A 144,179-nucleotide genomic window follows, 5' to 3' on the forward strand; every position below is an offset into this window, starting at 1 on the left:
TTGTCTAAATGTTTTTGAGCAAATGGAGCCTTGCATGGCGTACATACAGGCGGTGGAGCTTGAGTGCATTACTTAGTGTTTTCTTTGAAACAATTGTACCTGCTGATTCACAGGTGGTCCTCCTTGGCTCTTAAGAAGGATTTTTTCGGTCTGTTATAGCGCTTGATGGTTCCTTAAGTGCTATAACAGACCGAAAAAATCCTTCTTATATGCCTACTCCCTACATAGGATTTCGGAATTAGCTGCATAGGACCTGGCAACTAATCAGAGAATCCAGCTGGAGAACGGAGGATCGCAAAGGAAACCTGAGTTCCAAGGTGCCGGTGGATACCAGGAGCCTAAAAGCGATACCAAAATCTGGATTCAACAAGCACGGACACAGCAATCAGAACGGAGGAATAAACCTTGTACTCTCATGCTTTCACTGAGGTTGTGCCGGGGCGCACAACCTAAAAAGGTGAGCAGATCTTAATTTCACTTATTCAGAAATAAATCCACGGATGCTTCTCATATTGCGCTTGTATCTATTTTCTATTTATACTCCTTGGCTCTTAGACAACTCTTCTAATAATTCTTTTCACTCCTTTGTCTGAAATCTTGCAGGGAGCACATGGTTGTGGCTGGTCTTTAGTGAAACTTATTTACTTAGACAATTGATGACATGTTCAATACTTATTTCATTTATGTTACATATACAAATTAAACTGTCACACGGTTAGGCCAGAATCACACTTGCTAGTGCCTTGCGTGTTTCTCGCGCGAGTCTCTCATGGTAGAACCCGGCTTGGCCGCACACTCCCCTGACAGGAGTGGGTCGGTTGCATGTATCTCTATGCAGCTCAGACGCTCCTGTATGCATAGTGTGAGGCCATGCCGGGTTCTACCATGAGAGACTCGCGCGAGAAACACGCAAGGCACTAGCAAGTGTGATTCTGGCCTTATACATATTATACATAGCATACCTCCCAACCGTCCCGGATACAGCGGGACAGTCCCTCTTCTGAGCCTTTGATCCCGGGTCCCGCCCGTGAGGCTGTTTGTCCCGGCTCCACCCACCCACTGTAGCCCCGCCTCGCTGTTTCTCCCTTCTACTATTCATTACAGAGCCGAGCGCGCACCTACTCCTGTGACTGCTGCTGAGGTATGAATCACCCCCTGCAGCAGAGCGACCCCCCTGCAGCAGAGCGACCCCCCCCCTGCAGCAGAGCCCCCCCCCCTGCACCAGAGCCGACCCCCCCAGTCCCGGAGCCTGCGTTTGTCTGCAGCTGTTCTCTCTGATTCCCCGTGTGCGGCTTCTCACTGCTGCAGACACGCGGGGAGTCAGGAAGCTGAGGAGACCGTGCAATCAGCACTTCTCTCTCCTGCAGATAGCAGTGGCAATAACCTATGCAGAGTGGCATCTGCAGGCTTCTATTAGCTTACCGATCAGTGGTCTCCTGCCTGTAGAGCTGCTGGGTCCTAGCTTCCCAACAGCTTCAGCTCTGCTTTATCCTGGCTCCCCTACCAGTTAAAGGGAACATGTCAGCAGAAATTTCACAATAAAAATAAAAGATTCCCCTCTGCAGCTCCTGGGCTGCTTCTAGAAAGGTTCCTGTTGTTATTGTGCCCCCTTTGAGACCTACAAAAATACTTTATGAAGTCTTACCTTTTTGTATGCAAATGTGTTTTTATGGTCACGGGGGCGGGCTGTCTGGCGTCCGTTATTCCCCCTCCTGCCGCTTTACGCAGTCCCCCATTGCTCATTTACATACACAAGGACGCCTTCCTCATGTAACTGTCCTCCCGAAGTTTTGCGCATGTGAACGCTTTTTCAGGTGATTGCGCAGGCACGAGATTATGGGCGGCGCTGTGATTGTCATCAGCAGCGTTAACCAAGTACCCGCCCATAATCTCGTGCCCGCACTTTTCCCTCTGACTCCACCGTTATGCGCAAGTGCTGGCCATATGAACCATGTTACCTATTACTGCTTGCACGAGATTATGGGCGGGTACTTGGATGACTTTGCTGATGACAATCACAGCGCCGCCCATAATCTCGCGCCCATGGTAATAGGTAACGTGGTTCATATGGCCAGTGCTTGCGCATAACGGTGGAGGCAGAGTGAGAAGCGCGGGCACGAGATTATGGGCGGGTACTTGGATGACTTTGCTGATGACAATCACAGCGCCGCCCATAATCTCGCGCCCACGGTAATAGGTAACATGGTTCATATGGACAGTGCTTGCGCATAACGGTGGAGGCAGAGTGAGAAGCGTGGGCACGAGATTATGGGTGGGTACTTGGATGACGCTGCTGATGACAATCACAGCGCCGCCCATAATCTCGCGCCTGCGCAATCACCTCAAAAGCGTTCACACTTTGCACAGTGCTTACTCCCGCGAGAGTGGCACTGGGCATGCACAAAACTTCAGGAGGACAGTTACATGAGGAAGGCGTCCTCATGTATGGAAATGAGCAATGGGGGACGGCGTACAACGGCAGGAGGGGGAATAACGGACGCCAGGCAGCCCGCCCCCGTGACCATAAAAACAGATTTGCATACAAAAAGGTAAGACTTCATAAAGTATTATTTTAGGTCTCAAAGGGGGCACAATAGCAACAGGAACCTTTCCAGAATGCAGCCCAGGAGCTGCAGAGGGGAATCTTTTATTTTTTTTGCTAAATTTCTGGTGACAGTTTCCCTTTAAAGGGAACCTATCAGGTGCAATCTGCACTCAGAGCCAGGAGCAGTTCTGGGTGTATATTGCTATTCCCTGCCTAACCGTCCCTGTATACACTAGCATAGATAAAGGCATCTATAGAAAAAGTATTTTTAAAGAGCTTATATCTTATGCTAATTAGCGCGGGGACTAGTCCCAAGGGCGTTACTTCACTTGGCTAGTCGGCTCATATAGCGTGTTAGTACTCACACAGGGGCGTAATAACATGCTAACATGCTATGCGAGCCGACTAGCCAAGTGAAGTAACGCCCTTGTGACTAGTCCCCGCGCTCATTAGCATAAGATATAAGATCTTTAAAAATATTTGTTCTTGATCTCTTTATCTATGCTAGTGTATACAGGGACGGTTAGGCAGGGATTAGCAATATGTACCCAGAACTGCTCCTGGCTCTGAGTGCATATTGCACCTGGCAGGTTCACTTTAAAGGGAACCTGTCACCAGATTTGGGGCCTATAAGCTGCGGCCACCACCAGCGGGATCTTATGTACACATTCTAACATGCTGCATACCTCCCAACCGTCCCGGATACAGCGGGACTTTCACGCTTTACGTTGTTTGTCCCGTTGCCACGGGCGGGACGGCCGGCTCCCGGGCTCCGCCCACCCACTCTCTCTCCGCCTCCCTGCTTTTCCCTCCTACCATCCTAGTAGACGTGGCATAGAGAGGAGCGCTGCCTGTGCTGCTGCTGGTACAGTAAACTAATCTCCCCAGCGCTGATTTCCCTCCCTCCCCCCTCACCCCCGGCCGGAGCCTGTCTGTGCGGTCGGCCGGCCGCCTGTCTGTGCGGTTGGCCCGCCACCTGTCTGTGCGGGCGCCCCCCGCCGCCTGTCTGTGCGGGCGCCCCCCGCCGCCTGTCTGTGCGGGCGCCCCCCTGCCGCCTGTCTGTGCGGGCGCCCCCCTGCCGCCTGTCTGTGCGGGCGCCCCCCTGCCGCCTGTCTGTGCGGGCGCCCCCCTGCCGCCTGTCTGTGCGGGCGCCCCCCTGCCGCCTGTCTGTGCGAGCGCCCCCCGCCGCCTGTCTGTGCGGGCGCCCCCCTGCCGCCTGTCTGTGCGGGCGCCCCCCTGCCGCCTGTCTGTGCGGGCGCCCCCCTGCCGCCTGTCTGTGCGGGCGCCCCCCTGCCGCCTGTCTGTGCGGGCGCCCCCCTGCGCCTGTCTGTGCGGGCGGCCCGCCGCCTCATTGTGCGGGCGGCCGGCCGCCTCTCTCTGCGGGCGGCTGGCCGCCTCTCTGTGCGGGCGGCCCGCCGCCTGTCTGTGAAGGCGGCCGGCCGCCTGTCTGTGAAGGCGACCGGCCGCCTCACTGTGGCTGCCTGCGTGTCCAAGCTGTAGGCCCGCCGGCTGCCTGCGTGTCCGTGCTGGAGGCCCGCCGGCTGCCTGCGTGTCCGTGCTGGAGGCCCGCCGGCTGCCTGCGTGTCCGTGCTGGAGGCCCGCCGGCTGCCTGCGTGTCCGTGCTGGAGGCCCGCCGGCTGCCTGCGTGTTTGTGCTGAATAGGTGTGGATGGGGAGTGGATATGGGCGTGACTGTGAAATGGGTGTGGTTAGGGGGCGTGGCCTAAAAATTTGCCGTGGCGCTCTACGCGCGCCGCAAACTTTGTCCCTCTTTTCCTTCTTTAAAAGTTGGGAGGTATGTACATAGCCACCTCTGCAGCAAAGGGAGCTGTGCTAAACAAATCACCACCCTCTCCCCCTTGCTCTTCTGTCACCTGAACAGAGCTCCAGTCTCAATAAAGTTACACCAGCTGGTAAATTATAGCTGTTAGAACTTAAGAAAACACAGGAAGGAGAGCAAGAGTGAATACAAGATCCATAGACATCTGTATCCTGCAGCTCTCTCTGCATATTTGCCAGACTTTACCCAGAAAAAATTCAAGTAACATTAAATGGATATTTTGCGCTGCTGATAAAAATCCAAAGGAAGATGAAAAAAAAACAAAACGGATTTATAGGTTTATTATCAACATGTTTCAAAGTTATTCCGACTTCACCATCCGGAACAAAACCATAAAGAGTTTGTTGTTTAATCCTAATGAAGAAGTTCGATGACTTCAAATCACGTTCACCTAGAATCATCCTTTGGATCTTTATCAGCTACGCTGAGTAGCCATTTCATTTTACTTGGCACCTGAACAGTTTTCCAACCCATGGGGCTGCAGCAAACAACATTTTCTGGGTTCTTTTATACCTTCTACAATACTGTCATTGGTCTTCAGATAAGACCCTAGTGTGCTATTTTGTTCCCTACTTATTATCTCTGACTTTACCTAGAGGTGTATGGCCCCTTTGCTGCTGTAACTTTGACCCTGCTTTGTGCAGTTTGGGATGGATCTAAAGTACCATAATTTTCGTTTTATAAAACACATCGTATTATAAGACACACCCCAAATTCAGAGAGAAAAAAGGTAAAAAAAAATATTGGGTCAGTCTTATAATCATGGGTGGGGGAAGGTGGCAGCAATGGTGGAGCGAGGTCACAGGAGGAAGAGGGGGTGGTGGAGTAGGATGATGCTGCAGGCGGTGTGGCAGGTGCCCTGGATGCTCGCTGTGGGCACTGTGAGGCAGGAGCATCAAGAAACTGTCGGTAGTGTGGGCTTCAAAGAAATGGCACTCAGAGTCGGCATGTGCACAGGTTGACGAGCCAAGATCTCATCTGCTCACGCGCCACTTACGGGTGCCATATTTCTTAGGTCCTCAGCTGGGAGAGCAATAGACCAAAGGCAGAAAGTGCGCAGATAGGTTTTTGAGCAGACAGGTCAATCTGCGTACGCGCCGACTCTGGGTGCCATTATTTGAAACCCGCACCGCACATTTTCATGATGGCCTCTTCCTCACCCACCGTAGCGAGCACAGCCTGACATCAGCATCAGCACCTCCCGCAGCATCAGCACCGCTCTCAGAACAGTGCACAGCCCGCAGCATCATCCCTACCTCCTCTACACCATCCCCCGGTTAACTACATTCAGATTATAAGAAGCACCCCCTATTTTCCTCCCAAATTTATTTTCATCAGATCACCCCGTTGCTCGATCGACTAACGAGCAGTGTGACCACACTCGCCCATCACTAGTTATGATCTTTTTACCATGACAAAGAGTACCAAAGGAAAATCTGTAATCCTCTGAATTGCATTTTTCATTCAGTAATCTAGGTTAGGTGACGATTAGAGATGAGTGGACCCATGAAAATTTGGTTCAGTGGGTTAAACCGGACTTTAGAAAAGTTCGGTTTGGGACCCGGACTTGACCTGATCCCCAATGGAAGTCACTAATTGGGCAGTTTGGGTCTCCACCCACAGGCAGCCAGCCATAAACCTTTCCGGGGGCGGGTAACTGGGGTTTTTCCATTTTTTTTTTGTTTGGTACACATCTACATTTGATCACTCTGTTGTTACCCCCACTGCGAGCAGTTCAAACACTGCAAGCGGCTTGCACAGGGCTGAGCTCCGAGTGTACCCAAGCACAGCGATGCTCGTGCAAGCAGTTTGCATATGTAAAGCACCTGAACTTTTTTTTTTAACCTCTTCACGACACATAACATACTGGGTTTATTATTATTATTATTATTATTATTATTATTTATTTATAGAGCACCATTAATTCCATGGGCTCTTGTCGGGGGAATCACCAACGGCTTCTGCGGTGAGCCGACAATGAGTCGCGCACATGTCAGTTGATTTGAACAGCTGACATGTGTGCCTCGCAGGTGCGGGTGGATCCGTGATCCACCCGCTCCTGTTAACCCCCCAAAAAACCCTCAAAATGTGACAGTACAATGTAAATGCCTGCCATGGTAAACGTGCACTCATCTGACTCCATCAGAAATCATGTGACATGATCACGTGGAGCCGATAGTTGCCATGGTAACACAGGGTCATGTGATGATAGGACGCCCTGGCCTATCAGGTCATCACAAGGGTGCCATGCAATCTGCCCTTCTGCATGGTACCCGCTCCTTCTTGGTTACGGGTCCTGTCCCTTTGGTGTTGCTAAGAACAGGTATACACAAATCCTGAGGAACACTCTGCACCACACCCACCAAACACCCATTGGGCGGCCTGAGGGGAATAGGGCCGCCCAGATGGAGGGATGGTAGAAGGAGGGCCAGAAGTGTCAGTAGTAGTCAGAGAGTGTCAGTGAGCAGTGACAGGAAGAGGTCACGCTGCAAAACTGGGCTCCTGTACCCGTCCCAGGTGCCAGACGTTGGCCTGGAAGGAGCTGGAACCCTGGTCGCAGTGGGTAGTGGCAAGGGGCACGGTACTGCCACGGAGGGCAGTTTGGCGGCCTTGTGCTACAACCAGGCAGGGGCCAGGGCTTGACGGGGTACGCGAACCCTAGGCTGAGAAGTAGCTTTATGCAGCCCAGTAATTCACCTGACGAGGACGGAATCTTCCTGAACCACTCTCCACCCGCTCCAAAATTGGGGAACTAGCGCAACGAGGGGGATAGGACTTCCCAAAACCGTCCAGAAAATCCCAAGCTTGAACCCTGAGAGCAAGCTCACCCTGCTAGCCACGCAGGTGAGCAGGACCAGAGTAGTTTTAGGCAAAAGGGATCCACCAAGACTAAACATAGTGCCAAGGGACAAGGCTTCAGACCAACTAGCAACGCCAACAGGGCACGGACCCAGCGTGTTCGAACTAAAACTGCAGGGCATTCAAGACTTTGGTTTACCCTGTGTCAGTGTCAGCATCTCTGGACTATGTGAGTACGTTGTGCCCCTTTGCTTCCAACGGATCCCCAGCCTACCATCACCGAGCCCCAGGACACCTTCCCCTGCCCACGGAGGGGTTAACATCACCAGCTGCCATCTCATTGCTCCCGGGTGCTCTTCCTCTCTCCTAAATGCAGGAGTGGTGGCATCCCATTTTACCACGACCCGTGGTTGGCGTCACGAACACTATCCAATCCACCCTGTCTTCCCCTTTTTCATTTTCGAGCGGCTGCGCAACCCCGCCTCGGGTCCGGAGACCCCTCGAGCCACTGCAGATCCGGATCCGAGCAGCCCGTCGGCTGTGGTGGGGGTGGCACAATGACTCTTGCAGCTATCATGACTCACTTCCTCTTACTGCCAGCAGGGTACTGCCCGTAATAGGAGAGCAGCATTTCTGCAGATCAGAGCTGTGGAGCTGTGATCTACAGAAATGAACAAGCAATGAGACTGCTGATCCTTATAGCTCCCTAGGGGGAACTAGTAAAATAAAAAAAAGTTAAAAAAATAAAATAAAAATTTAAAAGTTCAAATCAACCCCCACTGAAAATTAAAGGGTTAAAAAAATAAAAAATATACACATATTTTGTATCACCATGTTCAGAAATGCCCGATCTATCAAAATATAAAATCAATTAATCTGATTGGTAAAAAGCGTAGTGGCACAAAAATTCCAAGCGCCAAATTATGTTTTTTGGTCTCCACAAATTTTGCGCAAAATGCAATAACAGGCGATCAAAACGTAGCATCTGCGCAAAAATGGTACCATTAAAAACGTCAGCTCAAGATGCAAAAAGTAATCCATCACTGAGCCATAGATCCCGAAAAATGAGAACGCTACGGATTTTGGAAAATGGCGCAAAAGTATGCCACTTACAAACTTGTGAATTTTTTTAACCCCTTCGATAAAAGCAAACCTAGATATGTTTGGTGTGTACGAACGCATACCGACCTCAGGCATCACACTGACACATCAGTTTTACCATATAGTGAACACAGTAAATAAAACTTCCCAAAAAAACAATCTCACTTTTTTGGAATTTTTCCGCACTTGGATATTTTTTTGCCATTTTCCAATACACTATATGGTAAAAGTCATGGTTTCATTTAAAAGTACAACTTGTCTTGCAAAGAATAAAAAAATATGCCCTTAAATTGATTGATGGGAAATAAAAAAAAGTTACGGCTCTCAGAGGAAGAGGAGCAAAAAAAAAAAATACGGAAAAAAAGGAAAATCGCCTGGGGGTGAATAGGTTAAAGTCCGTGTTTGGTATGAACACTGAACACCAAACCTCGGATTCGCTCATCTCTAATCACGATCAGTGCTTGCCCCAAATCATGCCATGGCATCCAGCCGCCATACCAAATTTTTATCTATCAATGGCCGTCTGAAGGGTCTTGGGGCCGGATGATGCGTGACGTTGGTCGGGGTCTGTCTTTGTGTGGCCTACGATTGCACTTATTGATCTCATTTTGTACAGAATTGCATTCTTTCAATTACAATTTTTTTTTTATTTTCCCAATAATTTTATGTTTTTGCAAATTGCTGATGAATGAAAAAAAAGAGGATATGACATGTTCTTGAATTTTTTTTTTTTTTGCATCATACGATTTTTTTTCTCTACTCTTTTGCATTTAGCTTTGAGGAAACAGCAGGAGAGGACGTATATAACGTGTGCATGTAAATCTAGACGTGTTATTGATTACAGGGCTGATAATGGAGCACAATGACAGGCGAGGTGAAGCCGTAGGCGGCTGTGCAGCTGCTGGATCTTTGTCGCTAGCCCTTTTCATGACAAGGTACCATCCAGGGATCTTTGTGCCAACAGCTATGTGAGCCAGCGCCTGGGTCGTCTGTACATTTTGCAGCACCTACCCCCCCCCCTCCCTTCCTATTTCATTATCTTCCACACTCTGCAGTTATGGGAACTGGTTGAGACTGGACTGATGTCAGGCAGGGAAAGGAGGTGAAGCGGGGTGGAGAAGAAGAAAGGAGGAGGAGGAGGGCACCATATAATGGAGACAAACAAAAATATTCCTTCTCACTTTCTGCACGGTGACTCCTCTGTCTTAAGGTGCTGCATGCACTTGCAAGCTCAAGCCTGGTCCTGAGGCTGCAATGAGGTCCTTGGAGGCAGCAGCCGGTCTACAGGTAAAGCCGCACAATAAGGACATGCTTTATTATCTGTTTTTACTTACTGTCATTTTGGTAATTACTCGCCTCTAGACATTTTATGCCTTTACGACTGATTATATTAATATTTTCCTTTCCTTCTCTAATTTCTGGCTCCTGCTTATAAAGATCATCCTGCTTATTACACTTGTCTCATCCATACGGAATAGCCACACTTATTGGTTTACTTGCCCACAATGTTTATTTTATCAGAAAAATATTAAATTATTACAATTCACCCTGCAGGACTTTTTTTCCGAAATTAACCACATATTCGGTGGAATGTTCATGACTTATTTTGTGATGATAACCTGCTGGGGGGCTCAGTGGTCAGTGCGCCCCTATGGGGGACTCAGTAGTCAGTCTGCCCCTATGGGGGGGCTCAGTGGTCAGTGCGCCCCTATGGGGGACTCAGTGGTCAGTGCGCCCCTATGGGGGGGCTCAGTGGTCAGTCCGCCGCTATGGGTAGCTCAGTGGTCAGTGCGCCCCTATGGGGGGGCTTAGTGATCAGTGCGTCCCGATGGGGAACTCAGTGGTCAGTCCGCCCCTATGGGGGGGCTCAGTGGTCAGTGCGTCCCTATGGGGGACTCAGTGGTCAGTCCGCCCCTATGGGGGGGCTCAGTGGTCAGTGCGTCCCTATGGTGGGGCTCAGTGGTCAGTCCGCCCCTATGGGGGGGTCTCAGTGGTCAGCACGGATGACTTCTTGGGGTCCTGAAATCTTTATGGAGTTGGCATCTTTTCCCTGTGCTTGTTTGGGCTTCCTCTGATTTCCTTCCACACTCCCCTGAAAGATGTTGCACACTATTTAACATGTGATTTGCATAGAAAATTAGCCAAACACTTTTTTTTCTAGATTTCATTTTAGAAAACACATTTATTTCAGAAAAATCACAATTGAAAAAAATAGTAGCATCACAGTTATCTGTACGATGCACCTGTGGGCAAGTTACATATTCCTAGAGGAATACGCTGTTGGAGGGTTCTCCCAAAATTGTAAATTATCCCCTAACCATAGAGTAGATAAGGAATAACTTTCTCATCACTGTAGGCTGGCAGGGACCCTCAGTGATCCTGAGAATAGTTTTTTGGAATCCAAAGAACATGACTCTGAGGAGCAGAAGACTGAGTAGAACATAGGTGCAAATGCTCGACCGCTGCTTCAATTGTTATCACTGGGATGGCCAGGAATAGCAGAGCATTACTCTCCAGCAATCCCATACAATGAATGGACCCGAGGTCGAGCATGTGCATCACTGGGACCACCAGGGATAGCAGAGCATTACTCTCCAGCAGTCCCATATAATTAATGAAGCATGAAGCTGAGGTCGAGCATGTGCACCTCTACTTCATTTATTATCACTGGAATGGCCAGGAATAGCAGAGAATTATTCTCCAGCAGTCCCATACAATAAATGGAGCCGAGGTCGAGCATGTGCACCTCTACTTCATTCATTATCACTGGGATAACCAGGAATAGCAGAGCATTACTGTCCAGCAGTCCCATACAATAAATGGAGCCGAGGTCGAGCATGTGTGCATCTCTACTTAATTTATTATCACTGGAGCGGCCAGGAATAGCGGAGCATTACTATCCAGCAGTCCCATACAATAATCGGAGCTGAGGTCAAGCATGTGCATATTTACTTCATTCATTATCACTGGGACAGCCAGGAATAGCTGAGCATTACTCTCTAGCAGTCCCATACAATGAATGGAGCCGAGGTCGAGCATGTGCATCTCTATTTAATTCATTATCACAGGGACGGCCAGAAGTAGCAGCGGATTACTCTTCAGCAGTCCCATACAATGAAAGGAGCTGAGGTCGAGCATGTGCATCTCTACTTCATGCAAGACGAGGCTCTGCAGAGCATCATTCTTGGGATCACCAGAGTTCACAGCTAGCGCACCCCCCGGTGATATGCAATTATCTCCTATCCTGTGAATAGGTAATAATTTATGATTTTGTAAAGCTCCTTAAAAAAGATGTCATATGTCCAATGGTTCATGACAAGAAACTTATAATGTACTGTATAGTGAATGTGAAAATAATAATTTTTGGTCTAGACTATCAAACATACCTTGTGCAACTTCTGTCAGTGAAGCGAGATGTTCGGACAGTGTTACACGGCTGCTGCACTACTTTAGGCCCCAGCTCCAGTGCAGAAGTCACAGAATTCATAAGATTTTACAGTTTCAGTAAATGTAGGTTATCCATTGTGTGATCAAAAATTATACAATTCTGTAATATATTTTCTGAATCCGTTCTTTTCAGTTCTCTCCTAGAAGCATTGGTAATGTCCTGACAAAATAACGGTTCCCAAACTGTACACCATCAATAAATATGAGCATCTATAGCTGGATAAATGGCTGCACATGATGCAACTCCCCTATATTTTCAGAAAAGTACTCTAGTATTAAAGGAACACTTCATTTGACATTTTCTATTAATGACTCTTCAGTTCTTATTCCTTTGATTCCCATCTGGTCCATCCCATAATTCTTTCAGCTATAAATACAGAAAAGTATTACTACAGGGAGGATTGCTGGCCACATACACAGCTTGAATCTGCCTATCTCTCAGGTGTCACCAAAAGCTCTTGAGTCCTAATACCTCAATTACAAAGTATCATTTATCAGATTGGCTTTTTGGGTTCTCTTACACAGCGAGATCTAGATGAGTCCATCTAGCTCTACACCCTTGTGCTGGGAAGATCCTAATAAACTTTCAAATACATCTTTGTTGCCCTTTGATATGAATTATGTTATATAAATAATGAAAAAATAAATCAGCTTATTATTGATGAGTGGGCACTACCATGCTTGGGGTCTCGGTACTCGTAACTAGTGATGAGCGGGCACTACCATGCTCAGGTGTTCGGTACTCGTAACTAGTGATGAGTGAGCACTACCATGCTCAGGTGTTCGGTACTCATAACTAGTGATGAGCGGGCACTACCATGCTCAGGTGCTCAGTACTCGTAACTAGTGATGAGTGAGCACTACCATGCTCAGGTACCCAGTACTCGTAACTAGTGATGAGTGAGCACTACCATGCTCAGGTACCCAGTACTCGTAACTAGTGATGAGTGAGCACTACCATGCTCAGGTACTCAGTACTCGTAACTAGTGATGAGTGAGCACTACCATGCTCAGGTACTCAGTACTCGTAACTAGTGATGAGCGGGCACTACCATGGTCAGGTGCTCAGTACTCGTAACTAGTGATGAGCGAGCACTACCATGCTCAGGTGCTCGGTACTTGTAACCAGCAGTCGGATATTCGGATGGGCACAACTCGAGTACCTGAGCATAATGGAAGTTAATGGAGGAAACTAGCGTTTTTCCGAAAAATCTTCCAGAAAAATGGTCAAGTCCCCCATTGACTTCCATTATACTCGGGTACTCGAGTCGTGCTCATTTGAACATCCAACTGCTCTTAACGAGCACTGAGCACCTGAGCATGGTAGTGCCTGCTCATCACTAGTTACGAGTACCAAGCACCAGAGCATGGTAGTGCTCGCTCATCACTAGTTAAGAGCACCAACACCCAGAGCATGGAAGTGCTCACTCATCATGAGTTACAAGTACCGAGACCCCGAGCATAGTAGTGCTCGCTCATCACTAGTTATTATGAAGCACCTTCTTTTATTTAAAGTGCATCTAGGCTTTATATATATATATATATATATATATATATATTTATATATCTGCATTGGACCAACATTCTATGTTAATATATTTTATTAGAAATCTTTAGCGAGGTTAGGTCTCTGCTTTTCTATTACAGAACTCCAAATCTCAAGCTTTTCAATAGGCAGCTACCAAGTTTATTCCGTAATACATCTTTATAGTGATGGTAGCATTGTTTAATTGTTACAAAACATTAAAGGTGACCTGTCAAAAGGTCAAAAGTGGGCAGATTTTGCTCTTATTTAGTCTCGCTGCTCCCCTGACTATTCCAGTTTTTGTTGTTTTAAAATCCATCATACGGTTCCTGAGACATGGACATTTGTATTAAAGGGAACCTGTCAGGTGCAATACGCACCCAGAACCATGAGCAGTTGTGGGTGCATATTGCTAATCCCTGCCTAACTGTCCCAGCATTTATTAGCACACATAAAGAGATCTTTTATGACATGCTAATGAATGCAGAGACTAGTTGTAAGGGCCTTAGTTCCTGCGCTCAATCCACCCTCTTAGCACGTTAAAACGTCCACAGGGGTGTGCTGACATGCTATTCAATGCAGCATCATCAGCGGTGACGCGAGTACCTGTGTCCACTGTCACCACTGATCAGAAGTCCTGGCATTTCCGGTCATGCGCATTAGACCTCTTTAAAGAGGGGACGCGTACACCCAGCTTCATACTGCCCATGACCGGAAGTGCCGGGACTTCTGATCAGCGGTGACAGTGGACACAGGTACGCATGTCACCGTTGATGATGCTGCATTGAATAGCATGTCAGCACGCCCCTGTGTGCATTTTAACTTGCTAAAAGGGGGGAATTAGCACAGGAACAAACACCCTTGCGACTAGTCCTCTCGCTCATTAGCATATTATAGTTTTTCTAAAGATCCCTTTATCTATGCTACTAGATGCAGAGACAGTTAGGCAGGGATTAGCTCATGGTTCTGTGTGCATACTGCATCTGACAGGTTCCCTTTAAGTGCTATTTTTATAGTCTTTACAAAGAGGGTATTGCCCATAGGGTAATAAGACTCAATAGCCTGAAGACCCCCTCCTGCACACAGAGCATCATGTGGGCCATGCCCCCTTGGTAAAGACCATAAAAACTATTACTAAGTAGAAAGGCACATGTCTCTGCAACTGTATAGTGGATAAAAAAAGAATATTCAGGGAAGCCTAAGTAGTAATATAATAACAAAAAAAATAATTTGGTGACAGGTCCTTTTTAAAGTTAATGGAAAACAAATTCAACCACCTCTAGGGGAACCTTGAGATCTCACTGAATTCAGCTTTATGATTGAGTTGAATATAAAAACTGTATACAGTAAGTGCCAGAGCTCCCCCTATTGGTGGCTGAAGAATTGTATTATTTAGCGCTGTGTCTACTGACGACTTTCAGAGTTTTGTGGCACAGAAAAAATATTTCAACAGCTAATATGTTATATTAACAAAGCAGCCAAAGAAAATATCCCGTTTCCCCAAAAATAAGATAGAGCATGATTTTACAGAATTTTTTGAATATGCTTGAAATATAAGGCCTACTCCAAAAACAAGCCCTAGTTACTGTCAAGGCTGGCGTTAGGTGGAGTCAATCTTCACAATTTCTCAGGAACCCCACTCTCTTTTTTTTTCTTGTGTTTGTTTTTTAAAGTTCTGCTTACAAGAGAATATTTCCTTTTGCCGTGTTATACGGTTGTACTTATACATAGAATCATAGAATCACAGAATGGTAGAGCTGGAAGGGACCTCGAGGGCCATTGGGTCCAACCTCCCGCGAGTGCAGGCTTTCCTAAATCATCCCAGCTATATGTTTATCCAGCTCCCCTTGAAGATTTCCATTGATGGAGAGCTCACCACCTCCCGTGGTAGCCTGTTCCACTCTCTGACTGCCCTCATTGTCAGAAAGTTTTTCCTACTGTCTAATCTGAATCTCCTTCCTTTAAGTATCATCCCATTGCTTGATGTACTTCCCTGTGCTAATGAGAATGGGGTGGTTCCCTCCGCACTGTGACCACCTTTCAGATACTTGTAGACCACTATTAAGTCTCCTGTCAGCCTTCTCTTTTTCAAACTAAACATCCCTAGTTCTTTTAGCCGTTCTTCATATGACATGGTTTGCAGACCTTCTACCATCTTGGTTGCTCTTCTCTGGACTTACTCCAATATATTGATGTCTTTCTTGAATTGGGGCTTCCAGAACTGTACACAGTATTCCAGGTGGCGTCTGACCAGGGCAGAGTATAGGGGAATAATTACCTCTCTTGATCTAGATTCAATGCTTGTCTTCTTGATACATCCCAGAATTTTGTTGGCCTTTTTAGCTGCAGCTCCGCATTGTTTTCTATACATTGAAGCAGATGTTATAGAAATCCAGGACAGGCTATGAGGAGTGTGAGAGAAACCCCAGAATGATAGAAAGTCTGGGACTGCGGCACACTGACTGGAAATAACTCCTGTCCTCATCCTGTGATGACGGCCTATGTGTCACTGATAATAGTTTACATGGCAGCTGTTACGCAGAGTGCTAAGAGGCAGTGACTGAGAGGAAGTGATTAGAAAGCTTCTCCTGGTTCCCGGAACTGGGATTTATCACTTATCGGAAAACCAGTATGTTACTGAGAACAGCTTCTTTATGGAACATTCACTTCAAAATAACCCTTCTAACATATGATTAGAGTGACCTTTGTCCGAGGTCATCTATACCATAACTAGGGAATTTCCAAGGCCACTTCCCATTTTAGTACATTTCGGCACCACAGCTGGGCTACTACGTCACCAGAAGACCCCACAGACAGACTTTACGACTTATAATTTAGTTTAGTCTGGAGCTGCCAAGTAGAGAAAGAGCAGAAGTTCATCACTGGAAACCTGAACGCATCAACAGCTGATTTCCGGAGGCTTTAGTCAACATCTTTATTACTGCAGAAATAATCTATTGTGACCTTAAACGCCCCACAGCCATGAAATAAATCATAATAATGACAATCTGGTAAATACAAATGTATAATGGTTGATGATTTAAACTTTACTTTATCAGTTATGTTGGGGACATTATTTTATGACGCTAATATATAAGTATGAGAGGTTCTCATTTGTGCCGCCGTCCACACAGACTGCACAGCTCTGCTGTGGCTGGATCTTTCCTGCAGCCTCCAATAGGAAAACAGCTTTCCCATCGGAAGTATTTTTTATTGGAGGATGATGATGGACAGGTCCGGTCACAGGCTTCATTCTGACAATAGGATATTGTCACATTTCCACCAGAGTCTGCAGCTGTGATTTCTGCTCTGGTCACCAGGTGCCGCCACATTCCCATGGTGGGCAGTGGCAGTGATATAGGCGGAGTCACTACCAATAGCTTTCGTGAGCGCAGTCTCTGCCCATCCACCAAGCTTTGTATGCCTGGGACTTGCAGTACCACTGTCTGACTGTGGTGGTGTATGCCTTCCAGGGGAAGTTATCAGCTTCCCTCTCCAGCCTATTAGAAGGCACCACACTCTTCTTATATCATCAGTGGTCTGCAGCTCCCTGCCAGTGTGAAGCCCCACAGGTGGTGTGTCGGTGTCGGTGCGTTACCTTCAGGGACTCCACGTTGCTGGATCTCCGTCACTGGTAGGAAATCTTCTTGTTTGATCGTGACGCCACTCTCAGTATTGCGGTCAGTGGGGACCGCCACTGCAGGTTAGGGGACGCCTGGGGCTGATGGTGGGTGCAGTCGGATGTAGTAGCCTCCTGAGAGTGAGGCAAGCCCCAGGGCCCTGTGTAGGTTTGTAGTACCACAAGTCGCAGAATAACCACACAGGCAGGAATGTCTTTCAAGGGCTTTACTCACATTTGATGGCAGGGTGAGTAGCCCGGGCGTAGCTGGGATGAACCAGGTGGGAACCAGGTATCCTTCAGGCTGACTTTATGAGGGTGACTACTGACTCGCCTTCCTTAGCCCTTGGTGGTTTGGGGTGTCCCCGACTTTGAGTCCCTACGGGGGCCACCCAGGGAAGATGCTGCAGCCTCTCTCCCCTTGTTGTTTGCCGTGTGCTTGTTCCCCGGACCAGGCCACTCCAGCTGCTTGCCTCCTGTGACCTATGGGCCCTCACTGCGGTTACGTGGCTGCGGCTTTTGTGGTGTTGTGGTGTGGGCTTTAAGAGCCCCACACCGGCAGGTTTAGCAGGGAAAGGTGAATCTATCCTCGCTTCGGGATCTGCCGCCCGGTTGGGCCTGGTGCTCTCTAGCAGTCTCCTTACTTCCCACTCCGTTGCACTCCCTAGCTGAAGCTGGCTTTCAGGTAGCACTCCTAGTTGACCGTTCTCCCCCGTCTGTAGCCACTGCGCGGACGCTGTCAGATTGCACAGCTCCAGGGATCTGCTCCTCACTTGAGCTCCCTGGACTCTACACTGAACTGGCTCACTGCTCCTCCTCTCCTGTTCTTGCCTACGCCACCTAGCAACCAGACTCTCCACCACACCCCTTGAGAGGAGATGGAGGCTCTACCCCCTCCACTATTCCAGTGAAGGTGAAGGCTTGCCCCCTCCTGGGATCCCCAGGGGTCCTCTGATGGGTACATGTGTGAGACCTGGTCACTATGCGCCTGTGTTCCACACCCCGGTCAGCCTTCTGGATTACCTGTATTGTACTGTCCCCAGCATGGGTGCAGTACTCAGTGGTGCCTGACCAGGTCAGGGGCGCCACATTCCCCCTTAGTTATCACCAGCACGTCCTCGGGCTGCAAGACAACATTTTAAAATGCATAAAACATTAAAACATGTAAAACATTTTTAAAACCACCAGGTATCAGACATCACCACCCTCCACCCACAAGTCCGTTAACCCACCCAAAACCCTCTCAGGAGGCAGGTCACCGGTCCTTTTGGTAACCAGATCTGGGCCATCTACTTCCCCAGACCTTTCCTCCAATCTTCCTCTCCCGTTGGCCGCGACTTCAGCCACTTCTGGCAGGATGTAGAGGCGGCTTTCATGGGCTGGTGGTTTCAGGGTATACCTGGCCTGGTGGATCCGCGCCGTCAGCCTCTTCTGGCAGGATGCAGAGGCGGCCTCCACAGTTGGTGCTGACCAGGTACCCTCTTTGTGGTGGTGAGCCAAGGCCCCATAAACAGGCGTGCTCTCTGGTCGCAGGTGAGCCAAGGCCCTATATACGGACGGGCCCCTCCTGGTTGCAGACGAGCCAAGCCCCTAAACAGGCTGGCCCTGGTGGTGGTGCCACTGGTGTAACTATTTACACTGCGAGAGTTTGTGGCTATAGCAAGTTCATAGCCTTAAAGTTTATTTCTCACAATAGTTTTTGTGGGCACATACTTAAACAATAACGTTGCAAACTTTTCAACTTGTCAAACTGGTCAAACTTTCGGTACTTCTTTCTTTACTTTACTCCTCTTTACCAGGGCTTTGGCCTATTGGGCTGCGGCACCTGCTGCTTTCTTGCTCCTTGTCATCCTCTGAGGTAGTTTCATCTGTAGGCTCTTTGTCTTTCCTTTCTAGATCTTCATCTGTTTCCTTTTCTGCATCTGTTTCTGTATCTCTGTCTTTTCTTTCCTCTTTGGGACATGGTGCTACGTCTAAGGCATAGTAGCCCCTTTCTCCTTGATGCAAGGTGAACTGTACTACGTCTCCAACTTTCAGATTCCTGCCTGAATGTCCTCTGGGCAGGTGGGCTTGAACATCTCTCCGATTCACAAATATGCCCTCTTTTATTCCTCTTACTACAATAAAGCCGTATCCGCTTTTCAAATTGAAGTCCTCTACAACTCCTCTGTAAAGGGGTCCTCTGACCTGGACTCTAGACCTTCTCAGTAATCTTTTCTCCTGCAGGTCTCTGGCTGTGACCTCTCTCTGCTCTGGAGACTGTGGTGTTGGAGGATACTTTGTTCTGCTGCGCCGTGTCTTGCGAGCTGGGTTCATGCCTGCGGGCTCCCAGGTGAGGTCTTTGGGCTGATCTTCGTCTGCAGACGGTGTCAAATCTTCCTCATCCCAGCGTGAATAGGGCAGCATCTCCGGCTCTGAGTATAGATCCACTGCTGGTGGCTCCGGAGTCAGCTCCTCAGCTTCCTGGCCTCCTCTCCCCCTTAGTTCTTCGCTGCACTCTGGTTGTGGCAGTGCTGGGGATGGGCTTTCTTCAGCTGGTCTGGGCGGTGGACTCTCTGGCGCGGCTGCAGGGGTTGCCTGAATCTCCTTGGGGGTATGCGGAGGGAGCAGATACCGATCCACCATCTCTTGTGGGAACTGGGCCTCTAGGTCAGCCTTCAGCTTCCAGTATTCAGGGTCCTCTCCTATCAGGGTCTTCCTGGCAGGGACCTCTCTGGACTGGGGAGCGGTGTCTGCTCTGGCCTTGCAGGCCGGGAAAAATAGTGATGCAATCTCTTGGCGGGCCGCGCCCTGTATGGCGGCGGCCTGGTCTTGGTGGGCCGCGCCTGGCATGGCGGCGGCCTGGTCTTGACGGGCCGGGCAGGGCATCGCTGCGGCGGCCTGGTCTTGGCGGGCCGGGCAGGGCATCGCTGCGGCGGCCTGGTCTTGGCGGGCCGGGCAGGGCATCGCTGCGGCGGCCTGGTCTTGGCGGGCCGGGCAGGGCATCGCTGCGGCGGCCTGGTCTTGGCGGGCCGCGCCTGGCATGGCGGCGGCCTGGATCAGTGTCGCTGTTGCAGGGGGCTCTGTGCAGGCTGGGCTGGACGTCGCTGCAGCGATCGGAGCTTGGCGGGCCGCACCCGGCGGGGCTGCGGCCTGGTTCAGCATCTCACTTGCGGCGCGGACGAGCGTCGCTGCTGCGGTGGGGTCTTGGCGGACTGGGCTCAGCAGGGTGGCAGCCTGGGTCAGTGTCACACCTGCGGCACGGATCAGTATCGCAGTGGTAGTCGGACCTTTGCGGGCCAGGCGGGGCATGGCTGCGGCGGCCTGGATTTGGCGGGCCGCATCTAGCGTGGCTGCGGCCTGGCTCGGTGGCGCCGCGCCGGGCGCCTCTTCCGGGACCGCGGGCGTGGCAGCAGGGGTCGGGGCACTTGTGCTGGCCGGGGCATCACTCGACTCACCCATCTGTGGCTGCATCGGGGTCTGCGTCGTCGCCGCTCGGTCTGACATGCGTCGCGCGGCTCCCTCCTCGTAGGTCCGCACCGCCGCAGCCATCTCCAGGAGCTCCGTGCGTTCTTCCCTAAGCTGTCGCACAATCCCGGCCTCCAGCCGGTCGCAGAAGATGGCAAGCTCCCGGCACCACCAGGCAGCAGAGCCTGGCTCTGGGTATCCACGTCTGGACTCCATTTTCTCTAACAAGCTGCTGGCTTCTCTTCTGCTCCGCCGTCTCTGGACGCTTCCGCTTTCTTCATCAGCGAGGTCAGGACTCTGCAGGGGATCTCTGGGTAGCCACACCTCTTCGTGGGCGGTAACTTCTTCCAGCGCGGGCTGCTGTTGTTTTTCAGCGCGCTTTTCATGGTGGCAATATGGCGGCGCTTCCAATTTTTCAAGCGGACCGCCCAGGCACATGGTCACCTGTCTGAACAGGTCTAGTCCTTATCCTGTTCGTGACGCCAGATGTGAAGCCCCACAGGTGGTGTGTCGGTGTCGGTGCGTTACCTTCAGGGACTCCACGTTGCTGGATCTCCGTCACTGGTAGGAAATCTTCTTGTTTGATCGTGACGCCACTCTCAGTATTGCGGTCAGTGGGGACCGCCACTGCAGGTTAGGGGACGCCTGGGGCTGATGGTGGGTGCAGTCGGATGTAGTAGCCTCCTGAGAGTGAGGCAAGCCCCAGGGCCCTGTGTAGGTTTGTAGTACCACAAGTCGCAGAATAACCACACAGGCAGGAATGTCTTTCAAGGGCTTTACTCACATTTGATGGCAGGGTGAGTAGCCCGGGCGTAGCTGGGATGAACCAGGTGGGAACCAGGTATCCTTCAGGCTGACTTTATGAGGGTGACTACTGACTCGCCTTCCTTAGCCCTTGGTGGTTTGGGGTGTCCCCGACTTTGAGTCCCTACGGGGGCCACCCAGGGAAGATGCTGCAGCCTCTCTCCCCTTGTTGTTTGCCGTGTGCTTGTTCCCCGGACCAGGCCACTCCAGCTGCTTGCCTCCTGTGACCTATGGGCCCTCACTGCGGTTACGTGGCTGCGGCTTTTGTGGTGTTGTGGTGTGGGCTTTAAGAGCCCCACACCGGCAGGTTTAGCAGGGAAAGGTGAATCTATCCTCGCTTCGGGATCTGCCGCCCGGTTGGGCCTGGTGCTCTCTAGCAGTCTCCTTACTTCCCACTCCGTTGCACTCCCTAGCTGAAGCTGGCTTTCAGGTAGCACTCCTAGTTGACCGTTCTCCCCCGTCTGTAGCCACTGCGCGGACGCTGTCAGATTGCACAGCTCCAGGGATCTGCTCCTCACTTGAGCTCCCTGGACTCTACACTGAACTGGCTCACTGCTCCTCCTCTCCTGTTCTTGCCTACGCCACCTAGCAACCAGACTCTCCACCACACCCCTTGAGAGGAGATGGAGGCTCTACCCCCTCCACTATTCCAGTGAAGGTGAAGGCTTGCCCCCTCCTGGGATCCCCAGGGGTCCTCTCATGGGTACATGTGTGAGACCTGGTCACTATGCGCCTGTGTTCCACACCCCGGTCAGCCTTCTGGATTACCTGTATTGTACTGTCCCCAGCATGGGTGCAGTACTCAGTGGTGCCTGACCAGGTCAGGGGCGCCACACCAGATATAGTTTAGTTATCACTGCTTGTCTCTGGTTTACACCTTGCTCTATATATTTGATCCCCATGTTTTGACCTCAGCCTGCTCTCTGACCACTCTCCTGTCTCCCGTTTTTGTATTTTGCTGCCATCTCCAGTTTTGACCTTAGCCTGATATCCTGACTACTATCTTGCCTGCTGATTTTGTCCCTTTTTGTACCTCCTGGTTTGACCCTGCCTGACAACTACTCTTCTCAGGATTGCAACCTTCCATAGGCAGTGACCTGCTGGACCCTGTAGTAATTCCAGATCCCTGTAAAGGGTTTTGGGGTTCTCGGGATCCTGCTGAGTGGGCGACTAGCTTTTAGTCTGTCTGTGACAGCCATCCTGAGGCTGTGGTCCCAGGCAGACGTTACAGATATCAGTGCAGTCTATGAAGAAGGCTGAAAAAACAGGTGGGATAGCGAGCGCATTAGGGACAGAGATTGATGTGAATGACGACAATCTTCAAAAACACTGTAGAATATGCGGGCGATCGCTGCACTTATCTGATGATCAATGGATATTTAAGGGTTAGTATTTGATATAAAATAATGAGTTTGTTTTCTTCTTGACAGATATAGATGATCTCTGATACAATGTGCCCTATTGCAGAATTCCAGATCCCTATCTGTAAGTACCAGTCCTGCATTACTTTAATTTAAGGTTAAATTTTATAAGTCCAAGGCTGAAAGGAACAATGTAATACAAAATACATTGTAACGGGTAAAGTTACGATTCCTATGTGCGAAATTCAGTTTTGAGCTGAATACTTATTTCAGATAGATTTCTAAAGTTTCAGATTAGTGGCTTCATTTTGCTGAAAGGTTACATTTAATTAGTTATTGGGTGCAAAATAAAGATGTGCCACACAGAACCTTAGTTTCTAATTAAAGTTCTCTAAGAAGCATGCTATAATTATCTTAAAGTGGAAATGTCACCACATTTAATAAAATAAACTGAATATATTAAATAGATCTATTTGATTTGATGAGGCTGGTGTACTTACTTTGAATATCTATGTCAGAATGGCTATATAATGAGGACTTTAAAATGAACATTTTATGAGTCCAGCTAAAGAGTGAATTCAAATTGTATTTAGTTTCCTCCCATCCAGACTGGCAGACAGCTGCAGATTGTACTGATCAGTGTAAGATTCCTAATCAGCAGGGAGGAGGAACACTGAGGAACTATCAATTAGGCCAGAAGGGCAGAGTTTAAAGGGGTTGTCCACTACTAGGGCAATGCCTTCTCAATCTGTATGTTTCCTACTTTTAAAGTAATAACACATTTAGTCACCTCCGCTGCCTGCGCTGTTCCATTGATCTTGGCACTCGCTCTTCTGGTGATCAGAGAACATTCTGATGTCACATGAGTCCTATGGACAATCAGCTGCTGCTTGACACTCCATGCCTTCAAACGAGTTACAGCAGCAGCGCTCATTTCCTCCGGATGTAAGTGATTTAGTGGCCGCTTCATTCTATCTGCATTCGTATAAATCACTTACAGTGCCTTGCAAAAGTATTCGGCACCCTCGAATTTTTCAACCTTTTCCTACATTTCAGGCTTTAAACATAAAGATAAAAATTTTAATTTTATGGTGAAGAATCAACAAGTGGGAGACAATTGTGAAGTTGAATGAAATGTATTGCTTATTTTAAACTTTTTAAAAAAATAAAAAACTGAAAATTGGGGCGTGCAATACTATTCGTCCCCCTTACTTTCAGTGCAGCAAATTCACTCCAGAAATGTATTGAGGATCTCTGAATGATCCAATGTTGTCCTAAATGACTGATGATGATAAATATAATCCACCTGTGTGTAATCAAGTCTCCGTATAAATGCACCTGCTCTGTGATAGTCTCAGTGTTCTGTTTAAAGCACAGAGAGCATCATGAAGACCAAGGAACACAACAGGCAGGTCCGTGATACTGTTGTGGAGAAGTTTAAAACCAGATTTGGTTACAAAAAGATTTCCAAAACTTCCCAAGAAGCACTGTACAAGCAATTATATTGAAATGGAAGGAGTATCATACCACTGCAAATCTACCAAGACCCCAAAACTTTCATCTCAAACAAGGAGAAGACTGATCAGAGATGCAGCCCAGAGGCCCATCATCACACTGGATGAACTGCAGAGATCTACAGCTGAGGTGAGAGAGTCTGTCCATAGGTCAACAATCAGTTGTACACTGCATAAATCTGGGCTTTATGGAAGAGTGGCAAGAAGAAAGCCATTTCTCAAAGATATCCATAAAAAGTGTCGTTTAAAGTTTGCCACAAGCCACCTGGGAGACACACCAAACATGTGGAAGAAGGTGCTTTGGTCAAATGAAACCAAAATCGAACTTTTTGGGCACAATGCCAAACGTTATGTTTGCCGTAAAAGCAACACAGCTCATCATTCAGAATACACCATCCCCACTGTCAAACATGGTGGTGTCAGCATCATAGTTTGGGCTTGATTTTCTTCAGCAGGGATAGGGAAGATGGTTAAAATTGATGGGAAGATGGATGGAGCCAAATACAGGACCATTCTTGAAGAAAACCTGTTTGAGTCTGCAAAAGACCTGAGACTCGGACAGTGATTTGTCTTCCAACAAGACAATAATCCAAAACATAAAAGCAAAATCTACAATGGAATGGTTCACAAATAAACATATCCAGGTGTTAGAATGGCCAAGTCAAAGTGCAGACCGGAATCCAATCGAGAATCTGTGGAAAGAGCTGAAAATTGCTGTTCACAAACGCCTCCATCCAACCTCACTCAGCTCTAGCTATTTGCAAAGGAAGAATGGGCAAGAATTTCAGTCTCTCGATGTGCAAAACTGATAGAGACATACCCCACGCGACTTGCAGCTGTAATCTCAGCAAAAGGTGACACTACAAAGTATTAACTTAAAGGGGACGAATAATATTGCAAGCCCCAATTTTCAGTTATTTATTTTTTAAAAAAGTTTAAAATAAGCAATAAATTTCATTCAACTTCACAATTGTGTCCCACTTGTTGTTGATTCTTCACCATAAAATTAAAATTTTTATCTTTATGTTTGAAGCCTGAAATATGGGAAAAGGTTGAAAAATTCAAGGGGGCGAATACTTTCGCAAGTCAGAAAGTATTCCAAAGGAAGTGAGTGCAGCTGCGATGATACGTCTGAAGGCAGGGGCAGGTAGAATGAAGCGGTTGCTGATTGGCCACACACCTCTTGTGATGTCAGACTATTATGTGATTGTTGGGACAGCGAGTGCCCATACCACTGGAACGGTGTAGGTGACGCACCCACATGGTCTTGGGAGGAGGGCTACTCGTCACCGGGCCGGTTTGGGATGTCACAGCAGCCAGGCCCGGCTCCGTGATCCCGCAGTGTCAACCAAATGAAGGGGGAAGATGATGATGGCTGTGTAGTTATTCGTGACGCCACCTGTGGTATGCAGCCAGGTATTAGCCACCACTGCAAGAGACCTTCTCTGGGGCAGATGATAACACAGCTCAAAAGGTATTGCTCTCCACAGGCAGAGTTCAGGCCCTGTTGAGGATGAGGGGAGTAGTAGTCCACTCTAATGAAGGAGCGCAGGGCACGGGAAGGATCAGATGACACTGCGGGTGTAGTTTAAGTTCTTTAGCCACTAAGATGCCACCACCTTTGGACTGCCAGACTCCACTGTCATGGGCCCCAGCCAATCCCGGATAGTTTGGAGGTCAGAACTGGTGTTTCATTCAGTGAGTCCTTCCTCCCTGCACCGTGTTGTGTGAGACCATGCGGTTTGAAGCCTCACTGGGACCCGAGTCCTTGGGGTTGTTCAGTTCCCCATCCCGTATAGCAGGCAGCGTGTCCCTAGATGTAGCTTTCTATGGTCATGACTCCTGGCTCTATATGCTGCTTTATCATGGGCGCTGTGTGTGTGGGCCAGAAGGCCTGAAATCCTCTACCCGGTGGATTCTGCTGGCAGGACTTGCAGTGCCCACCAGCCTAGGGCTCTGCACCCTAAGGTGGGCGCCAGCCCTGAGAGAGCTATCAGCGACCGTGTCCTCCTGTGTTTCACTTGTTTCCTGTCCTGGACTAGACTCTCTGTAAGGCTGGGGCCACACGGGGCACTACTGCGATGCTCGCATGAGACTCGGCTCGCGCTGGCAGCACAGCAGGAGCCGGGTGTCATAAGAGTGTGCCTGCATCTGAGGTCCGATCATGTGAGCAGACCTCAGCTGTGGGGGGCGGGCTGGCACGGAGGAGGGGTGGGAGGGATTTCTCTCCCTCTCTCCTCCGTAGTTGGCTATTGCCATTCTCGCACTGCACTGGCAGTACACCAGTGTACCGCGAGTGCAGTGCGATTATTCTCTCGCCCCATTCACTTGAATGGGTGCGAGAGAAAGAGTCTCAGCTTACAATCGCAGCATGATGCGATTGTTTTCTCGGTCCGATTAAGGCTGAGAAAATAATCGCTCATGTGTACTGTCACACAGGCTAGAATTGGTCTGAGGGGAATGCAATGTTTTATCGCACTCCACTCGCACCGATTTTCTCGCCGTATGGCTTAGGCCTAAGTGTGTGTGTCGCCTTGCTCCCCGCTGTCTAACTCCTCCCCCCTGGATTCCTGAACTAGTGAGCAGAAGGTCCACTACATTAGTGATGGCCACCCTCCAATGTCTCTACCTTGCCCAGTCCCTGTGAGAGGGCATCTAACTGTGTGTTTTGGTGGATTGTGATGGTTTTACCGGCGATAACCTCCTCTGTATCCAAGATGAATACCGCACCTCTGGAGAGGTGCAGTACTCTGTGGCGACTTAAGCCTCAGGGGTGCCACACAGGCACCAGAGGGGAATATAAGTGTTGCGCTTGTAAAAGGGCAAAACATATGGATTGAGAAGGTGTTGTCTGAGTAGTGGGCAAGCTGTTTAAGCTTAAACTTTTCAATAGGACAGCCATTTGGAAATTGATTTTCAAAGTGAGTACACCAGCCTGATCAGATCTGAGATCTATTTTTATTATTAATGCAGTTAATATTGGGAAATCTATTTAAAAAAAAGGAAAATTAAAGACTTGTAGATCTGTATACAAGCTAATACTTAAAGGGAATCTGTCACCAGGTTTTGAACACCAAATCTGAGAGCAGTATAATGTAGAGACAAAGATCCTGATTCCAGTGGTGTGTCACTTACTTGGCTGCTGAGTGTAATTACTGTTTAATCAGCAGTAGTTTATCATTAGAGGACTAGTTGGTGTGCTGCCAGGTAGTCCAGCATACTCAGGATCTCTGTATAACTGCTAGATCTGCAGCAGAGAAAACATTGATTTTTATCAAAATGACAACAAACAGCTCAGTAAGTGAGACATCGCTGGAATCAGGGTCTCTGTCTCTACATCATGCTGCTCTCAGATGGGGGAACAAAAACCTGGTGACAGATTCCCTTTAATAATTTAGAGCTCTGCTGCCAGTAGGTTCTGATCTACGGCCTGTATAGTGTGGATTAATGCCGATAGTTAGTCATGGCAACTTTTAGTTTAAGGCCTAAAACACACGGCATGAAAATCGGTGCGAGTGGAATGCGATAAAACATCTCATTCCACTGGACCAATATTAGTCTAAGTGCCAGCACCCATGAGCGATTATTTTCTCGACCCTAATCGGACCGAGAAAACAATCGCAGCATGCTGCGACTGTAATGCGTTCCTTTTTTCTCTCGCACCCATTCAAGTCTATGGGGCGAGAGAAAAATCGCACTGCACTCATGGTACACCGGTGTACCGCGAGTGCGCGAGAATGACAATAGTCGGCTACGGAGGAGAGAGGGAGATAAATCCCTCCCTCCCCTCCGCTACGCCGCCTCGCCCCTCCTGAGTGCCGGCCCGCCCCCCGCACCTGAGGTCCGATCATATGATTGGACCTCAGTTGCAGTGACACTCGCATGACACTCGGCTTCCGCTGTGCTGCCAGTGTGAGCCGAGTGTCATGCGGGGATTGCACTAGTGCCCCGTGTGGCCCCGGCCTAACGATTGCAGTACTTTGTTGGAATTGATGTCCATACAAAAGTCTTCCAAAATTAAGTAGAGAGAAAGGATTTCCTTCCATTTGGATTAATGCAATCTCTGAGCATTTTTAAACTTCCGTCTAGTAATACTTCTTCTCTCCTAGTATCCAGTGTTGTATTCATTCTCTGGCTAAAGACAAAGGAGGTCTGAATAAGACCTTCACAATTTTACAAGACTATAGCACCAGAGTGCCACTCAAACAATGAACATAGAGACTGAAAATCATCAGAATCATAGGACGCCTTGAGAACATTCACTCGATGATCTTGATCTTCGGTATTTCCTCTTCGTAGATACTGATTTCTTTTATATGGTTATTTATATTTTCACAGAACCTTCCACAGCTGCTAAGAAATGACGTACCAGAAGCCACCAGATGGGGGATGGGGCTGGGTTATTGTCTTGGCCTCATTCTTCATTCAGTTCTTGTGCTATGGTTCTCCTCTTGCCGTTGGAGTCCTATATGTCGAATGGTTAGAAGTCTTTGATGAAGGAAAAGGAAAAACTGCATGGGTCGGGTCTCTGGCAGCTGGAGTCGGATTACTCGCCAGTAAGTAGACATTTTTATTCATCATCGCGCCATATTTTCTTCATGACATGCTCCTATCCCCAATTTTATATCACTAGAAAATACCGTTTAGCCTTGACTTCTAGTCATAAATATTTATAATTACACATATTGATATTTCTAAGTCATCAGAACATTTCAAACAGATGTAAAGCATTAGTGAAAGAAAAAAATGCAAGATTCGGACCATTTGGTTTTCATCTTCTACTTTCTCAAAAACGTCATTAGTGAATCGGATGACTTACCTTATTGTTACTTTATCAGAGTGAGCACAAAATATGGGGAGGATGTCTTCTCCGTGAGATACCAACCTTGAGGTCCGGAGATGGACGGCAAAGTAGAGCTTCGTGAGCAGATCTGGCAGAATGTGGCTTCTTTTGCCATTTTGTCCTCTCTCTACACCATAAATGTTAATTGGAGAATTGATTCACATGTTTTTCTAAAAAAGTCTGAAAAAAAGAATCACTACTATAAATAATTAATGCACTATTGGGCAGCGAATCTGTATAACCTTTTTACGTCCAGCATAATGATGTGTATCAGCTTTGTAATGAGAAGTTTCTGTCTTTTACGCAGTCCAGCTGGCAAAGGACCATACAGCTGCTTCTAAAGGGTTAATTGGTAATAGGAGCTGCTTGTTAAGGGTTAATCTTCTAGAGTAGAAAATAACTACTTGAAAAAAGTTCATCTGAGTTTCTAGCTATGTACAGTACACATAGACAGCCACAGACACAACACACTAAGACCATGTTCACACATTGCAAAAATGCTGCATTTTTTTCCTCTGCATTTGTCAATGCAGAATCCTTATATTTATGCTTTAGAAATAAATAAACACACACACACGCACACACACGCACACACACACACACACACACACGTGTGTATCTCTCTCTCTATGTATATATATATATATATATATATATACAGTACAGACCAAAAGTTTGGACACACCTTCTCATCTCTAGAACAACTGTTAAGAGGAGACTTTGTGCAGCAGGCCTTTGAAGCGACCGGTGGTAGGGCCGCGGGTGTGTGTGTATGCTCTATTCCAACAAAATCCCCATACTCAGATTTTACCGGTAGTAACATTTCTTTACTATGAAACATATTTATAACACAGTCAACCGAACTATCTGCGCACATGTGTATGGTGGAGTCCCCGGATTTTCACTCCTTCCGGGTACGCATCAAAGAAAAAAAGAAAAGAGAAAAAAACAAAGAAATGGCGGCAACTTTCCCTAACTTTCCCTGCAATCACGTACCAGTCTATCCCAGAAGAAGATGCCGCTCCCACGTCGCAGGCCTGGAGTCTCACGATGATGGGTCCCGGTGCAGCGCTGAAGGGATGCAGCTCCTCGGTCTTCTCCTTTGATCTTCTCCCGCTGGTAACGGATTCTAGTCAGTCTCTTAGTCCCGGGGCACACCGAGCAGAAGAAGGGAGGTCACGGTTGCACGGATGGCTCCCTTGTGTCGGTAACGGCCCCTGCACTTGCACTCAGGGTGCGATGCTCTGCAGTCAAGTTGTCACAGCCCCTGGATATGCACTCCGGGCGCGATGCTCTGCAGTCCGGTTAGATCCTCAGTTAAAACAAAGTCCTGCAGACCGGGGATGGCAGAACCCACTTCCACAGGGTGATTCTTCCAAGAATCCGGTTGCAAAAGAACCCTCTGTTCAGGGAGACCACACGTAGCTCTGTCCTGGCCGAGCTCTGGGTCTGTACTGTCCTCCCGCTCTTTTTTTTCCTGGTTAGAACACACAAGCTGTAGGGGATTTCCCACCTCTGTGTCTGTGATTGCACAGTCTGACACTGCCCCCTTGTGGGCAAGTGCTGAAGCAATGTTCAAATCCATTTCTACATTGATGATGCAGTCTGAATGGTTGATCCCATTACACCTTCATAGTAAAATAGCTGCTAGGAAACCACTGCCAAGGACAGGCAACAAGCAGAAGAGACTTGTTTGGGCTAAAGAACACGAGGAATGGACATTAGACCAGTGCAAATCTGTGCTTTGGTCTGATGAGTCCAAATTTGAGATCTTTGGATCCAACCACCATGTGATTGTAGAAATGGTGAACGGATGGACTCTACATGGCTGGTTCCCACCGTGAAGCATGGAGGAGGAGGTGTGATGGTGTGGGGGTGCTTTGCTAGTGACACTGTTGGGGATTTATTCAAAATTGAAGGCATACTGAACCAGCATGGCTACCACAGCATCTTGCAGCGGCATTCTATTCCATCCGGTTTGCGTTTAGTTGGACCATCATTTATTTTTCAACAGGACAATGACCCCAAACACACCTCCAGGCTGTGTAAGGGCTATTTGACTAAGAAGGAAAGTGATAGGGTGCTACGCCAGATGACCTGGCCTCCACAGTCACCATACCTGAACCCAATCCAGATGGTTTGGGGTGAGCTGGACCGCAGAGTGAAGGCAAAAGGGCCAAAAAGTGCTAAGCATCTCTGGGAACTCCTTCAAGACTGTTGGAAGACCATTTCCGATGACTACCTCTTGAAGCTCATCAAGAGAATGCCAAGAGTGTGCAAAGTAGTAATGAAAGCAAAAGGTGGCTACTTTGAAGAACCTAGAATATAAGACATATTTTCAGTTGGTTCACACTTTTCTAAGTATTTCATTCCACATGTTTTAATTCATAGTTTCGATGCCCTCAATCTATTTGAGTGAAAAGGTGTGTCCAAACCTTTGGTCTGTACTGTATAATATATACATATATTTCTAAATGTGCTATTGACAGGAATTTCTCACTAGATGTCAGCAACAGCCCATTCAATCCACACAGGCACAGGACTCAAATCATAGATGTACATAAATTACATGTAGTGAGAAATAACGCATGGAAAAAGTATCGAACACAAGAAGAAAAAGAGGTGCAAAAATCTTTGGAAAGTCATGACACCAGCTGAAATCTAAAAATAATTAGAAAGCAATTCTGCCAGGTAGTGAAAAATAATATCAGCTGGTTCAACTGATGTCTCATTATAAAATGCCACACAAGATACATCTCATGATGAGTAAAACCAGTGAGCTTTCTCAAGACCTTCGCAACCTTATTCTTATAAAACATTTTTATGCCATTGGTTACAGAAGAATTTCTAAACTATTGAAGGCTCCAATGTGCACTGTTGGGGCCATAATCCAAAATTGGAAAGAACATTATTTCACCATAAACCGCCATGATCAGCTGCTCCTTGCAAGATTTCTGACAGAAGAGTGAAAAGAATTATCAGAAGAGCTATCCAATACCCAAGAACCACCCATATTGAGCTACAGAAAGACCTGGAATCATAAGTAATGCACTCAACCTCTATGGCCTGTATGCACGCTCACCAAGCAAGACTCCATCGCTGAACAAAAAGCTTGTTTGATCGAGTTTAAAGTTTTCTCAAAAACATTTAGACAAACCTGTGAAATACTGGCAGAATATAGAGTGGTCAGATGAGATCATAATAGAATTCTTTGGATGCCATACTACAACATGTTTAGAGTCCAAAAGGCAGTGCATATGTGGGGCCCCGAGGTTCGGTGTCAGTGCAGCGGCGCATTACCTTCAGGGACTCCACGCGGCTGGATCTTGTCACAGGTAGGAAATCCTCTATTTTGATTGTCGTGACGCCACTCTCAGAATTGCGGTCAGTGGGGACCGCCACTGCAGGTTAGGGGTGCCTGGGGCTGATAGTAGGTGCAGTCAGTTGTAATAGCCTCCTGAGAGTGAGGCATGCCCCAGGGTCCCGTGTAGGTGTGTGGAACTACAAGTCGCAGAATGACTCACACGCACAAGCAGGATGTCTTTCAGGGATTTTACTCACTGATGGTGGCAGGGTGAGTAACCCGGGCGTAGCTGGGATGAACCAGGCTGGAACCAGGTGTCCTTCAGGCTGACTTATGAGGGTGGCTACCAACTCGCCTTCCTTAGCCCGTTGTGTTTTGGGGTAACCCCTGCTTGAAGCCCTGCTGGGGTCGCCCAGGGAAGTTGCTGGTGCCTCTCTCCCCTTCTTTTTCGCCCGTTTGCTTGTAGCCTGGACCAGGTCACTCCGGCTGCTTGCCTCCTGTGAGCTATGGGCCCTCACTTTGCTACGTGGCTGCGGACTCTGTGGTGTTGTCTTGGGGGTGTAAAGTGCCCCCTCATGCAGGTTTGGCAAAGGACAGGTGGATCTATCCCTGCACTGGGACCTGTTACCCGTTTGGGCCTGGTATCTCCCTGACAGTCTCCTTACTTTCCACTCCGTTGCTCTCTCTTTAGCCGTGTGTGGATTTCGGGCAGCACTACCAGGTGACCGTTCTCCCCCGTCGGTAGTCACTGCGCGTACGTTGTCAGAATTGTGTAGAGCTACAGGGTCTGCTTCTGCCCTCCCTGAACTTCACCACTCAACTGTCTTCGGCTCACTCTTCCCTCCTCTCCTGTTCTTGCCTACGTCACCTAGCAACCAGGCTCTCCACCACACCCCTCGAGTGGAGATGGAGGCTTCGCCCCCTCCTGGGATCCCCAGGGGTCCTCTCAAAGGTAAATGTGTGAGACCTGATCACTATGCGCCTGTGTAGTCACACCTCGGTCAGCCTTCTGGATTACCTGTTTTGTACTGTCCCCAGCATGGGTGCAGTACTCAGTGGTGCCTGACCAGGTCAGGGGCGCCACACATACATCCCCAAAAATATCATATGACCGTGAAGTTTGTAGGTAAGAACATCATGGTGTGGGGCTTTTTCAGCTTATAGCACTGGCAACCGTCATATAATTGAAGGAAGGATGAATGCACAAGTATACTGAGACATTCTTGAAAAAAATCTGCTGCCACCTGCCAACATGATGAAGATAAAATGAAGGTAGACATTTCACAAGACAATGATCCCAAACACACAGCCAAGGAAACTCTCAATTAGTTTCAGAGAAAGAAAATAAAGCTGCTAGAATGGTCCAGACAATCACCGGACCTGAATCCAATAGAACATTTTTAGAAGGAACTAAAGCTCAGAATTCATAAATAGAGTCCTTGGAACCTTCAGGATTTGCAGAGTGTTTGTGTGGAAGAATGACCCAAATTCACACCTAAGCAATGCATGCGACTAATTTTTCCCATATATGAGGTATCTTGAAGTTGGCATCACCAACAAAGGCTTTTGTATGACGTACTAGCCACTTACTGACATTGGACATATCGATACATCATATTTTGCGGTGCGTTCCCACAAATGGTACTTTCGATACTTCCTGTGAATCTTGCAGGCACAGTAGATGTGCCTGCCTTATCACTGCCAGGAGCTCAGTTTCAGTGATAGCCAATGCCTGCACCATGCTTAGCTGTTTAACCTCCTAAATGCTGCAATCAATAAGTCATTGCAGCATTTAGGAGGCTGGGAGAGGGAATGCGCTCTCTCTTCCGCCCGATCGGGACCCTTGCAATGTAATCACGGGGTCCCTGCCTACAATGGCCTCTTAGGCCATGCCAGGAGCATCAGGAACAACCAGATCTATAAAACTGTGGTGCAAGTTAAAGGGAACCTGTCATCAGAAATTTAGCTTTAAACCTAAAAGTTTCCCCCTCTGCAGCTCCTGGGCTGCATTCTAGCAATGTTCCTGTACTTTTTGTGGCCCCTTTTAAACCAAATTAAATACATTATAAACTTGTACCTTTTGCTATGTAAATTTTGTAAATCGTCCATGGGGGCGGGCTCTCTGCTGACCATTGCTGTTCCTCCAGCAGATTTACGCCGCCCCCCAACACTGAATTTCATATCTCAGGGCGCCGCCCCTGGGCGCCCGTGGTCCCGCGCATGCGCTGTGCGACTGTAGCGGGACTGTGCACTGTGTGCACGTGTGACCGCTGGTGATGTTTTGCGCAGGCACGAGGTTATGGGCGGCGCTGTGAGTGTCATCAGCAAGTGCCGCCCATAACCTCGTGACCGCACTTTCCCCTCTTCCTCCAGCGTTCTGCTCAAGCGCTTGCTGGCCAGATGACCCGACATCACTTCTTTCCCATCTTGCCCTGCTGCAGGGTAAGATGGGAAGGAGGTGACGTCGGGTCACTTGGCCGGCGAGCGCTTGCGCAGAACGCTGGAGGCAGTGGGGGAAAGCGCGTCCACGAGATTATGGGCGGGTACTTGCGATGCAATCACAGCGCCGCCCATAATCTCGTGCTTGTGACACACGTCACCAGCGATCCTGGTGTGGGCGGCACCTCGGGCGCAGTGGGCGGCGTCCTGATGGATGAAATGGAGCGTGGGGGGACAGCGTCAATGTGCTGGAGGAACAGCAACGGTCAGCAGAGAGCTCGCCCCCATGGACGATTTACAAAATTTACATAGCAAAAGGTACAAGTTTATAAAGTATTTAATTTGGTTTAAAAGGGGGCACAAAAAGTACAGGAACATTGCTAGAAGGCAGCCCAGGAGCTGCAGAGGGGGAAACTTTTAGGTTTAAAGCTAAATTTCTGATGACAGGTTCCCTTTAACCCCTTCAGTGAATACCATTGAAAAAAGTAGTAAAAACTGTTTTTTCAGCATAGAGCTGACAAAAAAGTGTAATAAATACGCATTCAAAAAGTTATACATAATTAAAAATGATATCAATGAAAATGTAATCTTGTTCTGCAAGAAACAAGCCCCCAAACAGATCCATTAGAGAGAAAACAAAAAAGCTATAGCTCTCAGATTATAGCATCGCAAAAACATTTTTTTTTTCTATAAAATTGTTTTTATTGTGTAAAGGGGAAAAAAAAACCAATTCCTGAATTGCTGTTTCTTCTTGATTCTGCAGAATAAAAAGCGATCAAAAAATATTATGTGTCCCAAAATGGTACCAATAAATACTCCAATTTATCCCATAAAAAAACAAGCCCTTGAATGACTGTCAGTAGAAAAGTAAGATACCATAGCCTTCAAAATACGGTAATGCAAAAAACAGTTTTTAGTGTGATAGTAGCTTAAGCTTGAAAAAAATAAATACATCTAGTATTTTCTGTAATTGTACTGATCTGTTGAATAAAGCTGCCTAATCACTTATACCGCAAGGTAAATGGGGTAAAAAAAGTAAAATAAAGCCAATTGTTCAACTGTTGTTGATTTGTTGTTTGCCTCCCAAGGATCGTAGTACAGTGCAACTCACATTTATCCTGCAATCCATGGTGAGCACTTACACCAGGGATTACGTGTAAATCTCTGAAAAACATGATTTAGACAATATTCCCTACGGAAAATTGCTTGTAATGATGGAATCCCTTTGAACTGCCATCTGGCCTACAGTCCATTGGTGTCCATCGTTTTACTTGTATTTTTTGGTATACACTAAAGTGCGGTCAACAACATTTGAAAAGAAGGACACCGCTAAACATAAGCCAAACAGAGTACAGATTAACTCTGCTGCCTCATTAATGAATGGGTCCATCAGGGATTTTACCTGAATCACGTATTTCGGAGATGAAGATGGAAACTCTAACGTAAGTGCTCAGCATAGAGCACGATAAATGTCAACTGAGCCAAAATGCTCTGTACCCCAAATTCCCACCAATAGCATTCAACTTAATGCATAAAAAACAAGCCCCCACTCAGGTTTCTCATCTATTAACTCAAATATTGGGGGCTACCACATTGCTGGTAGCACAAAGGATCTAAAAAAGCAATACAGCTCACCCCCTTAAAAAAGAAATCCAGCAAACTCTGCACTTCCAAATCCAAATGCCCCTCTCCCTTCTGAGCACCACAATGTGCCTAAACTACATTTAGCATCCACATGATTGGCACTGTTGTAGTGAGGAGAGCCCAAGAAAAATACTGAGTGTGTGTCTTCAGAAACATGAGCTGGGCACAATGTATGGGCACTACAATGTACTGGGCACTACAAGAAATTGCACAAAAAATTATATGGTGCATTTTCTCCTGTTATCCTTGTGAAAATAAAAAAATAAGGCTAAAACATCATTTTTTTGTGGGGAAAATTTGATTTTTTTTATTTTCACGACTCAACATCATAAAATTCTGTGATACACCTGGAAGTTCAAGGTTCTCACCACAAAACTAGAAATATTCCTTAAGGGGTGTAGTTTGCAAAATTTGGCCACTTTTGGGGGGTTTCCACTGTTTTGGCACATCAAGAGCTCTCCAAACTCAACAATGGCACCCGCTATTTATTTCAGATGATTTTGCTTTCCAAAAGGCAAATGGTGTGCCTTCCCTTCCGAGCCCTGTCGTGCACCCAAACAGTTGTTTTCCATCACATATGGGGTATAGGCGTTCTTAGGAGAAATTGCACAACAACTTGTACAGTGCAATTTCTCCTGTTACCCTTGTGAAAATAAAAAAAATTGAGGCTAAAACAATATTTTTGTGGGGAGAATACGATTTTTTATTTTCACGCCTCAGCTAGGCACAACAGAGGCTCACCAAATGCAACATGGTGTCCGGTATCGATTCCAGCTGATTTTGCATTCCAAAAGTCAAATTGTAATCCTACCCTTCCGAGCCCTGCCATGCTCTCAAACATTAGTCTTTCACCACCTATGGGGTATCGTGGTACTCAGGAGAAATTGCACAACAAATTGCTGAGTTCATTTTCTCCTAATAACTTTGTGAAATTGAAACATTTTGGTCTAAAGCTCCATTTTTGTGGGAAAAAGTAAAATTTTAATTTTCTTCATTCCACGTTGCTTTAATTTCTGTGAAGAACCTAAATGGTTAATAAACTTCTTGAATTTGGTTTTGGGTAGCTTGAGTAATGCAGGTTTAAAAATGTTGTCAATTTTGTGTATTTTCTGTCATATAGGCCCCTGAAAGTCAATTCAAATGTGATGTGGTCTCTAAATGATTGGATTTGCTAATTTTGTTGGAAAAATTAGAAATTGCTGATGAACCTTTAACCTTTCTAAGTTCCTAACAAAAAAAAAATTATGTTTCATAATTGGTGCTAATGTAAAGTACACATGTGGGAATTGTTATTTATTAAGTATTTTGTGTGACATAAATCTCTGGTTTAAGGGAATAATAATTAACAGTTTGAAAAAAATTTAAAATTTTTTGCCAAAATTCCGATATTTCCACTGTCATGAAGTACAATGTGTCATGAAAGAACAATCTCAAAATCACCGAGATCCGTTGAAGCGTCCCACAATTATTACCACATAAAGTGACACTGGTCAGAATTGTAAAATTTTGCTGTGTCATGAAGGTTGAAAAAAGGCTTTGGTGGTTAGGGGTTAAATACATTTCATTAAGCATGTTCAATACTTTTTTCTTGAGTCATTTCTCATTATTATACATCACTATGGGTACACATCATCTATCGTTTGATTTCTTTGCTTTGTGGATTGGATGGGTTGTTACCGACATCTGGTGAGAAATTCATGTCACTAGCACCTTTAGAAATATATTCACTTAGAAAATTGGTGACACATTCAATACATATTTTACCCGCTGTATATATGAAGGTGGGGATAGGTAATCTTTTAAGGTCATCATTAAAATGGAAGGAATTATATACAGTAACCATTAAAAGCCTTTCTGTATATAAAAGAAAAACTGCCTCTAGAGAAATCTATAAAGGCCAAACTCCAAAGCTATATAGATATCAGACTTCAAAGTATAGAAGCCAGTCACAACTGTGAAAAGTAGTTTAGGCCTAAAATAAAGCTTTTTTTAAAGAAAAAAATAGAACAACACAATTCCCAGTTAAGAGTAAAAGTTTATAGTATGAATTCGTCAGCAAAAAAAAAAATAATCATGTACCGATTTATCAACTTCCCATTTAAAGGGGTTGTCCACTACTAAGACACCCCCTTCACATGTTACCTCAGGTAAAATAATAAAGGCTATAATCACCTCCTGTATCGCCGATGTCCCAGCTGTGCAATAGCTTATGTCCCTGGGGCCCACGTGGGGTTGTGTCACGCTCCCCGGGTCCTCTGCTCCGCTCCCCGGCTCACCTGCCACGCTCCCCGCTCTCCAGCCTCCATTGCCCGCGCTTCCCAGGCCTCCTGGTCCCCGCTCCCGGCGCCCGTCGGCTTCCCAGCCTCTGCCCGGCTCTGCTGCTTCCTCCTTTCAGCTTCCTGCCCTGGCTTCTGGCACCCGGGCCGCGCGCATGCGCATTAGGGCGCGCGCGCGGTCACTGACCCTTTCTTAAAGGGCCAGTGTCCACTAACAGGAAATGATGCACTAAGGTACAGGGTATAAAGGGGTTTAATGTCCAAGGGGGCGGGGCCTGTTCTTCGTGTTTCCCAAGCTAGGAGTCAGGTCCCCTTGTGTTTCTGTGAGATACTTACCTCTGTCTCTTCTAGAGCCGATCCTGCATTGCCATCCGGTCCTGCTGTATCTCGAACCCCGAACGCTGCCTATCTGCCATCCTGACAGTCCGTACCATCTCTGTTCCCTGCGGTGACCCGTCATCTCGCTCCAACGGTTCCGGACCCCGCCTGACATCATCCCGGCTTCCGAACCTGAGCTCCGTCACCCGGACCACCATCAGTGACCCCGTGGTCCCAGGGACTTCTCCATTGTGCTCTACTGCACGGACTGTCCTGCTACCTAAAGTGCTCCGGCTACCGGACTCCTTTCCCTCATCGGGGAGTTCGGCCCAGTGGATCCACCTCCCGGGTCTGCCCATCCATCTGGCCCTAACAGTAAGAACAGGCCATGGATCCCGCCGAAGCACTAGCGGCCTTGCATGAGGAACTCCAACGCCAGCGTGAAGTCCAGACCCGCATGCTGAACTTTATGACTTCCGTGGACGCCCGCTTGAACACGCTACAAGCCTCGGTCACATCTTCAGCGCCCCAGGCCTCCACTAGTCAATCCACGGCTCCCGCTCCCGTGGCAGCCTCCCCGGATGCTTCCAGACTTCGTTTGGCCTCACCACCCCGGTACGCCGGTGATCCTAAGACCTGCAGGGGGTTTATAAACCAATGCTCCCTCCATTTCACGCAGCTGCCGCATTTGTTTGCCTCCGACCAAGCCAAGGTCGCCTTCATAATGTCACATCTAGAGGGCGAGGCACTGGCGTGGATGAACCCCTTGTGGGAGAAGGAGGACCCTATGACCAAGAACCTCCAGGAGTTCCTGCAGGCCTTTCGCGGCACCTTTGACGAGCCTGGACGCGCCTCCGCGTCTGCTTCATCTCTTCTCCGGTTACGTCAGGGAACTCTGACGGTGGGTCAATACGCCATCCGTTTCCGCACCTTGGCTTCAGAACTCGGCTGGAATAACGAGGCTCTAACCGCCGCCTTCTGGGAAGGACTCTCGGGTCGAATCAAAGATGAGCTGGCTGGTCGTGACGTACCGTCCACCTTGGACGCTCTGATTACCCTAGCGACTAGAGTGGACATTCGCTTTCAGGAGCGCTCCAAAGAGGTGTCCCATGAGAGACGTCCAGTAAGGCATTCCTCTCCTCCACAGAAGCCCGCCGTACTCCAGTCAACGGCCTCTGGTGTCCCCGTCCATGAGCCCATGCAGATTGACCGTGTGCGACAGTCTGAACAACGTCGAGCAGAGCGGCTCGCCAAGGGCCTCTGCTTCTACTGCGGAGAAGGCACACACCTGCTACGCTCCTGTCCAGAGAGGCCGGGAAACTCCAAAGCCTAGGGTTGGTAGGAGAGGCCACCCTAGGTGCTGGGACTCTCTCAGACCCGGTTACATGGACTGTGCAAGTGACAACGGGAGAGACGCGGTTCACGGCTGAGGCATACCTCGATTCTGGGGCAGCAGGCAATTTCATCCAGCAGGCCACGGTGGACAAGTACCAGGTGCCTGTAACTCCACTCGCCAAACCTCTTGTGATTGCCTCTGTGGATGGGAGACCCCTCTCTGACACCATCTCCTGGATCACCAAGCCGCTTGAACTGCGTATCGGTGCTCTGCACACCGAGAACATCGCTCTCTACGTCCTCCCACACATGTCACATCAAATCCTGCTGGGCCTTCCTTGCTTGCGGACACACGAACCCTCAGTCAGCTGGGGCACTGGTGATATCACTCGATGGGGGCCTTCTTGTCATGAGAACTGTCTGAAGACCATACAACCCATCCGGCGACCTCCGGTTCCAGAGTCCCTACCGGGACTGCCCTCAGCCTATTGGTCCTTCGCGGACGTCTTTGATAAGAAGGAGTCAGAGGTACTTCCGCCACATCGTCCTTACGATTGTGCCATTGACCTGCTCCCGGGAACTACACCACCTCGAGGACGGATATATCCACTGTCTCCAGCCGAAACAAGGGCCATGTCTACGTACATCACAGAGAGCCTGGCTAGGGGATTCATTCGGAGATCCTCCTCTCCTGCTGGAGCAGGCTTCTTCTTCGTAAAGAAGAAAGAGGGCGACCTACGCCCATGCATAGACTACCGGGGATTGAACCAAATCACCGTAAAAAACAAGTACCCCCTGCCGCTCATCCCCGAATTGTTTGATCGGCTCAGAGGAGCTCGTGTGTTCACCAAGTTGGATCTTCGGGGTGCCTACAACCTGGTCCGTATCCGCTCGGGGGACGAATGGAAGACCGCGTTCAACACTCGCGATGGGCACTATGAATATTGCGTGATGCCCTTCGGCCTGTGTAACGCACCAGCAGTCTTCCAAGAATTAGTGAACGACGTGTTCCGGGACCTTCTCTACGTCTGTGTGGTGGTATATCTGGATGACATCCTTGTCTTCTCTCCGGACCTCCAGACCCACCGAGAGAACGTGCAACTGGTTCTACAAAGACTGCGAGAGAATCGTCTGTACGCCAAATACGAGAAGTGTGTCTTCGAACAGTCTTCTCTCCCCTTCCTGGGTTACCTCATCACCGATACCGGACTGCAGATGGATCCAAAGAAGGTCTCTTCTATTCTCAACTGGCCTCCTCCTTCTGGACTGAAGGCAATCCAACGCTTTCTGGGATTCGCCAACTATTACCGCCAGTTCATTCCTCACTTCTCTGCTCTGACTGCTCCTCTCTCCGCCTTGACCAAGAAGGGGGCTAATCCAAAGGACTGGTCACCTGCGGCCGACGCCGCGTTTGGCTCTCTAAAGCGAGCCTTTGCCTCCTCTCCTGTACTCCACCGTCCAGAGTTAAACCGCCAGTTCACCTTGGAGGTGGATGCCTCCTCCTCGGGAGCCGGAGCAGTGCTCATGCAGAAGTCCTCCTCCGGGAAGATGGTGACTTGCGGTTTCTTCTCCAAGAGCTTCTCCGCGCCTGAACGCAATTACACCATCGGTGATCGAGAGCTATTGGCAGTCAAACTGGCTCTGGAGGAATGGCGCTATCTTCTGGAAGGAGCAGTGTACCCCGTCATTATTTACATGGACCACAAAAACCTGGAATACCTGCGGTCTGCTCAGCGACTAAACCCACGGCAAGCCAGGTGGTCCTTGTTCTTTGCCAGGTTCGACTTCCAGCTCCATTTCCGACCTGCGGACAAGAATGTACGCGCTGATGCCTTGTCTAGGTCTTTCATGCCCATGGAGCAAGAGGAGGAGACATCCCAACCCATCATCTGTCCTAGTAAGATTATTCCGGTGGCTCCTGTCACCCTGGCCCAGATACCGCCTGGGAAGACCTATGTCTCTGAGACTGACAGGCAAAAAGTGTTACACTGGGGCCATGCCTCGAAAACAGCCGGTCATGCTGGTCAGAAGAGAACATGGACTGCGATTGTACGTCATTACTGGTGGCCATCCCTTCGCACGGACGTCGCCTCTTTTGTCTCTGCCTGCTCCTCTTGTGCCAGGAACAAGACGCCCAAACACCTGCCATATGGCCGTCTTCTGCCTCTGCCTATACCCTCAGTTCCCTGGCAACACATTGCTATGGACTTTATTACGGACTTGCCATTGTCCTCCGGACACACAGTCATATGGGTCGTGGTGGATCGGTTCTCTAAAATGGCCCATTTCGTCCCTATGGCAGGACTGCCCTCTGCCCAGGAACTCGCGGACGCCTATATACATCACATCTTCCGCTTGCATGGCTTTCCATCACATATTGTGTCCGACAGAGGAACTCAGTTCACCTCCCGCTTCTGGAGGGCTCTCTGTAAACATCTGGGAGTAACTCTGGACTTTTCTTCGGCCTACCATCCTCAGTCGAACGGCCAAGTGGAACGGGTCAATCAGATATTGACCTCCTTCTTACGTCACTACGTCAACGCCCATCATGACGATTGGTCCACGCTTCTTCCTTGGGCTGAATTCTCCCATAATCACCACGTCAGTGAGTCCTCCTCCAGTTCTCCCTTCCATGTCGTCTATGGACTACAGCCGTCTGTTCCATTGCCTGTATCCTCTTCCTCGGATATCCCTGCTGCTGATGCAGTACTCCGTGACTTTACAACCATTTGGGACTCAGTAAAGGCATCCCTTGCACGTGCATCTCTGCGGATGAAGAGACACGCGGACAAGAGACGTCTGGATCCTCCATGTTTCTCTCCAGGAGATCTCGTCTGGCTTGCTTCTAAGTACGTCTGATTGAAGTTACCATCCTACAAGCTGGGACCCCGCTACATCGGACCGTTTAAAGTCCTCGGCAAGATCAATGAGGTCTCCTACAAACTGCAGCTCCCGGCCACGATGAGGATTCCCAACTCCTTCCACGTCTCTCTGCTCAAGCCGGTTGTCCTTGGTCCCTTCTCCGCTGCTGCCAGCCCGGCTCCTCCTCCTATTGCTGAGGACGACATCTATGCGGTAAGGGATATCGTGGCCATGAAGACCGTACGAGGTCGGCAGTTCTTCCTGGTGGACTGGGCAGGGTATGGTCCGGAGGATAGGTCCTGGGAGCCCCGGGAGAATGTGGGTACTCCTCTGATCCGTGCCTTCCTGTCCCGGTTGCGGGGAGGGGGGCGTGGGGGGGGTACTGTCACGCTCCCCGGGTCCTCTGCTCCGCTCCCCGGCTCACCTGCCACGCTCCCCGCTCTCCAGCCTCCATTGCCCGCGCTTCCCAGGCCTCCTGGTCCCCGCTCCCGGCGCCCGTCGGCTTCCCAGCCTCTGCCCGGCTCTGCTGCTTCCTCCTTTCAGCTTCCTGCCCTGGCTTCTGGCACCCGGGCCGCGCGCATGCGCATTAGGGCGCGCGCGCGGTTACTGACCCTTTCTTAAAGGGCCAGTGTCCACTAACAGGAAATGATGCACTAAGGTACAGGGTATAAAGGGGTTTAATGTCCAAGGGGGCGGGGCCTGTTCTTCGTGTTTCCCAAGCTAGGAGTCAGGTCCCCTTGTGTTTCTGTGAGATACTTACCTCTGTCTCTTCTAGAGCCGATCCTGCATTGCCATCCGGTCCTGCTGTATCTCGAACCCCGAACGCTGCCTATCTGCCATCCTGACAGTCCGTACCATCTCTGTTCCCTGCGGTGACCCGTCATCTCGCTCCAACGGTTCCGGACCCCGCCTGACATCATCCCGGCTTCCGAACCTGAGCTCCGTCACCCGGACCACCATCAGTGACCCCGTGGTCCCAGGGACTTCTCCATTGTGCTCTACTGCACGGACTGTCCTGCTACCTAAAGTGCTCCGGCTACCGGACTCCTTTCCCTCATCGGGGAGTTCGGCCCAGTGGATCCACCTCCCAGGTCTGCCCATCCATCTGGCCCTAACAGGTTGTGATGTAACACGTCCAATTAGCTCCAGCTTCTGTCTCTCCACCTTCGGACGAAACAAGCAATGTACAGGAAGTGAGTGCAGCCACAGCAATCACTTCCTGTTAATTAACTCGTTTGGTCCAAAGGCGGGGAGACAGAAGCCGGCACTGATTGGATGAAAGGCTCGCGTGACGTCAGAGCGTTGCGTAAGCCCCGGGAATGTGAACTGTGGCACCGCTGGAATAGCACCGGTACAGGTGGTGAGTATAGGCTATATTATTTTACCTGGAGAAACACGTGGAGTCAGAAGGGGTTGTCCTAGTAGTGGATAACATCTTTAAATGAATGGAATCTTCTAGTTTCGGTAAAACAGTGTTCCTCATCTGCAGTTTGCTTTAAAAAAAACAACTGTGCTCCGCTCAAACCTCCATGTATCCAGTTCTTAGTCTCCATTACCGCTCCTGATGACTGCCATTGTCTGCAGTGCCAATGTCACATTGATAGCACTGTAGCCAATCAGTGAACTCGGCAGCTCACAATCGGTGGTTCATGTAGTTCGTCTGAGCTCACTTTTTGGCTGCAGTTCTGTCGACGTAACGTAACATCAACACTGCAGATGTACTGCCCCAGCAATGGTCGAACCGCTCGAATCCGGTCATCGCTACTCGTGGCTCGAGGGTCTCCTGACCCGGGGGCTCAGTGCCACTGAAATGTAATGGGGGAATATTTACAGGGGATTAGATAGTTCATGATGCCACCCGTTGTTTGCGGTAACGGGGAGTACCGCCGCTGCCGTTGGGAGTACCTGGGGTGATGGAATGGGAGCAGCCAGATGACGTTACCCTCCACGGGTAGAGAAGGCCCCGGGACTCTGGATGGTAGAATTGCAGGGGAACGCAGGCTCGCTGGGAGCAGGGGGTGATCAGATACTCACTCAGAAGGAAAGCAGACGCTGACAACATAGTAAACCAAGTCTCTGGGTGCCGCTGCCCTCTTGGGGGAGCTCGTTCAGGTCTCCATCCCCTGCAGTACTGCCTGATGTTTTAGAGCCTGCCTCCATGCACAAATTTTAGTAGTGTCCAAGTGGCCCGTAAGCTTGAAGCTGTCTGGGCCCTGCTCCCCACTTTTTGTGTGAAGGAGCTGTGCTCTCAGGAGCTCACGCTTTGGATTTCAGTGGGCTGCTTGGTTGCAAAGCCCTATCCCCCTCGTTGCGCTAGTGCCCCCGATCTCTGAGCTTCGTGGGGACAGTCCATAAAGGCCCTATCCTCCGCAGGTTAATTGCCGGGTTGCTTGAAGCCTCTCCCCGACCTAGGGTCAAGTACCCCACCGTGCTTTCGGTCGCAGACCGGCTGTTGTACTTGCTGATGACCGTCCTCCGAGACTCAGCCGGGCACCCAGTCCCAATATCCCACGACCGGGTCTCCAACTCCTCCAGGTCCAGACCACCGTCTGCAACCCAATCTTCTCCTCCCCGGGAGCCGCACACTCCCTCCTAGCTCCTCACTGCTCGAGGGCTGCCACTCAACTCTCCTCTCACTTCACTCCCCTGGAGCCAACTTACTTGTCACCTCCCACCTCCCTGCCTGACCGCTAGGTGAGCGGCCCTATTCCAGCTTAGCAGCCCACTGGTGTGCCTGACAAAGTGTGGTGCGAGGTGTGATTGGGATTTTTGGATGCTGATGGAGGCAGTGCTGCAGGTTGGGAACTCGGAACCAAGATGGGTTGAGTCCTGCACTGGGAGATAAAGAGAGTACAGTACCCTGTGATGACCTGACTAGTCCAGGGTCGTCACACAGACAATATTAGACTCAGCGACAGATCTGTGGAGGGTGAGCAAAGCTTGGATTGTTTTTTAAAGCAAGCCACAGCTGGAGGACAGGACAATTTGCATTACAATCAAAGATGAAGCAAATGTTATACTGACACTTTCAGTAGCGTATGCAGTGTCAATTTAATGTTTGTTCAATAACGGCTTGTAAAAGTGAAGTTGACGATTGTTATTTTTCCTCCCAGGATTCAATATACCGCAATGGCTTCTTAACGTGAGGTCAGCAATGAAATTCAGGCAGCACAATGCTAACAGGAACAGCCCAGAGCGCCCGCTAAGCTTCTCTACTGATGTTTACTCCATAGAAATTCCTGCCAAGATTAATCAGTTATCTGAGGAATTAAAATGGGTTTAAAGTTTGTTTTAGTTAAACAAATGGATAAAGAAAGACCTACTTTGTAACCAATTGAGGTGCGTTATGGTGGTCAAACATGGCTCATACCTTCCCTGCTCTGATGCCACACGACTAAGGAGTAGTTTAAACATAGAGGGGTTTTTTTTATATCCCCTCCAAGATGATATTAAAACTTATTGCAGTCTTGATTATCTGCCATTGAATGATTGATTTTTGATTTTATAGTCTATAAAGTCTATAGCAGTTAATAAAATGACTAAACCTCAAATGCAGGTGTCAAACCAACGATTCTTATCACTTTATAACATGGTACTTGTAAATAGTTAAATATTAGATCCATTTTCTTTTTTGGATAACTCTTGAAGGTATCTAAATCCTATAGCTGTCTAAAGTTACAAAAAGTCCCAAAAAGTGAAATACCCAAAAAGTCAAATATTGTACAATTTTCATAAAAAAAGGGAAAGATGAGGTATATCTGAAGTTCATCTGTTAGGCTCTGGTCACTTTTAATATCACAGAAACACTAGGTCACAATACTGCTCTACATACACAATATAGGACTACAGGATGCAGCAAGCTACTATGATAATTAGACATCAGCGAACCTATTTGGTTCACGTTCACCAAGTTCAGATTTGGTACAAGCCTTGGCCAATTCAGCTAGGGCTCGGCTACCTGAGCACTTTGCTCAAAAGTCGGTATTGTTCGGTAACTGTTTGCCGAAAACCCACTCCCAGCCCCATCACAGCCATGTGAAATATTAGCATTGCTTTGATTGCCAGGGAAATCACTGTAAAAAAAAATGAAGCAAAAGGGTTAAAGCACGACATACTTACCGGGTCTCCCCGTGGCTGTAACTGCTCCTGCGGCTGTACGTCTGGGGACACTGATTATCCCTCATACATTCACTGCTTTCAATGCCCACCGGCCTGTCTGATTGGCTGCAGTCAGACCCTTCCCTCAGACAGCTTCTGTGATTGCTTGCAATCACAGACGATATCCACTGGTCTATTATATCGAGGTGTAATATAAATAAATAAAATGGAGTAGGGTCCCCCCATCTAGTGATACCAGCACAAATAATGTCCACCACTACAGGCTGTAGCCCCCAGCCATGCACTTATCTTGGCTGTGTACCCGGCTCTTCCCGATTTGCCCTGGTGCGGTGGCAATAGGGGTAATAAAGGGTCAATCACAGCTCACAACTACACTTAAGCTGGGTTTACACACTGCAACATCGCAAAGGACATCGCTGTAACGTCACCGGTTTGGTGACGCAATAGCGACCTCCCTAAGTCTCTGCTAAGTCTCTGGTGAGCGTTCAAACAGGCAAACCTGGCCAACAACTCAACAGCGATCCGGACCTGCAGAGCGACCTAGCTGGTTGTTTGGGGACGTTGATAAGCAGCCTTTTGAAAGGGAAGTTGCTAACAAAGTCGCTGCAAAGTCTTCACACACTGAAACTTCATGCTGCACAGCGGGAAACAAAGGACCTAGGAATGGTCCTGAACGATTTGTAACGATTACAACTTCACAGCAGGGGCCGGGTCGCTGATAGGTTTCACACACTGCAACATCGCAAACAACATCGCTATTGCGTCACAAAACCGGTGACGTTACAGCGATGTCGTTTGAGATGTTGCAGTGTGTAAACCCAGCTTTACAGTCACATTGGAGACTTGTTAAGAATGGCTTGCTTTATTGCTTCCGTATTTTCTTTCTTTTACAGCCCCTTACATCATTTTACAATACTGGCGTCCCATTGAATTCAGTGGGTTTGGTATATTTGCTGATCTGTTTGTCGAACAGCTTGGTGAACACCGGGAAGCTCGGTAAAGATTGGTGAACCGAACTTTGAAAGGTTCGCTCATTTCTAATGATAATGGCTAAGGCAGCACTGGTGCAAAATACTGATGAAACAAACACTCATATACCTACCTTTCATACTGTAGATTGTCCAGTATTACAAATTTACACAGATCAGATTTGTACGGGGTGGTGCACACTGTCTGGCTTTCACCCTCTTAGTGACGCCCATGCTGTTAGCTCAGTTGGGCTGCCCAGCACTTTATAATTACACTCCACAAGGTCAGACACCCCAATTCTGGTCACTTTTATATCATGCAGTGCCATTTTTCATGTCAAAACTAAGGACAACCCAGCATGACCTGATTGTTCCCATTATGATTCAACATAGTAGAGTACTGTTGTCATCAATACGTAGGGCAGATTTGGCTCCACCATGCAAATGTGAACAGAGCCCAACAGATACACAAATACTTGATAGGGTCTGGTATTCACCAAGAGGCTTCTCGGCTAATACCAATCGACTGGTGGATATTAACACTGTCCAATCTGTAAAGAGGAGTATGCACTTAGGATACCTATTGGTCCAAAGACTAGGGGGAATATTCTACAGGAACACGCTAATCCATCATGCCCCATCCATCTTTATACCCAGAAATGTGTCATTGGGAAGAGTCAGAAGACTTCCATATACATTAGTTGTTGATGCAAACAATCACACTAGTGATGTCTATTGTTTTTCTTAGTACTGATAAATAATACTGCACAATGACATACTGTAATTTGTCTGCAGAAAGTATTCACATCCTTATACAAGCACACCATTGTATTCACAGTGGGAAATAAGAGCTATACCAAGCCCTGTGTACCTTAATAAAGCGGAATTACGGAAAGTATTGTGTTAATCTTATGGAAATCTTTATATTAAATCCCCACATGCTATCTGAATACTTAAATTATTAGCAAGCATGTAAATAATATATTTTGCAAGTTTACAAGAGGACAGATTTTCTAGGGTGCATGAGAAAAATTACCCCTCATTAGAAGGCTGATGGTAGGTTTGTTTCTAATGGAAGGAAGACCAGAAATTGAAAATATAGAAAAGAGAAGTATAAAGCATTAGTAACACTTAAGAAGAATCTAACTATACTGTATATATGCTTATGCTGCATTTTCAAAGACAATTCCAGTAATGAGTTTACATGGTCAGTCCACTCCTCTAATACTGAGAAATCAACATTTAAATTGATATGCTAATGAGTTTGAAGAGCTATTGTACGTAGATCTGAAGCCACTGCCGCTCCAGCTCTATTCCCCTCCCATGCCGCCTCCTCTGGTAGTGATATAGGGTAATAATATAGGATGTTGAGAAGATAGGATGGCCGCAACCGACTGCAGGGTGAGTAACAGTTGGAAGTTGGGTTTGGCTCATGGGGGAGGAGCTTGTGCTGAGGGAAAGAGACAGATGCCATCTTAGAGTTCAGTTGAGGAATGACCAGAGTGAGTGCGGACATAGAGGTCCTTCAGGTCATTTTTGTCACATTCTAAGGGTGATTTGTGGTAGGAAGGAGTGAAAAACCAAGCAAGGTTAGCGAAAAATTACCACAGAATTTCAGAAGGTGGTTACACCCAGAGACAAGCCCGGCAGTGAAATCTGGGACTGATCAAGGAGCCAAAAGCTATCCTTCTGGGTAGGCTCTGTAGACAGACGCTTAGTAGCAGGCCTTGGGTAGCTTACAGCTGAGAGGAAGTGGGCCGACAGAGTAAGTAATGAACTTGAGACGAGAATGCAGTCCTAGGGTGTAGAACCGCATAGGGACTAGGGGGATTCTCATGAATGGTATTTTTGTGCTAAGCTGAGTGGTGGCAGAAGGTCTAAAAATAATTGGACCATGATTAAGACAACTTGTTGAAATGCGTCGTTCTGAACTGGGGCTAGAATTTACTTTTGCATGTCCCTGGATTTTTTATTCATTCTATTATTCCAATAAAGAAAGAAAATTTTTTTTATTCAATATAAGTCTGCGCTGGATTCATACATCTTTATTGCTATTGCTTGGTATTCCTAACCATCCGTGCGCTGGATCTCCACTACGGGACTGCAATATTGGTGAGCTGAACAATTTATTCTGTTTCTATTCTAAAAATAATTGGTACAATAACATCACCTCAAGGGAACATTGAGGGACTGTGTCTTGTGGTACATTGTATTATGGAAATATTAAATAAGTTACGTGTCAACTACATATTCTGCTTGTTCGTCCACCAATAACTTCAGTAAAATCTTGTTTATGAAGAACCAGTGGTCTCCTTCCTTGAACTTTCTAAAAACTGGTCCTTGCCAGCCCACGCCTATAGTAGCATGTGGCCTGCAGGTGCATACCAACCGAAGTTCTAAAGGCCACACACACAACCAGGACCACGCTTGTCCTGTTAAGTGGGGCGATGGCGTCTACTGGAGGGAATCCCTTGCGCACAACTACCGCTTTGTGCTCACACTTTACATGAGTTCAGTCAAAGGAGACATCAAACAAGCAAGAGGAGGTGTCCTGGTCAGGGAATAGAGCTGGACTGACAGAGGCTTCAGATCTACCATAGACATTTGGATATCACTTCAAATACTGATTTCTCAGGAATGGACTGACCATGCAAAGAAATTACTGGACTTGTTTTTGAAAGAGTCACATTCACATAAGTATATTTTGGGGTGTGAAATCATGCTGACAGATTCCTTTTCAGGTCCCCAAACAAATTAGGTTAAATTCAGTTGAATCCATTGATTTAGAATGCAATGAATGACTATCGGATGTGTATGGAGGCCTCCGGACTCTCCCCTGACAGATGATGAAAGGTCAGGCTGTTGGCTCTTCAATGGACTATTGTTTTGTTTTCAGGGGAGATAAGTCCTCTGCTTTCTCCTCTCTCTCTGTGAATAACACATGAATCTCGGACAATCATGTGTATGGGAGACCAGAAGAGATAGATGTCTGTCGAAAGAAGGTTCAGCCATCAGCTATCTCATAAATATGGCCAGCCTATTCTTTCTTGAGGTTCAGTGCTAATTTTTGAGCGTGAAATATTCCATTCATTAGAGCTAAAAGGAAAATCTACCGATTAGTGACCTTCTGACATGTCAAAGACCTCTGTAGAGAGCAGCGAACGCTCTGTCATCTTCTTACACATATCGGTAGTTAGTCAGCAGATCATTTATGGTTTGTTTTTGAAGTTTGTTGGTGAAAAGTAATTGACCGAGCAACAACATAAATGTACCTAACTGGTAATGTTATGACACTTAGTTTATCTGATATTTTTTCCTCAAACACCCATTTCTACCTTTCTCAGTCTCCTTGAGTGAAAAATCAACAAGCAGAATAACAATTAACCTGAAGCCATCTGGTCACCTTATGCTAAAGGTTGCACAAATTGCTTTTACTATCATTACATATGGTTAGACTAACACATTTATTTCACATAAGTGCCAGGTGATACGTTATCTCACTATTTTTGACTTCTTGGAACTATGAATTCTGCTGACAAAACGATAATAACAGGAAACAACCCTTGGGAAATCCATCAAGCATTTAACGTCCTCATGTCACTTAGAGACCAGTTACTATCTTAAAGATTCACTACGGAAAGACAAAAACATTGATTTCAAATATAAAGAAATAAAATATAACATATCCCATTATTTTTTTTAATTGATAGAAAATTGAACAAACTTTAAATAGGAACATGATGGATTTACATTTAAGATAATCAATAGTTTCATTGAGCAACAATAAAAGCTAATATACTCATTGGGAGGGAAAAGTCAAAAATCGTAAGAAGAGACAAGGGGCTTTTTTGTAACACTTTAAAGAGTGTACTTAGCAGACAAAAATATTTGTTAAAGGAGAGAAGGAGGGAATATATCAAGGGCTGTTAAAAATAGAATAGCTCCCCAAAGATTTTCATACACTGGATTTGGAATAAGGAAAAAAGAAGTCCATACACTGTAGAGCAGAAATGGAGCAAATACGAGAACATCCACCATGGGTTAAGCATATCAATTTGTTGATCACAATCTTGAAAGCACAGTGAGAATATTCTAGAAAACTACCAAATGTACAGAGCTACAAACTATTAGCACCTTGGAGGCCGATCTCATGGTTGGGGTCAATATGACCAATTTGAATAGGTTTTTTCATTGGAACTTTAACACCTAGGCATCATATTCTTCCACTACACTGGATATCAATCACTCTAGGGTAGTGTTCCTCAACTCCAGTCCTTAAGGCCCACAAAAAGATCAGGTTTTAAGAATTTTCTTAATATTGCACAGCTGATGGAATTTTTCCCCTGTGCAATAGTGAGGAAATCCTGAAAACCCATCACCTGTGCAATATTGTGGAAAACCTGAAAACATGATCTGTTGGTGGACCTTGAGGACTGGAGTTGAGAAACACTGCTCTATGATAATATTCTAGTGAATCATGAATGGTCTAGGTCTGGTCTTCTCATGCTAATTCGACAATATGCAGACAGAGTAAAATTCTGTCTAGTAGAGATGAGCAAACACAAGGTTCAGTGTTCGGACTTCTATTAAAAAAAACCCCTGAGTTTGGATGCTTTATGTATGAACCTCTCTCACTCAAACATCGTTGTGCTCGGATACGCTCGGTGCTCAGCCCAGTGCTAGCCACTTGCAGTGTTTGAATGGCTCGTACTGGGGGTAACAACAAAACGATCGGAGGTAGTGTGCACGAAAAAACAAAAACAGGAAAAACCTCGCCCACCTGCTTCCGGAAGGGATCTCTTTATGCCTGGCTGCATGTGGGCGGAGACCCAAACTGCCCAATTAGTCACTTCCATTGGTGTTCAGGTGAAGTTTGGGTTAAGAACTTTATATAAAGTCCAGCTGAAAGAGCCAAAGCGAACTTCCACGGGTTCGCTAATCTCTAATGTCTAGGACTTACCAAGTGTAGTGAAAGTCCAAGCCTAAGTTAAAAATCTCTCTCAGTTTTCCTGTTTTTGTCTCCTGCAATCTAAAATCACAAAAAGTATAAAATGAGTCAATTATGGTGCTTAACATGAGATAGCTGCAGCCATGGAAAGGTACAGGTTATGATCACGTCTACAGAAAATTCCTCATCCACTGAGCTTCACAAATAACTCGGGGCATCACAAACTTGAGTTAGCCGCAAAGTTTGAGGAGCACCCGTCCTGGTGATCGAGGCATAAGGACTCTACTATAACACCATGTGCAGGGTCATTTAACTTATTTAACCAGGATTAATTTTACAGTCTCCTGTAATAAGAAGTCATAGATCAGGATAAATTTTAAAAGTAAGCCTCTTGAGTTGAGATGGAAAGGGAAGTAAGGGGTTTGAAGCTTGGAACTAGAAAAGAGAAGGGTAAAATGTAAGCTGAAATAGGGAGGGGGTAGGAATAAATGAATTGGACGGTGTGTTCTAGGTAAAAAAAAAGGTAAAAAAAGTAGACAGTAGAACTGCAGAGAAGTTTATATTGGTATCCAAGTAGTCAAAGAGTGAGTAATGGACCTTCTATAAAGTCATGTTTTCTTTAAATATTAAGATACATGTGAATTTCTATTCTATTTTTCAAACACAAAACCATTGTTATCTTTGTTCCCCTCTCCAGGTCCTTTGTGTAGTGCAAGTGTCTCTTCTTTTGGTGCTCGTCCCGTCACCATTTTCAGCAGCTTCTTGGTAGCTGGAGGACTCATTCTGAGCAGTTTTGCGCCCAATGTCTACTTCTTGTATTTCTCATATGGAATTATGGTTGGTAAGTGATTTACTTTCAACAGTTTATTTTTATGTCCCATCATGCTCTAAAGATTATTCATCCAATCAGTTGACTATGTTCATCGGTAGGCCATACTGTAGAATGTGCAGCAGTATCTGCAAAAACGTGCGCTCCACTCTTAGGAAGAGGAATTCCATTTCTGCTCTCAGGAGAATCTTCTTTTTATTAAAATGCCATTCATAATAGAACTGTTTATTGAAAATAGTGAAACAACTTGTATTTGTATGTAGGATTTACTAAAATAATTATGATAAGCTCAGTCAGACATCAGTTTTTTACAAGCATAAGGAAAACAGACCTATTTTTTTTTTGGTCAGAGTTTCATCTGAGTGTCATCAGTTCCTCTAGTATGTGAAAAAAAATGATCTGATCTCTTCCTGTTGAGCAGTCCATGAAAATTGCACCACACTTGGAAGTGCCATTTGATTTCTTCACTGACCCGTAAGGCTGCTTTAAACGCTACGATTTATCTGACGATATGTCGTCGGGGTCACGGTTGTTGCGTGTGACACCTACGAGCGACTCCGAACGATCGCAAAAATAGCGAAAATCGTTGACACGTTCTTCATTTTTAAAATATTGTTCGTCGTTTTGAATGCAGCAGACATATTACTACATTTGACACCCTGCCAACGATGAACAACATCGTTAGTTCCGTCCGTCATCAGCGACGCGGGCATGTCGTTACGAGCAATGCTCCACGCCTCCTCCGCTCTCATTTGTGGTCCCAACTGCGTTCTGATCAGGCAGCCATGGTTGATAAGGCATACACAAATCGTAGGAGATTCTGACAGTATGGAAGTTTGGGGCGTGGAGAGGGTGAGGCAATCACACGCCAGGGTGTATGCTATGGACAATTATACGCGTCTGTCGTTGCCGGAATCGTTGGGAGGATTGCTGTGTGACAGTGTCCATATGACCACCTTGGTCAAACAATATATCTCTGAACGATGTAGCATCATTTATTAGATGGGTACGTGTGACCGCTACAAAACGACCTATGAGCGATCTCGGCAAATCGTACCAACGATCTGGGCGTGACACATCACTAACGAGATCGCTAGCAATATCGTTGTGTGGCCTTTAGACTTGCACTTTTGATTTTGATCCGACACCCGGATAAAAATCAGAAATGACTCCGCTATTTTGCATGGATCACTCGGTCCTCAGAAAATCACAGGTGTGAATGACCTCAGGTATGAGTGCTATCTATGGAAAACACGTATAGCATTCATACACAAAAAAAACAGTCTGAATGAGGCCTAAGTTTAAGGTCACACTTGCGTATCGCTTCTGATGAGAGAGCAATAGATGCGATATGCTAATGACCCTCGGCTTAGGCTCTGCTCCGAGTGTGATCGCAGTGTCATGTGATAGTGATCCTATCGTCAGATCGCATCACAGCTGCAGAGGAGGGGGAGGGTTTAATCCCCCAATCTCCTCCATTGTCAGCCTGTTTGTATATCGCACTGCACTTGGATAACATTCGAGTGCAGTCTGATGTTTTTCTCGCACTCATAGACTTGAATGGGTGCAAGTAACATGCCTCTCACAGACAATCGCATGCTGCTATTTGTTCCTCTGTCCGATTAGGGCTAAGGAAAGACACGCAGATCTGAGCTGCAACATTGTCTTAGGCCTCAAACACACATCCGTGAAACACGTGCGTGTTTGGTCCGTTTCCATATATACCGGAGACACGGACAAACGTGCACCAATGTTATGCTATGTTTGAGGTCACACGTGCATTATTCCATACGGTCCGTGTGTCCGTGTTCGTAATACGTATGTGTATCTGTTTTGCACAGAAGCATGTCCGTTTTCTGCACGGAACACGCACACACGGACCCAATGGAAGTCCATTGGTCCATGAGCACACATACGTGACACGGATGCATCTCCGTATGCTCCGTGTACGTTTTGTGCTTTTTTCCAGCGATGTTGGTCATTCTTTATTTTTCTGTGTATGTCGGTCAATTTCCCTCAGTCCTTCGGTCGGTCAATTTCCCTCAGTTCGTCGTTCGGTCTCTCTGTCTTGTCTGTCCCTCTCTCAGTCTGTCGGTCAGTCTCCCCCCTCTCTCATACTCACCGTTCCTCGATCACCAGCACGGCGCTGCACAGCTGTTAAAAAAAACTCCGGTGGCATTTACTATTTTGAAAAAGCCAGCTGCTCATTAATCAATCTCGTATTCCCTGCTTTCCCCGCCCACCGGCGCCTATGCTTGGTTGCAGTGAGACATGCCCCCACGCTGAGTGACAGCTGGCTCACTGCAACCAATCACAGCCGCCGGTGGGTGTGTCAATATCGAGCAGAAAAATAAATAATTAATTTAAAAAAAAATGACGTGCGGCTCCCCTGATTTTGATACCAGCCAGGGTAAAGTCAAACGGCGGAAGGCTGGTATTCTCAGGATGGGGAGCCCCACATTATGGGGAGCCCCCCAGCCTAACAATATCAGCAAGCAGCCGCCCAGAATAGCCGCATTCATTAGATGCGACAGTTCTGGAACTCTACCCGGCTCTTCCCGATTTGCCCTGGTGCGTTGGCAATCAGGGTAATAAGGAGTTAATGGCAGCAGCCCATAGCTGCCACTAAGTCCAAGATTAATCATGCCAGGCGTCTCCCCGAGATACCTTCCATGATTAATCTGTAAGTTACAGTAAATAAACACATACACCTTTATTTGGAATAATAAACACTAACAAATACCCTCGTTCACCACTTTATTAAGCCCGAAAAAGCCATCTATGTCCGGTGTAATCCACGGAGGTCCCGCGTCGCTTCCAGCTCTGCAACATGAAGGTGACAAGAGCTGCAGAAGAACACCGCCGCTCCTGTCAGCTCCACACAGCAACTGAGGTGAGAAGCGCGATCAGCGATGATGTGACTCAGGTTACTCGCGGCCACCGCTGGATCCTCCAACTGTGACTGCAAGTCGCCCAAGTGACAGCGATGAAGTCACAGGTGAGTTGCGGTCACGGGTGGAGGATCCAGCTAGCCGCGGGTAGCCTGAGTGACAGCAGCGCTAATCGCGCTGCTCACTTTAGTCACTCAGGGGATTAGCGGTCACCGGTGAGTCCTTCAGGGGTGACCGCTAATCAATACGCGACACAGACAGATTTGCGGTATGACAATGAAGTCGGGTGAAGTTCACCCGAGTTCATTCTCATCGCGTGACTCTGTCTGCTGTCAGCCGACATGTATCAACGCCATTGTGCATCACACATGGAACATTTCACATGGGCAACACACGGACATGTCACTTACGTATCTCACGCACACACGGACATTCAACATGCACACACGGCTAGTATACGCAATTCACACGCATGCCACACGTACCATAAAAACGGACTTAAAACGGAAAACGGACCCGAAAAACGTAACGTAACACATGTGCGTGTTTTTCACGGATGTGTGCTGGAGGCCTTATATGGGGCCGAGCGCAATGTGAGATGTTCTCACTGCACTCATGCAAGTCATACGCAAGTGTGACTCTACCCGAACAGTTTTTACAATGAGGATGGTATACACTAGTATAGGTTAAAGGGAAATGACGTACTGTTTAAATCAAGATTTCCAATTTTTTGTTGTTGTTTTTTTCAAATCTAGCATATGATGCCAGATATATGGGCTTATTTTTAGTGCTAAGCGAACCGCGGCACCGCTGGAAGGTGAGTATAGTGTTTTTTATTTTACCTGGGGTAACGGGGAATCAGAAGGCGGTGTTCTAGTAGTGGATAACCCCTTTTAACTAAATAAATTATAAAGCTTCTCCTATACTTTGCAATCTGTGTGGTGTACGTGTTTTTCACCGATCCATAGACTTGTATTGCTCTTATCATTCGTGCTGCTTGAAAAAAACGGACATGTCTCCATGTGTGTTCATGTAAAATACAGACATTTGCATAGCGTTATAGATTATAATGGGTGTGTGTTATATCCATGGAAAAACGTTTATCACACATATGTGCCACGTGTGAATGAGGCCTTATGTACAGTACGTGGACTGCTGCAACCCCTATGATAAATATTGAAATTTTGCACGATCAATTAAAGTTATGCCTCTAAATAACTAATTACTTTACAATTCTTAACTTTAGGTTTCGGATGTGGCTTACTATACACAGCCACCGTGACTGTCACCTGTCAGTACTTTGAAAAACGCCGAGGACTTGCACTTGGGATTGTCTCCACAGGTAATTCATTAGCATCTAATCTGTTTCTACTGTATGCATATTTCGTTTTAGTTATTTTCGGTATTGCTTGTATTGAAAAAATTTGGTATATATTTTAAAATTGGTATATTATTTTTTTCCCTAGACTTTGGTAATAAATAAAACAGAGAGACTACAAGGAAGTCTGGTCCTAGTTTGTATTGTCCTAGAGACAGGTTAAAAAGTTGGCAAACTGGGGAATTGCCCAAGGCCCCCTTTTACTAGTGGTCCTGGAGATGAGACAACGCCACAATGGCTCAATCTGGGCCGCAAGGTGACTCAGTGGATAGTACTGTTGATTTGGGTTCTCTAGTTTCCTTCCACACTCCAAAGATATACTTATATAGAATTCAGATTGTGAGTAGTGATGAGCGAGCATGCTTGTTACTACTCGGTACTCGCACGAGTATCACTGTACTCGGGCTACTCGGCGGGGACCGAGTAATCTCGCGATACTCGTGCTGTACTCGTGGTCTTCATCCCTGCATGTTGGCGCTCTTTTGAGAGCCAGCCCTCATGCAGGGATGGCTGGCAGACCACTGCAATGCCACAGCCCTGTTAGTTGTGGAATTGCAGTGATTGGCCGGCCCGCACAGCGTGACCGAGCCTTTATACCGGCGGGCGCGCTGTGCTCTGCTCACAGCCATCCAGACAGTCAGTGCAGGGAGAGTGTCGCTGCTTCAGGGAAAGGTTTGCGGCCCTTTATAGCTATTTCCGTAGCAGGGCTGCAAACAGTGTGACCAAAAGTCCTTCTCAGGACTATTCTAGTTGTATACAGGCAGGCAGGGTATAGCCAGGTCGGAGTACAGTAGCAGAGTCCTTCTCAGGACTATTGTTGCTGTATACAGGCAGGGTATAGCCAGGTCGGAATACAGGCTAGTGACCAGAAGAGTCCTTGTCAGGACTATTGTAGCAGTATACAGGCAGGCAGGCAGGCAGGGTATATAGCCATTCCTAGTGGTGACCGTATACCAGCCTTCATCATATCTGGGGCTGGTGTACACAGTCTAAAACAGTCCAGATAGTGTCAGACTTCTCAGTAATTGTCGCTCCTAAAAACCTGTTAGGTTCTTATTGCGTCCGTGCTTGCATTTAAAAACCGCACGTGTGTGCCTGTCGGTGGCAGCGTACAGGTGCACTTGTGTGCATTTTTCACAAACTATTATATAACGCACAAGTGTAGTGTATAATACACGTCAGTCAGCAGTGTCTGCTAGTGTCAGACTTCTCAGTAATTGTCGCTCCTAAAAACCTGTTAGGTTCTTATTGCGTCCGTGCTTGCATTTAAAAACCGCACGTGTGTGCCTGTCGGTGGCAGCGTACGGCTCCATATTGTCCCTGGATAGAGATGTGCATGAGGTCCTCAAAACATTGTTCCCATTGCAAAGGAGCGGGTCTCCTGTCGTTGTAATGCCCATTCTGAAAGAATGGGCGAAAAAATTTACCACTGGGGGTATACCTGAAACAACGGCCTAACTATTGTAACGGTCATCATGATGGCGCATGAGGAGAAGGAGGAGCAGTCCAGCGATTAGCCAAAGTCCAGAAGTGTGTTAACATGGGTGAGTGGAGGTACATGGCAAAATCCCGTTACAAACTTTAAATTCCGCTGTCATTTGCTGGTGGTGTGGTGAAGTCTGGCCCAATCCAACCCTTGTTCATCTTGATCAGAGTCAGCCTGTCAGCATTTACAGTTGACAGGCAGGTGCGTTTATCTGTAATGATTCCACCTGCGGCACTAAAAACACGCTCTGACAAAACGCTAGCGGCAGGGCAGGCCAGGACTTCCAAGGCATAGAGAGCCAATTCATGCCACGTGTCCAGCTTGGATACCCAATAATTGTAAGGCACAGAGGAATGTCGGAGTACAGTTGTTTGATCTGCAAGGTACTCCTTGAGCATCTGGGCAAACTTAGGATTTCTTGTGGCACTACCCCGCACCTCAGGGGCTGTGGTATGTGAGGGGCTGAGAAAACTGTCCCACATCTTAAAGACTGTTCCCCTACCTCTGGCGGATTGGACTTGTGCCCCTCTCGGCTGTACGCCTTGGTTGTCCACTGATTCCTGACCTATGCCGCTAGCGTTTTGTGAGGGGAATGCTTTGCCTACTTCCGTGACTATGGCCTTCTGGAACTGCTGCATTTTTCCTGACCTCTCCGCCTCGGGAATAAGAGACATAAAGTTCTCCTTTTAGCGTGGGTCTAACAGTGTTACCAACCAGTAATGATTGTCGGCCAAGATGTTCTTAACGCGAGGGTCACGAGACAGGCAGCTTACCATAAAGTCAGCCATGTGTGCCAGACTCTTAACAGCCATCACTTCAGTATCCTGACCAACACGATGACTGAACATGCTGTCCTCCTCCTCCTCCTCCTCCTCCTCATCATCTACCCTGTCCTCTGGCCAGCCACGCTGAACCGAGGATATGACTGCATGTCATATCCTCAATTTGGCCAGAGAGTTGCTCCATGTCTTCATCCTCCTCGTCATAGTCCTCCACTGCACGTTGTGATGAGACGAGCCTGGGCTGTGTGTTATCACCCACACCCACTACTGTTTCTTGCTCAAACTCATCGCGCTCCGCCTGCAATGCATCATGGTTGTTTTTTGAGCAGAGACCATTTTAGAAGGCAGAGAAGCGGTATGGTGACGCTAATAATGTCGTCATCGCCGCTCACCATCTTGGTGGAGTCCTCAAAGTTTTGGCGGATGGTACATAGGTCGGACATCCATCTCCACTCCTCAGGTGTTATGTGTGGAGTTTGACCCATTTCCCGACGGCTTAGGTGATGCAGGTACTCAACAACTGCCCTCTTCTGCTCACATATCCTGACCAACATGTGCAGAGTTGAATTCCAACGCGTGGGGACATCACACACCAGTCTGTGAGCCGGAAGATGCAAATGGCGCTGAAAGCCGGCAAGGCCGGCTGAAGCAGTAGGTGACTTTCGAAAATGTGCAGACAGGCGGCGAACGTTTACCAGCAGATCAGACAGCTCTGGGTATGACTTTAGAAACCGCTGAACCACGAGGTTGAGCACATGGGCCACGCATGGAACATGTGTCAGCTGGCCTCGCCTCAAAGCCGCCACCAGGTTCCGGCCATTGTCACACACAACCTTTCCTGGCTTTAGGTTCAGAGGTGTGAGCCAGTGATCTGCCTGCTGTTTCAGAGCTGTCCACACCTCTTCTGCATTGTGGGGTTTGTCACCTATGCAGATTAGCTTCAGCACAGCCTGTTGCCGCTTCGCCGAGGCAGTGCTGCAGTGCTTCTGTGTCGCCCTGGACAAGCCAGGGGCCACAGAGCACAACACTTACACACCCCACACTCCCTGCAGGCATATCATAGTCAAAACACAAAATCCTTGTTGCCTTCCCCAGGGGCTGTTGTCCACACCAGGGGGTGGAGCCAGGCGGTTGGTCTCCACCCACCAAGGAGGAGGGAAAACACAGGCAGTGAGAGTTAAGCTAAGGAAGTGGAAGGAGGAAAGTAGTAGAGAGGAGAAAAGTGACAGCAAAGAGCCTGAAGTTGGTCCGGGTGTGTGGCCCGGATAGGACAGCAAGGTTGGCAGGATCTGGTGACCGTCTGCAGTGGAGGCCGATTGGAGTCTGCCGTAAGGACCGTGGACAGGTGGTGACCCGGCCGTACCGGACCGGTATACAAAGAGAAGCCAGCACCATTGGCAGGGGCCTTTCGGATCCCGGCAAGGCTTGGTGTCGCCGTGAATTTGCCAAATCCGTTAGTGAAGGGGACCTCAGGGTTTCCAAACAGCCAAGTCCCGATAGAAGGCAACCGTCCAACCGTGAAGGGGAGACACCGCCACCGCCAAGGGCAACCGTCTCCCAGGGCCAGCGCCTGTGGGCAAAAGGGGCTCCTCCGGCCCATATCCAGGTCGGGGAGCGGGTTACCGGTGGGAAACCATCACTACCAACACTGAACTTAGGTGCAGGGAGAGACAGTCATCACTAACCTGCAGGGAGGAACAACCGCAGCCGTCCGAGGGACCCGTCCATCCAGCCACTTGTTTTACCGTGAACTGTGTCATCATCATTGGGCTGAGTGAGTACCTCCGTGCCGTGCGGCACAGCGCTGCCCCTGCGACCCTGCACCTCATCAGGCCCCGCAACCCGCCTGTCATCCATCTCTACCCCATCACCGGGCCCCGGGACAACCAACCCCCCTACCCACGGAGGGGAGAAATAACAACAAAGCTGCTCCCTGTCACAGGCTCCCGGGATCCCCGTCCAGAGCAGCGGTGGTGTCCACACAATCACCACAACCGTGGGTGGCGTCACGGACAATATCCCCAAAACCCAAACGACCCCTTTTCACTCACGGGCGATGAGCGCCGCTCGAGTCCCCGGGATCCGGCCATCGCTCGAGCCAACGAGCAGCAGCAGCCGTAGAGCAGCGGCAGCCGGACCCGAGCAGTGGGAGAGCGCAGCGTCCCCTCCTCCGCCCGCGACACTTCCAGCTTGGGACTGGTGTGGAGGGTAAAGTGGATGAGGATGCGCAGGAGGAGGAGGAGGCTGAGGAGCATGACATTCCGGAGCTGTAGAGTGTGGGTGAAACCCTGACTGAGGTAGGGCCTGCAAAACTTGGTGTGTGAAGGACGTGTTCCGTCCCTCGCTCAGACTGGGTCCCAGCTTCCACAATATTAACCCAGTGTGACGTCAACGAGATGTAGCGGCCTTGCCCACATGCACTTGTCCACGTGTCTGTGGTTAGGTGGACTTTGGCTGAAACAGCGTTGTTCAGGGCACGTGTGATGTTTTGTGACACGTGGTTATGCAATGCGGGGACGGCACACCGGGAGAAATAGTGGCGGCTGGGGACCGAGTAACGTGGGACAGCTGCCACCATCAGGTCGCGGAATGCTTCTGTCTCAACCAGCCTAAAAGGCAACATTTCCAGCGCAAGCAGTCGCGAAATGTTAGCATTTAGAAGTGTGGCATGTGGGGCGTTGGCAGTGTATTTGCGCCTGCGTTCAAAGGTTTGCTGAATGGATAACTGAACGCTGCGCTGGGCCAAGGACGTGCTTGATGATGGTGTTATTTCTGCGTGGGCAACTGCAGGTGCAGGGCCGGAGGAGGCTTGTTCGCGGGCAGCATGGACAGGGGATTGGCTCGCATGCACACCAAGCGAAGACGTAGCAGTGACATCAGCAAGCACTGCTCCTCGACTCTGTTGTACATCCCACAAAGTCGGGTGCTTGGCTGACATGTGCCTGATCATGCTGGTGGTGGTCAGGCTGCTAGTTTTGGTACCCCTGCTGATGCTGGCACGGCAGGTGTTGCAAATGGCCTTTTTAGAATCATCTGGAGCCAACTTAAAAAACTGCCAGACTCGGGAAGACCTAACATTTGTACAGGCACCTTGTGTCGTGTTGTTCCGGGGAACAGTTGCCTGACGTCTGCCTGACGTCTGCCTGGGGCCACAACCCTGCTTCTTACTGCCTGTTGGGACGCTACGCCTCCCTCCCCCTGTGCACTGCTGTCCTCGCTCTGCATATCCTCCTGCCAGGTTGGGTCAGTTACTGGATCATCCACCACGTCATCTTCCTCTTCCGCACCCTGCTCCTCCTCCTGACTTCCTGACAATTGTGTCTCATCATCGTCCACCCCTTGTTGAGACACGTTGCCAACTTCGTGAGAACGTGGCTGCTCAAATATTTGGGCATCTGTACATACGATCTCCTCATGACCCACTTCAACATGAGCTGGCGAGAGGCCAGAATGTGTGAATGGAAACGTGAACGAACAGCTCTTCCGAGTGTCCAAGTGTGGGATGTCTGTGGACGTGTACTCGGCCTGGTGGTAGGAAGGAGGATCAGGTTCTGAAATGTGCGGTGCAGTATCACGGCTACTGACACTTGACCGTGTGGAAGACAGAGTGTTTGTGGTGGTGCCAATGTGACTGGAAGCATTATTCGCTATCCAACTAACAACCTGTTGACACTGGTCTTGGTTCAAGAGCGGTGTACTGCTGTGGTCCCCAAGAATTTGGGACAGGACATGCGAGCGACTAGATGTGGCCCTTTGTTGTGGCGAAATTAGAGCTTGCACACGACCTCGGTCTCTGCCTGCACCACCATCACGTCCACTTCCTTGTTCGTTGACAACGCCCTTGCGCATTTTGCAATGCTGTGCTGATGTGTATTCACTAAACTTGTGCGTTATATCCAAGTTTTTGCAAAACGCACACAAGTGCAGCGGAAAGCTGCCACCAACAGGCACACACGTGCGGTTTTTAAATGCAAGCACGGAGGCACTAAGAACCTAACAGGTCTCTATCCAGGGACAACGTGGAGCCTCCCAATTTTTGGCTGCCCTGCCTAAGGGCTATACTACAATAGACCCACTTCCTTACAATGGGCACTTCAGGTTTACAGGCCCTCATGCACGTCTGTATGCAGGGGCATTGGTGAACCTCCCAATTTTGGACTGCCCTGGCAAAGGAAAATACTACAAAGACTCACTTCCTCAAAATGGGCACATTAGACTCAGAGGCCTTTATGTACGTCTCTTCTCAGGGACATCGGAGTGCCACACAATGTTTTACGTAAAATCTTTCATGTATTAATCGCAAAAAGTAACATACATTAGCTCTATCTCACTATTGGGTATGTGCCCTTAACATTTCCGCCATGAAAATTCATTTTGGTGTCATTTTGGAAGGTTTTCTGGTGAGTCCGTAAAAATGGCGTAAAACGTGGACAAAATTGTTCACAGCTGTGACTTTTGAGTGATAAATGCTTCAAGGGGTCTTCCCCATGCTGTTGCCATGTCATTTGAGCACTCTTCTGAGACTTTTGTGCCATTTTTAGGGTTTCTACATGCTGCCGGGGGTCATTTCACAAAAATACTCGGGTCTCCCATAGGATAACATTGGGCTCGGTGCTCGGGCCGAGTACACGAGTATCTTGGGATGCTCGGCCCGAGCCTCGAGCACCCGAGCTTTTTAGTACTCGCTCATCACTAATTGTGAGCCCAAATGGGGACAGTGATGATAATGTCTGCAGAATGTGATGCGCTATATACAGAATGTCACAAACATAAGTATACGCCTCACACATTTTTGTAAATATTTTATCAGATCTTTTCCTGGGACAACGCAGAATATATATCACTTTGATACAATGTAAAGTATTCAGTGTACAGCTTGTATAACAGTGTAAATTTGGTGCCCTCTAAATAACTCAACACACAGCCATTAATGTGTAAAGTGCTGGCAACAAAATTGAGTACACCTCATAAGTGAAAATTGCCAAATTGTGTCCAATTAGCCATGTTCACTCCGTGGTGTCATGTGACTCAGTGTTACAAGGTCTCAGGTGTGAATGGGGACTAGGCTTGTTAAGTTTGGTGTTATCGCTCACACACTCCCCCTCATACTGGTCACTAGAAGTTCAATATGGCTCCTTATGGCAAAGAATTCTCTGAGGATCTGAGAAAAAGAATTATTGCTCTACATAAGATGGCCTAGGCTATAAGAAGATTGCAAACACCCTAAAACTGAACTACAACAAGGTGGCCAAGACCATACAGCAGTTTAACCAGACAGGTTCCACTCAGAACAGGCTTTGCAATGGTGGACCAAAGAAGCTGAGTGTACGTGCTCAGCGTCATATCCAGAGGTTGTCGTTTCAAAATAGACGTATAAGTGCTGCAAACATTGATGCAGAGATTAAAGGGGAGGGGGGTCAGCCTACCAGTGCTCAGACCATACGCCGCATAGTGCATCAAATTGGTTTGCATGATTATCATTCCAGAAGGAGGCCTCTTCTGAAGATGATGCACAAGAAAGCCTGCAGTTTGCTGAAGACAAACAGATTAATTAAGGACATGGATTACTAGAACCATGTCCTGTGGTTTCATGAGACCAAGCTTAACTTATTTTGTGCAGATAGTGTCAAGCATGTGTGGTGGCAACCAGGTGAGGAGTACAAAGACAAGTGTGTCTTGCCCATAGTTAAGTATGGTGGTGGGAGTGTCATGGTCAGGAGTTGTATGAGAGCTGCTGGCTGTGGGGAGCTACAGCTCATTGAGGGAACCATAAATGCCAACATATATTGTGACATTCTGAAGCAGAGAACTATCCCCCCTTCACAAACTGGGCTGCAGGGCAGTATTTCAACATGATAACGACCCCAAACACATCTCCAAAATAACCACTGCTTTGTTAAAGAATCTGAGGGTAAAGATCCTGAACTGGCCAAGCATGTATCACTATCCAGAACTAAACCTTATTGAGCATGTGTAGGGCCTCCTCATACGGAAGCAGGAGGAGCACAAGGTTTCTAACATCCACCAACTCCATGGTGTCGTCATGGAGAAGCGGAAGAGGATCTAGTGGCTTCTGTGAAGCTCTAGTGAACTCCATACCCAAGAGAGTTAAGGCATTGTTTGAAAATAATTGTGACCACACAAAATATAGACACTTTTGGCGAAAATTTGGCATTTTCACTTAAGTGTGTACTTACTTTTGTTGCCAGCAGTTTAGACATTTTAATATCTGTGTGTTGAGTTATTTAGAGGGCACCAAATGTACACTGTAATACAAGCTATACACTGACTACTTTGCATTGTATCAAAGTGTCATATCTTCAGTGTTGTCCCATAAAAAAATATAATAAAATATTTACAAAAATGTGTGGGGTGTACTCACTTTTGTGTCATACTGTAAGCAATGCATAATAAATAATCAAGCACAGACAACAGTGAATTTCAAAAAATATCAATAATGCAATATAATATAAACACTACTACTGTATACATTAGACCCGGGGGAGGGGCAGAGACTGTTTTTTCACATGTGGCAAAAATGATTCAAGTGTCATCAGTGTTTTTCATTCAATTTTCATCAGTATTTAGTCAGTGTCAGTTTTTACCATCAGTATTTCATGAGTGATTTTCTTGTATGAAAAATAAATTAATCAAAAAGCGTTTCCTAATAATTGCAATATTACACAAGGACCGCACAGGCGCTTGTCACGGACCCATGTAAGGTTGATTTTGATCTATGCCGTTGATAAAAAACGGACAATGTTTTTCGTGAACACATGGTCCACAAAAAACATTGAAATGCGAACAGTATAAATTGGTAGATGTTCTATCTGAATGAGGCCTAAAGCGGGCTTTACACGCTACAACAAATCTAACGATGTGTCGGCGGGGTCACGTCGTAAGTGACGCACATCCGGCATTGCAATTGAACGTAAAACCGTTCATCGCATACACGTCATTCATTTCTTTAAAATTGCACGCCGGGTTGTTCAATGTTCCCGAGGTACCCCACATCGCAGTGTGTGACACCCCGGGAACGATGAACAGCAGCTTACCTGAGTCCCGCGGCTCCCGCCGGTAATGCGGAAGGAAGAAGGTGGGCGGGATGTTTACGTCCCGCTCATCTCCGCCCCTCCACTTCTATTGGCCGGCTGCCGCGTGACGTTGCTGTGACGCCGAACGTCCCTCCCACTCCAGGAAGTGGATGTTCTCCGCCCACATCGAGATTGTATGGAAGGTAAGTACATGTGATGGGAAATAATCGTTTGTGCAACACGGTCAACAAATTGAACGTGCCGCACATACGATGGGGGCGGGTACGATCGCATACGATATGGTATGTGATATCGTAAGGTGTAAAGCAGCCTTTAGATGCAGAATACAATTCATTGAATGGTAGGGAATCTACTTAGAATACTTATTTCATGCTGACATTACTGTGTCTTTTCCAGGTTCCAGTGTTGGCACTTTCATTTATGCCAGTTTACAGAAGGAGCTGATTTTCGTCTATGGATTAGACGGCTGTTTGCTAATTATTGGAGCGTTAGCATTAAATATATTAGCTTGTGGCATCCTAATGAGACCCTTACCACAACTTCCTGAAGTTGCAGTAGAAAAGCCTGGTTTGGAGAATGTTCCGGACGCCTACCTCATATACCATGAAAAAGACCAGAAGAAAGAAGAAAATATTGGGATGCTAGAAAAGGAGAAATCCCTTGAAGCCAATGGGAACTGCTGCTCTCAGGAAAATTACCCCCAGATGACTCAATGCGACATAATGAAGGACAATAGTAACAGCAAAGAGAATCACAACTGCAAACAGCTGGTAAAGAACAAGTGCCGGACGTACCTGGACTACTGGGAAGACACCATAAATCTGTTCAAAAACAAAGTATTTGCTGCCCTTTTCATCAACATTTTGTTATTTGACATTGGTGGATTCCCTCCGAGTTTTCTTCTCGAAGACGTAGCCAAAAGTGCCAATATTGATAAAGAGGACATGGTAGTGCCCCTCGTGTTCATCCTTGGCATCATGATGGCAATCGGGAAGCTTGTTTTAGGGATACTTGCAGATTTTAAGTGGATGAATTCATTGTATCTCTACGTATTCACATTAATAGCCACAGGCTTGGCAGTATCTGCCGTTCCATTTGCCAAGACATATGGTACTTTGGCCATTATCGCCGGTACCATAGGATTTTTTACTGGAAACTGGTCAATATTCCCATATGTAACAACAAACACTGTTGGGTTGGAAAAGCTCACTCATGCCTATGGGATTCTGATGTTCTTTGCTGGAATTGGGAACTGCCTAGGACCACCCATGGTTGGTAAGGAAAGATTGAGAGTTTTTGAGTGGGCTATGCATGTATATTAGCAATGGGATAAGGCTTTCAACCTTCTAGCTGTAATGTGATATACATTCTCCTGCAGTATATTGACTTAGTTAGGACTTTGTGTACTTCTTGGCACAGAGCAGTTCCTGAATCCTGCTGGCTCTCAGCCTTATGTCAGGTAAACAATACCTGTCATCATGCGGAGATGTCTGTACCTGATCTACAGCCTTAGCTCATACAGGCACAAATGAGGTTTTGTGATTGAAACCTTTTTTATATTAGGAAAACATTTGCACACTGTGGATTTACTGCAGAACATTTCCAGTACTAATGCAAAGCAAATCCTCACCACATTGTGTAGACGGGGATGCATTTTCTTACTGTTTTGGTGCTATAGATTACCTGAAATAAAAACAAACGCCATATTCACCTCCCTTGGTGCTTCCATGATACCATTATGGCCTATTAAGACAAGCCAAAAATCACCAAACAAGTTTTCATTTCATTCTTTAATCACATATTGTGGGGAGACCTATGATATCTGCTCCCCTCCTATTTATACTGTTGTAAACCTTCTACCCATGCCAGCTATAGTTTATTCTGTTTTGGTCAGTGAAGTGTGGTGACACAGACTCTCTCTGGTGAAAGTTGTGCTTTGTTGTGCTATTTCCTTGGTGCGGTTGTAGAGTTTACCCCTGTTGTTTTTTACTTCCTTCCTACTCTTTTTTCCTCCTGAATCTCTTATTGTCCTTTCCTGTATGTGTGCATGCTGTGTGACAGAGTTTTGTTTGTTCCCTTGTCTGTCTTTATCTGGGGTTTCTACATACTCCTGTCCTGTCCCTCCCTGGGGGAGGGGGAATAAGATAAGGACTGGTCAGGAGCAGGGCCAGGAAGGAGACTCAGGTCTCTACACCATTAGGAGTTCCCTGAGATTAGGGATATTGTATGGTCCCCTAGCTTGAGAGACAGCTTAGGAGCCCCGTTTCCCCACTATCCCAAAGTCATCGTGACACTAGCGGGGTACCAGGCTTGTGTTACCATTAGAGATGGGCAAATAGTATTCGGATAGCATAATTTGAACCTGAATATTACTGAGTACTATTCCGGTATTCATCACGAATAACAAACCTAATGCAAGTCAATGGGGAACTCAAGCAATTTTCTGGGAAATTTTAAGGAAAACTGCTCAGGTTCCCCAATGACTTGTATTAGGTTCGTTATTTGTGCCGAATACTGGAATAGTACTCGGTATTCAGATAGCATAATCCGAGCCCAAATATTTTACTATTTGCCCATCATTAGTTACCATCAAAGTAGCAGGAGGTGTGTATACTATACTTACAGTTTACCCGCGGATTTTGCTGCAGATCTGCTGGTAATTTGCAGAGGATCAAAAATTTTGCTTTGCTTCTCCATCAAATACTGATGTTTAGAAAAGTCATAATTTATATTTTCATTAACCCTTTTTTATCTCTTTCTTTTTTCTTAGGTTGGTTCTTTGACTGGACACAGTCGTATGATATAGCTTTCTATTTCTGCGGAATATGTGTCATCTTAGGAGCTTTGGGCTTGTTACTTGTGGCACTGCCATTTTGGAAGAACTGTAAAGCTAAAAAGTTGGAACCATCTACAAAGAGTTACGCTTATAATGTAGCTCCAGCTGTATGAATGTCTCGTGCAAATATACAGTACAAGTGTGAAGTTTTGTAGTTTTTAGCTATTATACTATGCATCTTTTTATAGTGTTTTTAATTATTAATAATATACAGTATTTAACTAGTCCTAAGTGTCATAGGACTTCATTTCAGAAGGTATCTACTCAAGAAAGTTTTAGATTCCTGTTAAGTACTTTATGTGCCACCAGATGCTCCATGGATACATCAAAGAAACATTTTCAGCAGAATCTTGGTGTAAAGTTGAAGTGTTGCACAACTTGAGTTGTTAAAATTTTTTTTTACATTTTGGGATTTTTTCGATAGTTGTGATCAGCTCAACCTACTTTAAAATTAACAGAGCTTTGTCGAGTTAGAACATGGCCAAATATGTTGGACAAATCCATTGTACTTTATGCTTCATAAGTGGTATACCATATTTTTCGGACTATAAGACGCATCGGACCATAAGACGCACCCTCGTTTTAGAGGAGGAAAATAGGAAAATAAAATTTTAAGGAAAAAATGTCATGACACACTGTTATGGGGCGAGGATCTGCTGCTGACACTGTTATGGGGGTAATGTCCCCAAATTCTCTACTAACGTACTCCATCCTGGTAATGATCCTCCTGCCTTGTATATGATCCCCATCCTTGTATATATGTCCCTCATCCTGGTATAAATAAAAGGTATTTCGCACCGAAATACCTTTTATTTATGCTCACTCCCTAACGGGAAATTCGGTAGTAGCTGCTAAGGACCTGCCAAGTTAAATTAGAGAATCCAGCTGGAGGACGGATGATCACACAGGAACTCTGAGATCCATGGTGTCGGTGGATGCTAGGAGTCTGGAGTGACACCAAACCTGGATTCAGCAATCGCGCTCACAGCAACAGAAACAGAGGAGAAATACATTTCTATACACACATCACTGGGGTTGTGCGGGGGCTCACAACCTGTCAAGGTGAGCAGTTTATATTTTAATTCTAATAATTCTATCCACGGGTGCCTCTCATTGCGCTTTCCCCTTTTTCATCCTCATCCTGGTATAGCCCCCATCCTGATAAATACCCCCATCCTGATAAATACCCCCATCCTGATAAATACCCCCATCCTGCTATATACCCCATCCTGATATATACCCCATCCTGCTCATAATATACCCCCATCCTGCTATATACCCCCATCCTGCTATATACCCCCATCTTGCTCATAATATACCCCCATCCTGCTATATACCCCCATCCTGCTCATAATATACCTCCATCCTGGTATATGCCCTCATCCTACTATATACCCCATCCTGCTATATGGCCTGTATCCTATGGCACAGAAAAAAAATAAACATTTATACTCACCTTTTATCACTACCTGCAGCATTGATCATCTTCCTCTCTGTGTCAGCAGCAGCTCCGCTGACCTGTGTGGAGCCGTTCCCCTGCAGCATCGCGATGTCCTCATGTCTGCCGCCTCGCTGATGTGTGTGGAGACTAGCGGTGTGCACAGGGTTGACGTCATCACTCTACTCACCGTTCTCTACACAAATCAGCAGGCCGGCAGACAGGAAGACATCGCGATGCTGCAGGGATCAGTGACCGGTGAGTATACCGTATTTATTCACTGTGCACCACGCTGATGATGATACGCGGGGGGCAGTGAATATAGCCGAACATAATCACTCCAGGCTGTAGTTGCCAGGGGTGATCACGCGGGTCGGCTTTTTATTAAGTGCACACCCCCCGGCCATCACCCCGCCCACCTGTCATCGCCGGCTTCAGCGCTGAGAGATGATGGGTGGGAGGATGAGCGTGCATATGAAATGAGTGGGTCCACGTGGTCACGGCAGGCTGCTACAACCTGCTCATGCCCCCAATGACCCGCTCCACCGCAGCACCCTCATTCCCCGCAGCCATATGCCCTACATCCAGACTATAAGACGCACCAACATTTGGGGAAAAAACGTGCATCTTATAGCCCGAAAAATACGGTAATTCACCAGTGCACATTTTTTGGACTGGCACACGGCAGATGAAAAATGTACATCTATGAAACTTGGTGGATCTTTCTCCATTGCACTGTTCATCAGGACTGGTCTTGATGACAGGGGCAACGTCTTTACAGTTTTTATACATGTCCAAACATCATTTCACACAAACCTTTCTTTTTGTCTGTTTTTTACTATGTTTTGCCTTAGTTTGACCAGAATGTAGTTCATATTGTTCAGAACCAAGTACTCATTTTTCTAGAATGAACTTTCAGGCTAGGTTCCCATGATGAGTATTTGGTGCTATTTTGATGCTGCAGATCTTTTGCAGCATTTCTGCACTAATTTACTAAATTAGGTTTCTGTAATTTTTCAATGTGTTTGTGAATGCATTCATGTTTTTTTCTGCTGCCATTTTTTTCTCCTTTTCAGAAGTTTGGTTTTAAATTTAAAGAGTCTGTCCACTACTTTAACATTGATGGCCTATTCTTAGGATAGGTAATCAATGTCTGATTGGCCAGAGTCTGACATCCCGCACCTCCGACAATCAGCTGCTCTTGGTGCGGCCAGCGGCAGCGGGCAGCCGGAAGTGCTCAGTTTCGGAGCTGCCCCGTCTTCTGATAGCGGCCGTGGCACGTCCCCCTTCTGTTCATTTGAATTGGAGGTGAATATGTAGTACCGGCTGCTATCAGTTCACAGGGAAGCTCCAGAACTGAGCATATCCGGCTGCCTGCTGCCATCGCGGGCACCAAGAACAACTAATCGGCAGTGGTGCCAGGTGTCGGACCCCAGCGGATCAGACATGGATGACCTATCGTAAGGATAGGCCATTAATATAAAAGTAGTGGACAACCTTTTTAAGATCTTTTGTTTTGGACATGTCCTGTTACTTAACTTTGATTAAACTTTATTGAATTAGTCATGTGTGGATTACATGTCTCCACTGTGGAAACGCACTAAAAACATATATGTGGTTTTTATCTGTGAAATTTCTGCATCTCATTCAAATTTATGGGAAAAATCTGCAAACAAAATATGTATTTAACAAAGGAGAACTAGACATGTTGAACATTTCAAAAACAAACCGCAGGTCAATTTACCCTGCGTAAAAAACACAATGGCAATGAGATTTTCGTAAATCTCATCCACTTTGTTTAAACTGTAATAAGTTGTGTTTTTTTGCCCAGCGAAAATATACAGGGTCAAAAGTGCATCAAAGATTCATCATGGAAACTTCTCCTAAAGGAAAATTACCATCAGAAAATGACGTATTGTTTAAATCAGGTGTTTGTGTTAAATGTATTTTATAAACATTATTGGAATTATTATTTGTATATTTATTTATATTTTTTAAATATAACCCTATTTGCTGGCCACTGGAGATTTTTTTTAGACGCTAACGTCCTATTGTTTCAGGAAACAACACATGTACATAGCTGCAATGAACAGACCCTGAGCCTGTCTCTTTATTGAAGTTTCTAATTAGTTTGTGCAAAAGTCATTGTGAGGGGAGGGGCGCAGGGTCAGCTGTGACATCGCCTATTGTGATTGGTGGATCCTGTGTCATCAGCTGATTATTGTAATCCTGACACTGATGATAAGGAGAATGATGAAAACTCTTTCTGAAAGGACAGGGAGTATGAGATTAAAAAATCTCCAATGGGAAGTGTAAAAATTGCAAGATTACCAATTTAATTTTTATAATAAAAAAACATTGCCATTTCTTTTAAAACACACTAGCACAGAAATCTGACGTAAACAGTAGCTCATTTTGTAATGATGGCGTCCCTTTACGCAAGGCAGAATATTCTTAAGAGCTGTGCAGGTTCTGGCTCCGGACATCGTTTCTACTCAATTGTTTTTTCATTTATTTCTGAAATGTTTTAAGCTCATGTAAAGTTTTACTGACTAGGCCTTTGATCAGATTATGTGACTTTGATGCAGTTTTATTACAGATTTGAATACAGCTTTGTGCTGCAATATGCATTTTAGTGCCGCCCCACCCAGACCGCTTGTGCTACACATGAACTACAGTCAACAGAGAACACTAATGATATATTAGAATCTTCCAAAATACGACCACCATGACATCACCAATGTGAGGATTATTCTTGTATAATTTGAATCAGGTGGATAGTGGCAGAATGGCTTTCTATCAGAGCTGTTTAACTGTATTTTAGGTTCTTTGGGGTTTATTCAGAGTGGATACACTAAGGATTTCCGTCCATATTTTGGGAAATTTACAGGGTATTACAGTAGCAGATTTGTGAATACAATTTTCCTAAATCTCATTTCCATGCTGTGTATAGATTCTGCACAAAATCCTCACATTAATTGACTTGGTTAGATTGATTCTAATTCTACAGAATGTCAATTTATGCTGAAATTTTTCCTAAAAGGGTTGTCCAGACCTATGATCTTGATGAGTTATCCTTCAGATAAGTCATCAGCATCATATCTTTGTTGATCCAACACCCAGCATCCCTACTGATAAGCTCTAATTCACTTTTATAGTAACAAAGCTGAATTTCTTCGCAACAGCCTCGACTCAGTAAACCCATGCTTCCCCGGCTCCATTTGAATCTTGATTATAATGAGAGTGCCAGGTGCCAGAGCCCCACAGATGCTGATTACACTGGGGAACGCAATTTTTTAGGAGTTAGGTCAGACAACTGTTCTTAATTAATTTTTGGATGCTGAATCCAGAAATGATCTCAGTTTTTCTCTATCACGTCAAGTTTTTGAACTATAGGATTTTTGTCTTCTCAAAAATATGTAAACTACTGTACCTTAAAAGTGTTTTTTTTTTTTTTTAAATAGTACAAATATGAACAAAAAATGAAATATATAAGAAATAGGCATGACAAATATGTTTTTTAGTTGTGACTACTCTTACAAGTTGCCACGTAGCTCTATATGAGTCGAATTGTACTCAGATAACAAGTCTTATTACAGAAATCAGTGCAATTGTGCTTCTATGGCAGGTAAGTTGAGGAGGAAAAACTTGACGTGATAGAAAAAAACTGACTACATTTTTGGAATCAGCATGCCAATTTTAGTATAAATCAGCTCAAAAACCTAACTCAACAGAATTTTTTTTTCAAATTGTTCCCCAGTGTTATCTATCCTAAGCATAGGTCATCAACATAAGGGTTTGTGCGCACGTTGCATACTGACATGCATTTACGTTGCGTTTAGCACTGCAGTGTAAATGCATGCGTCCTGCATTCCCAGTACAATCTATGTAGATTGTGCATGATCCATCCGCACGTTGCTTGTTTGAACACAGCGATTTGGATGCCAAAATTTTGACACAAATCCATGCGTTCAAAAAAGCAACATGTTAATTATTCCGTGCGCTTTGGATGCAGCTCCCACTCTGTCTATGGTGGTGGCAGCATCCAGAGCGAATTAAATCGTCTTTTTTCTACAAGAAACCTACATCAATTTTGCAGTGTTTCTGCAGCGATTTTAAGCGCACATGTGCTATCAAATCGCTGCAGAATATTCAGCAGTTACGTGCGCATGAGCCCTAAGGCTGGATTCACACGATGGTATGGCATCCGATGGAAGTGCATCGGATGCGATATGCTAATGACCCTCGGCTCCCGCTGAGCTGTGAGCGTGAGCTGAGTATCATGCGACTGTAGTCCGATCCTACGATCAGATCACAGCTGCGGAGGAAAGGGAGAGATTAATCTCCCCATCTCCTCCATTGTCAGCTGATACGATTATTGCACTGCACTCGGATATCATCCGAGTGTAGTCCGATGTTTCACTTGCAGCCGTAGACTTGTATGGGTGCTGGTGACATGGCTCTCACTGGCAATCACAGCATGCTGCGACTTTTCACTCATCCAGAATCTGGATGAGAAATAGCTGACCATCTGCTCTCCCTCATTGAATAACAGTGGTCCGAGTGCAATGTAAGATTTTCTCGCATTGCACTCGTCTGAGGCATACGATTGTGTGAGCGTACCCTAAGTTTGAACATCCCTATAATGTTTAGCAATAAATATGGTGCATGGTGCAACTGTTTCCAATGTGTAATGCAAACTTTTGGGTCATGCGCTCATTTGCAACCAATTTTTCTCCAATGCATCATCACAAATAAAATTCCGCAACTTTGTAAATATTGTAAATTCCAAATCTGCTATCATTTAATCTGTATACAGAGCAATGTATCTCCATGGTTCCTGACTAAGTCATACCATGTTTGTAGTCTGGTCCTGCAATCATGTGTTTGGTATTTGTTCCCTTTTCTACTTTCTGTAGGCCAATAAGAAAAATTGGCAGATGGAGCTGAGTACACATGACTGTGGAATTGGATATACACAACGCTGCTGTATTATTTGTAAGAAGAGAAACATAGGGGCACATAGATAAAGTATACACAAATGGTTAAATAGTTTTTAATCAAGACAATCTACTCAAGCCTCATTCCTCATTTACATTGTAAGGGAACAATACAAATCACTGCAAAAATGTACATAGCCTTAATATAATAAAATATTCTCCCAAGGTAAAACTAAGAAGTCTTAAGTTAAGGTGCACAGAAACAATTCAATATTTGACTGATTATTTCACCCACAAATTAGTTGTGAGCTCTATTCGGATAGGTATAGAATTAAACATGTGCAGAACTAGACTCAAAAGCAATATCAATGGTATTTCCAAACAGTGGGGTAGACTGGGCTAAAGGAGAAGTTTCAGCAGGTGCCAAATTATACAGAGGTGCAAAATTTCAGAACCCTACTCCCACATCTCCCCCACTATCAATGGTATTTCCAAACAATGGCGTGGGGTGAGCCAAAGGGGAAGTTGCAGCGGGTGCCAAACTATACAGAGGTGCAAACTTTCAGAGCCCTGTTCCCAAATCTCCCCAACTTTCAATGGTATTTCCAAACAATGGCGCTGGGTGGGGTGGGCCAAAGGGGAAGTTGCAGCGGGTACCAAATTATAAAGGGGTACGAAAATTCAGAACCCTACTCCCACATCTCCCCCACTATCAATGGTATTTCCAAAAAATGTCGTGGGGTCGGCCAAAGGGGAAGTTGCAACAGGTGCCAAATTATACAGAGGTGCAACATTTCAGAGCCCTGCTCCGACATCTCCCCGACTTTCAATGGTATTTTTAAACAATGGCGCGGGGTGGGGTGGGCCAAAGGGGAAGTTGCAACAGGTGCCAAATTATATAGAGGTGCAAAATTTCAGAGCCCTGCTCCGACATCTCCCCGACTTTCAATGGTATTTCTAAACAATGGCGCGGGGTGGGGTGGGCCAAAGGGGAAGTTGCAGCAGGTGCCAAATTATAAAAGGGTGCAAAAATTTTAGAGCCCTGTCCCCACATCTTCCCTACTATCAGACAAACATTTTATAACTAAACCAGTAGCTGGGGAATCTTCTCCATCTCCACACTCAATGAGCACCAGCACTTTTTTGTCTAGTGTCAGGCAATGAGTGGGAATGCTGCCTGCAAGGATCAACCTCATTGTAAAAGTGGTCCCACTGTGTTTATTAGCAGGGATATTTTTTCTGCATGTGCTGTTTATTGCCTCTGTCATCTTGGTCACTGCCTCCTTATGCAAAGAGCAGCAGCCAATACTAAATTAATTTCAGCTGCTGCACTCTGCATAGACTGTGGCAGAGATGATATTGAAGCTGAGCAGTATATGCATATAAATGACCTTTACAATAAGGTTAAGTGTTTCAAGCAACACTCTCACCCTCTGTGGAGGGGAAAGGGGCTAGAGAGATTGGTCATGTAGGCAGGGGTTGGAGCTAAGGCCGGTTTCTCACTTGCGATTAACTCGCACGAGTGCAATGCGAGAAAATCTCGCATTGCACTCTGACACATGTTAATTAATGAGGCAGCTCCCATCTGCTATTTTTTTCTCAATCCAAATCGGACTGAGAAAAAAATCGCAGCATTCTGCGTTTTGGTGAGTTTCTCGCACGAGTCTCATCAATGCAAGTCTATGGGTGCGAGAAAAAAAAACGGATGTCACACGGACGGCACATACACAATCCTAGTGACATCCGTTTTTCTCAATACATTTCACGCATGTAGCAGAGAACAATGTAAATGCTTCTGTACATAACATTACATGAATAGCAGCTGCTAAGGGTGAAAACTGACAGCACACTGACAGCACACTGACAGCATACTGATGAAAAGGGAACTAAAATCGTCCGACTTTCTAGCATGAGACTCGGACCGATTTTACACGCCCAAATGTGTTTCCAGCCTATGGTAGATGCTACTAATATACTTTCCAGTAGAGGAATATGTTACATAACACTAGTAAGGATTATAGAAAGAGGTTGAGAATAGAGATGAGCAAGCCTGAAAACTTAAGTTTGGCGTTCTAGTTCGGAGATTGGGTGCTTCATGGGTGCTTCATGTATGCTGACCACTCAGTAGAGCATCACTGTGCTCGGGTACGCCCTGTGCTTGGCCCAAGGTACGCCCGCTTTCAGGAAAGGCTCTCAGTGGGTCTAACAACAGCATGATCGGATGTAGTGTGCACCAAAAAAAATAAAATAAAAATCCTGCCCTCCCTCCTTGGACGTTTTCTGCTTATGGCTGGCTGCATGTGGGTGGAGACCCGAACTGCACATTTAGTGACTTTCATTGAGGTTCAGGTCAAGTCAGGGTCACAAACCGAATTTTATCTAAAGTCCGGCTAAAACCGCCAAACCAAACTTCCATAGGTCCACTCATCTCTAGTGTAGAACAACCGAGTCCAGAATTTACTCACAGGACTCATCACAGGGTTTTTCCCAGTACAGTAATTTATTCCCCTATCCTATTACTGATCACTGGTGGAACCTGAAATGATGTCAAGAATGGAGCACTGGAACTCATGAACAGGGCTCTGCAGAGATCAATCTTAAATGTAATGGAGGTACCCATGTGAAACTTCTGCTACATAATACGTTCAATGTCTATTGGACCGAAAGAAAATATTGGGGCACTGTACGCGATGTTCTCTAGCAATACTGATATTAGACAATGAATAAAGTAAAGAGTTGAGCATGCACTCCACTCCATTCAAGATAGGGCTCTGCAGAACTTGTTTTTTTCTTTTATCCAGCCTCGTTCTTGGTATCACATGGGATACCAGAAGTCAGAGGTGAACAAAGGAATGATCCAGCTTCACGTTTCCATAAAAACACAGCTTTAATGAAAAACCTTTTTAAAATACAAAGAATATTTTTCTTGTAATAAAGATAAGCCACAAAAGTATACCATCTCTGAGTCAGGAAAAATCCAAAGGTTCTTTAAACTGCACACCAGACGCGTTTCGAGCACATGGCTTTTAGACCTTGATCTAAGACAAGATCTAAGAGCCATGTGCTCGAAACGCGTCTGGTGTGCAGTTTAAAGAACCTTTGGATTGGTCTAAGAGACATGTGCTCGAAACACGTCTGGTGTGTGGTTTAAAGAACCTTTGGATTGGTCTAAGAGACATGTGCTCGAAACGAGTCTGGTGTGTGGTTTAAAGAACCTTTGGATTTTTCCTGACTCAGAGATGGTATACTTTTGTGGCTTATCTTTATTACAAGAACAATATTCTTTGTATATTAAAAAAGTTTTTCATTAAAACTGTGTTTTTATGGAAACGTGAAGCTGGATCATTCCTTTGTTCACCTGTGCCTCAGACGCTGAACAGCAGCGGGATTTCGTGCTTCAACACCGCCAGGAGTGCGGACGTCTAGGGGTGAGCTGGATATTTGGTTCTTTACACGCATCCCAGAAGTCAGACCATCAATCATCAGTAAGTTATTGTACAGTTGTACCTCCTCAAGACCAAGGTTACAATGTGCGGAGGAGGTGGATGGGGCCCATTAAGAGCCACATTACGCAAGAGGACCAAGATAACAATGCAGTGGGGTGGGAGGGGTTGATTATACTAACATTATATGCAAATAACTTTAATTACATCAGTATTTTTTTAATTACAAGTGATTTGGAGAGAAAAAGTTCAAAAGTGGACCAATGAAAAGGACTTGGGATTGGTAATAGTCCATGGGTTAAGGGAGGCCAAATTCTTGCCTTGCCCTAGATCCTGGCAACCAACGCTGTGCCATTATTTCCAAAATAGCTAACAGTCTGTTTATGTAATCAATGTTCACACGTTTCTTAGCATTTTATATATCTAGATCTGTGTAGATCTGTGTTGTTCCTATTGTGTATTCTTGTATGGTGGATGTAGTGTTTACATTATATTTGGGTTTTTTCCATGATCCGACCGACTGAAGTTGTCCGGTGTATATTTGTATTAATGTATGAAAAAGTGTTTGGAAAGAATTCATCCTCGTGTAATGTTTTCAAATATTTATCACATTCCTGAGCAGCGCAAAATTCAAACTTTAGAGACTTCCTCATTTGTATGTTAGAAACCTGATGTCACTTTTTTGGCTTTCATATTCTAGTTGCAAATAAAGTATTTTTTTATACATTTGAGTTTGTTCCTCATTCAATTCACAGTGGCCCCAGTGCAAGAAATGTTTGGGCCCCTCTGCCTTCAATGTCAAGAAACACACACTAAAAAGTATATTTATATAAAAAATGATAAAAACAAATCTATAGAACATAATTACAATATCTATTTTTTTAAGAATACTCATGAACCATTCTCAGAGAGGACAGGACACATTCTGCACATGTGCCTTTTATACTCAAGAGTCAAGACACATCACGCACCACTCATGATGGACACATGCCGCACATTTGCACAGTGGAAATGCACTGGAACACCCATACTTACATCCCTGAGCTGTCTTGACCCCCCCTCCGGCAGGGACATCAGATCTCTCCCCGCCTTGCTGTCTTGCGATGGTTGTCCCATCCCTGGTCCATGCTGCTGTCTCCCAAGGTCTGTGTACACCTCACAGGCTTCCTGGTACTGCATACGGCCACGCCTCCTTTCTTAAAGACCTGTGCACCCTGATCTGGATGTGCCTCTCAGGTCAGCTGAGAGGTTTTAAGTATGTAAGGCACTGTCCCCTTAAGGGAGGTGCCTGGGCAATGAATTCCTAACATTGCTAGTTTTCAGGTCCATTCGTGCTGCTGCTGTATTTGTGCTGTCTTCTGCTGCTGATTCATATCTGTATTTGAGTGCATTACTAGTCTGCTGCAGCTGCAATCATCCTTGTCGGCCAGCTAACACGATACCTGCTTACGCAAGTATCCACACCAGCCGCCTATCATGATACCCGCTGCCGCAAGTATCCACATCAGCTGATGCTGCTGCATCCATCCATCCCAGGCAAATACACGACTGCGGCTGCTGTTCCTATCACCAGAGACTGTATTGTGTTTGTGGCGCCAGCTGCTGAGGTGCCTCAGATCCTCTGGGGCTGCCTTTTACTGGCCACTTTTCAGCGTGTGTACCTGCTGGCACCTGAAGACTCAGCGGTCAGTCCTGGTGACTCCTCTAGTCAATTGAATGGCACTTTTGGTCCAGTAGCCCCACTAATCCCGTGCTCACCCCGCGAGCATAACACACAGGTCACATAATGCAAATAACCGTACTGTCACCACTCATATACCCTATGTCACACAATCTATTCACATTACTTTTCTGAATACTCACTAGCCTTCTAGACTTCATTGACCATGACCATTGCGTTCAGGATAGTCAGGAGAGTGACATCTCCTGCCGAGATAAAGCTCTGCCTCCAATATGGATAACCTACAATGTGACAAATGAAGCTCTGCTCCTATACTGCAAATTTACAGGCTCTGTAGAAAATACAGGGACTTGGGACCTAATAATCCCCTTTTCCACTAGTGAATAGTGATGATTTTCCCAATTAAGGTAATAAACCAATTTAGGGCAACCAATGCCGCACATGAAAGAGTCCTTCAGACAAATATATAATGGAGGGCATGAGTGAAGAAAATACTATTTTTACATTCCGTCACTCAATATCCTCCCCTCTCATAATAATTGACGGAATGTAAAAATAGTATTTTCTTCACTCATGCCCTCCATTATATATTTGTCTGAAGGACTCTTTCATGTGCGGCATTGGTTGCCCTAAATTGGTTTATTACCTTTTTCTGAGGCTTGGCACATGACTCTTGGTATTTTTGTGTTAAACCTCCTTTACTGGAGGGTATTAACTTTGTAATCTATATCTAGATTTATATTCTGCATAATTCAATATCACCATCTGGCCATTTAGAGTGTAATTATTATTTTAATTCACTAGTTGTTAGGGCTTATTGAGGGCAAGCCGACGTGGAACGGGGGCGCCCAAAACAGTTACGGCGTTAAACACTCCGTTGGTAGGCAGGAGCCAGGTCCCATAGGGCGCTATATGGACCCCATATATTAAAGCTCTTCCCCCTCTTTTGGTCCTTATGTGTTTATAACACTGGGTGTCTAAAAATGTTTTAATATATATCAATAAAGAATATTTTTAATTGAATTTGAGGTTTGTTGGTCTTGTAATACTATATTCAATTCAGCTACACTGTACACGTTTTTTGTTCCCAATTAAGGAAGTATTTTTACCATTACACATTTTTAGTTGATGTTGACGATTTTAAAAATAAAGTGTCCTACTTCTACTTGGACTGGTTCTAGTTTAATTTGTACTACATGTGATTATACATATGCGGCAGATCTGTTTGTCAAATTTCAGCAACTCTCCCATTCATTTGAACGTGTTTGGCAGAAATCCATATACATGCTACAGAGACATTTACATGTACACAACCAATTTTAATTTCCAGAAATGTCTGTAGACAATCAACTGTGGGTGAACGCACCCTAAACCTATACGTCATTTTTGGAGAAAAGTCCACGGTGACATACCACATAAATGTTCACCTTCCACCTATAGAAGACATTTGATTAACATGTTGGTTTTGTAGAAAAAAAAGTAACTTTATAAAAAGTTTGCCATCTTGATTTACATTATGAGTTGGAGCGCAGAGCTTTATTCAAAGTTCTACCTTTACTCAGTTACATAGTTACATAGGTAGAAAAAAGACCTAGGTCCATCTAGTTCAACTTTTCTTCACCTATAATATATTTTGTCAAAAAATCATTTATAACCGACAATGTTATGTGTACTGAGGAAATCATTCAGCCCTTATTTAAAAGCTGTTCTAGTATCTGCCATTATTACCTCTTGTGGTAGGGCATTCTACAGTCTGACTGCTCTAACTGTAAAGAACCCTTTCCTATTTAGCTGCCAGAATTACCTTTTTCCACCCACAGTGAGTGCCCCCTGGTCCTTAGTTCACTTACTCCACTGAATTGCTTTGATGCCTTGAATGTATATATTACAATTTCCAGATGGCAACTAATCAGTTCAGACTTAAGATTTCAGCTCTGAAGATTGTGAAATACTAAACACAGCTCTGGTTTATAAGACTATAGTTATTTGTAACCATAGACTTCAATAAAATTGCTTTGACGCTTGGTGACCATGCCATTTATTCTCTACCTATGAGTCGGGGATGCCTCAGTCGGTGTAAGGCCGAGGCCACATGGGGGACTACTGCGATCCTCACATGACACTCGGCTCATGCTGGCAGCACAGCAGGAGCCGAGTGTCATGCGAGTGTCACTGCTACTGAAGTCCAATCATGCGATCAGACCTAAGCTGTGGGGGGCGGGCCGGCACTCAGGAGGGGAGGGCTGGCTCTGAGGAGTGGAGCGCCGGCGCTGAGGAGGGGCGGGTCTGCGCTGCAAAGGAGGAGTGGGAGGGATTTATCTCCCTCTCTCCTCCGTTGCCAGCTATTGCCATTCTTGCCCTGCACTCGCGATAACCCTGCCCCACCCATAGCCATGTGTCTTATTTCACATATATAGCTTGGTCCTTTGCTTCCGATACAGAGCAAGTTTTTAACTGCAGGTGAGGTTACATATAGGCTAGGGACCCCAAAAATAGAGATTACCTTGGCATTTGGTTTTGGGGCTCCTTTGCATTGATCAATACAATGGCTAAACATCTCTCATTCCTATTATTCATAGCAGTTATGCATATTCCATTTTCATGTTTTTCACTTTTTTCAGATAGTCCATTGTATTTTTCAGTCTAGCATTCCCATAGCAGTTCTGCTTTTCATTATTCACCTATACATTGTGACTGGAGTGCAACCCTTTATCCTATTGTTTAGGCCTAGTGGTCAATGTATCATTTATGACTATGGCTACATAATCAGCACAAAAAGAAATGTGTGAGCAAGAATGTATTGTACAAAGAGGCTCTGTAAGAACTAATGCAATTGGCATGTGAGATGTGTCAGTGCTTATAATTTTTCACTTTATCATATATGGTTTTCCTCTACTAAGACAAAAATCATACAAAAGACCAATTAACCTAGCAGAATAGCAAGCTTCTAACAAAGCATAAAAGTGATTAAATATTTTCATGCAGCTTCATGAGTCATCATTTTCCCCATTGCTTTGCTGTGACGAGTAAAGTCATGAGTGACTGATAAACACCTGACACGGTGTCTTATTTCCACTTGCTTCCCAGAATAAGGCACAGGAGCTTATACTTATACTGTACTAGGAAAAGTTCCTCTGAAATAATAATACATCAAGCATGACACACATTTATTATGGGGTAAGACATCCAGACAAAAAAGTGGGTTGTATATATTGTTGTAACAATGCTGGGATAAGTAACAGGTAGCAAATAATGGAATGATGCATATGGTACTCATGTAAGGCAGAGTTCACCCATATACACATACAGTGTTCTCTTTTAAGCACTGTGTCAGGTTTCCATTAAAGCACAAACACTAACCTCTGATTGTCACACCCGGTCAGCGTAGGGGTAATTATACAAACAGTATTTGCCCAAAGGGCAACAAGAGGTACTCTAACTATAGCCTCAGCCCCCTGATGAAGCCAGTCATGGCGAAACATGTCGGGGAGGCTATTAGCTGTTAGTTTTTAACAGGCAGTATAGGTAATAGCCAGCCATATTACGTTAGTAATTTATCCAGAGTAGTGTCGGTCCGCGGCCACACTTATCTTTTACGTAATTGGCTTCCCACCTGCCAATTTTAACTTTTGTCCATTTATATAATTTAATAAAGTTTATTTGATTAGGTCTTTAGTTAGGGTACCTCTTGTTGCCCTTCGGGCAAATAGGTTTACATTAAAATCTCTGAAAAATATAATCGTTACTCAATCCAGTATCGTGATGATTGAGAGTCATGCTCAACTCCCTGCCTTGCATGTTTCGCGGCTGTTTTTCACATACTAAACATGCAGGGATTGCCTGCCAATTACGGTAATGCCATAGCTATCTTGGTATCTTGGCGTCATTGGGTCTATATAACACCTACAGTCATGGCCAAAAGTTTTGAGAATGCTACAAATATTATTTTTTACAAAGTCTACTGCTTAAGTTTTTCTAATGGCAATTTGCATATACTCCAGAATGTCATAAAGAGTGATCAGCTTAACAGAAATTACTTGCAAAGTCAATATTGGCTAAGAAAATGAACTTTAACCCCCAAAACACATTTCAACATCATTACATTCCTGCCTTAAAAGGAGCAGCTAACATTGTTTTAGTGATTGTTCCATTAACACAGGTGTGGGTGTTGATGAGGACAGGGCTGGCAATCAATCAGTCATGATTAAGAATGACACCACTGGATACTTTAAAAGGAAGCTGGTGCTTGGTATTATTGTTTCTCTTCAGTTAACCATGGTTATCTCTAAAGAAACACGTGCAGCCATCATTGCTCTGCACAAAAATGGCCTAACAGGGAAGAGTATCGCAGCTACAAAGATTGCACCTCAGTCAACAATCTATCGCATCATCAAGAACTTCAAGGAGAGAGCTTCTATTGCTGCCAAAAAGGCTCCAGGGCGCCCAAGAAGGACCAGCAAACGCCAGGACCGTATCTTAAGACTGTTTCAGCTGCGGGATCGGACTACCAGCAGTGCCAAGCTAGCTCAGCAATGGCAGCAGGCTGGTGTGAGTGCTTCTGCACGCACTGTGAGGCGGAGACTGCTTGAGCAAGGCCTGGTTTCAAGGAGGGCAGCAAAGAAGCCACTTCTCTCCAGAAAAAACATCAGGGACCGACTGATATTCTGCAAAAGGTACAGGGAGTGGACTGCTGAGGACTGGGGTAAAGTCATTTTCTCAGATGAATCCCCTTTTCGATTGTTTGGGACATCTGGAAAACAGCTTATTAGGAGAAGAAGAGGTGAGCGCTACCACCAGTCTTGTCTCATGCCAACTGTTAAGCATCCTGAAACGATTCATGTGTGGTGTTGCTTCTCAGCCAAGGGAATCGGCTCACTCACAGTCTTGCCTAAAAACACAGCCATGAATAAAGAATGGTACCAGAATGTCCTCCAAGAGCAACTTCTCCCAACTGTCCAAGAGCAGTTTGGCGCCCAACAATGCCTTTTCCAGCATGATGGAGCGCCTTGCCATAAAGCAAAGGTGATCACTAAATGGCTCATGGAACAAAACATAGAGATACAGTTAGGTCCAGAAATATTTGGACAGTGACACAATTTTCGCGAGTTGGGCTCTGCATGCCACCACATTGGATTTGAAATGAAACCTCTACAACAGAATTCAAGTGCAGATTGTAACGTTTAATTTGAAGGTTTGAACAAAAATATCTGATAGAAATTGTAGGAATTGTACACATTTCTTTACAAACACTCCACATTTTAGGAGGTCAAAAGTAATTGGACAAATAAACCAAACCCAAACAAAATATTTTTATTTTCAATATTTTGTTGCGAATCCTTTCGAGGCAATCACTGCCTTAAGTCTGGAACCCATGGACATCACCAAACGCTGGGTTTCCTCCTTCTTAATGTTTTGCCAGGCCTTTACAGCCGCAGCCTTCAGGTCTTGCTTGTTTGTAGGTCTTTCCGTCTTAAGTCTGGATTTGAGCAAGTGAAATGCATGCTCAATTGGGTTAAGATCTGGTGATTGACTTGGCCATTGCAGAATGTTCCACTTTTTTGCACTCATGAACTCCTGGGTAGCTTTGGCTGTATGCTTGGGGTCATTGTCCATCTGTACTATGAAGCGCCGTCCGATCAACTTTGCGGCATTTGGCTGAATCTGGGCTGAAAGTATATCCCGGTACACTTCAGAATTCATCCGGCTACTCTTGTCTGCTGTTATGTCATCAATAAACTCAAGTGACTCAGTGCCATTGAAAGCCATGCATGCCCATGCCATCACGTTGCCTCCACCATGTTTTACAGAGGATGTGGTGTGCCTTGGATCATGTGCCGTTCCCTTTCTTCGCCAAACTTTTTTCTTCCCATCATTCTGGTACAGGTTGATCTTTGTCTCATCTGTCCATAGAATACTTTTCCAGAACTGAGCTGGCTTCATGAGGTGTTTTTCAGCAAATTTAACTCTGGCCTGTCTATTTTTGGAATTGATGAATGGTTTGCATCTAGATGTGAACCCTTTGTATTTACTTTTATGGAGTCTTCTCTTTATTGTTGACTTAGAGACAGATACACCTACTTCACTGAGAGTGTTGTGGACTTCAGTTGATGTTGTGAACGGGTTCTTCTTCACCAAAGAAAGTATGCGGCGATCATCCACCACTGTTGTCATCCGTGGACGCCCAGGCCTTTTTGAGTTCCCAAGCTCACCAGTCAATTCTTTTTTTCTCAGAATGTACCCGACTGTTGATTTTGCTACTCCAAGCATGTCTGCTATCTCTCTGATGGATTTTTTCTTTTTTTTCAGCCTCAGGATGTTCTGCTTTACCTCAATTGAGAGTTCCTTAGACCGCATGTTGTCTGGTCACAGCAACAGCTTCCAAATGCAAAACCACACACCTGTAATCAACCCCAGACCTTTTAACTACTTCATTGATTACAGGTTAACGAGGGAGACGCCTTCAGAGTTAATTGCAGCCCTTAGAGTCCCTTGTCCAATTACTTTTGGTCCCTTGAAAAAGAGGAGGCTATGCATTACAGAGCTATGATTCCTAAACCCTTTCTCCGATTTGGATGTGAAAACTCTCATATTGCAACTGGGAGTGTGCACTTTCAGCCCATATTATATATATAATTGTATTTCTGAACATGTTCTTGTAAACTGCTAAACTAACAAAACTTGTGTCACTGTCCAAATATTTCTGGCCCTGACTGTATTGGGTCCATGGCCTGGAAACTCCCCAGATCTTAATCCCATTGAGAACTTGTTGGCAATCATCAAGAGACGAGTGGACAAACAAAAACCAACAAATTCTGGCAAACTGCAAGCATTGCTTATGCAAGAATGGACAGCTATCAGTCAGGATTTGGTCCAGAAGTTGATTGAGAGCATGCCAGGGAGAATTGCAGAGGTCCTGAAGAAGAAGGGTCAACACTGCAAATATTGACTTGCTGCATTAACTCATTCTAACTGTCAATATAACCTTTTGGTACTCATAATATGATTGCAATTATATTTCTGTATGTGAAGTAAACATCAGACAAACACAATTAAAAACCAGAGGGCAACAGATCATGTGAAAATATAATTTTGTTGTCATTCTCAAAACTTTTGGCCATGACTGTATGCGATGTTATGCAATGCTCAGCACACTGCACCTGGAAACAGTGTAGGGATAGCTGCTGGAGAAGAGATAGGTTTTGATTACATGCATATAGGTGGGGATTATAGCCTTGTAGTCCTTAAGGGGGCTTTACACGGTAGCGATATCGGTAACGAGATCGCTATAGTGTATACGCGCCCCCATCGTTTGTGCGACACGGGCATATCACTGCCCGTCGCGCACAAAATCGCGCTCCCCCGTCACACGGCTTCCCTGCCCTGCGACGTCGCTCTGGCCGGCAATCCGCCTCCTTTCTAAGGGGGCGGGTCATGCGGCGTCACAGCGACGTCCCACGGCAGGCGGCCAATAGAAGCGGAGGGGCGGAGATGAGCGGGATGTAAACATCCCGCCCACCTCCTCCTTCCGCATTGCCGATGGAGGCAGGTAAGGAGATGTTCGTCGCTCCTGCGGTGTCACACATAGCGATGTGTGCTTCTGCAGGAACGAGGAACAACTTCGCCTATGAGAGGTAAACGATTTTTTGTTTTAGGACGACCTCTCCGCGGCAAATGATTTTGGCCGCTTTTGCGAACGTTTTAGGTTGCACATAAGTGTCTCACGCTGCGATATCGTTAATGACACCAGATGTGCGTCACTAACGACGTGACCCCGACGATAAAACATTAACGATATCGTAGCGTGTAAAGCCCCCTTTACTGCTGCACCATAAAACCAAAAGTCCTTATCAGGGCTACATCTGTTCTGTTCACTATTAATACAGCTCTTTGTGGCATTCAGTGTAGGGATAGCTGCTGGAGGAGGGATAGGTTTAGATTACAGACATGTAGGCAGGGATTATAGCTTTACAGTCCTTGCTGTTGCACACTTATATCAAAAGTCCCTTGTCAAAGCTACATACATTCTATTCCTTATTAACTCCACGGTTTGATGAATTCAGTGTAGGGATAGCTGCTGGAGGAGGGATAGGTTTAGATTACAGGCATATAGGCAGGGATTATAGCCTTACAGTCCATGCTGCTGCACCCTAAAACCAAAAATCCCTTGTCAGGGCTATATCTATTCTATTACATATTAATACCATTGTTTGCTGCATTCAGTTTAGCGATAGCTACTGGAGGAGGGATAGGTTTGGAGTACAGGCATATATGCAGGGATTGTAGCATTACAGTACTTGCTGCTGCAATCTAAAACTAAAAGTCTTTTTTCAAGGCTACATCTATTATATTCCATGTTATACCATAAAGTTTGTAGGCATAAATTCTCTACCTAATTTAATATTCTCAAGGTGTACAGTAAGGGATGTGGAAGTGGACACGCTGCTGAAGTTGCATGCAGAGGCCGAAACCGTGGGGAGTTGAAACAGCGCCTTCTCCAAGAGCACAAGAAACACGCTCATCCATGAAAGCTATTTTACTGTTCCACTTTGCACGGGTCACGGGCCACCACTCTTGAAGCCAGAACAGTGAGAACAGGTGGTCGGTTGAATGGCAGATAATGCTTCCAGCATGTTTCCCAGAACCACCCTGTCTTCCACATGGTCCAGTCTCACTACTCAAGAGTCTGGACACATAATGCTCACCCTAATCCTACTTTCTTTCACCATGGCAAATCCCATAAGACAAGTGGTCTCACACTCAGACACTCTGAGGAGCTCTTTACATTTCCATTTATTTATTCTGGCTTCTCGCCACGCACATTTCAAGAGGTATATGAAGATATCGTGTGATGCCCAAATATTTCAGTAGCCATGGTCAGAAGAATACGACAATGGGCAACACAAATTAGTGTCTCAAAAGGTAGATGATGATGAGACACAGTTGTCAACAAGTGATGTTAAGTTAACAAGTCAGTAGGAAGCTCAGAGTTCAGAAGTGGAAAACGAGGTGGAGGATGATGAAGTCACTGGCCCAACTTGGGAAGATGCCAAGCAGAGGGAGGACAGCAGCATAAAGGAGGAGCGATCTACAGCACCATAACAGACAGGAAGAGGCATTGGAGTGGCCAGAGGGAGAAGGTGGGTAACTGTTCCGCAGAGTACCCACATGCAGCAAGTTCTCAGGCCAAGGATTAGGTGTTCCCCAGTACGGAGCTTTTTTTAAAGAAAGTGCAGACAATAGAAAGAAAGGTCATTTGCAACCTGTGCTGTATGAAGAGCAGCAAGGGCCTGACCCCTACCTGCCTGACCATCACCAGCATGGTAAGGCACATGTCATCAAAGCACCCGACTAGGTGCTGAACGCCTGGGTCCATTTGCATGGGTCATGCTTGTCGGGTATTGCAAGCATGGCAAGTGCGTTCAGATCTACAGGAAACCTGATGCACAAAAAAATACAACAAACAATACCACAAGTATGGGGGAACACAGGGGACACTATAACAATGGCGGGCCCTAGTACTAGTGAAAGGGGTAGATTGGACACCTCCTTCTCTCACCTGCAGCTGTCCCTACTCTCCTAGCCAGGCCCTATGCAGTCTCCTCAACTGTTGCTAATCAGGAACCCGTGACTCTCAGAAACCCTGTAGATGCTCTAGCAGGTGAGGAACGCTAACCCCACCGCTGCACCAATACAACACAAAGAAAGGTAAGACAAACAGGGGAAAATAGCAACAAAAAAGGATAACGTTCGACTTCAGGAACGCTCCTCAACAGGACCTTCCACCAAGGCGGCCTACGTACAAGGAATTTGAATCTTCAGCAGGGATTTCTGGGAAACACCACTACTTAAACCAGCAGGGACATGGATACAAAGCAGCTGCAGCTAAAATGCTCTGCTACAAGCTGCTGGCTACAAAACTGACATTAACTCCTTAGGCACCAAAAGAAATCAAACTATGTTTAAATACAGCGCCTTAGATGGTAATGACTGACTCTAGTCCTGAATGTATCACTAGTCTCCCAAGACAGAGGGATAACCGTGACATCCACAATGCCTTCTGCCCACCTGTCGTTACACATTAGCAACCACATCAGCAACTATGTCCACTTCCTTGTTCCAGTGCAGAGTTCAGCTGCCCCTACCACAGTCCTTGGAATACAAAAGGAAATACCCATCCATCTATCTACAGGCCCAAACACTAATTGGGCACATTTCCAGACTGCTTGCCATGGAAATGTTACCATTTAGGCTTGTGGACATTGATGCTTTCTGCAACCTCATGGCGATGGCCATCTCTCAGTACTCCGTCCCTCGGCAAAGCAGCAACAAACTCTTCTTTAGGTGACAAATTTCAGCAACAATTTCTTTAGGTGACAAACAGCACATCGCCACAGAGTTGTTGAAAGCTAAAACAGACCACACAGATCTGTGGTTTTCACCTCTGAACCTACAACCAGCCATGGTCATGTTTGACCCATGTTTGAGCCATGATTGTGGCTCTGAAGCTTGGCAAACTTGCTGAGCTTAGTGGTTTGTCAATCTCTGAAAACTTGCCTAGATTTGCCGCAACTATGAGCGAAGGTATGCCGTGTGTGCACCCATTTCTGCAAATCAGCTACAGCTGCCGCCGATCTTTCAGTGCTGCAGCAGCTCACCGACTATTGTGCAACATGCCCAAGCAGGGCCAGATTAAGGTTGGTGGGGGCCCCTGGGCAGAAAATCTGGTGGGGGCCCCATAACGTTAACATTTTTAGCCATAACAGTAGAGCACGAACCGTAGCATTTAGATATAAATGCAATGAACATTTATCTTATCCTGTTCTGCCACATTCAGATTTACAGCACTACAATACAGATACAGTCCAGGATAAATCACAGCTGTGCACTTACACACAGAAAGTAGAGTTAGGGCTGCTTTACACATTTCGATCTCGTATGCGATCGCACACGCCCCCATCGTATGTGCGGAACAGGCAATTTGATGCCCGTGTCGCACAAACGATTAACCCCCGTCACACGTACTTACCTTCCAAATGACCTCGCTGTGGGCGGCGAACATCCACTTCCTGAAGTGAAAGGGACGTCACACAGCGGCCGGCCAATAGAAGCGGAGGGGCGGAGATGAGCGGGACGTAAACATCCCGCCCACCTCCTTCCCTCCGCATTGCCGGCGGGACGCAGGTAAGCTGCAGTTCATCGTTCCCGGGGTGTCACATGGAGCGATGTGTGCTGCCTCAAGAACGATGAACAAAGAGACGTTCAATTTTTAGAAAATGAACGACGTGTATGCAATCAACGTTTTAACGCACAATCAGGGTCGCACGTAGCTGTCACACACTACAATATCACTAACGATGCCGGATGTGCGTCACTTACGACGTGACCCCGCCGAGACATCGTTAGATATATTGTAGCGTGTAAAGCCCGCTTTTGTCACATATTTTTTATTGATCCCAATGTTAAGGCAGCCAGGGCCGGCTCCAGGTTTTTGTGGCCTCCGGGTGAAAGAGTCTCAGTGGACCCCATCCACATACAGACACGCACATCCACACACAGACACGCACATACACATACAGGCAAGCGTATATACATATTTGAAGACAAATTCAGAAAAATACATATAAACAGACAAATATATGCACAGTCATATACACTGACATACATGCAGACACAGACGCATTAGGGCTCGTGCGCACGTTGCGTAATTACATGCATTTACGCTGCGTATAGCACTGCAGTGTAAATGCATGCGTCCTGCGTCCCCTATACAATCTATGTAGATTGTGCATGAGACGTGCACCCATTGCTTTTATGAACGCAGCGATTTGGGTGCTAAAATGTTGACCCAAATCCGTGCGTTCATAAAATGAGCATGTCAATTATTCCGTGCGCTATGGATGCAGCTCCCGCTCTGTCTATGGTGGGGGCAGCAGCCAGAGCGCATGAAATCGGATTTTCTGTACAGAATAACTGCATCCATTATGCAGTGTTTCTGCAGCGATTTGACGCGCACATGTGCTGTCAAATCGCTGCAGAATATTCAGCAGTTACGTGTGCATGAGCCTTTACAGGTATTAATATGGGGAAATCGCCAGCAGCCTCACTCACCTCTCCCGCTTGTTTCCGTCCAGCTCCTTCAGGACATGTGGCTGTTTCACGATGGCTGTCACTAACACACATGACTGCACACTGACAGCACTGCTGTATATACATCACAGGAGGGGCTGGGGGCTACGATATATACATTACAGGAGGGGCAGGGGGCATAGACGTTACTGGAGTGGCAAACAGCTCTGGTGGTGTACTCATCACTGCGATGGGTGACATAGCGCTCTGGGGAACCCATATAGTTCGGGGGGGGGGCGCACAGACTGCTCTAATTCATATATACACACACAGTACTGCTTCTTACACACACATCTCTGACACACACACACACACACACTACAATGCACCCCCCATCACCCCCCCCCCCACACACACACACACACACACACACACAATACAATGCACCCCCCATTACCCTTACACACACACGCACACACAATACAATGCACCCCCCATTACCCCTACACACACACGCACACACAATACAATGCACCCCCCATTACCCCTACACACACACACACAATACAACCCCCATTACCCCTACACACACACACACACACAATACACCCCCCATTACCACTACACGCACACACACACACACACACAATACAATGCACCCCCCATTACCCCTACACAGACACACATAATACAATGCACCCCCCATTACCCCCCCCCCACACACACACACACACACACACACACACAATACAATGCACCCCCCATTACCCCTACACACACACACACACACACAATACAATGCACCCCCCATTACCCCTACACACACACACACACACACACAATACAATGCACCCCCCATTACCCCTACACACACAATACAATGCACCCCCCATTACCCCTCCCCACACACAATACAATGCACCCCCCATTACCCCTCCCCACACACACACAATACACCCCCCATTACCCCTCCCCACACACACACAATACACCCCCCATTACCCCTCCCCACACACACACACACAATACACCCCCCATTACCCCTCCCCACACACACACACACACACAATACACCCCCCATTACCCCTCCCCACACACACATAATACAATGCACCCCCCATTACCCCTCTCCCCACACACAATACAATGCACCCCCCATTACCCCTACACACACACGCACACACAATACAATGCACCCCCCATTACCCCTCCCCACACACAATACAATGCACCCCCCATTACCCCTCCACACACACACACACACACACACACACAATACACCCCCCATTACCCCTCCCCACACACACATAATACAATGCACCCCCCATTACCCCTCCCCCCACACACAATACAATGCACCCCCATTACCCCTCCCCCCACACACAATACAATGCACCCCCATTACCCCTCCCCCCACACACATTACCCCTCCCCCCACACACAATACAATGCACCCCCCATTACCCCTCTCCTCACACACAATACAATGCACCCCCCATTACCCCTCTCCCCACACACAATACAATGCACCCCCCATTACCCCTACACACACACGCACACACAATACAATGCACCCCCCATTACCCCTCCCCACACACAATACAATGCACCCCCCATTACCCCTCCACAAACACACACACACAATACACCCCCCATTACCCCTCCCCACACACACATAATACAATGCACCCCCCATTACCCCTCCCCCCACACACAATACAATGCACCCCCCATTACCCCTCCCCACACACACAATACAATGCACCCCCATTACCCCTCCCCCCACACACAATACAATGCACCCCCATTACCCCTCCCCCCACACACATTACCCCTCCCCCCACACACAATACAATGCACCCCCCATTACCCCCTCTCCTCACACACAATACAATGCACCCCCCATTACCCCTCTCCCCACACACAATACAATGCACCCCCCATTACCCCTACACACACACGCACACACAATACAATGCACCCCCCATTACCCCTCCCCACACACAATACAATGCACCCCCCATTACCCCTCCCCACACACAATACAATGCACCCCCCATTACCCCTCCCCACACACAATACAATGCACCCCCCATTACCCCTCCACACACACAATACAATGCACCCCCCATTACCCCTCCACACACACACACACACACACACAATAGACCACCCATTACCCCTCCCCCCACACACACACACACACACACAATACAATGCACCCCCATTACCCCTCCCCCCACACACAATACAATGCACCCCCATTACCCCTCCCCCCACACACACATTACCCCTCTCCCCACACACAATACAATGCACCCCCCATTACCCCTCTCCCCACACACAATACAATGCACCCCCCATTACCCCTCTCCCCACACACAATACAATGCACCCCCCATTACCCCTCTCCCCACACACAATACAATGCACCCCCCATTACCCCTCTCCCCACACACAATACCATGCACCCCCCATTACCCCTCTCCCCACACACAATACAATGCACCCCCCATTACCCCTCTCCCCACACACAATACAATGCACCCCCCATTACCCCTACACAGACACACATAATACAATGCACCCCCCATTACCCCCCCACACACACACAATACAATGCACCCCCCATTACCCCTACACACACAATACAATGCACCCCCCATTACCCCCCCCACACACACACACACACACAATACAATGCACCCCCCATTACCCCTACACACACAATACAATGCACCCTCCATTACCCCTCCCTCCACACACAATACAATGCACCCTCCATTACCCCTCCCTCCACACACAATACAATGCACCCTCCATTACCCCTCCCCCACACACAATACAGCCCTCATCACCCCCTACACACACAAATTACACTGCTCCATTCCTACACACTCCTGCCTCCCTCCCCCCCTCCCTCGGAATACAGTGCTCCTCCTCTGCCTGTCACAGAGCTGTGTTCCTTCACAAATGTTCCCCGTTGTGTCCTCTGCCCCTCCTCACTCATCCCCATTAATTACACCTGTCTCTTCAGCTCCTTCATGGAGCGCTCGCTTCCTCATGTCCCCAGTGTGGCGCCGGCAGCACTGTGATGATGTCAGCAAGGTGCTGATCTCATCACGTTGCTGCACGTCGGGGGCGGGGCCCAGTCCCGGCGCGCTGTTCAAATGTATTTACGTCTGAAAGATGCAAATACATTTGAATAGGAACGGAAACAGGAAGCTGCGGTCATCGGCTCTGCTGCGCTCCTCTGCAGTGTACATGCCGGCACACAGCAGAGCCGGCACACAGCAGAGCCGGCACACAGCAGAGCCGGCACACAGCAGAGCCGGCACACAGCAGAGCCGGCACACAGCAGAGCCGGCACAGCTCGCTGCCTCCTGCTCCTGCTAGTGTGCCTGGCATGTAAGTAGCGCAGCGGGGACAGCAGACAGCGGCCCACCACACCGTGCCCCTGCTTCTAGGTACGGCCGCAGCACATAGCAGGGAGCATTAGCACACCTCTGACCCCGGAAGTTCAAGCGGCCGCTGGTACTTCCGAGATCAATCAGCGTCCTGTGCCCGCAGTTTGTTTTTGCGTCTTAAAGACGCAGATGCAAATAAATAGCGGTGCCACCCCCCCCCGAAAACACAGCTGATTTATTAGACTGTCTTTACGGAGGGGGAGAGGGTGTGAAAAAAAAATGCTGACAGGTGCCTAGTGCTAAGTATGGTGGGGGCCCCCTTAGAAGCTCTTTTGGTGGGGGCCCCTGGGCTCCAGCCCCGCCTGCCCCGCCTATAATCCGGCCCTGTGCCCAAGCACTGGAATGCCACATTACACATGTTGGCAAGGCTTTGTGAGCAGCAGAGGGCAGAAGTTGAATACCAGTTACAACATGCCCATCGATATTCCAGTCAGCCTCACTACCCACACCAGCTTCATCCCGTTCAGCATGGATGGGCTGAAGAGGATTAGGAGGTGATGTAGATCTGACCTCTTGCTGGGGACAGGGACGTCTTGCCTTTCTGGAGTCTGGCACACATGGCTGACTTTATGTCCCGCTGCCTGTCCCGTGACCCTCACGTAATGCGCATTTTGGCCAATGCTGATTACTGGTTGTTCACTCTTCTTGACACATGCTACAAGGTGAACTTTCCATCTCCACTTCCAGCAGCTGAGAGGGCTAGTAAAATGGTGCAATGCCAGAAGGCTCTAATTGAACAATTACCGTAGTGCAAAAATTCACATCTGACAAAGCTGGAGGCAGAAGCCATAGTTCCTTGGACAACCAAGGACGAAAGATGAAGAAGACACACACCAGGTCCAAAACAGACAGGGGAACACTATTAAAGATCAGGGGCAGCTTCATTAGAACGTCCCAGCACACAGGCCTTGATGTGCGTAGTAGTCTAACAGAGGGAAACATTATGGAAGATGATGAAGGAGTAGCTTACCAGCATCCTTGGTACCGTACTGTTAGGGCCAGGTGGACGGGCAGACTCAGGAGGTGGATCCACTGGGCCGAACGCCTTCCTGAAGGCAAGGAGTCCGGTAGCCGGAGCACTACAGGTAGCAGGATAGTCCGTGCAAAATAGCGGAATGTAGAAGTCCCTGGGACCACGGAGTCACTGATGGTAGTTCGGGTGACGGAGCTCAGGTTCGGAGGCCAAGATGTTGTCAGGCAGAGTCCGGAACCGGTGGAGCGAGAGAACGGGTCACCACAGGGATCAGAGATGGTACGGACTGACGGGATGGCAGATCGTCAGCGTTCGGGGTTCGGGAATCGGCAGGACCGGATGGCGAGGCAGGAGCGGCTTTAGAAGAGAGAGAGGTGAGTATATCACAGAGACAAGGAGACCTGACTCCTAGCTTAGGAAACACGAAGAACAGGCCCCGCCCACTTGGACATTAAACCCCTTTATACCCTGTACCTGTGTGTTCAATATCCTGTCTGTGGACGCTGGCCCTTTAAGAAAGGGTCAATGACCGCTCGCGCGCCCTAATGCGCATGCGCGCGGCTCGGGTGCCAGAAGCCAGGGCAGGGAGCGGTGAACAGGAAGCAGGGGAGCCGGGCTGGAGCGAAGCTGACAGCGGACGCTGGGAGCGGGGACCGGGACGCCTGGGGATCCTAGGTGAGTAGGCCTGGCGGCTGTGGAGCGGGGGACGCCGGACAGAGGAGCCGGGGAGCGAGCCAGGGAAGCCGGGGAGCGTGGCAGGAGAGCCGGGGAGCTGGACAGGGGACCCGGGGAGCTGGACAGGGGACCCGGGGAGCTGGACAGGGGACCCGGGGAGCGTGACAAGTATCCAAGCTGCACACTTGGCATGAACTGGTCCTCTATGCCTTGGGGGTGTTGACCGTCCCTGACGCTATTGTTATGTCAGAGCAGATTTTTAGTGTCACCAGGGGATTAATAACTCATAGGCGCATCTGCCTGTCAACTGAAAATGCTGTCAGGTTGTGTCTTATCAAAATGAAAAAGGCTTGCATTGGCCCAGACTTCTCTACACCACTGGATGACAGCAGCGGAACCTAAAGTTAATTTTAATGTTCCTTTTGTTCTGGTGTATTCCCATGCACCCCTTCCCATGCAAATAAGGATATATGGTTACTGGTTTCTTCTTTTTTTGTGTCCTCCACCATATTAACAGGGTCATGATGTGACCCTAACTCTTAATTTTTCCAGAGTGTGTGTGATGCCCCCCCTACATGATTTTTACATATATATATATATATATATATATATATATATATATACAGTACTGACCAAAAGTTTGGACACACCTTCTCATTCAAAGAGTTGTCTTTATTTTCAGGACTGTGAATATTGTTGATTCACATTGAAGGCATCAAAACTATGAATTAAAACATGTGGAGTGAAATACTTAAAAAACTGTGAAACAACTGATAATATGTCTTATATTCTAGGTTGTTCAAAGTAGCCATCTTTTGCTTTCATTACTACTTTGCACACTCTTGGCATTCTCTTGATGAACTTCAAGAGGTAGTCACCGGAAATGGTTTTCCAACAGTCTTGAAGGAGTTTTCAGAGATGCTTAACACTTGTTGGCCCTTTTGACTTCACTCTGCGGTCCAGCTCACCCCAAATCATCTCAATTGAGTTCAGGTCTGGTGACTGTGGAGAACAGGTCATCTGGCGTAGCACCCCATCACTCTCCTTCTTAGTAAAATAGCCCTTACACAGCCTGAAGGTGTGTTTGGGGTCATTGTACTGTTGAAAAATAAATGATGGTCCAACTAAACGCAAACCGGATGGAGTAGCACGCCGCTGCAAGATGCTGTGGTAGGCATGCTGGTTCTGTGTGACTTCAGTTTTGAATAAATCCCCAACAGTGTCACCAGCAAAGCACCCCCACACCATCACACCTCCTCCTCCATGCTTCACGGTGGGAACCAGGCATGTAGAGTCCATCCGTTCACCTTTTCTACAAAGACATGGTGGTTGGATCCAAAGATCTCGAATTTGGACTCATCAGACCAAAGCACAGATTTCCACTGGTCTAATGTCCATTCCTTGTGTTCTTTAGCCCAAACAAGTCTCTTCTGCTTGTTGCCTGTCCTTAGCAGTGGTTTCATAGCAGCTATTTTACCATGAAGGCCTGCAGCACAAAGTCTCCTCTTAACAGTTGTTCTAGAGATGAGAAGGTGTGTCCAAACTTTTGGTCTGTACAGTATATATATATATATATATATATATATATATATATATATATATATATATATACACAACTCAGGAGAAAATGTGTTTTTTTCAGCTCTTGTACTCAATGCATAGCACTTACCAGTTTAAGAGTCCCACTCCTTAATAATGGGTAAGATGGTATTCTGAGGCCCTCCTCTACATGTCTTCCAGAGTGTATTGCAGTCCCTCCTTCTAATTATTTGCAGCCCTTGCACATAGGCTTTAGGAATCTAGGTGTCCCACCAATGGAGTAGCAACTGCTTTTGCCACCCGGGGCGGTCGTCAAATTTGCTGCCCCCCTCCGTTGGCCATCGATAATCCAGAAACCTTCAAAAATCTGGAAAGCCATTAAAATATTTATTTTTCATGGAACTACAATCAAAGATCTAATTGTAGACTGCTGCTATTAGTCCTAGACTTTCACCTTTTTACACACATATGTAGGCCTATTATACACACACACAGCTCTGCTGCATACATACAGACACACACAGCTCTGCTGCATACCTACAGACACACACACACAGCTCTGCTGCATACCTACAGACACACACACACAGCTCTGCTGCATACATACAGACACACACCCACAGCTCTGCTACATACATACAGACAGACACGCACACAACTATGCTGCATACATACAGACACACACAACCCTGCTGCATACATACAGACACACACAACTCTGCTGCATACATACAGACACACACAACTCTGCTGCATACATACAGACACACACAACTCTGCTGCATACATACGGACAGACACACACAACTCTGCTGCATACATACAGGTAGACACACACAGCTTTACTGCATACATACAGACAGACCCACAACTCTGCGGCACATATAGACATACACAACTCTGCTGCATACATACAGATAGACACACACAGCTCTGCTGCATAACATACAGACAGACACACACAACTCTGCTGCATATATACATAGAGACAGACACACGCAACTCTGCTGCATACATACAGACAGACAGACACAGCTCTACTGCATATATACATACAGACACACAACTCTGCTACACATATAGACACAAATTCAGCTCTTGGGGGCCCACACACGCGGCTCCTGGGGGCCAGCACATACAGCTCGGGGAGGGGGGGCAGGGCATACAAATTGGGGGAAGCCCATACAGCTCACTGGTGCCCATAAACCGGGTAGCTGGGAGGGAACATACAGGTCGAGGGGGGGTAGCACATACCGCTCGGTCACAGAGAGGGGGCCCACACAGCACCGGAGAGAAGCGCTGTGCAGGGGGTCGCTGGCTAGCAATGCGCCTCCTTCATCTGTGGGACTGAGCAGGCCGCGTGGTAGCTCTGCCCACAGATGAAGCTCAAACCAGGAGGACGCTGTGGTCTGTGCGCCTTAAAGGGATGGCAGCCACAGTTTCCTGCCGAGGACTGCGGTCCCCGGAACTCGGCCCAGGGGCAGCAGAACTGAAGGCGAGTGGATAAAATGCCACCCCCCTGACACGTGCCTCCCGGGGCGGACTGCCCCCTCCGCCCCCCTTTTGCTATGCCACTGTGTCCCACTAACTAACAATTTTAACAGAATGCATATGAGGCCCTCCTTTATGTCTAATACAGGGTGTAACGGAATCCCCTTTCCTTCTATTTTTGTGGCAGAGATGCGTCTAGGTGTCTTCCCCATGCTGTTCCTACTCCATTTGAGAGCTATTTTCATCCATGTCAGCGATTTTCCTGCCCCCCACCCCCACCCCATCCGAGAGGCGACAGCACTGTGGATAAATAATAAAATTAATAGCAAAATATATAAAATTGCTTGATAATTGTGCACACAGGACACAGCATACGCTGTTTGCATCTCTAAACTAAGTAGTGTAGCACTAATATAGCATGCTGATGCTAAATATAATAAATAACTAAAGGTCTATGTCTTGTCTGCAGTTGCCTCTCGCTTTCATCATGATTTTGAACAGGCGTCATGAAATATTTGGTAATATGAAAGTTGGCTCTGAAATTTTTGGCATTGTCATCTTTAGGTGATCAATAATGCCTGCTGCTATGCTGTTTCTCCATTAGGAGTGCCTGCAGTGCTGCTGAACACACACTAACAATGCTTGATATTCGAAAAGCTGTTGTGACCAGGGAAAAAGGAAAGGGCTAGTTGACTAGGACCCTATCCAAAAGTATAATTAGAATTGAGCTAGTAAGGTATGCACCCCGGGTGTTGGGTGCCAAAAAGTCATTCTGTCCCCTGATTTAGGTCTCGGACAGGACACAAAGTTGTAGGCTCGTGATGGAAAGTCTAGCTATGACTATAAGGACGTCACACAAGTGTTTACAGCATTGATTTAGCAGCTATAGGATCAAGGCAATAATACGATTGTCAGTCAGATTATAGTAACACGGGTGGCGTACCTGTCATGTATGGACTAGGGAGGAGCCCGGCGTGAGGCCAAAGACACAACTTAAATGAGGAAAACACCACAAAAAGACAAGGGGCACACCAGAGACACTTTAACAATGGTGGGCCCAAGCACTAGTGAGAGGGAAGATGGCACCTCTTCCACTTACCTGCCGCTGTACCCTGCACTCCTAGCCAGTTCCTATATACAGTAGGTTCCTCACCTGACGCTGGGCCGGAACCTGAAGGTCTGAGATCACCCTGCAATAGTCCCTGGCTAAGGAGTAGGCAGGTGAAGGATGCTAGCCTCACCGCTGCACTGAAACAACACACCAGGAAAGGAAGACAGACAGGGGAAAAACAAGAACAAAATGCTGCAGTCAGAACCAAGACTGCAACCACCACAGCAACTTCAGCAAAGGATAGGACAGTAGCTCCTTCTTCCTCCAAGACCAGAATCCAAATGAGTCAAGAATAACCAGCACCCTTTGCTGGTAGCAGAGTGTATATAAAGGGACTGGGAATGGTCCAAAATCGGAAACACCTTGGATGGTAATTTGCCTGCTTGCTGTCTAGGAATACTGCCACTAATCCTACATCTGTCAAAGGAAAGGAAAACACGTTTAAATGGCAGAGTCTCACAGGGGAAAGTGAGACTCAGACCCAAAACCTGTCACTAAACTCCTATAGCAGAGAGAGAACTGTGCCGCCCCCGTGCCAGCAGCCGGCGCTGCTCAGATCCGGTCCATCTGTGGGTGGCTCGAGGGTCTCCGGACCCGGGGGTCTCGCGGTCACTTCAATTGAAAAGGGGATTATGGTGTATGGGAGTTTGGAAAGTTTGTACGTGACGCCACCCACGGTATGTGGTAAATGGGGTACCACCGCTGCCGTTGAGGGGACTCCCGGGTGCGTTGGGCTGGCAGCTGGATGTTGTTAACCCTCCGTGGGTAGGGATGGATGCCCCGGGGCCCAGGGGGAGTTGTGGTGGTGGCAGGAATTGCATGGAACAGGAAACTCCCAGTTAGGTTGTCCTGGTGTTGGATTAGGCTGCTTTCATGTGTAGGGTCAGGAAACACAGAGTCCAGTACTTAACCAGAAATCGCCGGTGTCCGTAGGTCTTTGGTACGGGGGTGTTCGGATCCCACACCCGGTACAAGAAGGAGGGCCCTCTCTCTCTCCTGCGCTCCAGCTAAGAGTCAGACTTCTCTGTTTCAGACGGGGGAAGTCCTCTCTTTGCACAAGTCCGGGGTCCCGTGCACACTACCGGCGGGCCACTACCCTATCCCAGTCCACTACAGGTTCCCCTGAGCCTACTCTCCACTTCAGCTCCAAGACTTCTGCCTTTTCTTTGCTTCACTTCCCCTGCAGCACAGGGGCCACAACCCTTGTCTGCACTCCTCTCCCTCCTTCCACCGACTGACTCATCTCCTCCCCTCCTGCTCCTTTAGTTACACTCGGGGGGGGGGGTGCGGCTGCTTCCTGTACCAGTGTGGAATCAGGTGGTACCAAGGAAGTTTAGTGCTTTCTGTGATTACCTGGTTTTTCAGGGGCGTCACATATCCCCTTGGTTAAACACAGACCGTCCGCGGGCTGTCCAGACACCGAAGTTTTTTTATTTTACCGGAACTGAAAAAGATAAAACAGGTTTACAAGCATACTAACAATGAGACAATTTTTCTTCCCTTACGGGAGGCCCTTTTCTTAAACACAAACATTGCAAAACTGACCGGACCGGATTCCCGTTGTTCCCGCCACCCATATAAACCTGCCACCTGGTGCCACTACTAAGAACTAGTGGCACCCCTTTTCCCAAGTCCAGGTAGGTCCGGGTGACGCCCACACAGGGCCAGGCAAAATGTTCCCTGCCCGGCAGTCCTCTTGGTGCACTATGGGAAAATGGCATGGAAAACGGTCAACGGGGAGTTAAAACATTAATGGGGGGTAGCCAGGATCTGCTACCTTTCACTCCTTAAACTGCAATGTCAAGGTGCAGCTGCCATTGGTGCCGCTCTCAGTACGGGGTACGGTTTCCGTGCTCCCCTTCCTGCCCAGGAGCCAGGCTCACTCGGGTGCCCTCGGCGTCAGCTACGACCGGTCTCTCATACTGCCGTGGGGCCCATTGCTCAGTGGCCTGCTCCTCCTCTCTGCAGGGGCACTCTGGCTGCTCCACAGCCGGGGCGGGGTACCTTGGAGTGGCTGGCACCGCATCTGGGGAAGACCTCCTGTCGGGTGCATTCTCCGTTGCGGCCGGGTGGACTGCCGGAGCCGACGTCATCACCGTTGTGGCCGGGCAGACTGCCGGAGCCGGGTGAGATGTCATCGGGGTTGCGGCTTGCTTGTCCAGGAACTGAATTAGGCAAAGTCCTGGTGTCCCTGCCTTTACAGTCCTGGTTACATGTCACAGACTCCGCCTTCTTGCTGCTCCCCGTTGGTACTCAGGAGCAGTCCTTCTAGCATTTTTTAAAGTTTTCCTTTCACTTCCGGTCCTCTGGAGCTTCACTTCCGCCCACGTTCCCAGGGGACGGAGCCTCTTTTTCGCGCCCACCGCTCGGGGAAGAAGGCACCAAGCGGTTGTTTTTGGCGCCTAAAATGGCGGACTTCGAGATTTTTCCTCAGCGGGATGTCGCTGACGGATGGGACATGGCAGACTTCCACTGGTAAGTGGATGGGTGCAATCCTGTTCGTGACGCAAAGTTTCGGGGTGCCCCCGTGCCAGCAGCCTGCCGCTGCTCGGATCTGGAGCTTCCGGGGTGGTGGCTCGAGGGTCTCCGGACCCGGGGTCCTGCGGACACTCCAAATGAAATGGGGGGTGTAGGACGTATATGTACGGGCTGAGCCGTATTAAGTTCGTGACGCCACCAAGGTGTGTGGTGAGGTTGGACACCACCGCTGCTGTTAACCGGCACCCGGGGGAGATGTTGTGCAGCAAGTTGTTAACCCCTCCGTGCGCAGGGATGGTGGCCCTGGGAACCGTTGTGCTTTGGTGCAGGGAGAAGGGCGGCCGCAGAGGGTGCTGGTGTACTCACTGTTAAGAAAACACACAAGTCTCTGGTAAACCAAGGTGATGGTGGTTGGTGCCCGCAGCCGGCTGCGTTCTGATCCCCCACCCAGCTGGTGGTCTCTGTCTTTCTCCTGCACTGTGTTTGAACTGTGGACTGCCTGTGTGTGGAGTCCGCTCCCGGCTGGATGTGGCCTAAGGAGCCCTTGCCCGCAGACGCTGGCCCGTGGGATCTATGAGCCTTGGCGGTGGCCTTTTTATCCCCCTCGGTGGGCTGTTGTCTTCTATGAGGGACTTTGGGTGGGACAGGACCTCTAGTTCTGGCCTCAATCAGTTAATTAACCAGTTCCAGTCGCTTCTGGTCCTGGCTTCAGGGTCTGAGTACCCCCCTGTGTGCTCCGGTTTCCGAGTCGGTTCCCCGGGTCGGTACCGGCGGGCTACAACCCTGTTCCGGTCCACATGGGTTCCACCAAGCCGTCTTTCCGGCTCCTGCAGACGGAGACCGCCGTCTGCCTCCTAGCCAGTGGCACCAGGGCTCCTACCCTGGTACCGTTCAATTTGGGTTTTCTCTCCTTTGCTGGAGCTGCACACAGCTGCAGCCCACACACCTCTCCAACTTGAACTCTAACACTTTTCTGTTTACTTTCCCTCCTCGGGCTGTCTAGACCCCTGGGTGGGCATGCACCAACCGCCTGGTCACGCCCACTGGTGTGTCTATCTGGCCCTAAGGGGGAGGTGACTAGGGTTTTCTGGTTGGCTGCTGTCACCTGGTGTGAGAACGGTGTTGTGTAGGGGTCTACCTGTGACTACCTGGCCCGGCCAGGGCGTCACAGAACCGTGACAGTACTACATCTACTAAATATTCCACAAAACAAGTTTGTTCATGGAACATCCTCTGTTTGTACAGGTCAATGAATACTATTGACAAAATCAATTCAGCTGCAGTTACCATGAAATGTTCGAGCTGACACAGAAAGGTTATTGGTGCATGACAGCTGTGTGCAAAGTCCTAGTAAACATAATAATGCCACAGCACATTCCATTTGTTGCCCTGCTTGCTTTTATTGTCTATGTAAATGTGCCGCCCCTGCAGCGGTCGAACCGCTCGGATCCGGGGGTTGCTGTGGCTCGAGGGTCTCCGGACCCGGGGGCTTGCGGCCACTCAAATGTAAAGGGGACTATTTACAGGGGATCAGAGTTTGTGACGCCACCTGTGGTTCGCGGTAAGGGGAGTACCGCCGCTGCCGATGGGAGCACCCGGGGGAAATGGAGCGGGGCAGGCTGACATTCCCTTCACGGGTAGGAGAGGCCCCGGGACTCTGAATGGTGGGATGCTGGTTGTAGGGGAGAGCAGCGCTGGTTGGAAGCAGGGAAGAACCATGTACTTACTCAGGCAATATTAGTGATGATGCGACTGCAAAGCAGACTCTGACAACAAGGTAAACCAAGTCTCTGGGGGGAGCCCGTCCGGGTATCCATCCCCTATAGTACTGCCGGGTGGTCCAGAGCCTGCCTCCATGCATAAATTAGAAGTGTTCTGGTGGCCCGTTGGCGTAAAGCTGTCTGGGCCCCGCTCCCTACTTGTTGGTAGTGGAGCAGTGTTCTCAAGGGCTCACACTTGGCATTTCTGTGGGCTGCGTGGGTTGGAAAGCCCTATCCCCCTCATTGCGCTAGTGCCCCTGATCTCTGAGCTTCTTGGGGACAGTCCATAAAGTCACTATCCTCCACAGGTTAATTGCCGGGTTGCCTGAAGCTACTCCCTGACCTAGGGTCCTGTACACTGCCGTGCTTTCGGTCCCGGACCAGTTATTAGACTCGCGCTGCTGACCATCCTCTAAGACCAAGTCTAGGCACCCAGCCTCAATACCCTGCGACCGGGTCTCCGACTCCTCCGGGCCCAGACCACTGTCTGCGACCCAACCTGTAACCCCCTGAGAGCCACACACTCCCAGCTCCTCACTTCTCGAGGGCTAACACTCAACTCCCTACTTCTCCTTCCTTCCCTCCCACCAGTCTGCCTGACCCCTAGGTGGGCGGCCCTATTCCAGCTCAGCAGCCCACTGGTGTGTCTGACAGGGTGTGGTGTGAGGTGTGGTTGGGATTTGGATGCGGATGGAGGCAGTACCATAGGTTGGGAACCCAGAACCATGGGGGGTTGAGCCCTGCACTAAAGAGCAGCAAGTGCAGTACCCTGTGACGCCCTGACTAGTCCAGAGGCGTCACATAAAGCTCACAGGCATCCATACAACCTATGTATTTGTTCACAAAACCATTTCTGGTGGGATCTGCTAATAATTCAGCCTTCTAAGGTGGGATGTAGAAACTAGATAGCTAGCACTATCAAATATGGTTGAGGTAGAGAGTGACCTAAAATATGTCCTCATAACCCAATACCCAGGCAACAACATCATAGAGACGTTACTGGAGGACTGCAAGAAGAAACTGGTACAATCTTGAAACACGTTAAAGTTTATTATAAATAGTACATCGTTTAAAATGAATTTATTTAGTCTCCAGGAACGTTCTTCCAGCACAGTCTCACCAACCAGTTTGTAGTTAGGATATCACCGTGTATAGTTAGCGCCGGACAGGCAAGGATTTATTTTGTTGGTGTTTTTCTTTTGTTTATGCTTCACTGCAATAAACCTGACCAAGCGTCAGTTACACCTTGAATTCGGCTGTCTGCCTGAGGTGAATATGTGCCCTTTGAATCCAGCAAAGGCGATCCCCGAGCGTGTTATCACAATATATATATGTATATATATATATATATATATATATACTAGAAGGTGGCCCGATTCTACGCATCGGGTATTCTAGAATTTACGTATTGTGTAGTTCATGTATGATTTTTGTTATATATATATATATAGATGTTGTTGTTTGTAGTTACCAAGTGTTTGTGTAGGGCGCTGTACATGTTCTGGGTGTTGTCTGGGTGTAGCGGGGGGTGAGAGCGGTGTTGTTTGTGTGTTGCGTTGTTTGTGGAGCGCTGTGTGTCTGTAGCGTTGTGTGTGTGTGTTGCGCGGTTTGTGTGTGTGTGGTGTGTTTTGGGGGGAGGTATGTTTTGTGCAATGTGTGTGTTGTGCGGTATGTGCGTATATTTGTGTGTGCAGCGTTGTCTGTGTGTGGGTGTCTGTGTAGGGCAGTTGTTTGTGGTTCCCAGTGTGTGTGTGTGTGTGTGGTGTGTTGTGCAGTGCGCGCGCGCGTGTGTGTGTGTGTGTGTGTGTGTTGGGGGGAGGTGTGCACTCCCCATCGTGCTCCATCCCCTATGCTGCGCACCCCCCATCGTGCTACATCTCCCATCCTGCGCACTCCCAAACGTGCTCCATCAGCCATGCTGCGCACTCCCAAACGTGCTCCATCCGCCATGCTGCGCACTCCCAAACGTGCTCCATCCGCCATGCTGCGCACTCCCCATCGTGCTCCATCCCCCATGCTGTGCACTCCCAAACGTGCTCCATCCGCCACGCTGCGCACTCCCCATCGTGGTCCATCTCCCATGCTGCGCACTCCCAAACGTGCTCCATCCGCCATGCTGCGCACTCCCAAACGTGCTCCATCCACCATGCTGCGCACTCCCAAACGTGCTCCATCCGCCATACTCCGCACTCCCCATCGTGCTCCATCCCCCATGCAGCGCACTCCCCATCATGCTCTATCCCCTATGCTGCGCACCCCCCATCGTGCTCCATCTCCCATGCTGCGCACTCCCAAACGTGCTCCATCCGCCATGCTGCGCACTCCCAAACGTGGTCCATCCGCCATGCTGCGCACTCCCAAACGTGCTCCATCCGCCATACTCCGCACTCCCCATCGTGCTGCATCCCCCATGCTGCGCACTTCCAAACGTGCTCCATCCGCCATGCTGCGCACTCCCAAACGTGCTCCATCCGCCATGCTGCGCACTCCCAAACGTGCTCCATCCGCCATACTCCGCACTCCCCATCGTGCTCCATCCCCCATGCTGCGCACTCCCAAACGTGCTCCATCCGCCATGCTGCGCACCCCCCATCGTGCTCCATCTCCCATGCTGCGCACTCCCAAACGTGCTCCATCCGCCATGCTGCGCACTCCCAAACGTGCTCCATCCGCCATGCTGCGCACTCCCAAACGTGCTCCATCCGCCATACTCCGCACTCCCCATCGTGCTGCATCCCCCATGCTGCGCACTTCCAAACGTGCTCCATCCGCCATGCTGCGCACTCCCAAACGTGCTCCATCCGCCATGCTGCGCACTCCCAAACGTGCTCCATCCGCCATGCTGCGCACTCCCCATCGTGCTCCATCCCCCATGCTGCGCACTCCCAAACGTGCTCCATCCGCCATGCTGCGCACTCCCCATCGTGCTCCATCTCCCATGCTGCGCACTCCCAAACGTGCTCCATCCGCCATGCTGCGCACTCCCAAACGTGCTCCATCCGCCATGCTGCGCACTCCCAAACGTGCTCCATCCGCCATACTCCGCACTCCCCATCGTGCTCCATCCCCCATGCAGCGCACTCCCCATCGTGCTCCATCCCCTATGCTGTGCACCCCCCATCGTGCTCCATCTCCCATGCTGCGCACTCCCAAACGTGCTCCATCCGCCATGCTGCACACTCCGAAACGTGGTCCATCCGCCATGCTGCGCACTCCCAAACATGCTCCATCCGCCATACTCCGCACTCCCCATCGTGCTGCATCCCCCATGCTGCGCACTCCCAAACGTGCTCCATCTGCCATGCTGCGCACTCCCAAACGTGCTCCATCCGCCATGCTGCGCACTCCCAAACGTGCTCCATCCAAACATGCTCCATCCGCCATGCTGCGCACTCCCAAACGTGCTCCATCCGCCATACTGCGCACTCCCAAACGTGCTCCATCCGCCATGCTGCGCCAGCATCAGCCTCTCTACCCGCAGCATCAGCCTCTCTGCCCGCAGCATCAGCCTCTCTCCTCCCAGCATCAGCCTCTCTCCTCCGAGCATCAGCCTCTCTGTCCCCAGCATCAGCCTCTCTGTCCCCAGCATCAGCCTCTCTGTCCCCAGCATCAGCCTCTCTCATCCCAGCATCAGCCTCTCTGTCCCCAGCATCAGCCTCTCTGTCCCCAGCATCAGCCTCTCTGTCCCCAGCATCAGCCTCTGTCCCCAGCATCAGCCTCTCTGTCCCCAGCATCAGCCTCTCTGTCCCCAGCATCAGCCTCTCTCATCCCAGCATCAGCCTCTCTGTCCCCAGCATCAGCCTCTCTGTCCCCAGCATCAGCCTCTCTGTCCCCAGCATCAGCCTCTGTCCCCAGCATCAGCCTCTCTGTCCCCAGCATCAGCCTCTCTGTCCCCAGCATCAGCCTCTCTGTCCCCAGCATCAGACTCTCCATCCCAGCCTTCCCCAGGATCAGCCTCTCTCCTCCCAGCCTCCTCCAGCACGCCATGCTCCTCTGCCGACACTCACACACCCGATCGCATACACTCACACACACCCACACACACCCGATCGCATACACTCACACACACCCACACACACCCGATCGCATACACTCACACACACCCGATCGCATACACTCACGCACACACACATTGACGATATTGCACATACGCGCTCATACTCACAACATCCGGAGATACCACATGCTTCTGGCCATGTGATCCTCCGGCAGGTCCTGGAAGGTCACAACAGCACAGTATCGAGGCCGAGAAGCAAGCGATATCGCCGGATGCTGTGAGTGTGTGGATGCGATGTGATGTATGTGTGAGGTGTGTGTGAGAGTGAGTGTGAGGTGTGTGTGAGAGTGAGTGTGAGCCGGTGTACACTGTTAACTATGATACACATCGTTTAACCAAGGGACCTTAGTTACCCGATGTGTATAATGGTTAACAGCGTTCACGGGCTCCGTGAAGATCCCAGCATCGCAAGGTTATGTCTGGCGCTGCTGGGATCGTGACGGAGCCGGTGTAGAAGCAAGCGATATCCCAGGATGTTGTGAGTGTGTGGATGTGATGTGTGAGGTGTGTGTGAGAGTGAGTGTGATCTGATGTGTGTGTGTGTACTCACCTGGGAGTCGGAGCTCCGTGTCAGTTGGGCAAGAGCGAGCGTGCATTGCGTGAGAGGGGCGGGGCCTGCAGAGAGCCGGGGCGAGAGGCCAATCCGTGTGGGGGGGCGGGGCCATGGCGAGCCCAGCGGCCAATCAGCTTTGTGTCACCGTAAGGACACAATTTTGGAGCATGACAGACAGACAGACAGACAGACAGAATAAGGCAATTATATATGTAAAATGAATAATATAGAATGCATATATTGGGCGTTTTAAGTCGGTGTAATTACTTTTTTTGTTTTATGCACATAATTATAATGTTTTGAAATATTCATATCTCAAATAAACTTTTAAAAGTATTTCTATTTTCTATTTGAGTTACTCCATGTTATTTGCACACAGGCCTAAAAGGCCCCAGGTATGTGAAAGTGTAGATTTCTATGGTTGCGTGTTCTAGGGTTAAGGAGGCGAAGAGAGTGAGAGGAAGTTGGGACAAAAACCCCGACATGAAGGGACAATCCCTCTGAATCTGGGATGGTTAGTAGCTATGGATAACAGAAGACCAGATTCTATAAATTCTAGACTGAAAACATGCTGACGCTGCAGATGAGGAGCAGTGCAGTATATTCTTGCTCATACCCTAGTTATTTAAAGGGTTTGTTCTAAATAACATATTGATGACCTATCCATAGTACAGGTCATCAATATCTGATGGTGGGAGTCTGAGACATGGCATAGCCAATGATCAGCCATTATCTGCCCTGGCTGGATGTAAAAAATGTACGGATGGAACCAGAACACAGCTCCAAACATTGTTTTGTGGCCATTCCTGCACCTCATCTGTGATCAGTGCTTTTTTTGCGGCGGCATACCGGAAAATCTGAAGAGCACCTCTGGCTCTGTCCACATAGCTAATTTGTAAACTATACAAAATTAGCCATGTGTGGAGCAGAGGCACAAGCCAGAGGCATATCTAGGGGGGAGCTGGCGGGGCGCTGTCGGGCTGCCTAATGCGGTGGTGTGCAAGTCTGCCGGGGTGAGAGCTGGCTATTCTCTGAGTGTGGCTGTCACGCTGACAGCCGCACTCATAGAAAGTGCAGCGCGCGGCTCCCACTGCTCAATTGTCCTTGTATCTGTCAGAGGCGAGGACAATTGAAGCAGTGATCCCTGGTGCTGACTTCCGGAGCACCGCAGCGCAGAAGCGGCAGAGCAACGCTGATAAGTGCTCCACTGTGGAGCTGAATACACGGAGGAGGAATATTGTGGGATGAGAGGGGAGTATTTATGAAACAGTATGGGGGAGAGAGGGTGGGGGAGGGAACTATCTGTGGACACACTATGGGGGGCCAGGGTGTGGAGGGGGTAAAATCTATATACACAGTATGGGGTAGGGGAGGGAACTATCTCTGGACACACTATAGGGGGACAGAGGGTGGGGAATGGCAACCATCTGTGGACACACTTTGGGGGGACAGAGGGTGAGGAAGGGGCAATGTCTTTATACACAGTATGGGGGAGAGAGGGTGGGGGAGGGAACTATCTGTAGACAGAGTATGGTGGGAGGAGAGGATGGGGAGGGGGAAGTATCTGGACACAGTATGGGGAGATAGAGGATGAGGTTTCATGCATGGGGAGAGAGAGGATGAGGTTTCATGCATGGGGACAGAGAGGATCAAGGGTGATGCATGGGGACAGAGAGGATCAGGGGTGATGCATGGGGACAGAGAGGATGAGGGGTGATGCATGGGGACAGAGAGGATGAGGGGTGATGCATGGGGACAGAGAGGATGAGGGGTTATGCATGGGGACAGAGAGGATGAGGGGTGATGCATGGGGACAGAGAGGATGAGGGGTGATGCATGGGGACAGAGAGGATGTGGAGCGAACTGGAAAGAAATTTTGAGGACACAGAATAAAGAGTGATATGGTATGAGGAGCAAGTGGGCAGGATGGGGAGTGAGGTGGAAAAGTATATGGACACACAGGAGGTAGTGTGGAGACAGTAAGGGATGAGAAGAATGTGAGGGGCATAGAATAAAGACTGGGTAGTGGAGGGGGGCAGTATGGAGAGGGGGCAGAATGGGAGGATAGTGTGAGGTTATAGCAAGGAGGGGGAGTGTGATGAAGGCACAGTATAAAGACTGGGCAGTATAAGGGGACACAGTGTAAAGGACACTGTAAACAGTAGGCTCAGTTTGGAAAGAGAGGGAATATGGAGAGCATGTACCATAAGAGGGACAGTGTGGGTCATACTTTGTGCAGAGAACACTGTGAGGGGTCATTATTTATTCTGGGGCACAGTGTAGGGAAGATATTTTTAAGTAGAAGTATTATAATCATTCTGCTACTTTTAGGGGCATTGTGTAGGGATGTGTTACAGAAGACCGGAGAAGATGGAAATCTGCAGAGACGAGATGTGAATGTGAAAAGTCATCATTGTGTAAGGACAAGATGAAGAATTGAAAGAAATGACTAGAGACAACATCATCTATAAGGTACCTGAATGTATATATTTGTGATACTGACAATGTCTTATCATTAGGCCTTGGACCCACTTGCGCATTGCTTCTGATGTGAGCGCAATGGGACCCCCACTGATCAGCTGATTATGGTGCAGGTGGCCGGAAATGCTTATTTCTGGATCTGCTCTGTCCTCTGATGGTGTCTGCGGCCGGGTACTGCACATCCACCTCATTGATTTTAATAGGAGACTGCTGCTACTATCAGAAGATGGAGCAGATCCAGAAATGAGCACTTCCGGCCACCTGCCACCACCGACACCTAGAGTAGGGAATTGGCGGGTTTGCCAGGTGCCGGACCCTGACCAATCAGACTTTGGTGACCTATCCTAAGGAAAGGTCATTAATGTTAAAGTAGTGGACAATCTCTTCAATAAAGTCTTGTGCCATCTGACATGTTAAGGGTTACTATGTTTTTATTTATGTTGTTAGGAGCATTAAAGGGGTTGTCCAAATTTGTGATGAGCCTGCAGTCACTCTGTGTGTCACTCTGTGACTGCAGCCTTCTGAATTCTCACAGTGTGCACACTGCACGCTGTCAGGATTCTCTGGTGCCGGCGGTGACAGTGGGAGGTTATGAAGCTGCAAGTATGCGATTTTACATAGATGTGGTCATGTGTTGAACAGACATGCTCACTGAAAATAAATTGACTGAGGCCAGACACATCAAATCAGAATGTGGCCACAAGTGTACAAATCGCATGCTTGTGCTCACATGATCGTCCACTCTCTCCACTGGCACCGGCACAAAGCTCCTCAATCTCATCCGAAGGCGCCTGACAGCACACCCCCCCCTTCCCCCACTCCTCGCCTTGGAGATGCGTACCGGCAAATATTTTTTTTACAAAAAAAGCACTGTCTGTGATTAACGTAAATAGAAGATAATCTGCAGTATCCAGGATCAGGCACTAAACAATGTATAGAACCGAACTTTACCTGCTCTGTTAATTGTTTACATTTAGCTGCCGCCAAGAAAAATGTTAGCCGATCTGTGGCGGTGTCAGACCACAACCAATCGGATATTGATGACCTATCCTATGGAGAGAAAAGTAGATAAGCTCCTGACACTTCCTAACCTGAAGGTCTGAACTGGTGCTTACTGAACACAGACTATCACAATAACAGTTGCACTCAATCAAGAGGGAAAAAAAAGCAAACAGTGGACACTGCTTAGAAAAAACATGAAAAAAAATTTAGATAAAAAATGAGATAGATAAAAATGACCAATTTTATTTGAGCTCAGTTACCAGTTTTGATACAAAGAGGCATTCACTAGGTTAGGACCCAGTTGAGAGGTACACCGTGACTTGGTAACTGGGCTCAAAGAAAATTGGCCATTTTTATCTGCTAAGTATCACTTTTTCAAAATATTTTTTTCATGTTTTTTTCCAAATAGTAATGGATGTTCACATTCCTGTGTTCACTGTTTGCATATTTCAGCTTTTTTCCCCTTATGTTCCTTATAGAAATGGAAGGGGACTGGAGAAGGACCATTCTGGCAATCATGTTATGCAATGTGAAAGAGAAGCTGGAGGGCTTCTCCCTTCCAGCCAGCTAAACCATACAGACATCAAGCACTGCTCCAACTCACAAGTGTCTCCTGCACAGACAGGCTTAATGTGTTGCCCAGATGGAGACCCTCCCCCAACTTCTCAGACTCCTTTTACATCAGTCCTTCACCTCCCATTAATCCATTAGCAGCCAGGTGATCCTGACCAGGCTAAGTCACATAGGACCGATACCGGGGTGAGATATACCTGCCCTCATCCACTAATCCCACATGAGTCTCACTATATATATATATACATATATATATATATATATATATATATATATATATATATACATATATATATATATATATATATATACATATATATACATATACATATACATATACATATATATATATATATATATATATATATATACATATATATATATATATATATATATATAAAACGATTTTTTTGTCTAAAAGTTTTTTTATATAAAGGTTGTAGTAAACATGGTGCAGGAATATTTCTTTTCAAAAACTTTCCTTTTCAACATTACTGATTACTCCGACAATTTTCACATATTATTTGTTCGGAAGAATGTTCCTTGAACACATTTTGTCCACAAGTAGTACAGAAACGCTCAGATTTCCTTTCCTTCTTTGCTGGACAGCGCTTTCTTTCTTTTTTCTCTTGGCTCTGGATGTTCCTGAAAATATATACCGCATCGGATCATAGCTTCCGTATTTTGTCTTGGCAAGCATTTTGTGTTGCTTCGCTCCATCATGGTAGGCATCAAAAGTTTAAACACAAAGTAAGACAAGATAAAGACAAAGTCTTCCCCAGCACAGTACAGACAAAAAGACTGAGGATCACATGTAAACCAAGTACAGGCCTAAAAGGCCCCAGGTATGTGAATATGGGGTAGTTCCAAAAAAGAGTTGTTTTACTGAAATGCCTATAATATAAAAATATATGAACAACTGGAAATTACTAATAACTATATACCTGAGGAATACCTAGTGTTTCAAAATTCTAACTAAAGTAATCTTGCAGAAAATAGAAAACAAGTAACCTAGCAGGTCTGTGAGGCCCCCAGTATGCGTTCTAGTGTTAAGGGGCTGGGCCGGTATCTCTCTGTATGTACATAAATTAAATAAACAATACTTTTCTGCTTTTAGTCAAACTCACAACCTGTATGTTTGAAGGCAGCAGCTCTAGTTATGAGCAACACCTCACTCTGAAAAAGGTAGGAGAACTTAGTATACTTGAGCTGTATTGCAGACAGGGAACCCTTAAGCAGATCATACTGGTACATAGAGCTACATCTGTACGTAGCAGTGTATTTCTATGTCCCTGTATTCTGGAGTTAAGGAAAAAGTCAGATTTTTGTTCTTATAAAATTACAAAAACATAATATTCTCTTTAACCCCTTAAGGACCAGGTAAATTTTCACTTTTGCACTTTAGTTTTTTTTCCTCCCAGTATTCCAAGAGTCAGACTTTTTTTAATTTTCTGTTAATATAGCTATATGAGGGCTTCGGTTTTTTGCGAAACAAGTTGTACTTTTGAATGACACTATACATTTTATCATATAGTGTACTGGAAAATGGGAAACAATTCAAAGTGTGGTGAAATTGCTAAAAAAAAGAGTAATAACACAATTTTTTTTATTTTACTTTTTTTAATTTACCATGTTTACTATATGGTAAAACTAAATACCTGTCAGTATGATGTTCCAGGTCAGTATGATTATGTAGATACCAAACATGTATCATTTTTGTTTTAGTTGTGGTAAAAATAAAATTCTGAATTTTTTTTTTATTTAAATGTTGCTTGTGTTATGACTTTTTGAAAGCCGTAACATTTTCAATTTAATTTTTTTTTTATTTGGGGCTGTGCAAGGGCTTGTTTTTCCTCTCCCCGCTGATATTTTTTATTATTATTTTAAGCTAACTACAATGTTTTGATCGCCTGTTATTATATTTTTTCTGTTGATAAAGTGGACAAAAAAACTTCGCTTTTCTGTTATGCCCTAGCCCCATTATTTGATCCAGTTTTGGTGCAGATGTGAATCCAAGTTTTTAATGCATTTTTAATTTTACAGAAAAGCTTTGATTCTGTGTTTAAAAAGTCAACAGTAGTTTTTTTTACCTGCTTTTTTTCAGGCTCCACATAGAAGCTTATAGAGAAAAAAAAATCTCCAAAACTGCTCAGTTTATCATTGTGTTTAAACGAACATTGGCAGGAGATTTCATGAAATCACATCCAATTTGATTTGACATTTAGGCCGTCTTCACATGTAACGTAAATGCTGTGGATTTTTTTTTCTGGTGCTTTTTTTTCTTTTTGCAAAGACATTCTGCTGTGTTTAACTATCCAAGCAAATTAGACTGTGATTTTATGCTGAACTGTGCAGTTTTGGTGTTTTTTTTCCTCCACAGGCTTTTACATGAAACCTGAAAAACACATGTAAAAAAAAATGTAGTTACCGAATATACTCGAGTATAAGCTGAGACCCCTAATTTTACCACAAAAAAACTGGATAAACTTATTGACTCAAGTATGTTAAGGGTGGGAAATGCATTAGCTACTGGTAAATTTCAAAAATAAAAATAGATACCAATAAAATGTAATGTTCCCATCCTTGTCCCCCCCTTATAGTAATATGCCATAGCCTGGTCTATCATGTAGTAATGCCCTATCCTAGTCCCCTTGTAGTTATGTGCCCCATACTGTAGTAATGTGCCCCATCATGTAGTAATGTGCCCCATCTTGTAGTAATGTGCCCCATCCGGTAGTAATGTGCCCATCCTGGTCTCTTGTAGTATTGTGCCCATCCTGTTCTCCTTGCAGTAATGTGCCCATTCTGCAGTAATGTGCCACATCCTGCAGTAATGCCCTATCCTGGTCCCCTCTTAGTTATGTGCCCCATACTGTAGTAATGTGCCCCATCATGTAGTAATGTGCCCCATCTTGTAGTAATGTGCCCCATCCAGTAGTAATGTGCCCATCCTGGTCCCTTGTAGTATTGTGCCCATCCTGTTCTCCTTGCAGTAATGTGCCCATTATGCAGTAATGTGCCCCATCCATGTGCCCCATCCTGTAGTAATATGCTCATCCTTGTGCCCTGTATTAATGTGCCCATCGATTAGTAATGCCCTCATTCCGATCCCCTTCATGACAGCAGCGGCAGCCCTGTGCGCTGGATGCGATAATGGAGGGGTCTATCTGCATGCGGTCCGCAGGAAGCAGGTAAGAAAACACCGCAGGAACAGAGGACAGGTGAGAATATTTTTTTCTTGGAACCTCACTCAAGTGTACTGTAAGTCAAGGGGGGTGTTTTCAGAATAAAAAAATAGGCAGAAAAACTCGGCTTATACTCGAGTATATATGGTACTTTTTAAGTGCAGGATCAAAGCTTTATGTACCATAAAAAAAACACTTAAAACCACGGCTTCACATATGCATCAAAAACACATCAAGTAAGGGGAAAAGACAAAAAAAATGCAATAATTGGAGAAGATTGTAATTGTGTAGTTTGGTGCAGACAACTGCAGGAAACAAAAAAACACAGTATTTATGCAATAAGTGAACAAATGAGAAAGTTCTGGATGAAAAAACAAAAAATAAATCTATAGGTCCCAACTAGAGATGAGCATAATGTGTAGATGACGTTGCACAAGCCTTGAATAATCAAAAGCCGCATCAGGGACTCAGAAGGTAAGAGTTTCACCACCTACCATCCAGCCACGAGGTGCCACTGACCACTGACTGGATGCTGCACCAGAGTCGCGAAAATCGATTTGCTCAGCTCTAGTCCCAACCATCTGGGAAACAGTCTTGGGATTGGTTCTACACCCTCCAGTCTTTGGCAACTTCTGAATGTCCGTCAATGCCGCTCTGACATCTCCTCCTACCAAGGTAGAAAGAAATAGTAAATAGCTGTGGCTTGGGGTGTGGACAAAATTTGCATTGGTGCACTACACATACCACATAATTTGCCCCTCTTTTTGTTCTTCGAAAGTTGGGAGGTAAGCTGTTATCCATCATGCTCGATAATACATCTACCAGGCCATAGTCTTCAAAGGCAAAAAAGGGTCTTAGTTACTCCATTTCCAGTGGGATTGTGGTGATGATTATAAGTATTATTATTTTCAGGGGAAAAGTGGCTTTTCCGGAGCCAGGAGCCATACAAGCTGATGGCCAACTTCATTCTGAAAAACAGCTGTCCAGTTGAGATAATTCCTTCACATTACATTGCCCATATTTTGTCCAGAATTATAGGCTTTATGTATTTTTAATGAAATTCATAGTTTGCTTTAATCCCAAACTAAACTATTTTTCTGCATTGGACAACTCTTTTTTGCAAAATTAAAGCTGAAGTTGCATATCACCATCTAGTGACTATACAAAGAAATGCAGAAGGAACAGTTTTTAGTTCCTTTCATTATCACTTGTATCACTGTTGCACTTAAAAAAATTGTAATAGTGCAAAATAGTAATAAGTATTATCATTATTATTAGTAATAATTAGTAATATGTATTGGTTATTGCTGTTAGTTATATGTATTATTATTATTATAGTCATTAGTGATAAATATTGTTAATATTGTTGTTAGTAAAATGTATTCTTATTTGCAAGTACTAAACCTACATTTAATGTGTTCTTTCAGTAACATCAGTGGGTGCTTTGAGCAATGACATAAATAGAATACAAGTGCATCTCAATAAATTAAAATATCATCAAAAAGTTAATTTATTTCAGTAATTCTATACAAAAAGGGAAACCCATATATTATATAGAGTCATTACACACAGAGGGATCTATTTCAAGTGTTTATTTCTGTTAATGTTGAGGATTATGGCTTACAGCCAATGAAAACCCAAAAGTCATTTTCTCAGAAAATTAGAATATTATATAAGACCAACTGAAAAAATGATTTTAAACTCAGAAATGTTGGCGTATACTGAAAAGTGTGTACAGCAAATGCCTCAATACTTAGCCGGGGCTCCTTTTGCATGAATTACTGCATCAATGCGGCGTGACATGGAGGCGATCAGGCTGTGGCACTGCTGAGATGTTATGGAAGCCCAGGTTGCTTTGATAGCAGCCTTCAGCTCGTTTGCATTGTTGGGTCTGGTGTCTCTCATCTTCCTCATGACAATTCCCCATAGATTCTCTAAGACCGAGAGAAAACTGCTTTTGCTACCCAGATGGGTCTCTGCGAGTTCAACAGCATGCCTTTTGGGCTGTGTAATGCGCCAGGGACCTTCCAGAGGCTGATGGAGTGCTGCTTGGGACATCGAAATTTTGAAACAGTCCTGCTATATTTGGATGACGTCGTTGTCTACTCCCAGACGTACCAGGCACATCTGGACCATCTTGCTGAAGTGTTTGAAGCTCTCTCCAAATACGGTATGAAACTGAAGCCCTCCAAGTGCCATCTGCTGAAGCCCAAAGTGCAGTACCTCGGGCACATGGTAAGTGCCGAAGGTGTGGCACCGGACCCAGAGAAAATCACAGCCATCCAGAGCTGGCCAAGACCTACCACAACCAAAGAAGTGAGGCAGTTCCTGGGCCTGGTGGGTTATTACCGCCGCTTCATCAAGGGCTACACCAAAATGGTAGCCCCCATACAGGACCTCCTGGTGGGGAAAACTAAGAATGGCAAGACTCTTGGCCCCCCATTCACCTGGAGTGAAGAGCGAGAAGAATCCTTTCAGCAGCTGAAGTCGTCTTTGACCGGAGAAGAGATCCTAGCCTACCCCGACTATGGCCTCCCGTTCATTTTCTACACGGATGCCAGCAATGTGGGCTTGGGTGCTGTCCTGTCCCAGATGAAAGATGGCAGGGAGAAGGTGATTGCTTATGCAAGCAGGAAGCTCCGGCCGACGGAAAGAAACCCTGAGAACTATAGTTCTTTCAAGTTGGAGTTCCTGGCACTCATCTGGGCAATCACTGAGAGGTTCAAGCATTACCTAGCTTCTGCAAAATTCACTGCGTACCCGGACAATAACCCTCTGACCCACCTGGATACGGCAAAGCTTGGGGCCCTAGAATAATGCTGGGTGGCTTGGTTGGTGAATTATGATTTCACCATCAAGTACAGGGCCGGCCGTAAAAAAACACCAATGCAGATGCGTTGTCTCAGATGCCGCACCTACCTGATGGAGGGTTGGATGAAGATGAGTTGGAAGAAATTGAGCTGCCTGTGTTTCTTCAACCCGATGGTGAGAAGGACACAAAACCATACAGTGGTCAGTAGCAGGCAACCTTCGACCCGCTACCCCACCAGGGTTGGCAGGAGGCCCAAGATCGGGAACCTGTGGTCCGGCTAATCAAGACGCTAATCTCCCAAACCAGTTCCAGGTTGGAGTCCACTGCCCCCGCAGAAGCGTAGCGGATTTGGAAAGAAAGACACCACTTGTACTTGCAGCAGTGCAAACTGTACAGAGGGCTAATTAACCCGAAGACACATGAGAAAGTCTGCCAGATTGTAGTGCCGCAAGCATATGTACCCGTGGTCTTGAAGGCTTATCACGATGGAGCTGGACACTTCGGCTGGAAAAAGCTAGAAATGCTGGTAAGAGAGCGCTTTTATTGGGTTCGAATGAGAGAGTCCATCGAAGCATGGTGCAGGGATTGTGGTCCCTGTGCGCTAAGAAGAAAGGATGGAACCAGTCAGAAAGCCCCATTACAGCCAATTGTTACTCATCAGCTGCTGGAGCTTGTCGCTCTGGACCATGTCAAGCTCACGCCAAGCCGGAGCGGCTACACATATGCCCTCACCATCGTAGACCATTACTCCAGGTTCATGGTGGTGGTACCCGTCAAGGATCTAACAGCTCATACAGCAGCGAGGGTCTTTCAGGCATAGTTCTGCCGGCCGCGTGGTTAGCCGGAGAAGGTGCTTACAGACCAAGGCCCTGCCTTCGAAGCAGAAATCTTCCAGGAGTTCTGCAACTTGTATGGATGCAAAAAGATCCGGACCACACCCTATCATGCTCAGACTAACGGGATGTGTGAAAAAATGAACCACCTGTTCCTCAATCTTTTCAAGACCTTGTCCCTTGAGGAGCGGAATCTGTGGCCTGAAAAACTGCCTGATCTGGTGGACATGTACAACAATATTCCTAGCAGCTCCACTAAATGCGCACCCGCATATCTGATGAGAGCGAGGCCCGGAAGACTGCCGATGTATCTGGAGTTGGATGTTGAGTTGCCTGAGACCATCCCACCAACTACCAATTGGGACGCCAAGCACCAGAAGCAGTATCAACAGATCCAAGAATATGTGGAGAAACCTGCGCCAGAGCAAAGGGCAAGAGCGGCGTTTCAACTGGCGAGCCCAGGCTACTCCCTTTGAACCTGGAGATGTAGTGCTGAAGAGGAAGAGAAGGTTACACAAGTTGGATGATCAGTGGGAAAGGACCCCCTACGTTAACCAACCCACTGGCCGAGAAGATCAGAAGACGTACCTTGTCAGCCGCGATCAAGGGAGAACTACGGCCACTGTTTCCACGGACCACCTGAAGAAGTGTCCAGAGCCCCTGAAGATAGTGGAGAAGGTTCTTGCTCCCATTCCGGGCGCGGAGAAGAAGAAAGAGGTGATCCACACCGTTATGGGTGACTTGCCGGCTGATTGGCCTATGCAGAATGGAGCGGTGATTGTACCCATTATAATGTTCCCACAACCCGTGGAAGATACAGAGTTAGAGAGGCCTATAAGCAATACACCAACACCTGCACCCAGGGATGCACCTGCACCGACACCACGCCCCCGTAGGTCCTTACCAGCAGTATCTGACATTAGGGAAGGGGAACCCGTAATTCATTCTACCCCACCAGTCCTAAGTGAGAGTAGAGGGCTAAGAAGGTCCACACGCCCTAACTTAGGTCAGCCACCACTAAGATACAGAGAAACCGTAGTCTAGTGAGTGGTGCCCGTGTGCTGTGTATATAGTCCTGTATGTGTGTTAATGAATTTAAATTGCCTGAATACTTCACCTGATTGCCAAGGATGAATAGGTAGTGGATTCCCGGCTACTCCAGCAGTTTGTCCACGTTGGGACAGTTCTTCAGTTTTAAAAATGGACCAAGGTCGTGAACTGGCAGGCCAACCCAAGAACTTTTGGGCTTTGTAAATAGACCCTCTAACCACCTTCTTGTTCTTGTTAGCACCAGCACGGCCTCTGGAGAGGCAGATTGGAGGAAGGGTCTCCGGTAGAGTAAGCCGAGGCTCAGTCATCATTGCAACCGGTGATTACCCTCCAGACCAGGGGTCCCCGGACCATGGGACCCGTAACAAGGACTGCCGGGTAAGGAACTTTTTACCCGGCCCATGTGGGCATCACCCAGACCTGTACCTGGACTTGGGAAAAGGGGTGTACACCTGTTTTAGTGGTGGCATCAGGGAACAGGTTGTTTTGGGTGGCGGGGGCGATAAGAAGGTGGCCCGGTCCATTCTGTTATTGTAACGTTTAAGATTTGCGCCTCTCGTACCGGTAAGAAATAGTTAAAAGTTTACATGTTTTTACTGTTTCAATACACCTTTTTCAATCAACAGATCCAGTTTAAAAAATGTTGGTGGTCGGACAGCCCGCGGACGGTCTGTATTAAACCAAGGGGGAATTTGATGCCCTGGCGCCACCAGGTGGTCACACAGTGTAGGCCCCCGCACAACACCATCCCTCACAGGGTAAAACCTTGCCAACCAAATCCTAGTCACCCCCCCAGGGTAGGAAAGGCACAACAGTGGGGGGGACCAGGTGGATGGAGAACGCCCACTTAGGGGTCTAGAAAATCTGGGGCGGGAAAAGAGTCAGTTAAGTTAAACCAAGTTTTCAGTTTGGTAGAGAGGAGTAGGAGTTGAGAGGAGCAGGAGGAGAAAGGCTGAAGCTCAAGTCCAGAGAGCAGAGGCGTCAGGGTTGGAGCCCCAGAGTTATGGGCTAGATGGCAGACGGTGGTCCATGTCTGTCAGGAGATGGGAACACGGCAGCCGGAGATCCGAGGTGGACCGGGGCAGGGTTGGAGCCCGCTGGTACCGACACTGAAGACCTGACCCGGAACCCGTGCACAGAGGGGGTACTTGGACCCTGAAGCCAGGACTGGAACCAACAGCCTAGCTAATTAACCAATTGAGGGCAGGATTATAGGTCCTGTCCCAACCAAAGTCCCAAAAGCAGACAACCACCCACCGAGAGGGATAGGGCAAGATTCCCAACAGAAGTACCGGGAGCGGACTCCCGTGTTCCACACCAGGAAGTCCACCACACCAAAAACACAGTGCAGAGGAAAGTGACACAGACCATCACCCCGGGTGAAGGACCAGAATACACCCGGCCGCGGCGGCCAGCCACCAGCACCTTGGTTAACCATTGGACTTGTCTGATTCATTTAATCGTGGGTAAACTGAGACTCCCTGGTCCGACCAGGCGCTGCCATCCCATTGCCCCCGGGTGCCCCACAACAGCAGTGGTGGTGCCACACTTCACCACACACCGTGGCTGGCGTCACAGACTGCGTACAGCAAATCCTGTAGAAATACGTCCCCTTTTATTTGAAGTGTCCAACTGACCCCCGGGTCCGGAGAATCCCTAGAGCCACACTGCGGATCCCGATCCGAGCAGCCCGGCTGCTACTGACGTGGGGGCGGCACACACACACTGCTGAGGAGCGCGGCGGTGACTGCAGATACACCGGCCCACTACATCCACCGGCCTACTACTACTACTTCTGCATTTGCCAGAATTGCCCTATGGTCAGTCCGGGCCTGGTGCCACCCCTGCAGCACACGCATTGCTCAGATCCGGGGTTACTCGAGGGGCTCGCGGCCACTTCAAATGTAAAGGGGGGATATTTACAAGTGGAGAGTTTGTGACGCCACTCGTGGTTCGCGGTCAGGAAAGTACCGCCGCTGAAAATAGGAGTACCCGGGGGAGACAGAGTGAGGCAGCCAGATGGTGTTCAATCATCCAGGGGTAGGGGAGACCCTGGGACTCAGGATGGGATTGTGGATAGCTGTGCGGGCAGGCAGGATGCAGGGAAAGCAGCATACTCACTCAGGCTTTGTGGATGTTGGTGCAACCATTAAGCAGACTCTGACATGGGAGTAAACCAAGTCTCTGGGTGCCGCTGCCACTCTGGGGAGCTCGTCCGGGAATCTGTCCCCGTTGGTATTGCTGGTGGTCTGGATCCTGCCTCCATGCACATGTATTTTCGATGTTTCTGAGTGGCCCCTCGGGCTGAAGCGGTCGGGGTCCTGCTTCCTATCGTTAGACAGAGTAGCTGTGCTCTCGATGGCTGACACTTGGAATCTTTGCAGGCTGCATAAGCTGGAAAGCCCTATCCCCCTCGTTGTGTTGTTGCCTTCGATCTCTGAGCTCTTGAGGAAAGTTCATAAAGAGACTGTCCTCCACAGGAGAAATTACCAGGTTACGTGAAGCTACTTCCTGATCTAGGGTCCTGTACCCTGCCATGCTCGGTACCGGTCTGGTTACTGGGTCTGGTTACTGGACTTTCCGGTGCCAACCATTCTCCAAAACTAAGTCTGGGCACCCTTCTCCAATACCCTGCGACAGGGTCTCCGACTCCTCCGGTCTGCGACCTAACCAAAAGTCACACAGGGAGCTCCATCTCCCATAGCTCCTCACTCTCTGAGGGCTACTACTAGACTGACTCTGAACTCTGACTTCCTCCCTCCCACCAGTCTGCCTGACCCCTAGGAGGGTGGCCCTGTTCCAGCTGGACCACCCACTGGTGTGCCTGGCAGGGTGTGGTGTGAGGTGTGGTTAGGATTTGAGTGCTGATGGACGTAATATCAACAATTAGGATCCCAGAACCATGGGAGGTTGAGTTCTGCACCATAAGAGAAAGGAGTGCAGTTCCCTGTGACACCCTGATAGAGTCAGAGGTGACACACCTGCATGAGGCATCACTGCAAAAGTCCCTCTCAGGGTGAGGAGGGTGAAGCTGGGTCAGGGGTTGAAGAGGGTAATGAAGGCAATGATCCATGCAGTGACAAAAGACTTTTTCTTTTTACTTAAAAGGAACCTGTCACCACTATTTTGTCCTATGAGCTGCGGCCACCACCACCACCCGGCTCTTATATACAGCATTCTAACAGGCTGTATAAAAGAGCCCAGGCCGTGGGTATAACATAAAAACACTTTATAATACTCACTAACAGTCGCGCTGCGGGCCTTATGGGCGGCTCCGTTGTCCGGTGCTGGCGCCAACTCTTTTGGCCATCATTGTTCTCCTTCTCTAGCCGCGGTGCATGATGGGTCGCCCGACGTCATACACACTCGTCGGCATTCAGGTCCTGAGCAGGTGGATTTTGATCTGCCCTGAGCAGGGTAGATCAAAGTATTGTAATGCGCCTGCACAGGACTGGCGAATGGGTATGACATAGTCGCGTCATGCACCCAGCCTTCAGAAAAAGGACGAAGATGGCCGAAAGGGGAGGCGCCAGCACCGGACAACAAAGACGCCCATAAGGCCCACAGCGCGATCGTTAGGTAAGTATTATAAAGTGTTTTTTTATGTTATACCCCCGGCCTGGGCTCTTATATACCGTATGTTAGAATGCTGTATATAAGAGCTCGGTGGTGGTGGCTGCAGCTTATAGGCCAAACAAGTGGTGACTGGTTCCCTTTAAAGCACAGAAGAGAGAAGAATTAACTGGGGAAAAAAAGGACAAAATGAGCAATTGTAAGTAAAATCTTTTCATTTTCTCCCCTATCCTGTATTAACTGTATGTACTTATGATATTACTATCCTGTACCTATTCTCTCAGCTTTTGATTTGCATATAACAGGTATGTCCAAATGTGAAAGAAACACTACGATGGGAAATAGCGAGGTGCAATAGACTATTGTTCTGCGGCTGATCGAAACTCCATCATGTGACTTCCAATAGCACCAAGTGTTTGTCAGAAATTGTAAAATAATGCTAATACAATATTTGTTATTAAAAGGAGTATTTCCATCTCGTACACTTATGGCACATTGTCAGAAATGTGTGATAGGTGGGGATCCACGAGTGTCACTACTCAAGTTTGGATTTGGTATGCAAATAAAAATAAGACTGCTGCACATGCGCAGAAACCTCTCCAATTAGGGCCATGTTCTTACAATAGTTGCCGGTTCAATCTATCATAATACGTTTATCAAACATATTCATTGAGATCAATGAGATGAGAGAATGGGGTAACCACGGTAACACAGAGCTTAGACCTACCCTTCACTATAGTCTGGAAAACTCTTTAATTTAGTTAATGTACTGTAAGTTACTTTTTCCCTACTTTCTGCTAGCTAAGAAACTGGGTAGGCAGAAGGTAATGTAGCCAGAGCACCCTTCACTTTCCCTGTTTTAAGGGGTTGTCCACCTACAATTGAGTTTCAGTAAAATTTTGCATTGTTTTTTTTTCCAGGTCTGCACAATAGACTTTAATGTAACCTGTGGTCAAAAATCAGTTGAAAGAAGTAGTGATGGGCGAAGATATTCGGAATCGGCATAATTTACAAAAAAAAAATCTGGATATGTGGCCTGACACTGATCCCCATATAAGTCTGAGGACCCAAATTAAGTGCTTTAAAATGATGGTAGGGGAAATAGAGCAGGCGTGTTATACTTACCAGTCTCCACGCAGCTGTAACACTACTTCCGGGGCCGCTCATTACCCTCATGTATATGCACTGCTTTCCCCGCACACCGGCAGTCTAGGCGTCTGTCATTGGTTGGGGGATGGGGGCTGTAGCCTGTAGTTGTATGCTTTGTCTGTGCTGGGTACCATAATATTAGGGGACCCTGTGCCAATTTTTTTATTTATTTATTTATTTATTTTCACTCCATGATAGACACGCACATAGCACCTGTGATTACAAGCAGTCAGGTACATTGTCATATAGGGTGGGGGCGCAATCTGACTGCAACCAATCACAGATGCCAGAACTGCCGGTGGGCGGGAGAAGCAATGCATATGCATGAGGGTAAGGGGCAGCCCCAGAAGTAGTGTTAAGGCCGCTTTACACGCTACGACATCGCTAGCTATAGCTAGCGATGTCGTGCATGATAGCACCCACCCCCATCGTACGTGCGATATGTGGTGATCGCTGCCGTAGTGAACATTATCGCTACAGCAGCGTCACACGCACATACCTTGTCAGCGACGTCACTGTGACCGCCGAACAATCCCTCCTTCAAGGGGAAGGTGTGTTCGGCGTCATAGCGATGTCACTGCGGCGTCACTAAGCGGCCATCCAATAGAAGCGGAGGGGCGGAGAAGAGTGGGCCGAACATCCCGCCCACCTCCTTCCTTCCTCATTGCCGGCGGGATGGAGGTAAGGAGGTGTTCGTCGCTCCTGTGGTGTCACACATAGCAATGTGTGATGCCACAGGAATGAGAAACAACATCGCTACTTACCTGACAACGATTTTTTGTAATTAAACGACCTCTCCACAACAAACGATTTTTGTCTTTTTTGCGATCGTTTTAGGTCGCTCCAGCCTGTCACACGCTGCGATATCGCTAACGACGCCGGATGTGATTCACAAACACTGTGACTGCGACGATATATTGTTAGCAATGTCGCAGAGTGTAAAGCACCCTTTACTGTCGCTCAGAGACTGGTAAGTATAACGCACTTGCATTATTCCTATTTCCTTTCTTTTTCCTTTATTTTTTTTAGTTACCCGGAGTTCCCGGAGATCTCCAGTCCCGGGATTGATGCACGGGTACTAGGGATCTCGCGCAGATCCAGACTTTTACAGTCTTGATTTGCCCATCACTAAAAAAGGAGCTCAGGAAAAGACAGAAAGAAGAAGCATAAACTCTTCTGTCAGCCCTCAGAATAAGAACACTGGCAAATTTTTAGTTATCTCATTATGCCGTTGGAACTACACATTGCACTGCAGAGATTATAGACGGCAAAGGCTGCAAAATGTTTAATGAAACCAAATTGTAAAAATTATTTCTAACTGAAATTGCCTGCATTTAACCTCTTCACTACACATGATGTACCGGGTACGTCATTGATCGTGCCAGGTTAATGCCTGCCTGCGGCAGCCGGCAGCGATCGCTGCACATGTCAGCTGATTTAAACAGCTGACATGTGCAGCTACCAAGCACAAGTGGATTCACTACCCACTCATGCTTGTTAACCCCTTATAGCACGCTGTGAAAATGTCACAGCGCGATGTAAAAGCGGGCCCCCGGTAAGCATTCACTTACCCGCCTCCATCGGAAGTCACGTGATGTGATCACGTGGATCCGATGGTTGTCATGGTAGCACAGGGCCATGTGATGACTCCTGTTCCTGTAGCTATCATGAGTCACTTCCTCTTACACCTGGCAGACTGCCGTTTGTATTAGTAGAGCTCCGTTTCTGCAGATCTCAGCTATGTAGCTGTGATCTGGAGAAATGAGTGAGCGATCAGACTTCTGATCGTAATAGTTCCCTAGGGGGATTAGTAAAATAAAAATAAAGGTAAAAAAAACAAAAAAAACCCCTAAAAGTTCAAATCAGCACCCATTTGCCCCATAGAAAATTAAAAGGTTAAAAAATGAAAAATATACACACATTTGGTATCGCCGTTTTCAGAAGCGCCCTATCTATCAAAATATAAAATCAATTAATCCGATCGGTAAAAGGTGTAGCAGCAAAAAAATTCCAAATGACAAAATTAAGTTTTTTGTTCGCTGCCAATTTTGCGCAAAATGCGGTAAAAGGCGATCAAAACGGCGCTTCTGCACAATAATGTGACAGTTTAAAACGTCAGTTCAAGACGCAAAAAATAAGCTGTCACTGAGCCGTTGATCCCAAAAAATGAGATTGCTATGGATCATGGAAAATGGCGCAAAAAGTGCACCTTTTTTTGGACAAACTTCTGAATTTTTTTTAACCCCTTAGATAATGGTAAACCTAGACATGTTTGGTATCTACAAACTCGTACCGATCTGAGGCATCACACCAACACATCAGTTTTACCATATAGTGAACACTGAATAAACTATCCCAAACGCACTCATGCAAACGCACTTTTTTTTTGCAATTTTTTTTTTTTTTTCTAGAAATATCCAGTTTTATTTTAAACTTTAACAAATAAAGCAACATACAAGGGCTGAATATGGTTTCAACAAATCTGGAAAGTAGAACAGTAGTCCACACTTGAAAATAATAGGCCTCAATGATCTGATTAACAATCACTAGGAATTTTTTTGCCGTTTTCTAGTACACTATATGATAAAACTTATGGTTTCATTGAAAAGTAGACCTCGTTCTGCAAAAAAGAAAAGCCCTTATATGGCAAGATTGACAGAAAAATAAAAAAGTTATGGCTCTCGGAAGAAGGGGAGCAAAAACAAAACAACGGAAAATCGACTGGGGCTGGGGGTGAAGGTGTTAAGTAAAAAAAAAAATATCCTGCATAATTAACCTCCTCCGTATAAGCCAGCATTGTAGATGTGAAAAGGTGACACCACGTTTTTTATTGCAACATCGATGAATTTACCAGTATTATAATCAGAAAATGTCTTGTTGGCAGCGCAGAACACCGACACTGCACCTTCTCTTTTAAGCTTACATTCCCTTGATAAGTTTTGGTGAGTTTTTGACGCTGAGTATTTTCACGGCTTCAAAAAGGAAGCATTTTACAGTTCCAGCAAAGTGGATGGGATTTATAGAAATCTCCTGCCCACTTTTTTACTCAGCATAACGTTACACCTGGCCGAGGTGTCCATGTCACTTTGTCAATGAAGCTCCATGGAGACGAGGACTATTGTTCTGCGGCTGATTGAGCCTCCGTCACGTGTCTTGCAATAGCAACAAGTGTTTGCCAGAAATTCCCCAACACAACAAACACACATATAAACTTTTGTCTTACTTGCTGCATATTAATGAAGGAAGGTTACATTTAGAATATAAAAGTATAGGAAAGGGTATGGAACTTTCCAAAAGGCATAAAGAAAACACTTTATTTTCACTATGGGATCAGGCGTATCCATTTCAGGATGTGTAAGTAGTGACTTTCCATATTCTTTCTTACGCTGTAGTTACCTTTAGGTTGTACAAAACAGCATGTTTCTCTACAATGTGGTTTGCTTGATAGATGTCTGACATCAATATTGAGTTGCTTGTTGCTACATTGCCATTATTTGCAGCAAATCCTCGGACATTTATTGGACTATTTAGAAAGGCCAATGAGCAATCTGTGTGCGCAGAATGATTGTTAAAACATTTCTTCTGTGCACTTCTAATATCATCGCTATTGTCAGTGCATCTCTTGTTAACACGGCATAACATCCTGCCGAGATTGATGATTTATAAGCCTTCATAAATATCATTGCACCTGACGAACGAGAGTCTTGATGGGCTAAAATTTGGAAACTAGCGCTCCTATAAACATTCATTACTCAATTATTATCTTATCTAGATGGGACATAACACTTTTATCTAAGGGGTACTTTGCACACTACGACATCGCAAGCCGATGTTTGTGATGCCAAGTGCGATAGTCCCCGCCCCCGTCGCAGCTGCGATATCATGGTGATAGCTGGCGTATCGAACATTATCGCTACAGCAGGTTCACATGCACTCACCTGCCCTGCGACGTCGCGCTGGTCGGCGACCCACCTCATTATTAAGGGGGCGGGTCGTGCGGCGTCATAGCGGCCAATAGAAGCCGAGGGGCGGAGCTGAGCGGGACGTAAACATCCCGCCCACCTCCTTCCTTCCGCATAGCCGGCGTGAGCCGCAGGACGCAGGTAGGAGATGTTTCTCGCTCCTGCGGCTTCACACACAGCGATGTGTGCTGCCGCTGGAGCGAGGAACAACATCGGACCGTCGCGTCAGCGTAATTATGGAATTCGCCGATGCTACACCGATGATACGATTACGACGCTTTTGCGCACGTTAATCGTATCATCTAGGATTTACACACTACGATGTCGAGAGCGACGCAGGAAGTGCATCACTTTCGACATGACCCCACCGACATCGCACCTGTGATGTCGTAGTGTGCAAAGTACCCCTTAGGCTGGGTGCAGATGACCATTTTCGCCATCTTCCCCTTTCTGTCTGTCCATGAAAATTGTACAGCACTTGGATGTCATTGACTTGCATGGCCATGTGCAATCCAATTTATGGAGGCAACTTTTGCACAAACGGTATGTGACAAAACCAAGAAACTAGCGCAAAAGTCATAATAATTTCAGTGTAAACTCAGACAAATTTATCACAGTAGCTCAAGCTGGATTATAAATTTTGCAAATCTTTAATCATCTTTACTTAGGGTTACACCACCCATCCATTGCTGCATTCCAAGCCACACCCTCCGTCTGTGGAAGGTCATACACCTTTCCTACTGTCACACCCTTTCTGTGGAAGGTCACACCCCTGTCCTTCAAAGTCACACCCCTTTCTGTGAAAGGTCACACCCCTTTCCTTCTAAGCCACACCCCTTATGTGGAAGGTCACACTCCTTTCCTACTAAGTCACACCCTTTCTGCCAAACAAAAAGTATCAAAAAGACCTAATGTAGTGTAATGCATGTAATTTTTGCTTCTAACATTAAAACATAATATGCCTCAAACACAAACTTCAGAAATGAAAGAGCACTTTTTGGAGTTTGGTGTTTCCTTTTTATCAGGATGGTTTTTAGGCATGACTATAGGTCACAAAGACATTTAAAGCACACTAGTCACCAGGATTTTCCTATATAAAATAAAGCCAGTGTGTTATGACCCGGAACCATGGAAGATCACAATGTATCATTGGCAAAAAAGGTGACAAGAGCATTGGCAATTAATTTGGCCGCCATCCCCTTACTAACCATCAACACTAGATGTAGCTGAGGGGTGAACTATCATCCTATGCACCGCAAACCCAGCCAGAGAACTAGTTATCCTAAAGGAAGGAAGGATGAATAATTTGCTGCCTCAGAAATAGACCGCAAAAGGTATAGCAAGCCCCCCACATTCAAAGACTACGGTGATATAGGAAAATACAATACACAGATGGAGGATAGGATCAGCAAAGGTGAGGCCCCACTAACTAAATAGGAAAGGATAGGAAAGGGGCTGATGGTGGCCAGAGAAAAACCCTACAAAAACCCAAATACCTGATAGTACAAAAAGGTCCTCAAATCGCACGATCTGCACTCCGTCCTATATCAGGCGCTCTTGTCAAACCAATGAACAGAAAACAGGAACAATTACAAATTCAAGAAGCAACAAACACATTGTAGAAACTACACCTCTCTACGAATTCTAATACTATGTTATTTCAGCACCATATTTTTCCTTTTCATAAGGGTGATTAGAAAAAAATGTCCCCCGTAGTTTGTTATGCAATTTTTACAGTAATACCCCATATCTGGTCTTATAGCTCATCTGTCTGCTAAGCCGACCTCCCACAGTTATCACACAGGCCACCACTCCAGTGCCCACTGATCTTCATGGCAATGTGTCCCTCATGTGACATGTGTATGTAATTGTACCAAACATGCCAGGCAAACAAGTAGGTCATGTCTAGCCCATTGTAGAGGTGCCCTCTATGGCCCATATTTACTCATGACGGGATCCTTCTCCCATATCACACAATCAACAGAGCGATAGATGATGGAACAATTCAAACAACATTTATTCCAAGCAAATCAAATGGTCCATAACATAATCCACCATAAAGAGGGTAAAAATAGTCCAGAAACACAAATATAGTCCAGTAATTGATAAATGTCCAAGTCTATCTGGGTAGCCTCAGTTACTGCCCCAGAGGATGACTCGTACTGTTTCTCTTGAAGTTCTCAAACAGACTGACAAATTCTTCATGGAAGCAGAGAGCTTAGGTGGATCCCAGGCCCCCCTCCCCCAGACCTAGGGACAGGAACACTACACTACACTACAGGAGGGATTACTTACAGACAATACAATGTACACACAAGGAATACAAATAATGGACAGTGAACCCTGCCTAAAATACGAACCTACACAACATGATACACAACCCCCCATACTCTACCATCACATTGGTATTATAGCTCATCTGTCAGCTAAGCCGACCTCCCACAGTTATCACACAGGCCCACTGATCTTCATGGCAATGTGTCCCTCATGTGACACGTGTTTAGTATAACCAGTGTGAAAATATGCCACATTTATCATAGGGGTGCATGCTGTGACATGTAATTTACGACTCCTGCTGGACACCAATCTCTTACACACTCTTTAGACCATTAAATTGCTCATAGAAACTGGCACATGCCAAAAATAAATCTGAAATTTTTCCTCATCCACTACCTCTAGGTATTGGGTTTTGGGGGGGGGGGGGGCAAAAAAATAATAATTTCGTCTTAACTACTTGGCACAAAAAAGTGCAACTTGGATCTGATTTGTGATGAAGCAGCAATAGTAAACCTGTATCCTCATTTGGCACAGCATGTAAATGGTCACACATATTGGTTTCTACTAAAACCAATAGGGAATAAAGGCCATTCAATAACAGACTGGATTCAATTTCAAATCCAGATTTCCAACTCCCAATGTCCTGGTGTCCTCTTAGTTCAGTTTACTAAAACTACAGAAGGTGAAGGAATTGTGGCTGCTGCAATATGGACAATGACATGTGTCTGCAGTATGTCGTAACTAACCTAATGGAGAGTGAATATGCATCTATGTCCTCCTCTTCACCAAAAGGAAGCAACTGGCCTGCACTCTGCAATACTCCTAAGAATGGTTACAGTTACAGTGCTTATATTATTAGACAGATCTGTTGACCTGATGAGGTTGGCATGCTTACCTTGAAAATACTGTACATGTCAACCCAGCTGCATAAGCGAGATCTAGGGCTGGTCTCATAAAATGGTAATTTTGCGATCAGACAAGAAAACTTTTAAAAAAAAATGTACAACCATGCTGATGATTTTTTTTTGTTTTGTTTTATTCTTCACAATAAGTACACCAGTTTTATCAGGTTTAAGAAATCTATCATGTATTTAATAATGTATGCTGTCTTTATTGTGAAATCTGGTGACAGAGGCCCTTTAAATAATATTGATATATAATTGATATATTATTTTTTTCCTCGATTATTCAAGACATATATCCAACTACTGCACCTCTGCATCTGTCCCAGGCTGCAGAATCATAAAGAAAAATGGGGATGTGAATAGTGCGAGGAATACTTCACTGTATGTTCTGTATTTCGTTTCAGCAATCTCTTTCTGCTGTGCAAGTTAGAAACTTTACCAACAGAATTACACCTAAACATGTGGAGCAGAAGAAGACCACAAATGCTGCATCTGGTGTTACCCCTGCCGAAGGGAAATCACCAGAGGAAGGTGGAATTCCTTTGCTAATTAAAGACGCTGTACAATATCTCTCCACCTTCGGTACGTGAGACAATTAGAAGGACTATTGTCAATTTTTGGGAAATAATGTACAAACCAAAAGAGAGAAATTTCTATTACATGAGAATTTTCAAATTACAGGGTTGTCCTCTACTTGGACAATTCCGTATCAATCTGTATGTTTCTCGATTTGAAATATTAACTCTCATACTCACCTCAGGTGGTGGCACCGTTCCAGAGGTGGTGGCATTGTCTCTCCTGGGATTACATAACTGTGTGACATGACACAGTGACGCGATAACAAAAGAGATAGTGCCAACACCGCTGGAACGGCACCACCACCAGAGGTCAGTATGAGAGTTAAAAATTCAAATGGGGCAAACATGCGGATTGAGAAGAAGTTGTCAAGTAGTGGACAACCACTTGAAGACTCCTAGTTAAATTTATCTTGTTCAATTAGCGTAATGGACTTTTTAATATTATCAAAAGTTCTAGTTTCATTCTTGCACTAGGATGGAAGCAAGTCAAGTCTGCTTTTGATTAGAGCTTAACTTAAAGGGATTGCCTGAAACCTAACTAAATATATTATTAATCTCTAATTAAATATTCCCTTCCTTTTCTCCTCTGACGTCCGATATGTGACTTCCTTTCTTACATCTGATGATGTTTCAATTGAGTCTACCAGCGTGCACTGGGGATTCTAAAGTGAAACATCATCATGAGGCGGCCACAGATTATATCATCAGGGCTGGGAAGTGACGAGCCAGCAAGAGAGCATTATGTCACCAGTTGATCACCGACGTGCTCTCCCTCACCGGCTGTAAAGAGAAGTGATAAGCTTGCCAGCAACTTGACTTCTCTTTAGAGCCAGTGAGTGAGCGCACTGTAAGTGTGCAACTCAGTGGTGAGCAGGGACAGCTTACTGAGTATGTGTTGGAATTGACAACTGGCTGTAACGCTCACTGCTGGAGATGGTAAAGCAGCGAGCTGAAGTAGACCCACTGGAGCACAGGGGGACCCCGGGCTTACCCTTTAGTTGGAGGTGCTTGACTAAGCACCCTCCGTGAGGCGGGCACCTGGTGCTACTCTCAGGGCAGAGACCAGGATTGTGACAGCTGACGCCCAGGGCAGAGAAGGACACAGGTGCAGACAGGCTGATTCTCCAGTGTAGACATGGACCACTAGGATAGCTGAAGCAGACAGCACAGCAAGGACAGACAGGCAGAGTCCCTAGCAAAGCTAGGACCATCAGTGTGGCTGAGGCAGATGGCACGGCCAGGACAGACAGGCAGAGTCACTAGAGCCAACAGGACAGGAAGGACAAACAAGGGGACCTGACAACTAGCTGGCTAGGGCACAAACCACTAACTAAACAAGGGTGTTGATCAGGCAACTCCCCTAGTGGGAGAGTGCCTTAAGTACCCAATGACTCTCAGCGATAGGCTGAGAGGCACTTCCTCAGAATGATGTGATGGTCCTTTAAGAGGAGCACTCCCTGAGGACCTGTGTTGTGCACACAGACTCGGGAGGGGGAAGCAGGAGGCAGCCAAGTGGAGGAACGCGGGGACTCCGGGCAACGTGGTGAGAGCTGGCTGTGGCCGAGAGTAAGTGTGCATCTCTGTGGGGAGGGGAGAGAGGTGTGCATGCGCAGTATAGCAGAGAATAGCTCAGCCCCTTAATGGATAGTTGCTGATCAGTATCCATTTAGGGTGGGGACACCAGCTGCAGCAGTGACAACAGCACCAGCCCCTGTGATGTGTCCCTTGTGAATTCTGAGTGCTGGCTGGGAGGCTCAATGAAATGTCATCAGATGTATGTGTGTCACCCCCACGTCAGCAGCCGGGCTACCCGGATACGGATCCGCGGTGGCTTGAAGGGTCTCTGGACCCGGGGGGGGGGGGTCATGCAGCTCCTCAAACGTAGGGGGTTATTTACAGGGGATGTGTTAGAGTTCGTGATGCCACCCGTGGTTTGTGGTAATTTAGAAGTACCACCGCTGCAGTTGGGAGTACCCAGGGGCGATGGAATGGGGCAGCCAGGTGTTAGGACCCTCCACGGGTAGGTGGAATGCCCCGGGACTCGGTGATGGCGTTGGAGGTGCTGTGGGGAGCACAGGAGCCACTTTCGTACTCACTCAGTCCATAAAGCTGATACCGACAACCAGATAAACCAAGGTTCTGGACACCGCTGCCGGTGAGGGGAGCTAGTTCGGGTCCCGTCCCCGATGGTGTTGCCTGGTGATCCGTGACCTGCCTCCTGGCACTAAGGTACTTCTCTTTTGGTCCCGGTAGTGTGGAACTAGCCATGTCCCTCTCCCCAGTATGGCTAACTGTGGGAGCTTGCTCTCAGGGTTCACGCTTGGGATTTTCTGGACCATATTTGTGGAAAGTCCTATCCCCCTCATTGCGCTAGTACCCCCGATTTTGGAGCTGGTGGAGAATGGATCTTGAAGGCTCCGTTCTCGTCGGGTAAATTGTTAGGTTGCCTGGAGCTACTCCCTGACCTAGGGTCCAAGTATCCCGTCGTGCCCTGGTCCCAGCCCGGTGATGGTGCAAGGCCGCTGGCTGTCCTCCTCGACAGTTCCGTGCCCCTTGCCACGATCCCCTGTGACCGGGGGTCCAGCTCCGACTAGGTCCAGACCACCGTCTGTCACCTAGTTACTTCCAAGGAGCCCGGCTCCTGACTTCAACCTCCTCCTTCAACTTCCTAACTCCAACTGAACTGCTTCTGACACTCCTGACCTCCCCTTAACCAACCCCCCAAGTGGGCGACCCTATTCCACTCAGGCTGTCCACTGGTGTGTCTGGTGGGTGTGGTGCAGAGAGTTCCTAGAATTTTGATTGACTGCTGGTGGCAACACCATTAGTTGGGGACACATAACCAAGTAGGAGGTGGATATTGCACAGAAGGCCAGATTGCACAATACTCTGTGACGACCTGATAGGCCAGGGCGTCACATATGAACAAACAAAAAACATCAAAAACCATTTTCTAGGTCCAGTTTTGATATTTTTGCAATGATAAAACATCATCTTTCTTCCAGGTTTGGAACACATGGGCCTATTTAGAGTGAGTGGCTCTATGAGGAAAGTAACAGCTCTTAAAGCAAAGTATGATGGTGGGGAGTCGGTGGATCTAGTGAAAGAAGGTGATATAGATACTGTAGCAAGTCTTCTAAAATGTTGCTTAAAAGAACTTCCTGAAGGTGTTATCCCTGGATCCGTCCAATCTTCCTTCATTATTGCTTACAAAGGTAATACAAACGTTAATTTCTTGTTAAGAACACATGTATGGCTGCTGTTCTTCTACCAGATTTGCCAACAGGCGGCCAATTTCACATCTTCATTTTCCAATCCTCTAGTATAAATATACTGCTCAAAAAAATAAAGAGAACACCAAAATACAAAATCCTTGTTTAAGTGTTCCCTTTATTTTTTTGAGCAGTATATTTGGCTTTTTTTTACATAGATATTACTGAAATATTGCATGCATAGATAATTACTAGTATTTATGTCACGAGTTATATTAGAGTATAAAATAATTTATATCTGTATTTGGCAATTTATCTTTAATTTTGATGCAATGGATCACCTGCTTCTATTAGCAAAATTTTGTACAATTATCACTGTATTTTCATAAAGAGATAACAGGTCATTTGTGCAAGCACACAGCTCAGGACAGTGAGAGCTATGATGCGTGGTGCACGGGATTGAGATTCTATGTGATTGATAAGAGCAAAATTTAGAACAGCAGCTCAGTAAGTAGCTGAGAGGGAGGTGAGCAGATAACTGCTGTATAGAAATCAGTGCGCTGTAGTACAGCTAACTGGTATGTTAAGAGTTAACTCCTGTCATGGAATGTAATTACTGTGAATTCTTGACCAGGGTCTGAGCACTAGGGGATGAGCTCCATGGAAACGATCTGCATACTATGAAAGATAAAAGCTCTCATTGCGGGGAAAATTAAAAAAGATAGGATACTTACTTATTTTCATGCTGCCTAACAAATTAAAGCAATTTAATAACTTGAGAATACCCATTTATGTTGTAATATCTGATAAATATGGAGTGGCAGAATTGAAAGTGGGTACGCTAAAGATTGGGTGCAAAGGTTTTGATAAATGTGAACCAATATGTTGTGACATTTCTGTTTTGTCTTTCAAGATTACAGATCAGATGAGGATGAATGCAGCAAACGACTGAAACATCTGATTGATGATCTCAGCCAGAATCATTTTATTCTGCTCCACTATCTCTGCACTTTCTTTATTAGGGTGGCTTCTTATAGTGGAATAAACAAAATGACCTTGGAAAATCTCTCTATTGTCCTCGGACCGAGCTTCTTCAGGTATTATGCTTTTTATATAGGATTACTTAAATAGGACTTGCGAAAGTGAGTGCTCCTGTTGTCCTAGTCAACAAAACTAGAAGGTGGCCCGATTCTAATGCATCGGGTATTCTAGAATTTACGTATTGTGTAGTTAATGTATGATTTTTGTTTTATATATATATATATATATATATATATATATATATATATATATATATATACATATAGATGTTGTTGTGTGCAGTTGCCAAGTGTTTGTGTAGGGCACTGTAAATGTTCTGGGTGTTGTCTGGGTGTGGGGGTGTGTGAGAGTGGTGTTGTATGTGTGTTGCGTTGTGTGTGTTGCGTTGTTTGTGGAGCGCTGTGTGTCTGCAGTGTTGTCTGTGTGTGGTGCTGTGTGTGTTGCGCGGTTTGTGTGGGTGTGGGGTGCGTGGGTGTGTTTTGGGGGGAGGTATGTTTTGTGCAATGTGTGTGTGTTGCGCGGTATGTGCGTATATTTGTGTATGCCGCGGTGTTTGTGTGTTGGGTGTTGTGTGTGTGCGGCGTTGTCTGTGTGTGTGGGTGTCTGTGTAGGGCGGTGTTTGTGGTTCCCAGTGTGTGTGTGGTGTGTTGTGCGGTGCGCGTGTGGAGGTGTGTGTGTTTTGGGGGGAGGTGTGCACCCCCATCGTGCTCCATCCCCCATGCTGCGCACCCCCCATCGTGCTCCATCCCCCATGCTGCGCACCCCCCATCGTGCTCCATCTCCCATGCAGCGCACCCCCATCGTACTCCATCCCCCATGCTGCGCACCCCCATCGTGCTCCATCCCCCATGCTGCGCACCCCCATTGTGCTCCCTCATGCTGCGCACCCCCCATCGTGCTCCACCCCCCATGCTGCGCACCCCCCATCGTGCTCCATCCCCCATGCTGCACACTCCCCATCGTGCTCCATCCCCCATGCTGTGCACCCCCCATTGTGCTCCATCCCCCATGCTGCGCACCCCCATTGTGCTCCATCTCCCATGCTGCGCACCCCCCATCGTGCTCCATCCTCCATGCTGCGCACCCCCCATCGTGCTCCATCCCCCATGCTGCGCACCCCCATCATGCTCCATCCCCCATGCTGCGCACCCCCCATCGTGCTCCATCCTCCATGCTGCGCACCCCCCATCGTGCTCCATCCCCCATGCTGCGCACCCCCTATCGTGCTCCATCCCCCATGCTGCGCACCCCCCATCGTGCTCCACAGTCACACATCAGACAGTATACACGCACACATCTGATCGCATACACTCACACCCCACTTCTCCCTGTGCCCTCCGTTGGGCGGTCCCAGCAGCTGCGCTCCATCCCCCATGCTGTGCACTCCCAATCGTGCTCCACAGTCACACATCAGACAGTATACACGCACACATCTGATCGCATACACTCACACCCCACTTCTCCCTGTGCCCTCCAGTGGGCGGTCCAAGCAGCTGTGCTGCACGCCGTGCTCCTCTGCCTTCTGCCGACACTCACAGATCCGATCTTATACACTCACACATGAGAACACACGCACACATCCGATCGCACACACACACACACACACACACTGACGATATCGCACATACGCGCTCACACACTCACAACATCCGGAGATACCACATGCTTCCGGCCATGTGATCCTCCGGCAGCTCCTGGAAGGTCACGGCACGCACAGTATCGCCGCCGAGAAGTAAGCGATATCACTGGATGTTGTGAGTGTGTGGATGCGATCTGATGTGTGTGAGGTGTGTGTGAGAGTGAGTGAGTGTGATCTAATGTGTGTGTGTCTGTTCTTATGTGTGTGCGTGTGTGTGTGTTCCGCCGCTGCAGGACCTTGATGTGCTCACCTGCTCCCGGTCGGCGTCTGGTGAGTATGACTGCGGGGTGTTCTTTCTTCTGTCTTCTCTCTTCTGGGGGTGCCCGCTGCCTATAATGAAGTATCTTGCAGTGTCTTTAACTCTTTCACCGCTGCATGACACTTCATTATTGACCGCAGCGTATGCCGCCTCCCTGCACATGTGTACCGGGAGCCGGTGTACGCTGGTAACTATGATACACATCGGGTAACTAAGGAAAGCGCTTCCTATAGTTACGCGATGTTTATCATGGTTACCAACGTACACCGGCTCCGTCACAATCCCAGCATCGCAAGGTTATGTCTGGGCTGGGGGAGTCGGGGCTTCGTTTGAATTCGGGGGAAGGGGCGTGGCCGAGCGGTCGATGCGTGCGGAGGGTCGGGGCAAGCGGCCAATCCATGCGGGGGGCGGGGCCAGGCCGAGGCGAACGGCCAATCCGTAGGGGTGGGCGGGGCAAGGCCAAGCCCGGCGGCCAATCCGAAAGTTGTCACTGTAACGACACAATTTTGGAGCAAGACAGACAGACAGACAGAATAATATATATAGATATTTTCAGTGGTAATTTGTGGTACAAACCTTTTATCTGGGGGGAGGAAATAAGGTATATAATAATAATAATAGGTAAACATATTCAGCCATTTCAAAGGTTTCTTTTAACCCATTTTCTCTTTGGAACTTTTTTTGGCATTGTTTAGGGGTGCATATAAATTACTGAGAATTTACTAATATAAGGAGCTGTGTACCTGCTATCTCTTGTTGGTGGAGGGTGTTTTACACATGCGTTACAATGCTCTAATAACCAGTTAGAGATAACTCCAATCCCGGAGGTTTCCCTTGTTAGATGCTGAGGTCAGTGATGAGCATTGCATCTAAGTGGTTAGACAGAGAAAAAAGAAGTAGATGGGCTGTTATGGCTGTCATCAGGGACCCAACAATTTTACTCTTTGTCATGACTTATTTGGAAGCTGAAAAGGGCATAATAAGCTGAATGTTTTACCATCACCATTAACCAAGGTATTATATGAGTGATATGAGGATTTTCATATCCCCTACCGTGACATAAAAAAAGTAAAGAAATAGAAAATAAAATTTAAAATAAAACCATACATCACAAAAAACCCCACTACATGACTGGTATTTCTACATCAATAGTAACCCATAAAATACTATGAACATATTGTTTTATCTTTACAATGATCACCCAAAAAAAGATAACATCATTCAATTTGTCAACATTTTTAATGTTCAAAAAGTTATATATTCCTCAAAATGATGCAAAGTGAATTGTCCAAAAAAATAACAATAAAAGAATCTATTATACAGCTTCATTGACAATAAATGATAGATCTTTGGATGCAGCAATATAAGGGGTTGGCCAGTAGAAGACTTCTATAGTCCGTGCTCTATTACATTGGGAGGCTTGCATCGCCCTCTGCGGGCAAGCGAGAACAGAGAGTACCCAACTGCCAAATGACACAGGCAGTCACTTTTCTCCCAATTATACGGTATCAAGAGATTAATTACCAATCTAGTCAATCACGTAAGTGGAGACTTGTAAAATACAGTGAAAAGCAAAAACGTAACAATCTTTTGAACTTTTGACTTTCAGGCTCCGTAGCTCACCATCCACTACAGCTTTGAGTGTGAGACTGCCTTCATTTT

At 47.0% G+C, this 144,179-nt stretch overlaps 1 protein-coding gene and 1 long non-coding RNA gene across 2 annotated transcripts; both read left to right on the plus strand.

The window, feature by feature from the left end:
• Window positions 1-9,133: 9,133 nt before the first annotated feature.
• SLC16A9 (solute carrier family 16 member 9) lies at window positions 9,134-71,668 on the plus strand. The gene is made up of 7 exons (XM_075348700.1): window positions 9,134-9,571; window positions 22,557-22,611; window positions 28,340-28,557; window positions 53,755-53,898; window positions 58,024-58,119; window positions 67,875-68,753; window positions 70,249-71,668. Exons 3-7 carry the CDS (start codon window positions 28,362-28,364, stop codon window positions 70,425-70,427), a joined length of 1,494 nt encoding a protein of 497 aa, XP_075204815.1. The 5' UTR covers window positions 9,134-9,571; window positions 22,557-22,611; window positions 28,340-28,361; the 3' UTR covers window positions 70,428-71,668.
• On the plus strand, window positions 43,764-46,573 carry LOC142310890 (uncharacterized). The gene is made up of 2 exons (XR_012754222.1): window positions 43,764-44,113; window positions 46,136-46,573. It is a non-coding gene; the product is annotated as an uncharacterized LOC142310890 (long non-coding RNA).
• Window positions 71,669-144,179: the final 72,511 nt, after the last annotated feature.

This window comes from Anomaloglossus baeobatrachus, chromosome 5 (assembly GCF_048569485.1).
Source record: "Anomaloglossus baeobatrachus isolate aAnoBae1 chromosome 5, aAnoBae1.hap1, whole genome shotgun sequence".
NCBI lineage: Eukaryota > Metazoa > Chordata > Amphibia > Anura > Aromobatidae > Anomaloglossus > Anomaloglossus baeobatrachus.

Coding starts and splice junctions, on each gene's coding strand:
- SLC16A9 (XM_075348700.1), top strand. CDS start 28,362: ATGACGTACCAGAAGCCACCAGATGGGGGATGGGGCTGGGTTATTGTC. Junction 53,899..58,023: donor CTCATATGGAATTATGGTTG/GTAAGTGATTTA, acceptor TCTTAACTTTAG/GTTTCGGATGTGGCTTACTA. Junction 58,120..67,874: donor ACTTGGGATTGTCTCCACAG/GTAATTCATTAG, acceptor TGTCTTTTCCAG/GTTCCAGTGTTGGCACTTTC.